We start from the raw sequence: 134,832 nt of genomic DNA, 5'->3' as shown, positions 1-134,832 counted from the left end.
ATTCACAACAGCCTGCGTATCATCGTTATTGCCACGTATTGAAAGTGTGGAAAGATGTGTTCCGAAATTTCTCAAAATTCGTTCGACATCCATCACAGTTCTGTAGTTTTCCACATAGTTTTGTGATTTAAACCTAGGGTTCCCATTCGTCCTCTTTTTAGAGGACATGTCCTCTTTTTTCGTCTCGTTCTTCTTTTTTACAAAAATTCTATGAACATCACTTTTTTGATGAAAACGTCCTCTTTGTCCTCTTTTTTCAGGTCTTCTTCTTTTTTAAGTAAAAATACCTAAAAAACGAAAATTTACGTTGCGCGGCATTAACTAATGATCTTCTCTGTCAGAAAATCTCTGAAAAGTAATACAACAAATTCTTCACATCAAAAAACAAGGCATCAGAACAGTCGGAGCGTTTGCTGCGACTTAGCCCCGTACGACCTGTAATCCTATTTCGTCCGTAACCATAATGCGAACGTAGCCGTAATACCCCCGGACCCCTAATACGTCTACAACCCTCTAATGCGTCTGTTACCAAAATGCAAGTCAAGTTGGGCATTGTCAAATTTACTGAAACTGTTCATTTTTAAAATTGCGCATAGCGCAATTACGAAAGCCCGTACGAAGTACCTTTCAAATAAAACCAACAATTTACGACATTATTTTAGAAACCCAAAATTTTTTGCCAACTTTCTATTGGGTATTCAATTATCTCTCAAATGAAACAAAAACTAGCAAAATCGGATGAGATTTACTCGATTTATGTGCAAAAAAACACTTAGGGCCGAGTACGGCCTTAGACCAAGGGCCCAAATTTAAAACTTTTTTTCCACCATCCTATTCGGCATTCCATTATCTCTCAAATGAAACAAAAACTAGAAAAATCGGATGAGATTTACTCGATTTATATGCAAAAAACACTTAGGGCCGAGTAACGACCTTTGGGCCCTCCCAACAAGCCCGCGTTGCATCTTACCCAAAAACAATATTCAGCAACTTTGTTCTACTCGTCAATACCTTTCATTTGATATATCACAAGCAGCTATTGCGTGCGTATTTCGGTAGATATCGTCGAAAGACTGAAAAACACCTATAGGGCCCTAGCTCTGGAAGGGCCGACCCTACCATGTCCATTTTCGAACTTGACCTTACTTTTGTCGATACCAATCGGGGAAAAAAAGAATTTTGAAAAAAGGTTGTGATTTACTTAAGCTAGAGGGGTTACGGACAGACGGACAGACGGACATTTTTTTTATTGCGGATTCGTTATCTATGAACATAGACAAATGCTTTGCCCTTACCGTCTGCTTCCAATTCAACATGTTACAAACGGCATATTAATCTTATAAGCCCCTAGTACTTCGTACGGGGCTAAAAATTTCGCTCGCTCCGCTCGCATTCTTTACCTAATTCTTTCCTTACATTAAAACAAAAGTTAGTAATTTTACAAGAAAGAAAATAGTGTAGCGTTGTGTGAAATACGAAAGATCACGCAATGATAAGGTAAAACGAATTCTGTATTCAGGTAATATGGATGTTATCACTGAGAAGGAATCCAAAAGAATATCGGGACTATTTCAGTGCATATTGCGAAGAGCATTTTTGAATTTTTGTTTTCCGCATGAACTGTGGTGTATATTACAGTATAGTTGCACAAAGTGAATGTACAGTCGTTGTAATTCCACGTCAGAAATTCACTTTTCGTCCTCTTTTTTGAATGTGAAGGCGTCCTCTTTTCGTCCTCTTTTTTGACGCCGAAATGTCCTCTTTTTCAAAATTGAAAAATGGGAACCCTATAAACCTCAATGAACTATCGTAGTAAAATTTAATATCGAATTCCCGGCCGAATGTCTTTGGGAATATTCGTTGGACTATTGCTTTGAATCGTTTACATGTATCTGCCAGTGAACACAGGTCCAACAAAGTCAATGTTTTGCTTGAAAATATTTCTAGGAGACAGTCCTCATTCAAATCCTGCAGATTCGTACCGGTAGTATTCATTAATTGGATCGGTAATACAGTCACATTATCGTCCGTCTAGAACACGAATCATACACGCATCGCATTGACTTTGGAAGCATTATAAAATTTAATGTTTCTGACCTTATTCACCTCATTTTCACCGATTTGATTAAATTCTTGATCCATGTCCATGATAGTTTGACAATTTACGATACGATTCGAGAATTGAAAATTGTATAAAAGACGGTGCAGTTAAACTACTTAGAGTGGAAAAAATATTTTCGACTGCTCCCAAACGACAAAATGAGACGATTTTAATGGTGAATATCTCAGTCTGACAGCAGAATACAAAGGGAAGCGCAAAGTATGACACTCAAAAATCGAGTTTGCTGAATGTGAGCACATGTGTTATGTAGTCGTAGATTCACGTAGTAAATGCGCCAAGAATTAAAAAAGTTTGAACGTTGCAAGGGGATCGGACGTCAGTTTTGAGGATGCTAGCAGTGCGAAACAAGTCTAATTAAGGGTGTAGGAACGTCCAAAGCCAGTGACTGTTTTAAGGAAATAGTTGGAATGGTTGGGAAAATTGGGAAAATATTTATCCCACAAAAACCTCAAAGAGGAAAAGGTGACGCTAGTGTAGTAAAAATTAAACTTCCAAAACATTTGATATCGGTTTTGGTGACGCATTCTGCGCCTCAACGTAATCAATTTTCACCAAGAAAATTTTAACAAGAAAATATGTCGACTAGAAGTTTACTGAGATTTTACAACGAAAGTTTTACAAAAAAATGCGTCACAAAGTGGCAGATGATTATTGTCGTATGAGAGGTTTCCTCAGCATCTGCCACTTGTGATATTGTGATATTCGATTTCGTAGTTGACATCGATCAAAACAGCGAATTTTTGGCAATCGAAATTCTCATCAAGCCACAGTCAATAATCGTCTACGTATGTTACCAAAGTGTTTTCAACCTGCAAGTGTCAATGAAGCATTATCAGCGCGTCAAATTCATCGTCGAAAAGTACCGCACGCACAAGGTCATGGTAGTCGGTGATTTCAATCTCCACGATATTATTTGGTCAGCAGACGCATATGATGACAATGCATTTCTGCCTCACACGTTAACGAATGCCAATACGAACGGAAGCTTGTCAGTATATCAAACCGAAGCACTGGATTTTTTGGACAAAATGCTCAGCCTTTCCCTATCACAACTGTCAAATTTTAGAAACACATCGTCTAACGTGCTGGATCTGGTTTTCGTCAATAATGTCAGTGAATTCAGCATCAGTAAGGACAATTACACTATAATCGAAGAAACGCAACAAGATTCCAGCCACGTTCCGTATGAAATTATAGTTGATTACTGTGCTGCCGCATCCGTCATCACACAAGACATTACGGTGTACCAGTATTCACGCGGACATTACGATCGAATGGACTATCAACTGAATCAGATAAATTTCCAACACGAATTCAGAATTAGAGATGCGGAAACGGCGTATGACTTCTTTGTACACACGATCAAAACTCTGATTGAGAATAATGTGCCAAAGAAAAATGTCAGGAAATATTCAAACAAGCCGAAATGGTGGTGTCCGGAATTGCAGCGAATGAAAAATCGACGTAACAAATTGTTCAAACGTAAGACTGGAATTCAAGCAACGTTGGAGTACGAAGATGCACAGAAGTTATTCAGCGATGAGTTTGACCGTCGATACAACGAACATATCAGTCGTATTCAAGCGAACATCAATTCAAATCCAGCGGAATTTTGGAAATTCGCCAAACTGAAGGGAGGCAACGACCATACGTATCCTGACATAATGTATCTTGACAACAGAAGTGGTAAAACAACGAAAGAAATCGCCGAACTGTTTGCGGATTATTTCGAATCGTTTTATGTACCAGACGAATCGAATTGGGAGTTCGATGACGTGTACGTTCCGGTGAATGGAGCTACAGACATCAGCCTGACATTCTTTGACATCGAAGCGGCTATTCATACGATTGATTGGAAAAGTGGATCTGGACCAGATGACATTAAACCGAGTGTAGTCAAATCATGTGCGACAGCAATGGCTTGGCCCATTTGGTTGCTATACCAAAAGACATTCGACGATGGTAAAATACCGGCTGCATCGAAGGCTTCACGTATTGCTGCAATTTACAAACGGAAAGGAGACAGATCAGATGTGAAAAATTACAGGGTCGTAGCCATTCAAACGATTTTATTGAAAATACACGACATCGCAGTTAAACGAAAGATCAGTGAAAGAATCCAGCCTCAACTGACTAATGCTCAACATGGGTTCAGAGATAAAAGATCAGTCGTAACCAATCTGCTCTGCTTGTCAACTTTGGCTCACGCTACTTTTGAACGATCGTGTCAGCTCGATTCTTTTTATGGCGACTATAAGACAGCATTCGACAAAGTAGTGATTCGATCAATGGTTGTCAAATTCGCAAGATTTGGAATTGGAAGGAAAACGGCGAAGTGGTTGTGGCAATTCTTAGTTGGAAGGACAAATTACGTTCAAGTTGGCAGTGACAAATCCAGGACGTTCGAATCAACCTCAGGAGTGCCTCCTGGAAGTTCACTTGGACCAGTGATGTTCACCGTATTTATCGACGACGTGGTTGAAGCCGTAACATTCGCTTGTGCTCTGCTATTTGCCGACGATATCAAACTGGCTGCCATCATCAATGATCATATGGATATACGAAGATTACAGAATGACATCGATAACGTTAACAGTTGGAACACGGCAAACTGTCTTCAATTCAACATTGAAAAATGTCACGTCTTCAGTATTTATCGACTTGATTCAGCATTCATCAAAGCCGATTACACTTTGGGTGGTCAAATTATCGAAAGAGTCGAGGAAATCAGCGATTTGGGTGTTTTGGTCGACAGATGGTTCCACTTTGGTCACCACATCGAAACAATGGCAATGAAATGTCGGCAGACGATCGGCTGCATAAAACACTTTTCGAACGGTAATTTTACGAAAGAGACGCAGCGAATATTGTATGTGGCGTACGTTAGATCAAGACTAGAATTCGCATCGACCATTTGGAATCCGGCGGCACAAATTTACAAGGACGACATCGAATCTATTCAAAAGCAATTTGTCATTTACTTGCTTGAGAGCCGAAGAAATGCGTCATCATATCGGCTAGCACCATACGTCGATCGGTGTAAACAGTTGAATCTGCAAAGTTTGGAAACGAGACGTACGATCGCGGACGCTGTTCTTGCCTTCGACATATACAAAGGGAATATTGTGGACGATATGATATCACCGAAGTTTGTACGCAACACGAGCGCATACGGCCTGAGGGATTCTACGATGCAGTTGCTTATTGAACCGCGAATGTCCAGAGCGTATCTTTCGAACCAGCCAGTAGTCCGGTTAATCAGAATGTAAATGAATATAAATCGCTAGTGAGACGGACTAATAGCAGGACGGTTTTCAAGAGTCTTTTGTTTGATGTTTTTAACCTTTGACGCGCGTATCCGTTAACATTGTACATTGTCAAATTCATTGTATTTTTTGTATTATATTTATATTCAGCCAGTTTTTAGCGGTGCAATAAAGTTGATTGATTGATTGATTGATAGTAAAAATTAAACTTCCAAAACATTTGATATCGGTTTTGGTGACGTATTCTGCGCCTCAACGTAATCAATTTTCACCAAGAAAATTTTAACAAGAAAATATGTCGACTAGAAGTTTATCGATGAGATTTTACAACGAAAGTTTTACAAAAAAATGCGTCACAAAGTGGCAGATGATTATTGTCGTATGAGAGGTTTCCTCAGCATCTGCCACTTGTGAAGCATTTTTTTTGTAAAACTTTCGTTGTAAAATCTCATCGGTAAACTTCTAGTCGACATATTTTCTTGTTAAAATTTTCTTGGTGAAAATTGATTACGTTGAGGCGCAGAATGCGTCACCAAAACCGATATCAAATGTTTTGGAAGTTTAATTTTTACTACACTAGCGTCACCTTTTCCTCTTTGAGGTTTTTGTGGGATATCAGTTGTTTCGGAAGTTTTGGGTAATACATAGAGTTAAGCAAGCTCTACAAGTGACAATTTATTCCAAGTCTACATACCGTACAATTACAGTGGGCTTTTTTTGGTTCGGAACATTTTGAGACATTTTCGAATTTTAACAGTCGTCGATGTTCCCAGTCAATTAAGTTGTTTCCACTTATGATATTTTGCGCCAAGTTATCAAACACTGGAAATCACTTAATGCACTGGGTGCGTCGATGGACATTAAAACTCTGATAAATGATCTAAAATTGTGTTTTCTTAAGTTGAACATGCAGTATCGCCGAAAATATTTCAAAAATATGAAATTTCAAGATAACCGCCGTATTCTTGAAATGTCGATAAAAGTTTACCGTCAACGAAACTGTACAAGTGACACTTTATCCCAACTCTCTACATGCCGTATAGCCGGAAATATCTCAAAAATACGAAATTTCAAGATGGCCGCCATTTTCTTGAAATATCGAAAAAAGTTTTCCACCAACGAAACTGTACAAGCGACACTTTATCCCAACTCTCTACATGCCATACAACAGTTAATATCTCAAAAATACGAAATTTCAAGATGGCCGCCATGATCTTGAAATATCGAAAAAAGTCTTCCGTCAACGAAACTGTACAAGCGATACTTTTCCCAACTATCTATAGCCGAAAATATCTAAAAAATACGAAATTTCAAGATGGCCGCTATTTTTTTGAAATGCCGGAAAAAGTTATCCGTCAACGAAACTCTATGATTATCAATTTACTGCAACTGTGTATGTGTCATATAGGCCTAAATACAATATATACAAAAAATTCAAAGAATTTCCAAGATGGCTGCTTTCCACCATTTTGTTGGACATTCTAACCCTAAAACAAATTCCACATTGAAACCTGAAAACTGTAATTCCAAAATGATCCCAAAATTTTGCGAACAAACAAAATTTTCAAATTCATAATTTCGCGCACATTTTATATGAAGCACGGCAACACTGATCTACTACACAATCATTATAATAGAAATGTAGCTGTCATATTTTTGTCATATGAATGAAATAATGGCTTTCATATAAGTCTGTTTTTTGGTTTTTTGCATGAAAATATTTTAATTAAATTTACAGAAATTAAGTAAAAAACTTCAATAAAATTTATTGATTTGCCGATTGTGTTAAGATTGAATTAATATAAGTTTTAGCAAAAGTGTGAGCGCAGTTTTCGCAAACAGATGTAGTGGTTCGATATCAAACCCACATGAAACATTTCTATTAACTCGAATATGGAGAATGTGCTGAAAATGTGTGAAGATGCTTCATTTCAAGGGGTTTTCAAGTGGTGTTTTCTCCGGATGTAGACCACTGTTTTTAATGATCTATAGCTCGTTGAACTCGTATTGACGAGCACTTTCGTTTGAACATAATTTTTTTTGATTTGGTTCAGTATGGAAAAGTTAAAATGTTCGCCTATGTATAGGTTCCTCAGTTCTCCCGTTGGTTGTTTTCTTTTCTTAGGGAGTCGACTAGCGTCACGAACCTCCGCTATCGCTTCGGTTCATGATTAGAAAAATGACAGTGTTCACTACAGGTTTGTTCCAAGTAAATGTTAACACGAATTTTTTACTGGCCGAACACGATTTCATCCTGAGATATCGGCTTTCATATACATATTGATGAGTTTATGTCTTTATGGATAAAATTTGACAATTCATATGGCCTTGGATCAAACCTATACCTTAATGGTGCTTGCGGGTAGAGAATCGTTTTTTTCATCAATTTTTTGGACGACAGGACAACATTTGACTATTGTTCACCGAGGGAAAAAGTTGGAAATTGCATTTCAAGGCCTGAGCCACAAGTCTCAAGATAAAATGCAATTTCCAACTTTTGTCCCTCACAACTTCACAATTTTTCACAACAAAGGCTTTCGAAGTTTCAGCGAGATTTATTTCTATTTTTCAATAACTACCACCATTAACATGATATTCCTTTGTTTGCCTCTATGGCTTTTTCCATTCCGGCAATGACATCTTCGGCAGTGGTGTAATAGTTTTTGAATTTCGGTTGATTCACATTGAATATGGAGTCAAACACTTTGCCATTGCATCCGATAAAAATTATCCTGTCGAAACGCAAAAATTTGTGTTGAACCAAAACTTTGTATTTAGTCATTGATTAACCTGGGAACGTAGGTATTATCGTCAGGATTTACTGCATTCGCTACTTGATCTTGGCCGTCCAAGCTTTGTACCATGATTACATCTCTACTCAGTTGTCTCAATTCATGGCTTTCGATTAAGGATGGTCTAAGGCTTTTGCAAGCTCCGCAGTGAGTATCATGAACAACAAGGACAATGGGCTTGGATTGCCTTTTAGCCAGTTGATAAGCATTTTCTATATTTTCCGTAAAGTTGAAAACGGGAGCTAGGTTTTGTACGTCTGCCAATGTCGATGGTACCTGGTCATTGCAATTGAAATTCAATTTAAATGAACAGATAGAGAGTTCGCCGACGAAAATCATTTCTCACCTGATGAATGGCCACCATCAGCAGAGTTATAGTAAGTGTAATGACTTTCATCGTTAAGCGTTTGTGAACAATCTATTCTATTCGCGCAAGTAAAAATTCAATCAAATTTGAAAGAACCGCTTATCTGTTCAATTACGAAAATTGATTTTATTTGCAATTTACGTACAAGATTGAGAAAAAATTAATGTAAATTGAAGCGATAGCGGCTGTGAACGGAAATACCATTTACAGTCGAGCAGTTATTTTTATCAAAGTCGGTGGCGTACACTGAACGCAGATGTGAAAGATGCTATCGAATGCCACAATTTAGAAGTGCTTTATTTGCAACATTCGCAGATACCCATTGTACATATGTTTCATGTTTCGTTGTACAAATGATGACGAAAACAATTGCCTCTGCTCAAGAGGATTCTCCTTCGTCGGTTCGCATCAAACAGTAAATTTGGCGTAAGATATTTTACTAATATACCGATTCATTAGTTACCGATGGCCGTGACCAAAATAAACGACAATCTTTGACAAATGCGCGGTCTATAGAAAATCACATGTTCAACAAATTGAAGTAAAAGTATTAAATTCAACCGATTGAAAATGCTTCTCCTCATTCTTCTTGCCACAAACGGCCAATTTCTATCTTATTCATAAAATCTAACATTTTTGTAAGCAAATGTCATATTTCATTTTTTTAGCATAGGGACATCCTGTAACAGTAAAAGAAAACTCAAGAGCAATGCACCCGGAGTAAATTTGTAGCGTACATTTGGGCAGAAAGATATTCGTTTTTTGATGATTTCTCTGAACCACAATCTTTTTTTTAAGTAAAACCATTTACAGCACGCAAAAATGTGTTCCTTTTAAAGGAAGAATTGGTTTGTGAGTCATAACTTAACCTACTTGGCGAAAGCTGTGCAGATTCAACGCTCTTCAAGCAAAAGTGGTACTCTAAATAGGGTACTGCAACTTGACAGTGCTCCATACAAAATTTTACACTGTAAAAAGAGTGGGGATAAAATTTCATACAAAAAGTACCCTATTTGACAGATGTCATTATTAGCACTTTTGATTGAAGTGCGTTGGCAGATTACTTGACTTGACTTGACTTGACTTTCGCAATAACAAGCTTGCCCCTGTGGGCTCACCCATGAGATTATTTGAACGTGAGGACTTTGACTCGAATGATCACGAATGAAAACCAAGTCCTAATCCTCCCTTTTCTCTCTCCTAGACTCGGTTCATTGTACACCAGAGAACAATTGTGCGCTTCCTCTCGTCGAGCACACTCATTCACATTCGCACTCTGCCTCCGGCACTTTGTGTACGATGAACTTTGTCAGTGGTGGGGCCACTACTTGCATTACTTTGACTTATATACCAAGGATGAACCAAGGTAGCTAACTCAACCACCGTCGCTCGATCTATGTGGTTGGACTAACTACACGGCAGTGGGGAGATGAACCAACCACCTGAGCTCTTTCATTGCTCGGAAACTTTTTCGTATAGAATTGGTATCGTGAAGAAAATTACCTGCAGCAGGAGACTTACCAAACCACACGTCATACAAACCATTCATTCAGAATCATTGTTATTTCATCGTAAGACCATTTTCAAGCGTTTGTGCGTAATCATTCTTTTGATTTTCGTATCATTCAAAAAAAAAACGTTCTCCAATAAGCCATTAGCGCGTGAAACGAGAGAGATAACATTAAGATCAGATGTACATATATCTTTAGCAGAAGATAACACAGCCAAATTATTACATAAAAACCGTTTACACTATCGCTAGTCAAAGAAACGAGAATGCTCCCGTTAAAAAACGTCCGAGAAAAACTGGAATCGCTGTTCCGACAGACACCGCGCAACAGGAACGCTCTTCTCAACGTTTCGTAAAACGCTTCTCATGTGGTAGCCACACCACATAAACAGCGACACCTACGTGTAGAGGATACACTCCTCTTAGGGAACGTGCAAGAAACGCTCAAACTCAGAGGCTGCTAAGCCCTTTAACTTTACGGAGAGAATAGTTTCTACAAGCGAGGCAAACGTTCCCTTCAAGAAACGTTAGAGAAAAACTGAAGGCTAACGAACCATAACTTTGACTTGACAGACGTCGACAACAATTAAAATCAACAACAGGCCGAAACTCGAAGCGCGCGGAAAGAAGAAAGCTCTAGACAACAACAAATTGCAAACAAATTGTACTTGTGCACGTACGAAGAGCTAAAACAAGAATAAGGCTTCTAATCGCACAGGACCATCGGTTAAGTATCTGTTTGCCAAAACTGGTAAAACGGCATATCCAAACCAAAAGCGTAAATGCTCCTTACAAGAAACGATAAAGCAAAACCGTGAGATATGACGCATTCAGAGAATGGTAACTGTAAAGCATCAACCATTCGCTCATCAAGTTACATCGCACGTACCGTAAACCGTTACCCTATACAAACCGTATCTGCTTCAACTGGAGTCCGAGTTTTCTCCAAACCGTGCTGCGGTTTCAGTATTTCAGTATCATTTACGCGGGACAAACCGTATTTGCAACACATTGACACCACGACCAGAGCCTTCGTTCATCATCGAGTTTCACTGGTTTCACGGCTTGACCTGGATACAGCTCCGTTCGATATTCCTCCTGTTTGTTTCCGCATTGGCATTCGGCCTCTATTTCTCGGCATTTCCCTCAAATTCATGAGTTCCATGAATTCCATTGAGCAACTTGTCGAGAAACAATGTTGGTAATCATCCCGTTTCACCGCCTAAGTCTCCGTCCGTCGAAATTTCATCCGGGAAAAACTACAATCGCTCGCGAAAACAGTCGCACACAATTGTTAACAACTTTAAAATCAAACAAACCAAAAAAAAAACAAAGAAATAACTTGAAAAACTAAGACAAATTTGACGAGCAAAAATTTTTCACGTCCAGCCATTTTCACATCGCCTACTCAAACTCAAGTGCGTTGGCAGATTACATAAATTTACTGAATCTGCAAAGGTTTCTCCAAGTGGGATAAGTAACACATTTTTGCGTGCTTTAATTGTTTTACTTTTTCAAGAAAAAAAATTGTTCAGAGAAATCATCGAAAAACGAATATTTTTCCAAGGTTCTGAAAGAACAGGTTAAGACACATCTGAGTTGATCACGAAGGCGGTGACACACAAATTTTGACAAAGAGATGCTATTTATTGAACATACGCAATACAGATTGTTTGAAATGTCAACCTGATAAAAACTATTTTTTTTCTTCAAGTTGACATTTCAAACAATCTGTAATGAGTATGTTCAATAAATAGCATATATTTGTCAAAATTTGTGTGTCAGCCGCCCTCGTGGGTGTCTTAACCTGTTCTTTCAGAACCTTGTATTTTTCTGCATACATTTAGTATGCTACAAATTTGCAAAGGGTTCATTGCTCTTAAGAGGCATCGATGCTTTTCTGAAAACCATACAATTGGGCGTTTTTTAAATATACTTAATTTTAGTTATATTACTGTTCAACTTTTTAAATACATAACCTCATTAATATTTATATGAAAACCGATCTCTGTGGATTAAATCGTGTTCGTTCAGCCAGTCAATTCGTGTTTACAGTTAATTAGAACAAACCAAAGCACTCTTGCTTGACAGTGCTATGAACAAAAAATTCAAAAAATATATCGGCAACAACTGATTTTGATGTTTGAGTTTCAAAACTTGCTGCATATAATAGTTATTTGTGTATCTGTTTTGGACGATTGTTTTTAGGCAATTTCGCGAGTTGTAGCCCGAACGAAGTGAGGGCTACATGCGAAAGTGCCTGAAATCAATCGTCCAAAACAGATACTCAAAAAAATTTTCATGTAAGGGGTCGAAAACCCGAGAAAAATCTCGAAACTCCCTCATTTTCGGGTGTTAAGGAATCTCGCGCCGCGTCATTCACAATAATCCACAAAGTGACATCTTCCTTATACAAAATGTGTCAAAATGATAATTATTGTGAATGACGCGGCGCGAGATTCCTAGCAACCCATTTTCGGCCCCGACACATGAAAAAAAAATGTTTGTTCGTAGTTGCGCATTGGTTGCGCATTGCAGCCTTTTTTTCGCTTTTAAAAATAAAAAAACCTTTTGTTCGTAGTGGAACTTGCACGATATGTAGAACTGATTATTTTCGCGAATATAGGCACTGCCGTCCACAACAGATACGTATATGACTACTATATATGAGTTTAAAAACGGTGAAGTTTTCTTCAGAACATAACATGTTGTCCGTTTGTCTTATCAACAACAGTAGAAATCGTTCCGATTTTCATTTTAATTTTGATAAACGAATTGTGGTCTAGTACGTCATTTATTTATTTATTTATTTATAGTTCCAACGAACAGGCCGAAGCCCAATTATACATCGAACTTAACTTAAATTATAACTAGAAAGTTGATACAGTAAAATCTAAAAGATTAAGAAGAAAATTAAAAATTTAGAAATTGAAAAAAAGTATATGGACATGACGGGGAAATTCTAAAACGGGTACAGTCCCTTAACCATTGACTTATATTCGTTATAAGACGAATTGAAAATGTCGTTGAGCCGGAAATAGATATTATGGTGGTGCTGCATGCGGTATACTGGTGAATTAAGCTGTATGTTCGACGATGGCGTAGGAAGGCAGAATAGGTGAAGACGACTTTGCCGAGTAAACCGTTGAGGTACTTGAGGTTTGATGCGCGACGACAGACTAGTGGCAATTCTTCCATGAACCAGTTTGTACAAGACCATTTCATCTAGCTCAAGGCGACGGGTTTCTAATGACTTCATTTTCAAGTGTTCCAGTCTAGTTTGATAGTCGGGTTTAATCCAGTTGAAACGATAATACAGCATCCTCGTAAATTTACGTTGCACCTTCTCGATTTGTTCTTTATATTTCACATAATAGGGGTTCCAGATTGTACTACAGTACTCCAGTCTGCTCCGAACATACGTGTTATAAAGCTTGATCAGGCTAGCCGGACGTTTGAAGCTCTGAGTACTTCTAAAGATAAATCCAATCAATTGATACGACTTTTTCGTGATTTCATTGACGTGAACAGCGAAGCTTTCTTTACTATCAAACGTGACACCGAGATCCTTTTTGATTGTCTTCTTTTCTATCGGCTTATCCTTTATGGAGTATTGATAGGTGATCGGTTGCGGTTTGCAGGTTACCGACAGCGCCGAGCACTTTTCTGGGTTGAGATTTAGATTATTGCTATCACACCATTCCGAAAAAGATGAGATGTCCGATTGCAAGCTAGTTCCGTCTGCCAAACACTCGATTTTTCGAAAGATTTTGTTGTCGTCGGCGAATAACGAGCTAGATGAAGTGAAGATGTCTGGCAAATCATTAATAAAGAGTAAAAACAAGAGAGGCCCTAGTATCGATCCTTGCGGAACCCCGGATGTCGGCATAATACTATCCGATTTACCACCTCCAATCACGACACATTGGGTTCTTCCGAAAAGATATGATCGAAACCATTGCAACGTAATTGACTTAATTCCAAAGTTCTGTAGCTTTAGAAGCAACAACCCGTGAGAAACCTGATCAAAGGCTTTCGAGAAATCTGTAAATATGACGTCCAACTGGCCACCGTCCAAAATCGAGTCAGTGACTCGTGTAGCAAACTCTAGTAAATTCGTAAGAGTCGATTTACCAGTCACGAAGCCATGCTGCGCTGGTGTAATATAATCTTTCACATGTTGATAAACTTTATTGAAGACAATTCTCTCGAAAACCTTTGAAGCAGCTGCCAGTATGCTTATCGGACGGTAATTACACACATCTGACCGTTTTCCAGACTTATAAACTGGCGTTACGTTACTAACTTTCCAGGCTAACGGAAACGAGCCTTCACGGACCGATTTATTGAAGATAATTGATAACGGTAAACTGACAGACGGAGACAATCTCTTATAGAAAATTGACGGAATGTTATCAGGACTTGACACCTTGTAATGATTGAGCTTATCGAGTATCAGCTTAACCTCCTCAACTGTAACATCGGTAAAATAAAAATTCGGAGCTATCTGATTCACAACAAACTCATGGTAGGTAGCATGTTGGAAAACACTAGAGAAATACTTCGCAAACAAGTTGCATACAGACTCCCGATCTTCAGCTATTTCTGATCGAAAATAAACTTGATTTGGAATAGAATTGGTTTTTTTCAAGGACTTAGTATAGGAGAAGAAAGCTTTTGTGTTGGTAGTGATCTTGTCTTCAATGTCGTTGACATAAGCCTCCTCACACAGCTTCTTTCGCGCTTTGAATTCTTTTCTCAAATTAGCAAACAAGGCATAGTCCAGCGGACTCTTAGAACGCATGAATTTGGTTCTCGTTCTTATATTCTGTTTTAGCATCTTTATCAGATCATACGAGAACCAACACGGGTAGCTTTTCACTGCACTCTTCACTGTCGGAATTGAATCGCAGTTATTGAATTGCAGTTATTTTGCTGGAGGTAAATAAATAGGGGCATACATTTTTCAATGGCTAACTTGATTTAGAGAATTTTTACGAGTACCTGGCGATAAATTGGCGGTAGATTCAGTTGAGTATCAGGCACATAAATTTTGGAGATGCGAATTTTATTCTAACATCCTAGAGCTTTGTATCAGTGATACCGGTATCCCGTCATAGAAAGTGTGGATTTTCCTTTTACAAAACGTTAGGATACCGGTATTCCAACTGAGATACACGTATTTTGTATCAAGGATGCCGGTATCCCGACATAGAAAGTGTGGATTTTCCTTTTACAAAACGTTAGGATACCGGTATTCCAACTGAGATACACGTATTTTGTATCAAGGATACCGGTATCCCGACATAGAAAGTGTGGATTTTCCTATTACAAAACGTTAGGATACCGGTATCCCAACTGAGATACACGTATTTTGTATCAAGGATACCGGTATCCCGACATAGAAAGTGTGGATTTTCCTTTTACAAAACGTTAGGATACCGGTATTCCAACTGAGATACACGTATTTTGTATCAAGGATACCGGTATCCCGACATAGAAAGTGTGGATTTTCCTTTTACAAAATGTTAGGATGCCTGCATCGCAACTGAGATACACGTATTTTGTATCAAGGATACCGGTATCCCGACATAGAAAGTGTGGATTTTCCTTTTACAAAATGTTAGGATGCCTGCATCGCAACTGAGACGTTGCGAGATTCCTACCAGCAAGAAATTCCTTATGGGCGCGAAATTACACTAATAAAGTAGGAATTTCGCGTGGCGCGAGATTCCTACTTTAATAGTGTAATTTCGCGCCCATACGGCGCGAAATTACTACTAGCCTTTCGTGCTTACTGAACTTACCCTGCTAAGTGCGTCCGTTGTTTTTCTGTTTTTGTTTTCTATGCTTTTTAGCTAGACCGACTACAGTTGTATGGACCAGATATGGGAATTCAGGAATTTGTGGCATGCGTGTTCATTTTTCACTTGTATAAACAAGCATTAGCACATTTGTTTGTATGTATATGAGTGGATCAGCTGAAACAAAATACATCACTTATATTTGAAAGTCGCCGACTGTATCTTCGAAACGTGGAGAGTTTCGGAATGAAGATATTGGTAGAGGGTGACATGTCCCATCCAACGCCTTGAAAAGATTTTTTATAAATTGTCCCAAATGCACAATTTTGGAAATCTCCACCATTTCAGTAGAATGTTTTTTTTTACAAAATTTATATAGTTGTTTAGCTCTACGCTTAAGTTTCACAACGATATATGCAGGGAGCCCACTCCTCCTTGATTCCTTAAATCTCCTTGATTTTCAAAAATCCTCCTGAAACCTCCTTAATCTCCTCAAACTCCTTATTTCTAGCTTCACTTTAGTTAAAACATCTAACATTTTAATTCTGACTGTGGAACCATATAATATTCAAAACCGTTTCTCGCTTACTTCACTAAAAAAAGCTCATGAAACCTACATAATTCAACAAATGAGATCGAATCTTTTCATCGATTGGGTTGATGCTGCTGGCAACTAAATCATTTATTGTCAATCAATTGTTAACTTTCGTCTGGTGTGTATCGTGTATGAGAAAAGTTTGGCCATCTGGTTAAGTTAGCCAATGCGTATTTATTATTCCTCAATCATAGGAATGCTGATCCTGAGCGAGGATTTAGCGTAAATAAATTTGTGTTTCCCGAAATTTCAAGGAGCAGCTCTTAGAAGAAACGATTGTGGCTATTCGGATAGTTAAAATACTTTGTATTTCTATGATAAAGTGGAAGATTTTCCAATTATTCGAAAATTGTTAGACCTCTGCTCGTCGGCCCGTAAAAGATTATAAAAAAGAGCGAAAGGCGTTATTAGCAAAATCGAAACAAAACGAGTCAGACAAAAACGAAAAGAATAAGAAAGAGGCCAAAATCAACGCACTGACAGTGCGTTGCCAAAATTCAAAGCATCGAAGCTGAAATAGCAGAGGAGACTTGAAAGTTAAAAATTGCCGAAAATTTAATTGATGATGGTAATAACACTTCGTCAGCTGTAGTTAGCGAACGTAAATTAGATAAATCATCAGTGGCCAAGGCACAGATGATTTTAAATGCTGGCATTATTTACAAGTTCGAAAAATCTTCGATTTGTGAAAAATTCGGAAAAAATTTTCCAAAGAATATTCTCTTGGAAACACCAAAAAATCTACTTCATATCCTTTAGACCTTTGGAATCGAATTCATCAAATTTAATCCAAAATCTCATATTTTAAATCTCCTGAAATGCTCCTTAAATTATCGAAATATCCTCCTTTATTCCTTAAAAAGGAGGCCGAATTTTGAGTGGGCTCCCTGTATATGACATATATGGGCTACTACTAAACTGTCGAAGTTGTATATCAATCAGATTATGTCAAGTCGTGACCTTTGTATTTAAATGATTTTTTCGTTACGTGACAACTGTTGAGTGTCGGAGACGTCAAATTTATGACTGATTTCTGTGTCGGTGTCACTATTGCAACACTCAAACAGAAATGCCGTCCTTTACCTTACACGCACGGAATTGTGAAACCCGATAAATTTTCAGTTTCTATGTTTTGCTTGAGTTATTGATTCTCCATACATGCAAAACTCACAAACAGCAAGTAAATCAGAAAACAGAAAATGTGTCGGTTTTCAAAATTTCGTGTCTGTACAGTGATGGGTTTTCTTTAGTTCTGAAAGTATTTGAGATTTTTATGGATGAAGAGTACATGAAGATATTAATGAGAATTTGGAAATAAAATTGTTTTATGCGCCCAACGAGATTTGAACCGTGGACCTCTTGCTTATGAAGCAAGCGTTCTACGTACCAAACCACAGGACTGAAGAATTTATTTCCAAATTCTCATTAATATCTTCATGCATAAAAATTATTCCAACACCTTTCGGTGAAAGTCCGAAGCAATACAACATCTAAATAATAATTTATTTGAGATTTTTTCGAGTTTTAAAAGTCATCGATGTTCCCAGTCAATTAAGTGTTTCCATGCGATGGTATTTCGGCGCAAAATTTGAAAACGCCTTTGCGAATTCAAATTTGCGCTAAAATATCATAGACTAACTATCACTTAATTAAGATTCTGATAAATCCAAAATTGTGTTTTCTTAAGGTGAACAGGCGTATCCGTCCAGGTAGCTCAATCGGTAGAGCGATGGACTCACGCCCTATATGTCACGGGTTCGACTCCCGTGTCAGACATAGTTCATAGGGTTTTTCCTGAACGTAAATGATTTGTTTCTGCTGTCAGTTGTCACTAGCCAGCTCTATCGTAATAGGTCTCTAAGAAAACACCAAAAAATGCTGAACACAGTTCTTGTACGTCATGCGTAAGTCACAATCGTGATTCTAAAATGTCAACTACTAGCGACACCTATGTTCTAATAGATGAATCATACGATTTAAAATTAACAATTGTAAAATCTCTCGAAAATATGGATAATGCACAACAGGCCAACAACTAACAACAGGTCCGGTCAAAAACACTCAGATCGCTGATTCGACCAGTTGTAGCATATATATCGGAAGTTTGGTGCATGACACAAAGTGACGAACAGACACTTTTGGTTTTTGAAAGTGGAATTCTTCGATCAATTTTTGGAGGTGTCAATGTGAACGGCAACTGGAGAAGAAGATACAACCAGGAGCTGTATCAGCTTTACAAGGAGCCCGATATAGTCAACATCAAAATCAATCGATTAAGATGGCTCGGTCATGTACAAAGAATGAATGAGGAGCGTGTACCACTGAAACTGCTAAATACAAATCCCGATGGAAGCCGCAGACCAGGAAGACCGAGATCGAGATGGAAACATGCAATTGAGTCTGATCTGAAAATACAAAGAGTGAGTGACTGGAGAACGTTGGCGCGGAATAGGTCCGATTGGTAAAGATTGCTGGAGGAGGCCAAAACCAATAGTAGGCTGTAGTGCCCGCCTAAGTAAGTAAGTAAGCACAACAGGCCCATTGGCGGCTTAGGTGCTTGGAAAGCATCAGCTTTCCTGTCCATCGTATACTATCCTATCCTAAGGTGAACAAACTGTTCTCCTTGTTTTGCGAATCGTGAGCCTAATCAAGTACTTTGCACCTAGATTCATATAACATTTTATGAAACAGATGGATCTAAAGTTCGCAGTTCGAACATTATGATCTCGAGTTTCATAAACAAATTTTTTGTGATTATCTGATCGTAACTGTTGAATCCAGAGGCAAAAGGCTACCAGCCAATTGCATAAATTCTGCTCCGGTCACTCTACTAATTCTACAACTATACTGGTGGGATATTCTCCCCAGCTCGAAAGCGCCAGTAGGACTACTTTGAGAAGCAAACACATCATTTAGGGCATGTTGCCCGTTCAAGCTCTGTATTTGTTCTCATTTTATTTCGGTACAATACACCGTATTTATAGGCCAATGCTTAGGCAACTTGACCAATTTCAATTTAATTGCACCCTTTGATTGAAGTTTATTTTAGAGTGAAAACACTCTACGTTCAGGATTCAACATACTCCTACCAATTTTACGGAGTAAAATTTAAACAATCCTGAATGCCATCGTGGGACTTCTTTCAAACAATTTCTTTATTGACGTGCCATCGTGGGACTTCGCTGTTGACCAACTTATTTCTTTGTTGACCAACCAATTTGTGTTTTGCCATCGTGGGACTTCACTGTTCGTCTCTTCAGGGACTTTATTTTCAGAATGTTTTGCCTCTATGGGGGACTTGATATATTTGCCTCTTCGGGGGACTTTGACTTTGTTTTGCAATGGACTTGTGGTTCTTTACTTCTTGAGTGACCCTTAGGTTCTTCACTATCTTGAGTGACCATCCATTACAAAAGAAACCATCGTCGGCCAGCCAAAGTGATATGGTTGCGCTATCCAACAAATGTTTTGTTCGTTGACCAGCCAAATAATCGAAATTGAACTGTTGACCGACGAAAATGAAAATGAAATCACTAACCAACTGATCAACCAAAATTTTTAATCGTTGACCATCGATTGATCAGCTATGAAAGTGAAACTGCTGACCAACCAATTCTTTAATCGTTGACCAACCAATGTTTGAATTTCATCGATGCTACCATTTCTCAACCCGACACTTCTGGTGAAGCCGATTCTGGGAGAACTCCGTAGTCTTACACGACCCAAACTGAACGTTTGTTTATTTCTGACGAACGAATTGAAGCTGCATGTCTCCAACCACACAGCACAACCGGTCATATTGTAGAACGACCCTCTAATTAATTACTTGTCGAACCACCAATGCATCGTTTACCAACCAAATCAAAAATTGCTGGCCAACCAAATCATCGTCGTTGACTAGCCAAATTGAAATGATAACCGATGTTCATCAATTGAATTGAGATCGGATTTATGTATGACCACGTTTTATAAACGTTCACACAGCCGATTTTAGTTGTAAAACGAACAACTAAACGTATGAATTGTTGGACCAGCCGAACGAATTAAGTGCTGACCAACTAAACAACTATTGACCGAACGACCCAATGAAAATAATTATCGAACGATTTGACTGTTGACCAACCAAATGAATTGTCTTGTTGACCAACCAAACGAACTGCATGTCTCCAACCAAATTGTGTACTTCGGATTTATGCACGACCACGTTTTATAAAACGCTCACACAACCGAATTTGTAGAACGACCCTTAAATTGGTCGAACTACCAATGCATTGTTGACCAGCCCAGTGAAATTGAAATCGCTGACCAACCAACCCATTGAATCGCCGGACCTAGAACTTCAAATTGACTTCCGGCGTCACGTCCTACTGCCCAAGAACTAGCAAGTGACCAACAAATCACGTCGGGGTCACCATATGTTGTATCCAGTGGCAAAAGGCTACCAGCCAATTGCATAAATTCTGCTCCGGTCACTCTACTAATTCTACAACTATACTGGTGGGATATTCTCCCCAGCTCGAAAGCGCCAGTAGGACTACTTTGAGAAGCAAACACATCATTTAGGGCATGTTGCCCGTTCAAGCTTTGTATTTGTTCTCAAAGTAGTCCTACTGGCGCTTTCGAGCTGGGGAGAATATCCCACCAGTATAGTTGTAGAATTAGTAGAGTGACCGGAGCAGAATTTATGCAATTGGCTGGTAGCCTTTTGCCACTGGATTCAACAGTAACAATTCTCCCCCCCCCCCAATACTTTACGCTGGCATAAATGACAAAAATGAAAGTCGCAGTGGGATTTTTTTTTGGAAAATGCAGTATTTAATGTTATTTATATTTATATATATAATTTTTTGTTTGTTTGTTTACCAATTTGAATATGGTGGATTACCTTGAAAAATAGCAAAAAATACATTGTTCATTTGTTTTTTTGTTTTTTTAATTTTTTTTTGTTTTATAATTTTTTCACCATTTTCGTTATGAACTAAAATTAATTTTTTTTTTGTATATCGAAAAGAAAAAAAATTCAAATTTAAGCATTACTCGTAAGTTAAAAATTAAATTTGTTTTTCGTATCAGTTTTTGTTTTTAATTTAACTCATTTAATATTTTACAACATTTCATTTTTTTTCTTTTACTGTTTTCATTTTTTTATGTTTTTTTTTTTTATTCTCTTCATTTTTTCCTTCTTCTTCTTTTATTTATCTCTAATATTTAGTTCATTCTCTCGTATGGGTTGATACAAAATACTATAAATTTTAACTTAAACCGTTGTTGCTGTTGTTTTATTTTTCCTTCATGTTTTTTTTTTCATTTAAACTAAAACTTAAAAATTAGAGAAACTATAAAAAAAATTGTTAAATTATTAATCTTTTCTTTTTATAGTGTGGTTTTTCGTAAATGTTTCTTTTCCTCATTCTTTTCTAATAATTTTAAATATTTTTTTTTCTTCATTTTAGTTCATTTTCCATGGGCCATCATTATCGATTTTTGTGAAGTTCAAAATGTTGTGATAACATTTAAAATTAATTCCAAAAAAATGAACGAACAAAATAGTAAAAAATTATTAATGGATATACCCCTTAACGTATATATTAGGTTTATCAATCATCTCTGTATGTATGCGTGTGTTTTTTGTTTGTTACGAAAATGCTGAACGAAATTGGCTTTGTCTAGATAAAAAATATCTTTGTTGAAAGATGTAAGTACTCCAAAAGCATTTTTCAAAAATTCTTTCAGCACAATATATTTATATAATCAACGACTTTTTTTTAATGGTAATAATGATATGGAAGAATGAATAATATATTTTTTTCGTTGACTTTATAGTTACAGAAGACCTGTTGTTTAATACGTTACTTTCCTAAAAAAAAACATATTTTTTCTCAGACAAAATATGCTTAAAATACCGAAATTTGACTCTATATGCTTGGGGTAGTAGAATTGTCTACCAAAAATTCATTTTGCCGGTGAAATTTTTTAAATCTCTTACAATTAATTACAATGTTTTCGGATTGATGACACGTGTCTCTTCAGTGACTGTAAAAAAAAATATTTAAAACAAACAAAAAACGGACAGGTTTTTCTTTCCCCATCGGTGATCGGTAAATTTTTTTTTTCCCAAGCCAATGTAGGAAACAATTGAAACGATTTTCACGAATCTTTCCGTTACACATTTATAGGTTTTTCACTATCCAAGAACTAAATCGAATAAATATTTGAGTAGAAAATATACGAGCGGTTATGCTATGTGTTCAGTTCCTATATTTTCTATTCGAACATAAAAAAAAAGTTCAATTCACTGTGGTCACACAACCAGGCACGTGTTTCGTCTTTATGGTCAATTCAAACATTTTGATCATTGAACGGTTTTCATTCAGTGTTTGAATAGGGGGGAAGAAGAAACTTTTCTGGGATTCCCTTTTCTTGGCTACAACAAATTTAGATTGCCGCAAACTCTTCTCTATAGTGAATGTGCACTACAGACACTTTTCGATTGATTACTGGAAATATCGGAAGGCGCAGAGAAATTGAGTTTAATCGGAATCCGATGTTGTCGGCAAAACCAGAATTTTAATTCTTAGTGGAATCTTCTAGCAAAAAAATCATCGAATCGAAATAATTTTGAAGGCAATTCATGTCAATCCTACATTAAAAACACTGTGAATCGAACGACGAATCATTACGCTCTATGACATCAACCAAAATTGAATAAAACGATTTGTGTGATATTGTTCTGCATCAGAAACGTATACATCGAATCGAATATTGAAATCAAAGATGAACAGCGGAAAACATGTTAAAAATCTCATTCACCTAGAAATTACGACAAAATTGAAATAAAAGAGGGAAGCGTTTGGAGGGGGGGTTGTAATGTGATGTGACATTCGATAAATTTTTTTTTTTGTTGAACAAATCCAAAAACAAACAAAAATAAAAAAAATGCATACTCAAGGAGAGGCTACATTTACTAGTTTATATACTCTCTACTAGCGAAATATATAAATTTTTCTTGTTTTTAATCCTTTTTTTAAATTTGTTTTATATATATCATCGGCTTGAGCGAAATAGAATGAATCATGTTATCCTTACTAACACCATCATCCCTATCATCTCTCCTGGTTTATAGAAAGCACTCCCGTGTCTCTCATAAATTAGTGGGGGTTCTTAGCGATTGCATAGTGCATTTTGTGACAAAGGTCTGAAAATTTGACCATCGGTAAATATGGACTTCCAGAGTCTAATGCGATGTGTAAAATTTTAGCCCCTCACCTTCTCCTCACACCTCTTTGAAGTTTACGGTGCAGAGGTACGTTTGATGAATTATTGTGAAGCCGCCATGACTCCTACCATAGCTATAGATAGCTCAAATGAAAGAGGAAAGTCCAAAGTTTTTTTTTGACACACTTTGATGGTTTTCCAAATTTTCCATTTTCATTAGACTTTTCCGAGCTTTTCCGAAATGTCAGAAAAAAAGTTGAGTTTCAAAATGAGATAACTCGTGAAATTTAATTTTTACAAAGAAACGATGTTCAGAAGGTTTGTTCGTCATAAAATTCTCTACGGAAATAAGGTATCACACTCTTTCCTATCTTTAACGGTGGCGGATCTGGAACCGATTTTCCGCTTTCCCACCATATAATGCTAAAAATTAAAAAATTATAATTTTCAAGATTTTCACAAAAGTTAAATTTTTGTTTTGTTAGGAAACTTGCTGTTGTGATACAGAAAGTTATTTCTGTTGTATATGATGTCCCCAGTTCCTCATCCAGAGGGTCCACCAGTCAGAACTCTGGAATTTTGCGACTTTTCAACGTAATTTTTGAATGGGTTCTGGATTGGGAACTTTCAAAAGTTCTCCAGCACAAAGTACCCAAAGTATTTCATGATTCCTCAATAATCCCCAATAATCTTAGCTTATTATCCTGATATAGGATATAGCTAGTAACAGCGTTGGAAGTGACACATGTTTTTGGTTTTTCAGGGATTTCTTGAAAGAACTTCATTTGTCAAAAAAAAAACTTTGGACTTTCCTCTTTCATTTGAGCTATATATAGCTATGGTAGGAGTCATGGCGGCTTCACAATAATTCATCAAACGTACCTCTGCACCGTAAACTTTAAAGATGTGTGAGGAGAATTGAAGGGGCTAATATTTTGGGCTCCACATCCAGAGTGGAGAGCCGAAAAATAAACGCCGGCGGCGTCTAGCCGTCCAAAAAAGCAGTGACGGCGGCGGCTAAGTACGGCTTAGCCGTTAAAAAAGTTCAGGCGGCGACTGGGTCTAGCCGCCGACAAAAAGGTCGGCTGGCGGCGGCTGGATGTCAAATTTTTGTAATTTTCACAAATTTTTGCAATTTTTTACGAATTTTCCAGCTTTTTACGAATTTTCGCTCTGTTCACAAGTTTTCGCGGTTTTACCGAATTTTTGCGCTTTTCTGTTACATCTGTTACGATTTTCATAAAATTTGGGATTTTCACAAACAAATGACCATAGACAAGATTTTCTACAAATTCTTGAAAATTTTCTTAAATTTCTCAATTTGCTTTTAATATCGTTTTGAAGAAAAAATAAAAAAAAATACGAAAATCAAAGTAGAAAATATCTTAAAGATAGGCATCGCAAGGGACATTAAAAGTACGGGTGTATTCTCAAGTAACGGTATTGTCCCAAAAAATTAATTTAATTTTGTTGGTTTGTGTCATCGTTTTGTCTTTTATGGATAAAATATGCACGAGCCGCCGAGTTAGCCGACCTAAACCTCTGGCGGCGGCTTACGGCGGCTAGCTGCAATTAGCTGACCAAAATCTCCGGCGGCGGCGGCGGGTCGTTTTGGGCCTAGCCTCGTTTCGGCGGCTGAAATTTGGCGGCTCTCCAGTCTGTCCACATCGCATTAGACTCTGGAAGTCCATATTTACCGATGGTCAAATTGTCAGACCTTTGTCACAAAATGCACTATGCAATTGTGTTTTGTATGGAGTGGAACCTCTACTAAATGTGGTATTAAAATATGAATAATTTTGATACGATTTTAATAACCAATCCGTACGACTCTGTCATTTTGTTTATTTTTTGTTTACACACACGAAAAAGTGAGATGCAACATGTTTTCCGAATCGGGAGTGGCTGTGGTTGGTAAATTGTTGCCGAACAAAAAATTTCGTTTAACAACTGAAGATCTAGATTCTGCACTTTCTGACTTTTTAGAGTTACGGGCAACGAAATGCTGAAAATACAGAATCTAGATTGTCATTTGTTAGACGAAAATTGATGTGAGAACAAATTACGAACCACCAACCAACTCTCAAAATCAGGTAGCATGTTGCATTTCACTTTTTCGCGAGTGTAGATTCATTTTCTTTTCATGATTTTTTTTTTCTTTGTTTAAATTATAATTTCCCTTCTAATATTAATATTTGTTTTCTCCATTTTCTATTCAAATTGTTTAATGTACAAACTTATGGGATTTTGAGTGTGTGAGTGTGTTTGTTTTGTTTGTTTTTTTTTGTGTGTAAATCGTTTCCAATTAATTTTTCTTTTTTCCTCTTATTTTCAATTAATTCAATGTATTAGTTTTTGTTTTGTTTATCTTATTACGACCACTGATTTATCTATTTTTCTTTTCTTTTTATTTATAATTATATATTTACTTATAGTTCATGAATGTCCCACAACTAGAATTAAAACCTTTTAATTTCTTTTTTTTTCATTTTTTCATTAATTAATTATTATTTTTATCATTAAATTTAATATATAAATTTGCTTTTTCTTGTTTCTTTTTTTCTTCTCTTTTTTCTTCTTCTTCATTTCTTTTTTTTTTTTTAATTTACAAATGTTTAATTATTTAGTGTTCTTTTCAACTGTGTGTTTCTCTTGTTTCATTTCTTTTATTCTTTTTCATTTATTTAATTTATTCTTTTTTAAACTCAGTTTTGTGTGAACTCTCATGTCAAATCGTCTCATGCCTTTCATCATTATCATCATAATCATCACTACCTCTTGTCGTCAAAATCATCATCATAAATAATTCATTTCACGTAAAAAAAAAAATATTAAAAAAATATGTAAAACATAATATAGAGCCGAGAGACGGATTTTCTGTTTTGTTAATTAAATTGTAAAAAAAAATTATCTAATCCTCCGAACAAAAAAAAATATTAAAATTAATCGTATTGGACATCCCCCACAACAAACAAAGAAAATCATTTTTGTATTCAAATTATGTAAAAAAAAATTAATTCTAAAAATTAAGGAAAAAAAAAGTTTTTTTTTTGTCTCATTTTCTGTTGGATAATCAAATCCGCACTCAGCTTGGTGCCTAAAGTAATAACGGTATTTTTTTAAGCGTGTTTTAAGATGGATGTTTAAGCTAGTGGACCTCTGATGACTCTGGCTTGACTGCATGATGATTACTGGGATCAGGGGCACTAAGTGGCTAAAAGAAAACAAATAAGAAATTAATTTTTTATTTTGTTTTATTTTAGTTTAGGTTTTTTTTGTTTGTTTGTTTTGTTTCTACTTTGATTACTTAAAAAAGGATTTCAAAGGACTTTAAAAAAACAACAGAAAAGTAGGACCCCCACAGCAATAATCGCTGTTCAATTTCTCTAATCCAGTTCACTAGACGATAATGAATATTTCTTCACATCAAAAAGAAACTATCTACCACTCCACGGATATATTGAACCAAAGGGCAGTTGGAAATTAAAAAAAAAAAAAAAAACTAAAAACAAATTATCTCAACATCACAGCTGTAACGACAGGATGTGAAATGGAACTCTGAACAGAAGCTATCAAAGGAAATAAAATGTCTATCTAAAAATGCTACAATCAGATCTTCTCCACACTCGGCTCTATATATATATATCAGTTCACAAATAATTTTCTTTCCGACCAAATATCCGAAACAACATTCCAATTTTCTGTTGATCGAATTTTAATTTAATTAAAGAAACAAATTGGTAAAATTAATTTAGTTCATTAACATCAAGCCACATACACGACCGTCACATAATTGGCATATTAAAATGTACGATTCAGGACGATTGTTTTGTACTAAGTAGCGTTGCTTCAACGCGATTCATATTTTTATAGTTTCATTCAATGTTTTTTTGTTTTGTTTATTAATTTAGACGGACGTTGTTTAAATCTGAGAAAGAATTTTACACCAAACAGCTGATTTAAAGTCCTTGTTGTAATGGAATGGGAACCAGCTGTTGTGGAATTGACTTTTGCAATTTATGTCTCAAACTCAAATTGAATCGTTGTCCATCAGTTTCGCATATTTGTTGTTTTTTGTCATTGGAAATTTTAATGTTTTTTCTATCATTTTTGCTATAAATTAATGACCGAATGATTAAAGCGCAGAACATTGTTACCATAAAATTTGTATCTGTCCGACTCATCAAAAACCATTCCGCAGCAATTGAAGGAATTTATAATTTCCATTAAAATATTAAACATAGTGGAATCACTCGCTAAGCATTTACCAGCCATTTCACTATGTTTAAGCTTAGTCTCTTTCCGGGGTTCGGATTCTGTTCAATGACGGTATAAGAACAATCATTGTAGGAATCACCAATAAAAATTCAAATGCAGAAGTTCTTACAATTTTACGACGAGAGAAACAAGATCAATTCGCGTCTTGAAAAGTAATTCTTCATCTTAAAATGTAACAAATTTTTGCAGCGTTCTGAGCTCTAAAAACTAATTTGCCACGTTGAATAAATGACAAATCTTTAACCTTTGATTCACAAAATGAAATTGTAAGCCTAGCAACAGATCAATTTCAGGTCATCCAAAATTAACTCAATCGACTTATAGAAACCTACGCAATAGATATCGAATCTAGAATGATTCGCAATCAACCCTTTGAAAGCGCTAGCTTTCCGTTTGTGTTCTCGGTTTAATCTTGACATAGGTCAACTTCAGCTTAAATTGACCTGTTTAGAGCAGGGCTTACTTTAGAGAATTCAAATTCTGAAAATTCCGAAAATTCTGAAAAAGTTCCGAAAAATTCTGAAAAAATTCCTAGAAAATATTTCGGAATTGTTAGGAATTTTTTCAGAATTTTTCGGAACTTTTTCAGAATTTTCAGAATTTTCGGAATTTTAATTCTCTAAAGTTCCGAAAAATTCTGAAAAAATTCCTAACAATTCCGAAATATTTTTTAGGAATTTTTTTCAGAATTTTTCGGAACTTTTTCAGAATTTTCGGAATTTTCAGAATTTTAATTCTCTAAAGTAAGCCCTGGTTTAGAGATTTTATGTTTGAATACCAATTTGTGAAACGGGAAGCAGTTGACTACAAAACATTATGAATTGGATGTACTCATCGGTAATTGTTCTAATTTTGCATGACCTGAATTTGACCAAGAGTTACAATTTCGCTCGGTTTGATAATATTTTGCCCGGTTTCTCATCGTTGTAATCAAAATAAATGAAACGAATTTCAGGATGATTTTTTTTATGATGATTATGTCTTCAATGCGCTCAATGTCTGCGCCTGCGCCACACTTGAAAAATTGAACCAACTTCTTCATCCTCCATATCAATGCGTAACGGTTTCAGCAACATTTTGTTGGTTCATTACATACCCGTATTAGGCTGTCGACAAGAGCCGTTTTTATGGGCCGGCGTTCGTATAGCAGTGTTCAATTTATCAATGTTATCCGTTCAAAATTTCTCAAATTTAGCTCACAATTGACCATTGGAATCGTGTCTGTAGGCATCTCAACCAACCGACAAAATGACGATTCCCGTCGTGATATGATCGATGATTTTAAAGTTTTTTTTTTTTAAATAAAATTAACGTCCAGGCTGATTTTTATTTTAACATTCTGAATCCTTTTGAACTGGGACACAAATTCTTTTCTTTCTTTTTTTTTTCTCGAAAAACAATAAATCTTACAGTTGTGTTAAAATGAAATATAATTAAAAAAAATTCAGTTACAATCGACCAATTGAAATAAGACATATGAATCAATGAATCTGTAGTCATTAGCTTCATCCAAAAAAAAGTATTTAAATCTTAAGTGTAACAAAAAAAAAATCAGAAAAAACAAATTAAACCAAATTCAATTCGACGTGACTTCATTCTATGGTCTTGAATAATCTTCTGGTGGGTAGAGCACGCGCGGCTACGAAAAGAAAGGAAAAAGGGAAACATGACGGCAAAATGAACGACAACAATTTATAATAATCAAATGTCTCAATGCAATTAAAATCAGCAATAATTTAGAGACGACGTACGTTTAACATGGAGGGATTCTTTCGAAAAACAGCCTACCGAAATCGAACGCATTTTCTTACAAAAATTTCTCCAGTTACACGAGCCGTACAGGGTCGTGCGGAGTGTCATTAGAAAGGTAATCACATGTACTATTGAGCCGAATAGGGACTTATTGGGTTTAAAATTCATCGACACTGAAATATGTGCAGTTTAAGAGTGATATCGCCAAAACTTCAGGTGATTTTTGTAACTTTGGGAACAAGCGGTCTCCGATTTTAATGAGTGATAGCTCGTTGGATTCGTCTTTCAATTCTAAGAAACACGTATCTTTCACTTTTTCGAAAAAAAATGTTTTCTGTGAAAAGCATTCAAAAGTGAAGACATGTCAGAGGGTACACCGAAAACAGTTTTTCGACAATAACTCAAAAAAATTTATTTTAAATTTTTGTAATGTTGTACGAATGTCGGCCTTGGAAAGACCTACAGGTAGAGTATACGCACGGCTTGGTGCGAGTAGATCCGCGAGATTTATTATTAAAAATATAGTGAATGATCAGACAGTCCGCCTTCTCTGCAGCTTCGATCTTCCGCGGAACTGAGTATGGGGTGTTGTAGCTGGCCTCACCCACTATCGTCCCACATATAAATGTTAGTCAGTGTTAGTAATTCGAGTGAAAAATTATTAAATTTTTCTAAGCGGATTTTAGTCAAATAAAGTGTTAGCGTATAGCGCATGATCTTAGGACTCCGGAACAGTAATTCGTTTTTCAACCGGACCAATATTTGCTACGGGATGGAAGTTTTGAAAAACGAAATGATCAACTGAGAGCAAATGGTTTTCCGAACTCCCATCCCGTAGCAAATATTGTTCCACATAAAAAACTAATTATTGTTCCGGAGTCCTGAGATCATGCCCTACACGCTAACACTTTATTTGAGTAAAATCCGCCGAGAAAAATTTAATAATTTTTCACTCGAATTACTAACACTGGATATGTTGTAACGATATATGTTCGCGACAAAGCGAAGCGTATAATATGAAATATATGAAATTACTTCCGTAGAAGCGTTCCAAACGCTGTTCCAGCAGTTGGGCCCACAGAAAGAAGGAAAAAATCTGCATTTTGGCACCAACTTTTTTTACAAGACTTCGGTAGGCTTGCAGCACAAAAGTACTGGGTTCATTTATATGTGGGACAATAGTGGGTGAGGCCAGCTACAACACCCCATACTCAGTTCCGCGGAACATAGAAGCTGCAGAGAAGGCGGACTCTCGGAACATTCACTACATTTTTAGTCGTTACTCTCGCGGATATACTCGCACCAAGCTGTGCCAATACTCTACCTGTAGGTCTTTCCAAGGCCGACATTCGTACAACATTACAACAATTTAAAATCATTTTTTTCTTGAGTTATTGTCGAAAAACTGTTTTCGGTACCCTCTGACATGTCCTCACTTTTGAACCTTTTTCACAGAAAGTAAATTTTTTTTCAAAAAAATGGCAGATACGTGTTCGCTAGAATTAAACGACGAATCGAATGAGCTATCATTCATTAAAATCGGAGACCGCTTGTTCCCCAATCACCTGAAGTCTTGGCGATATCACTCTTAAGTTTTCAACCGAAGACTTACACTGTTCTTACTGAAAGCAAGTTTTCGGTTTTTCATCACCAGCCACACAAACTTCGAAGAATTTTGTTGAAAGTGGTTTTGGCTTCTTGGGTCGAATACCTATCTAGGCACATATAAAAAAGTCCACCGGAAAATGCGTTCGATTTCGGTGGGCTGTTTTTCAAAAGAATCCCTCATATTTATTGGTGGAGTGGAATTCAAAATTTATTCATCAGCTTTTAGCTCTATCACCCTAATGCTAATCCCAGTCATAGCTGCATCTTTACTACTTTTTGACAATTAATCGAGGCATAGCTGAAAAAAAACTCATTTTATGCACCCCTTATAAACAGATTTTTTTAATTGAACAATTACTGACGATCACTTCTTTCACTTTATTACTTCTTATCAACAATCCTCAACGTTCTACCTTGACCCGAAACTACCGACTCAACTAATTTACTCATCTCATTGAACACTCCCAGACGAATAAAGTAAAACAAAAATACTTTGAAAACGCACGTCGTGTCTAAAGCATCAACTCGAAAATTGTTGAAGATTTTCTTTTTTGTGTATAACAAACGACTTTCAACTTACCGATTTGCTTACCAAACCGTGTGGAATACCTGGAGGAGGGGCGGCTGCTACAACTGATACAGGTGGAGGTTGCACAGTTTGTGGAGGTGGAACTGATTGCGGTGCGTGTGCACCAGCACTATGAGGTGCTTCATGCGGGGTTGTACTGTGTGCCTGTTGTAATGCCCCTGAATAATATCCGCCATTAATTCCAGCTGAATTAGTTGAGGCGAAAGAGAAAAGAAAGACGTTTTGATGAGAATGATCGTTGAGCATTAATTAAGCAATTACAGGATCGTTAAATGGGTTGGTTATGTGTGTTTGTGTGTGTGTGTGGGAATGGTGACAAATAAACATGATGGGATAATAGGTATATAGAGGAAAAAAGATTATGTGCAATTCAATGAGATGATGTGTTAATTTGCTTCAATGGATGTATAGAGAGTTCGCCGAAGGACTAAGCATTGACGAGTCCAGTCAAGCCCTTCAATGAAAGTCCTTCGAGCAATCACTCCCACATCTCGTAATTTTAAATAGCAAAATAGGCATCCCAAACGCCAAAAAAAAATGTTTCAATTTTCATTAATTCGTTTCTTTTTTACCTTCTGTGTAGCCGGCAGCTGAAGATGGTGTTCGCATGAAATATTCTTTGTTGACACAATTTCTTAGAACGTCAGGAATATTTCCAACAATCGCTCGCCTAATTTCGCTAGCTGCCATTTCACGGAGTTCGGTTGATGAGGCTTCGCTGTAGAAGGCGGCATGTGGTGTACATAATAGATTTGGGGCGTCTTTTAAAGAACCCTAGAATGACAACGGAAAAAAATCGAATTGTTTAACGTTATGGTGTCTGGGTCGTGGCATTGTTTGGTTTGTTATTATTAACTAACAAAAGCGATCGATTTCCACAAGCAGCACAAAATAGAGTTCCCACAAATTTGTCCTATGCAACTCACCGAATCGAAACGATTCGTTTAATTCCTCTATAAGAACGGGCCCACTTTTAACGGAGCGACGGACAGAAGCAGTTGAAATAATACTTTTCCGAGCATTTCTGATAGATCATCGGGAAGGGGATTTTGTTCGGATGTACCAGTACTCGTAGGGAACAATTTGTAAAGGTGGACGGGCGATAAAAGTCTTTTGGCAGTGCCGCAGTGCATTTGGGAAAAATTGGGGACTAAGACCCTCAGTTTTATACTGGATGTACAAGGCCATAGTGAGACCAATGCTGTGCTACGGAGCTATGCTCTGGTCTCACAGAGCGGAGGCTAAGTCGTTAGATAAAAAGCTGACTAAAGTGCAGAGGCTAGCGTGTTTGAGAGTAACTGGATATGCATGACGTCGACACCGACGGCAGCTCTGGAAGTTTTGCTGTCGCTCTGTCCGATACGCTTGTTTGTAAGAGAACAAGCGGAAATGACGGTAGCGAGACTTCTCAGAGGCGGCCATTGGAAGGCGACAGGCAGAAGTATGGGCCATGCAAGGATCCTGAGCGACTTGATGGGTGAATTCAGAGAGCTCAGCATGCCGTGTGACCATATGGACGCGGTGTTCCGGTTTGATAGAAACTTTGATACAGTTATACCTGACAGGGTAGAGTGGATAGGTGGAGAATGCCCTGTGCGTGGTGATTTGGAGATTTATACGGACGGTTCCAAGATGGAAGAAGGTACTGGAGCTGGGATATACTGTGAAGAGTTGGGAATGAAAATCTCAATTCCTCTGGGAATCTCGGCAACGGTCTTTCAGTCTGAGGTTGTGGCTATAGAAACGTCCTGCTGCGCTTTGATGGAAAGGCAGACGGCCGGAAAGAGAGTGTTAATTTGTTCAGACAGCGAGTCAGCGATAGAATCGCTATCTTCCTGCAAATTTTCGGCTAAATCAGTTCTCAAATGTAGAGAGCACCTGGAAACCTTATCGGAGAACAACTGCGTTTCTCTGGTATGGGTGCCTGGACACTCGGACATAGTGGGTAACGAAAAAGCCGATGAATTAGCAAGGAAGGGCAGTGAAGCTGGCTGTGTAGGCCCAGAACCGACGTTAGGTGGACGGGCAGATTCTACTAATTTTACGGAATCATCTACGATATCGAGTTTTTCGCAGATAATTGAAAGATGCAACGGAAAAACAAATTTATTTAGTTGGTAAGTTTCTGGGCCTGTGTTCTGACCAGTACAAAGACTCACAGTACGGAATGAAGATTTTTCTGATTATTTTTTTCGTACCCATTGATAGTGGCTGTTGACAATGAACTAAGTACTGGTCAAGTAGTGCTGGGATGAGGAACAACCGACTCTATTTTTTTTCAATTTTATTGGTTAATGGCTTGCAAGCACAGATTTCTCAAATTTCCATCTACAGTCATATCAGACGTAAGCCAGTTGATATTACTGTTTTCATTTTCTGAATCTGATCATTAACTGAGCGTGATCAATATTCAAAAACCAACAACACTTAACCACTAAAAAATATCTAGCAAACCTGGAATACATTGTATGGCTCGTTTTCATGAACATCGAGTGCAGCTGCTCTTATTCGTCCTTGTTTCAATGCTGAAGCCAAAGCATCGTCATCAACTAATCCGCCTCTAGCTGTGTTTACTAAAAATGCACCTGGTCTCATCTGGAAAACGAATCAAATTTCAGTCACCGATTACAAAAGGGCCGATCATTAATCGACTGTTTCCAACGGAAATGGTTCGTTGATCGTGATTGTTTACCTGTTTAATTGTAAATTCATTTATCAGATGATGATTGTGTTCGTTAAGTGAACAATGTAGTGACACACAGTCTGATTGAAATAAGAGATCTTGCAGTGTGTAAACTCTTGTAAGGCCGAGAGATCTGTCAATACCATCCGGAAGATATGGATCATAGAATATAACATTTAAACCAAAACCTTTTGCGCGCAACGCAACAGCACTGCCAATCCGTCCCAATCCGACTAAACCCAGTGTATCACCACGAATTCGTGCACAACCCTGAAACGATATAATGGAGAAAAGACCCAACCATCAGTTTATACCATTGTGACGATTTTGTGGACGGCAAAATGGCATTTTGCTCTGTCATTTCGATATGTACCTGCGCAGCTTCCCTTACTTGTTCTGGTCCGGTAAATTTCTTTCCTTCTCTCACCATATTCGCCAGCCAATATGTTCGACGATATAAATTTAGGATGAGACACATCGTTGTGTCGGCTACTTCTTCTACACCAAAACCGGGTACATTACAAACGGCGATGCCCAGTTCGCCGGCTGCTTTAATATCTATGTTATCTGTACCACTGCCGATGCGTACTATAATACGAAGTGCTTTGAATTTTTCCAGGTCCTCTTTCGTTAAAATTATTGTGTGCCACATTAATGCTCCGACAGCTTCGTTTAGTACCTGACGAAAAAAGAAAGAAAGAAGAGAATGGGTTGCAGTGTAACAGCGAATAATCGTATAGGTGAACCGCAAAAACAACAACACAAACCTTTTCATGAATTTCTGATGTGCTTTGCGCATCACAAAATGCAACTGTGGCAACATCTTTCAGTATTGGCATTTCTATCGAACAGTCTCGTCCATCCAACAATGCGACCAGCGGGCGAGGTTGTACCGGTCCATTAGCAATTGGTCCTCGTATATCCATTCTTGGCCGTTTCGGCATCATCATCGATGATTTTTCCATGATGCTATGCACTCACTACCGTTTCAATTCTCTTTACAAAAACTATTTTACGGTTTCGGGTTTTTTTGCTTTGTTCGTTTTGGTTTATCTTCTCGTTTGGCTCACTCTTTACTGATTGTTATGTATGGTCTCGGGGTTAAACCGTTTTAGTCGTATATATCAAGTTCACTTAAATTCAATTTCCACAAAAAAATTCAATAAATTTTCAACTCTTTACCGTCGTAGAAATTTGCATCAATTGGAATATCACATAAAAAAAACTATTGTTCCTTTTTCACACAAAATTATAAATTAAACAAAATAAAAACAAACATAAATAAAAAACACCGCCCAGTATTTTATTATAAAACGGTGTGTGTGTGTCTGTCGGCTGCCAGTCTTGGGATAAAGTTTTTGCTTTCAAATGTTTCCTGATTGAGGGGTTATTTCTCACGAACCGTTCCCCTCATTGTTCCGTTTTTTTAATCTGAAAATAGAAAGAACGAAAATTGTTAGTGACTTGGTTTGATATTTAAATGGAGGTTAGAACGAACAATTTAATTAAAATTAGATGATTCAATCGGTATTCAAACGTAAAGATGAGCGAAAACTTCTCCGAAAGAAACGAGCAGAAAATGAAAGGAAGGTTTTCGTTGAAATACAAAATTTAGCAGAAACAAGGGACACTCGAAAACTGTACCAAAAAGTAAACAAGAATAGACCGGCTAAAGCCTGGTGAGGTCTTTTTTCTTTTTCTGGAGGCAAGGCGGAAGAATAGCTTTCATCAGTCGACATCTAGCTGTTGAAGAGTAAATATCTCTACCAACGTTTTACCAATTTGGTATTCAACTACCAGTTTGGTAGTCAACTACCAAAAATTAAACTTTAAATAGGCGAGCATGTAGAATAATTTCGTCAGTCGGTGCGTAGTTCTCGAATAGTAAACATCTCTTCCCCAAAAATTACGTTTGGTAGTCAATTATAGCCTTGGTAGTCCAACTACCAACTACCAAATTTTCGAATTGCAATGTTAACTATGAGCTATCGGTGATCAGATAACAAATAATTATTATTTGCCTGGTGTCGATATGCTCATGGTGGCTTTGCAATTTTGAATGTTAATCCAGCTCGAAACTACCAGCTACCAAAGCTACCAACTACCAAATTTTCGATTTATAGATAGGCGAGCATGTAGAATAATTTCGTCAGTCGGTGCGTAGTTCTCGAATAGTAAACATCTCTTCCCCAAAAATTACGTTTGGTAGTCAATTATAGCCTTGGTAGTTCAACTACCAACTACCAAATTTTCGAATTGCAATGTTAACTGTGAGCTATCGGTGATCAGATAACAAATAATTATTATTTGCCTGGTGTTGATATGCTCATGGTGGCTTTGCAATTTTGAATGTCAATCCAGCTCGAAACTACCAACTACCAAAAATACCAACTACCGACTGAGAGCTACCAAAACTACCAAATTTGTGGAACAGACAGACGGACAGACAGACAGACGGACAGACATACAGACAAACCGGCCATAATAGGGTATTTTTTCTGGAAGAAAAAAGACCTAAAAACGTTAAAAACGGATACAGTCAACAGCCCCAACTGTGCAAGGATTCAAATGTAGTACGTGCAGAGGAGAGACAGTGCCTGGAAAGGTGGACAGAATTTTTCAAGAGCCTGCTATGCCAGAGTCAAACAGTAACAACGGAAGACGTAGCGGAACCGGATTCACAATCGAGCGCACAAGGTGTGGCGGAACCTACACTGGAGGAAGTTAGGGCGTCTGTTCTCAAGCTCAAGAATAACAAGGCCCCTGGATCAGACAATCTGCCCGGAGAACTTTTTAAATATGGAGGTGATGCGCTGTGTGCACGGTTACATGAGTTGATTGTGAAGATTTGGGAACGTGAAGAAATGCCAGAAGAATGGGAACTCGGAATCATTTGTCCAGTGTATAAGACGGGTGACAAATTGGAATGTAGCAACTACAGAGGAATTAATCAATTGAACACAGCGTACAAAATATTTGCGGATATTTTACGCCAGCGTCTCGTGGCGTATTCGGAACCAACAACTGGTGAATCCCAGGGTGGATTCCGCAACGATCGCTCAACAACAGACCAGTTGTTTAGCATCATGGCAGATCATGGAGAAATGCAGAGAGTTCAATGTTTAATAAAAGGAGCCTGATATAGTCAAATTCATCAAAATCAATCGATTAAGATGGCTCGGTCATGTACAAAGAATGAACGAGGAACGTGTACCACTGAAACTGCTAAATACAAATCCCAATGGAAGACGCAGACCAAGAAGACCAAGAGCGAGATGGGAAGATGCAATTGAGTCTGATCTGAGTATTGCTTTTTCTATTTTTATCGTTTATCAAACCGGTGTAATCAATTCAAGCAAAAATTCTACTCCACCAATTAACTTTCAACTATTGTTCTATAACAAAACGATCCTTCGCTCTGTTTCATAACTTTTAATTCCATTCCTACCGCTAATGATCTCGTAAACTTTTCAAAAAATCGAACACATCATCAAACAATGGAAATTAGTTTTGTGATTGTTTTAATTACGAAACTCAAGCTCATCAACACGATGCTTCATTCTCGGAAACGTTTCTCTAAATTATAATTGGACCAATTAAAAACTATATAATATATACACAGAATAGCACCACACACAACTCGACACCCTCCATTAGCTTGGCATTGCAATTGCTGGTGAAAGAAAATTAAAAAAAAAAACCGCACACCCGACCCGAAATCTACGAAACATCTTTCAACTTATTTCGAGAAACTATTCAATGGAATAAATTTAGCTCGACGTATCTACCCCAGTTCGACAAACTAATTTACAATTTTAAATGACCAGAAAAATTGAAGATAAAAATTTACGGAAACGATTTCCAACCGACGACCTTATGAATCTGAGCTATACATACAGTTTATTATGAAAGATGTATTTAAGTTTGAAGTGTGGAAAAGTTTTGTGCAAAGCTGAAAACAAGCAAAAGTCGTAGAGAACAGACGATGTCTTACAGTTTCCCTGCTCCGCTTGTTCCGATATGAAAAGTTCGGCAAATAAGCTAAGAAAGTCAACAGACAAAGTTGCTGAGATATATCAACCGGATCGATGTATTTGTAGTAGGGTCTTCGTAAAGAAGGGTCTCTCATAAATAAATATTTGATTGGTATACCCACTCATTTGTTCCCGTTTATCAACAAATATTAAAAATTCATGGCATTATTAGGACTTTTCTAAACTTTGAATAGTTCCATGGTTCAGCTGCACTTACGGGTGTCTCCAAAAGTTATACCAAGACAAGCTATGATGTTGCTGCTTCTCAGTCTGTTGTGACGGAAAAGAGAAATCATCGACGAAATAAAACGATGGTTTCGTATCTTATAAGAATCGAAAAAGTTAGTCTCACAAGAAGAACGAACGACATATAAGTGTAATTATATAACTACCAAAAAGCACAACGCTCTTCAGTTATATGAAACAGTTAAAGTCTTTGGAAAGTTTGCCCGGAATATATTTGTATATAAATCAATTACGTTAACTATACTTGTCAAGGATAAAATGGAGTGCCAAATTAATAGCTAATATTGTAATGTGTATAACACGCCCGTTCAATATATATAGTACTGCTTTTTGGATTGCTTGTTGTATGGGGAAAATTGGATAAATTGCATAACGAGATGTTTTTAGAAATAAGAAAAAAAAGTGAAATCATATCATTTTCGAACTATTGAGCACGTTGTTATATACCATTTGAAGTCATTTACCAGATAATTGAACGTAATTGACGTCAACGGACAACAGATGCTTGAGCTCAATAATAATATCCGAGCAATCGTTTAATTCATTTAAATAATTACTTCAAAAAGCAAAGAGGCTCTGTTACGAGAGTTTGTGTTGTGGAATACAGAAATGGTAGAACTGCAACCAAATCCATCGATTGGCTATTCGTCTAAAAAATACGGAATAAACACACACACAGAGCCACACACATGAACTCGAGACATTCTCACAGAATAATATTATATTCCTAATGCAACATTTATTCATAAGAATATTGGCACAAAAGCGTTATGGATTTAGAGAAGCTATATAATCTATCTGTAACAAAGTTGAAACTTTTCAAAATCAAAATTGTAAAATTCATATCAAATTTTCGTTCCCTGACTACATTCCCCAAACGAAGTTCAAACTCTCTCACCACCATTCAACTTTCTAACAAAAAGTTTTTTTTTTGTTATTCATCGAACTTTTCCGCTCTTATGTCGCTACTATAATGTGTTCACTAACCTACCTACACCTATACCGACAGTATGTGCGCTTCGCTACAATATTACCTTCATCTTTCACATTCGTAAGTATCCATCGATATATATATATATATATATACAACAGAACATACAACAACAGCAGCAGCAGCAACAACAACAACAAAAAAAGTATAAAAAATACAAATTCCATACAGTATTTACCCCTCAAGAAGTTCTGAATTTTTCTCAATGCAAAATAACATGAAAAGAGATGAAGTAAAAGTATAAGCTTTTTATTTTTATTGTCAAAATGAATTCGAAACTTTTCATCGATGTGCTTCAGCTTGAGGAAGAAGATTCGATATGTATACTATACTATATGGGTATTAGGGTGTATCGTTTTGACAAAAGTTTTTAAGGCCTGCGGATAGGTTCGATGCAGAAGGGTCCCCTGATAACGAAAATAACAAAAAAAAATTGAAGTTCAAGGCGCACCCTCCGAAAACCTACTACTTGGTCACAAGTACTGACGGAAAAGTCGGTTCTGCTTCTAAACCGAGCAGTCCCGGCCCATTCCACGAAGTTCCCTCGGGGCGTTGCAACCCCGCGGAATTTGATGCAAGTCGATCGGAGCTGGGAGTTCATGATTCCATCCGAAGTGGTCAGACCAACCACGTACCCTACCCGAGGGTTTGTATCGGTACCACGGGAGCTGGAAGCCCCCCGAGAACCGGAGAAACTCTCGGTATCGGGCCCAGCGACGGTTGAGGAGCCTATCCTTGGCTGAAACGTGGTGGTTGTGGATTGCACTTTTGGGGTACTACTCCCGGGGGAATTGTAGTAAGGATCACGATAGGTCCTGGCCTCACCTTTGGTGTGCTGTGCATGAAAGAGCAGTACAAAAAGGTAGTCATCTGACGCGCTGATTGAGCGTATCTCAATCTGTTCCTCTTAGAGAGGACGAGATGTAAAGCCTTCGGGTAGGGAATCTCGTTAATCTAAAGAATTATCTTACTTCGGTAAGGTTTGACACTCGTACTTGGTCACAAAGCCATAGTGAGATCAGTTCTGCAGACTGTGTAGAAAAATATTTGTTAATTGTATATGATAATTACTCGTTGAGTATGTGGCTTCAATTTGGCGCCAAAACTTCGAACAGCTTATATGGAATCTGGATTCAAGCCGACGGCGATCCAAACGAGCTATGGCTTAAATGAATCGTCATTCAATTCTGATAATATCATGGAACAACTTTTTTCCCGAAAAATTTTTGTTGGGCTGTGTCATGGCCAGATAGAAATGGAGTTGATTTTTCACAATGTATCTCAACCCATCAAATTTTGGAATCTCTTCGAAAGTTAAAGTTCGAAGATTTTCCAAAATTTGATCGGTTGAGATAGATTGTGAAAACTCAACTCCATTTCTATCTGGGACGGAGAGTATGGTCGAGTGGGGTGTCAATGGATAGAGCGAGAAGTAAGCTACAAAACTCTGGGTTAGAGGTTCCTGCTAGTAACTCTCCCAACCGCCCAGAGCCCTTCAAAAATTTCGGTTTTCTCAAGGTTTTTCACTTGTTGTGGCGGCTGGGTGGGTCGAACATCGGCGTTTGTTGGTCAATAATATTCAGCTCATCGACCTTCATAAACGTACACAATTTGACATTATTCACAGTTTGCAGGTTGGAGCTATTGATAAAAAACGATTTTCACGACAACTGCGGAGAACAATTTTCTAAGGGCCATGTCAGCCCAACAAAAAAAGCAAAAGCAAAGAAAGCAAAACAGTCATGTCGTAGCTCATTTTTGAGGGAATTTCAAGAGATTTCAAACGCTTATATACTCGACCTAAAGTTTCATCGGGTTGCAGATTCATAGACCTTCTAGTGTGTAGAAAATGGTACGGCTTTGTGACCATAAAATAGGATTTCAGAGGTACGCATGGAATTTTCGAATTTCAAAAAAATTTTTAGTTTAAAATACTTTTATTAAAACGCTACACCCTAATGGGTATACACATGCGTTGTCTATAACATACGTATTCGAAAACTTTACCATTTGAAAAGTGTGACAACATATATATGGGAAAATCTCAACAGTAAAACGAAACAGAAAGAGATAGAGGAGAGTGAACAAAAAAAAAAGTTTTCTTTTCCACCCAATGCGGTGTATAAATGTATAATGTACTTCTCTACGTATATGGGCAAAAAGTTTTCTGGGAGAAAGTTTTAGTTTTGTAACAAGTATGAACAACAATAACGGCTATGAACAGGGTGTATATTATATAAAGCTTAAGTTATGTTAACAACTTTTTGAAATATTGCATTTAAACTTTGGCTATTAAAATGAAGTTACGCAATTATGTTTTCGTTGATGTGTTGTTTCAAGAGATGAAAATATTCATACAAAATTCATTAGTTGTATAAAGTTATGTTGTTGCTGGTTTTTCTGGTTATATTTTGTTTGGATAGTTTAATCTTTATGATAGTTTAGTCACTTTAAGGGCTTTTTCACTGCGGTTTATTGACCCCTTTTCTGCTGATAAACTAACATGATACAATTATTCGTTCATGAATTTTCAATTATGATATACAATCTTTGCCGTATACTCGGGAGGAGGAACATTATCAACATGGCAAGCAATTCGGTTATCGATAAAACAACGAAAACTATCCAGCTGTTAAGCAGGGATCTCTATAATAATTCTAAAACTTTCATAATTAAAACTCTTACCGATACATCATCCGTCTATTTTCCAAGATAGAGAACTAAACAGCAACAACAATACCATCAACAACAACGAAAAAAAAAATCATAAACGAAACTGCAGCTTCACATCCGAGTGCGATATGATGTCAGTTTAACTTTCAAGTGAATAAACTACATATCGTTGCCAGACGTTAAGCATTGAAAATAGCAGACAGTTCAACTATGCAACTCTCGTTTCATATGCTTACACCCGATGATATCGTCGTACATTATCCTTATTAAACACACTACATAACTCTTAACTAAAATAAAGCAAAACAAAAAAAAAAAACTTTCATTCTAACAGCAGTTTATTATTAAAAGTTTTGTTTTATTCTGTTCAGTTGTTTCGATCATATGTACAAGTTTGTTGTTTAGTTTCGGAGTTCTTCTCTTTCATGGAAAAGTTATAACATTTCATTTTCAACGGGAATATTCGGAACAGAAATTATTTATGCATTTGCCCGTATTATACATATATACACATCCATACATCGCAGGGTTTGCATTTCTCATGGTCAATGCGCATATACTTATTTATATTATATGGAAAATGTCGTTCGGTCTTCTTGTTTTGTCTGTAGTTTCGACACAATTAATTTATTGACGAACTAAACATTTTGAGTAATTTAATCTAATCACGAAACCAGTTTAGTGTACACACAGGGTGAATGGTATGACTGGTCAGGGCCTATTTTTGGTAAATTTTTTTGGAAAACTTTACCAAAATTTACCAATTTTTTGGAAAAGTTTACCAAAGCTTTTCTAAATTTACCAAATTTGCCAAAATTTACCAAATAAATTTTTGGTAAATTTTACCAAAAAAATTACCAAAAATAGGCCCTGTGACTGGTAATTAGTTAAGTGTGAAACAACCGTTATGATTACTTTGATTGAGTTGAACGAAAATGTCTCTCTAATATTTTGCTTGCTATTCTGGCGGTTGCTTTAGGCTTGCGTCGTTTTTTTTTGATGGTTCATATAAGAAATTAAACGTCTTAACTGTTAAAATCACTGCTGATTAAAGCATACGGGTAATATTTTTAGCAGCCGGCGTGACTTGTGGTTATTAAAACGAATAAAATGTTAGAAGGTACTTCATCAAAACGCCATTAAATTCCAAATCAATTATCAAAAAAAAAAAAAAAAAACAATAACAACGCACACAAACGACCGCGATACAAATATTTGCAAAGAAAAATTAATTTAAATTGAAAAAGTTGTTTTCCGCAAAACAAACTTCCATCATGTAAAAAAAAACGTACCCAATGCAACAATACGAGCGTACAACATGACATAATTCCACCTCCCCCATATTTCTCTCTCATTCTCTTTCCCCACCCCCTGAATATACTTCCTATTCACCGAAAAAAACCTAATTAAAAAATGATTTGATTAAAAAAGAAAGTTATAATTTCTTGTACTCTCCACAACCCATCATTGTATGAACGAAAGAAGAAAAAAAAAAGAACCTACCTCTTACACCCGAAAAAAAATAATTCCTCAAACTCTTCGAATCTTCGGAACATAATACCTCCACAGTTAAAAAAGTTCGCGCATTTAAAACGCGAAAAGTATAAATAATACAGAGGAAGTAATCAAAGTTCCAGCAAAACTTTAGCCACGCGGCCGTCAAGTAAGCAGCGAAAAGTTTAAACTTTTTCCCCGAAAAAAAAAAAGTTAAAGAAAAAACATACAAACTTTTTTCTCGGTCTTCTTTAACTTTTCATTTTATTTCTTCTGTTCTTGTTAGAGCGAAAAAATGTTTAATTCTCATAATATATACTTATATATAAAAAAATAGAGATGATAGATACAAGTCAACGCTGTGGATAGAACGAGAAAACATTATTATTGGAATGGTTATGCTCCTACAAATAACCATAACTACAAAAGGAATTTATATGTCATGTTTTATTATTAGAGTTTCGTGGTGTAGTAGTCTCCTGCAGTATTATACTTATAGATTCAAAAAGTGATTAAAATTGGAATTGAACTGAAAAGTTTTTTTTTTTGCAAAGTCGAGTGATTTTTTTTTTGTTCAAGAAAAAAGTTTTAACAGAAAAAGTGGCATATGACGTTATTCTAAATGTAGAAATTATGGTCTATATGCAGCTCGAATAAAAACGAGCCATCAGAACAGTCGGAGCGTTTGCTGCGACTGAGGCCCGTACAAACCCGTATATCTATTGCGTACGTGACCCTAGTGCGTCTGTCACCCTACTTTGACCGTAAGCCTATTGCGCGGGTTAATGTAGTTAAAGTAAAATTATTATGGAATGTGTACATCTTACAAATTGCGCATAGCGCAATTACGAAGCCCCGTACGACGTTCCTTTCAAATGAAACAATAATTTCAAATCGCCCTAAAATTTTATTTTTTTGAAGGGCCTAGTATCGGCCTCAGTCCGAGGACCCAAATTTAAATTTTTTTTCAACTACATTCTATTCGGCCTTTGATTACCTCCCAAATGAAACAAAAATTACGAAAAACGGATGAAATTTGCTCGAGTTATATGTAAAATACACATAGGGCCCTAGTAGTGGCCTTAGTCCAAGGACCCAAATTTAATTTTTTTTCAACAACATTCTATTCGGCCTTTGATTACCTTCCAAATGAAACAAAAATTACGAAAAACGGATGAAATTTGCTCGAGTTATATGTAAAATACACATAGGGCCCTAGTAGTGGCCTTAGTCCAAGGACCCAAATTTAATTTTTTTTCAACAACATTCTATTCGGCCTTTGATTACCTTCCAAATGAAACAAAAATTACGAAAAACGGATGAAATATACTCGAGTTATATGTAAAATACACATAGGGCCCTAGTAGCGGCCTTAGTCCGAGGACCCAAATTAAATTTTTTTTCAACAACATTCTATTCGGCCTTTGATTACCTTCCAAATCAAACAAAAATTACGAAAGACGGATGAAATTTACTCGAGTTCTATGTAAAATACACATAGGGCCCTAGTAGCATTTCACTTCTAAGGCCCTAACTCACGGTCCACTCACCCGATTTTAAAAAACTTTTTTTTCCTGGATTGGTATTGACAATACCTATCATTTGCCGTGTCATTTACATTTCTATCGTTTATTTTGCCATAAATATCACCAAAAGACCTTAAATCACTTAGGTGGCCCTAACTCACGAAGGGCCGACCCGAATATGCCCATCTTCGAACTTAGCCTCACTATTTCGACTATCTTTCAGGGAAAAAAAATTTTTGAAATCGGATTTGATTTACTCAAGATATCGACGTGACAGACGGACAGACGGACAGACAAAATTTTTATTGCAGATTCGTCATCTATGAACATAGGCAAACACTTTGCCCTTACCGTCTGCTTCGAATTCTATCAATTACACACGGCATCGTAATCCCATAAGCCCCTTTGTACTTCGTACGGGGCTAAAAACAAAATCAAGAGTTACATGAGAGTGTTATACACTGAAGCTTATACAATCGAATTAAATATGAGGGATGACGACTAGTTTTTTTTTGTCAGAAATAGATACATTTCTCCGGTGAACTGTGAATGGTTGGGAAATGATTTTTCAATGAAAACAAAATTGATCAAATTATTCATAGTACCAAAAAAATGTTTTATTTGAAATTGGTATCGAATCGATAGCGTTGGCACCATTAAATCAAAAGCTTAATTGTTAGTAGACTATGCGGAAATTATATCAACACAACAACCAAGTCGTTGGTCGTTCGAATGAGCCGAACAAGGACTGATGGTTTTATGTTTGATCCCAAGGGTTATCTACATCCAATACGCAATTACACTTGGTGCATAAAACATTATTTGACATAAGCACATAAGTAACGTAATTAGACTAATATGTATATGTATGTAGCGCGTTAGGAACACGATACGGCACTCTAAGTAAATTATATAAATGAGAATTATTATTAGATATAATGTACGCAAAACACAATTTTAGCATATCGATTCTGAATCGGATAACTATAAATATGTGTGTGTGTGTGGATGGCATTTCGGTGGGTATGGCATCTGGAATTCTGATTTCATGGTAATATGATACTTTAAGTTTTAACTATTACTGCACGAGATGCATATCATGCGGGGTTACACGTAAGTACAATGACCGTGATGCAAATCCCAATCGACAAAAATTAAAAGAAATTTTTTTTTTTTCGTCTTAGACTCAGGAGATATTGTATCCGAGTTACCGACCTTTGACAATTTTCATTTTGTTTGAAAATTGAGAAATGTCAGTACTTTGAAGTAAATGGAAAATCGTCTGAATGGTTGAACACGAAAAAATCGAGCGAAAAGTCCTTAAAGTGATGTTCCAACATAACATTTTAGTTACAAGTATCATTGAATCTGCTTGTGACACACCATTTTAACGAGTACAATTTTTTTGCTAGGTTAAATTTTTGCGTGTCAAAGCTGACAGCATCACCCTAAACGATATGAATTGTTGACGCACCTACGTCACACTTTACTCATTTCATGGTTTCATGGTTTCGGTGCGCTTGCGAATATGGACACGGAGGCTATGTTGCTAAACTTCAGTAATGGTACATCCCTTCTGTGGACGCGTGTATAATACATGTCGATGATGTATATTACTCGGCTACTGTATTGATTAGTTTGTGTAAATGGCATGACAAAAACTAAATTAATTGATTAGGCTGACAAACTGAATAATAAATAATTATGTTTGGGAATGCTGCACAGTTATCGTAAAAAGCTTAGCATTAGTAAAAACATTCATTTGTGTTGCGACTCCATACAAGAAAGGAATGATTTCGAAATATTAAGGTTGTCTAACTGCAACCCAATTTTTTAATGAAATAAAAAGTGCCATTAGACAGGCACAATGTCGAATCCAACATAAGACATTCGACCACTGTTTCGATCTGAGAGAAAATTTAAATACGTCTTTCGACGTTTTGCATTAATATGCAGTTCAAAAATACCATTTCTCATCAGGCCATGGCGACAGTGGTACTCGATACAGTGCTCTAAGAACACTATACCGATTTGCACACGAAAACGTTTAGTGAATCATAGTTGAAATGAAGTTTCAACTCATCATCAAACTTTTCTAACTCGGATTCGTTGTTGATGTGCTGAATGCTTAGCATTCGATTCAACCACATATAATTGATGACTTAGTCATCTGGTGGTTGAAAATTCAACAAATGTAGATACATTGCACTTCGTATCTATAGAAGAATCAACCATAGTCGCATATGTGTGGCTTATGAAGGTTTGAAAAAACTTTCATTTGTTCACGTTTAAACATATGTGCAAACTCTTCTTGGTTTCGCCCAAGTGTGGGGGCTTTTGGTAAAGCGACCACCGGACTGGCCACGAGTTAGAAAAGTTTGATGATGAGTTGAAACTTCATTTCAACTATGATTCACTAAACTTTTTCGTGTGCAAATCGGTATAGTGTTCTTAGAGCACTGTATCGAGTACCACTGTCGCCATGGCCTGATGAGAAATGGTATTTTTGAACTGCATATTAATGCAAAACGTCGAAAGACGTATTTAAATTTTCTCTCAGATCGAAACAGTGGTCGAATGTCTTATGTTTGATTTACAGTCGTTTCTCTTAGGGATTAGAGTGGAATTAGGGCCTTCTGCCTTTATTTTACTATTCCCTTAATCTTGCAGAAAAATAAGCGATGACAAGTATTTAACAAAAAAGAATTTTAAGATGAAGTAAACGATTTGGCATCAAACACTCTGCAAGCAGCTTAAACAAGACGAAGTACCAGATCTTATGCTTATGCTCTGATACACTTATTCGAAAACACGCAAGCTCTACACAATAGTTTCCTAGGGATTAGAATCTTCCCTTGCAATATCCACGCTTGTCCTATCGTTTTCCTTAACATTTTAACGAAACATCATTTCAGAAACGGCAAGCTTACTTAAATCTGTTCGTTTCTGTTCCTTCTCCAACAAGGTTTCATACAAGGTCTATTAACTTTGCTTATACAAAATTTATGAAATTTTTATAAAATTACTCTAGCCCAGAGCTGATGAGTAGCCGTTTCAGTAAGGTTAAAACACCTGTTCAGTTAACACCGCCAACATACAACGAATACTTTAAAAACTTTATAAAAAGGTACATCTCACTCTCCAATGAAAATTCTATTCCATAAAGAAGAAGTAATCACTATCAGTAATATTCCAATATAAAAACAATTAACCGTAACGTAATTACCACTAATTCTACACAATAATGAGTGCGTTTAACGTCAGTCTACAGTTCTGCTTTTATATGCATAAAAAAAACGATAATTGTTTATCGTATGGCATTTAAAATAAAGCAACTCAGACGTTCATCAAGGTACGAGACTTGCGCTACGATAACGAAAGAGAAAGAGGTCAGTATATACATACATTTTAACGGCAACGAAATCCAATATAGATATAGGAAGTATTGCTTTGAGCGTATAAATGGATGAGGTTGGTTGTTTTTTTCTTCTCACAAGCATATTGTTGCAAATTGTTTCAAAGAAAGAAGAAAAAAAAACAAACGGAAGGCACACGCTTGCGTCGTTATTATATTGCACCAAAGAGTAGCAGAAACATTTAAACAGAAAAAAAAACGTTTAATTACCATCCGTCCACAAAGCTTCAAATATCTTCACTAAATTGAAACAACAATCGTAACATAAATATATTATGGACCGTATATTGAACGTATGGTTACAACCAATTGAATGTATAATGTCTAAACAAAATATCACTTCGGGGACGATTGGAAACTACATTTAGCATATACACTCGAAACAATAACAACCCAACCAACAAATAAGCTTTTGTATCTGTACGGAGAAACACCCCCCATTTGTAGTCACATTTTGATGTAAATTCTCATCTTGTTTGAATGTAAGTAATGTAAGTAATGTTAAACAACATATATACAATTTATAATGTTCCATGAGCATAGGGTAACTGTGTTGTGTATTATACATTATATAGGTGTATATATACGGCGTACAAACGAACATAATATACATATATCTATCGTGAATGTAATTCTATGTTAAAACTAACATAAATCTGAACACCTATTGTTTGAATACAATAACCATCATAAATATGCATAAATAAAGTTTAGGTGAAGAGTTGTGTGTTGAGTTTTCCATGGCGAGAGGAGGCATAGAATGTGTGTGCTATAAAACATCTTTTCGTTTTATATATGAAATTGAATGTAAAAAAAATATGATTTTCCCCATACTTTTGCTAGCTGGAAAATTGTAGAATTGTCTCAGAGAAAATGTGTCGTTAAAATGTTTTTGAGGTTTACTTAAATTGAGAAAGTATTATACTCTTCCGAGTGCAGTGTGTAAAAAGAAGCCTTAAATTCTGCTGTTCTCGTGTTCACTACAGTGTGAAGCCATTTCTAGTTACTTTTGCACTATACCAATCCCCCTACACCTTTATATAAATGTTAATTCTGAATGTAAATGAAAAGTTTTCGGGGTTGAATTGAAATTAAATTCAACTGTGAATTTCTGGGTTTAGGATCAGGTGCTTGTATTTAAAGACTAGTAGATTGGATCCAACAAACTATGTATAATTTTCGGATAGATTGCCGTATACTATGTTTGAGATAGGGAAATTGTAAAATGTATGGGATTATATGGTACACACACATATATATACATATATATACACACAGATAGATAGATAGAGAGATACACAACTTAATATTATATGAAGTTGTCGTTCTGTCGTTTGAATTTAATTCCTTATATTATTGAATTAACATGTAGAATTTCGAAACTTTCCACCGTCAAAGTTTATATAGTTCTAAAACAATTTAAACAAAGAAAAAGTTCTTAATTGATTCGGTTTAAGATAACTGAAGTTACTTTTAAAATGGGTACTTTCCTTAGATATATATACATACAGCCGAACATTCGAACAGAGAGCATAACTTCTATAAGGTGGTATACGAATAAAATATGAAGTTACTAACACTGGGGCCGATTGAAATCGATTCTTTTGCAACTATGAATGCAGTTTATAAATCACTTGATATTCCTATTTTATATCTTATACAATGTGCAGACAAAGTTTGAATATCAACTGTAAATTGTATATTGATGAAAATTTAAAGTTTATATTTGGCGAATTCAATTTTAATTTTCGATGAAATTAAATTTTAACCCAGCCAAATTTTAAAGTTGATATGTATATTCCGGCAGGAGGATTATTATTTTTTTTTTTTTGGAATGATTCGGAGCGTCACAGGCTAGATTTTCATGATTTGAACCGTCATTATGAAATGTTTATGTTCATTAATGTGTCGACATTTTGTGGACACTCAATCATGTTGAAATATGCAGCTTTCCGTGTATAATGAAACAGCGAGACTTGGTAGACAAGACGATAAAAGTATTTGTTGACAAGCGTATTCGATGAGTTTCTATGCAAGACTGATATGTCGATCCGACGATCGAACATATCCTAATCAACAAAGACCCTTATATGGGTAATTCCATGGTTAGTTGCGTTACAAATTTCGTTATCTGTGAGTCATAAAGTTAATTGTGCTGGCTATGTTTTGCGGTAACAAATCAGTCTATAAATTTTCTAATACTCAGGAGACACAGTGCTTTCATACCAACAAGAATTGGAATTTTTAGCCTGCGAAGTGTGACTTGTGTGATCGCAAAAGTCGGCGGTTAGTTGCGTTACACGTTTGTGACTTTTCGAAATATTTTCACCAAATAAAAACTAATTTCGGTAAACTTTTTTTTTCCTGAAAGCTATGGTCAAGACGCGCAGTTTAAGCCCAATATGAGGTTGGTAACCCAAAATTTGGGGGAGATATGTCTAAAAAAGTGATATTTTTCGGAGGTCATAAATAACCAGAAATATTTTTTTTTTCACAATTGGTGGTTGTTACCCCACAGAAAATGTTGTTTCGGCTCAAAACCGTTTAAAAAAATGGTTACAAAATTTTTCGAGATAATCTCGACGAGTTAAAATTCGAGGATGACTTTTATCACCACTGGGAAGCTGTTGTCACCTACTTTACTCACCCAACTAACCTGATTGACTCAAAGTTATTTTTCTCGTGAAGTCATATGCTGTAGCTTTCGAATGACACCAATCTTCAGTTTTTATTTGAAAAAATTTAATTTCGGCAACGTTTGGGTCGAAGTGATTTTACCTTACTTCGAAGCAGAATGAACCAAAAATCTTCACAAAATTTAATTTCGTGTCATTTGGAGCAATTGTGGAATTATATGGTCCACATCTACAGGATAACAAATTTACAAAAATCATTTGAGATTTATTGAGAATATCTCGGAATGTCGAATACAAACAAACACTTTTTGGTCATGTCTCCCCGAGACCGCATTTTACAATAACTTCATATTGGTGTCAAACTACGCGTCTTGTCAATAGCCTTTCAGCAAAAAAAAAGTTTAGTGAAATCGGTTCATTTTTATGGTTGTATCTCCCCGAGATTTTTGGCCACCGACGTAATATGGGGCTTAAACGACGCGTCTGGTCAACAGCTTTCAAGGAAAAAAAAAGTTTGCCGAAATCGCATTTCAATTGGTGAAAATATTTCGAACCAGGGGCTATTTAGTTGAATTTTCAGCGAATTTTGGCGAATTTGGAGAATTTGACGAATTTTGGCGAATTTTGACGAATTTTAACGAATTTTGACGAATTTTGGCGATTTTTTGTGAATTTATACATTATTTTAAGAAATTTCAAAGAATCGAAGAACTTAGTTACATATTTTTGGCCAAGACATTCTAGAAATCTATTTTTAACCGGGAAGCCATGATGGCTTTTTTTTGGAAAAACGATGAAAAATGTCCTAATTTTGTGAATTTTACATATATTTGTGAATTTGGTAGATTCTTGCATATTTTTGTTATGCTATATCACAAAACTAGCAAAATATTTCGAAAAACATAAATTTGGAAGAAAATTTTCAAAATTTGAATTTTTTAATTTGGGAGAATTTCGGCGAATTTCGACGAATTTTGGCGAATTTTGGCGAATTTTGGCGAATTTCGGCAAATTAATTCAACTAAATAGCCCCTGTTTCGAACAGTCACAAATTAGCTGGAATTACCCATATGTGTTTATTGACTTTACCATTTACGTTAACAGAGTATTGTGATGTTGATAAACCACCAATCTCAACAAATCATCTTGCAGAAACATCTTGCATTCACTCTGTCCTACACACGTAAAATAATTGTTAAAAATTTACGACCCGGTTACCGTAATTTACTTTTTAAAAATTCTTATCGCTTTTTTATGGGAATTTAATTTTGGTTAAGCTGTAAAAAAAATATGTTTTACAAATAATAATAAATACACAAGCGAAGTATCCAACATAAAACTTGAGCTCAAGTGAAAAGAAATTATTAAAAACACCAATGATAATACTTAACATTTCATCAAAATAGAAAAGTAAAATTTTCAACTCCTGTGCAGAGAACAAACAAACTGAAAAAAAAATTTTTTGTAAGCAACAGCGAAAACATCGTCATAAAGAAAATATTTTTCAACTTCTCAACAAATTTATAGATAAAGTAAAAGAAATGGTCACAGAACTTTAGCTAGATAAACTTTTTCATTAATTCTTCCATAACGCAACAACAACAATGCACACGAAAAACCCCATCGTAAACAACGAAAAGTAAAATAAAAACTTTTTCACAACACACACAAATTTTGTCCTCTTTTATACACAATCCATCCATACACCGAAAAAAAAACAACTCCCATTTATGATTCACCCCCTTCCTTTACAAATATTAAATTAAAATAAACTTTGCAAACAAAACCAATAATTTTAAGTATACTCAGTATATTTGTGTTACAACACAAAATCCAAATAGATATAGGTACATAAAGTCGATTTGGATAGATAGAATGTTACAAACAAAATAAAACTTTTTTTTTTCTTTCATTCTTTATGTACTTTTTTACTGGAAACAACTTAAAAGTTACTTTAAAAATACATGCACTCTTTTAAACCCGAAAAACCCAAACGCTATCATGAATCACCACCCACGATATTTAAAAAAAAGCATCGCATTCCCACCATAACATCGCAGACAGAAAGAACCCTCAACATCAAACCAATTTTTTTCTTTCTTTTTTTCCTTCTCTTTTATTCCGAACAACTCACACAGGCAAAAATGTATAATCTTTGAAAAGATTATAAATTATAAATTCATCCGACACAGCTTTTCTTGAATTTTTATTTCAGTTTTTATGGTAAAAATGTTGAATGAAAAAAAAAAATTTTTTGCGACAAGGTATATCTTTCTCCATGGTAGTGTTTTTTTGCGCTCCACATTGGGTTGAGAAGCTATCAACTTTGCTAAAAAAAAACAACTCTAAAAACTGCATATAGAGAGTCATATAATGCGCTTTATAATTCGTCATCAGCTTTTTAGTTGAATCAGTGCAAATAATTCAGCTACAACAGAACATTCAATCGTGTATACAGGGGGATGAAGAGAGTATGTGTGTGATAAAGAGAGAGAGAGAGAGAGATGCAAAAGATATTATATTCGTCTGGAACTAATTTTCCGATTGAGCTTATTGTGGGGAAAATGTTAAGTTATCCGAATGAATCTTTATAAACGAAATTCCACACAATTATGAATCGATGAGTCGATGATCTGTACAAAATATGTTTACATGTTCAATCAAAAAAATAATTGCAAATAGATAAAGTGACACGTGCTCAGATTTCCATAAATTTATTGAATGCGACAATGGAAATGCTCGGATAATAAATATTAAATGAGAAATGTAAATGGCATCGTAAATATGTTATCGATGGAAAATACAACACATTGATCGAATTGTAATTAAACGGTTATAACGTCATTGGAATGCATAAAACGATAAACAAAAACCTATAATTCCGTAAAAATAAAAAAATCGTGGCCTAGCAAACTTAAAATATCAATTCACGCATGGGACGTGATTAGTATGGTTGCGTGATCAAATAATACTGAAAACATTGATGAAGCATTTATATACGGAAACTCAAGTTTTAATTCAGAATTTTGTACAACATATCTCACATTCAATGTTAGTTGCTCCACACGTACGATACAGAGTTTAAAATATGACTGGTGGTCAGAAATGGATTTTCTCAGCCGATAATATGTTCATTGAAATGTTTGTCAGCGCGCATCAGATCCAGAATACCAAAATAACTTGGCGATTTTTTAGCCCCGTACGAAGTACGAAGGGGCTTATAGGATTACGATGCCGTGTGTAATTGATGGAATTCGAAGCAGACGGTAAGGGCAAAGTGTTTGCCTATGTTTATAGATAACGAATCCGCAATAAAAATTTTGTCCGTCCGTCCGTCTGTCCGTCCGTCCGTCTGTCACGTCGATATCTTGAGTAAATCAAATCCGATTTCAAAAAATTTTTTTTTCCTGTAAGATAGTCAAAATAGTGAGGCTAAGTTCGAAGATGGGCGATTTTGGGTCGACCCTTCCGGAGCTGAGGCCCAATAAGTGCCTAACTGTTTTTCGACGATATCTCCAGACATTTAAGCACTACACTTGTAAGTGATACGTCAAATGAAAGGTATTTACGATACCGATCGACAAAAAAAAAAGTTTATGAAAATTGGATGACCGACTCGTGAGTTAGACCCCTTGGTGTGAACTAGGTACGGGGCTCAGTCGCAGCAAACGCTCCGACTGTTCTGACGGCTCGTTTTTTTTGGGAGAGAATATCTAAAATACATGTACCATTTTGTCGTTCTAAAGTTGTTGTTCGAACAGTGCTAAGAGATGTCTCAAGTTAATCTGAATTAAATGCAAAAACACAGAAGTGTGTGCACCATGTATACACACTTGTTTATTATTCAAAGTTATCTTTGTTACGTGAACGAGCATGCATTTTAAATGTGATGTATGTTTTGTTGTTCGTTCATGTGCATATATATGTAGCAGTAAGCTTCAACATTCACAAAGTTTTGGAAAATTCTTTTATAAAAGTTTGAACAAAAAATAAAACTTTTTTATGTCAAGGTTCTCATAGATACAAAAACGTTTTTGTTGTGCCTTCAACATAAAAAAAAACACAGAAGAGCGTCAGATGTATACGAGATGATTAGACGTTTTACCTTATATTGACTAAAGGCAGATTAGGCTGATGTTTCAAGTAAATTGAGAGTTTTGAATTGTGAACATCCCTTGATGTTCTAACGCACAAAGAAAAGATGCATAAGTGTAGAAATTGCTCAGAACAGTGAGTGGTGTCTGTGAATTTTTGAACATTTACCTTCTTTTTTGCAGATGATTTTAAACTGAATTTTCTTGCTAGGTGGCCGTTAAAAAATTTTGTTTGAAAAAACATTCGATATTTTTAACGTTGCGAATTGGCAACAGATTGTTCGAATATCTGTTAGTGTTACATGGAAAGCGAATGAAGGAAAAATCATCTTGCCCAGCCGCCGATTTGAACAGCTTCCTGCATATATAAAGTTAAGTAGGCCTAGTAGCTGGTGCGGTACTGATTATAGTTGCTAATAAATACTAATGGCTAAACTATTCTGTGTCATGGAATCCGTTTTCTATAACATTAACACTCAAATGTAAAACACAATTGCTTTTGCCAAAATTGTCATATCCAAACAGAGAACTCAAGCAAACACAAAACGTTTAACTGTACGGTTTTATGTTAGTTTTGTTCAGTTTGAGTGAGTGCTCATTTCAAATGATATTTAATATTGTACGACTGACGACGACGTCTTGTTTAACCATTATTATATACACCACTCATGTTGTGTACGTACAAGAAGTTTTCCATTATTATTTTGTGAGTGCAATATTAATTAGGGCTCGGTTATTTCACTGCTGGTAATAATAATTGCGATAGAGCTTTCATTTTCTGTTGTTTATCGCACACAGGCGACAGACGACAGTTTACATGCAATGTCGAATAGAACAATCAATTAACATCCTATACAGTTTACAGTTTACAAAAAGCAAAAGCCGGTACTATGTCATTGTATGAACCTAATTTCGCCTGGGAATTAGTACTATGATTAATAACCATCAATAGACAGGTCCGGCCTGGCCATAGTGGCCCCTATCAATAAATTTAGTATTGGCATCTTAGCATGAAATTCATTAGACCCGTACGAAGTACTGGGGTCTTATAGGTTTACGCATACGTTTGTAACACGTCGAATTGGACTCCCTGAGTAAGGGGAAACCTATTGTGGTTGTCTAGAGATGCCAAATCCGCGAGAAAAAAAATGTCCGTCTGTCTGTCCGTCTGTCCGTCTGTCTGCACGATAACTTGAGTAAAACGCATCCGATTTTGAAAATTCTTTTTTTTCCCGTTTGGTAATGTCAAAAGACAGGCTAAGTTCGAAGATGAGTGATTTTGGATCGACCCCTCCCGAGCTGTGGCCCAATAAGTGCTTTACGGTTTTTCGAAGATATCTCCGGACATTTAAACGTTAAACTTGTAAGTGATACGTCAAATAAAAGGTATTTACAATACCGATCGACAAAAAAAAAGTTTATGGAAATCGGATGACCGAGTCGTGAGTTAGACCCCTTGGTGTGGAACAGGCACAGGGCGGCAAGCAGTTTCTGCTTGTAGGTCGGCCACATTTGAACATATTTCGTCTAATTTAGCTTTATTAGATAGGTATTGACCGTACCAATCAGGGAACATTTTTTTTATGAAATTATGTTCTCCGGAGCGTGAGCTAGGTCTCTTGGAGTGAGCTCTTATCTGGCTACTCGGCCGTACAGTGAACGTGGATTTTGTCAATATCTCGAGTAAATTCTGACCGAATTTCATGAATTTTTTTTTGTTTGAAAGGTATTAACGAATGTAAAGCGTCGGTACTATTTCCGGTCTCCTAACAAAATGGCTGCCGGCGGCCATATTGGATTTTATTAAAAGTGATATAAAGTGGGAAAAATGATGCTTAGAGAGTTTCTGTTAACATGGAAATAATGTGTTAAGTGTGAGGGGTTTCAGGGTTTCCATATATGGACATCTATATATATCTATATTCACCTATATTGAGCTATATACAGGCATATAGAGCTATATAATAGCATATTCCTCTGTGAAATGTTTATTTACAGTGAAATATAGGTAAATATAGCGGTATATAGCTGTTTAAATAGGAATTTATGAAATTTGACTTCATACGGGGCTGTCTATATTGCCTCCGGCAATTTAATTGTATATTTTTTTAGATAATCTTAGCATGAATTCATATTTATTCAAAAGTTTATGTAACTTCTATACTAACTCAATTGTATCCGGAATATTCTCACAGTATATACCACTCAGGAGAGCCGGACTAACTACTAAAAGGAGCTCCTGTGAAGGCGCCTAAGGTGAATAAAAGTCGCCAAAAGCTCTATTGAAAAGCGACATTTTAGCAAATTCAATAAAATTACTAAAGGCGCCGTTGTGCATTTCCAAGTCGCCTCATATGACCACTTCAATGTGCCACAATCTTTTAAATGTTATTGCCCGACTGAGTCAATCAACTAATGTTGTACCTCAATGTAAACAACTGTTTGTCTGCATGGACTGTAGATGACCGGGTTACAATACTTTGCTTTATACGCAACGATTTCAAGATTTATTCAGATGCAACCTTTTTCTTCGACGTATAGCCGTAAATATATATTCCGTAGAAAAGTTGCACTAAATATCATAAATGTTGAACCCACTTCAAAATGTAAGCTTTGAATGAAAAACGAGCTTTTCAAACTACTATTGCCTTTAATTCCCTTTGATGTGATTATAAGAACAAAACTTTTTTTTGTTGCAAAAAATAATTTAAAAAAAAAAAACTTTTTCCACTTTTTTCTTCTCCGCTTTTTTTTATATGTATAGCAGCATAAAAGAACTTATTTTAATGTGATTTATGTACAATAATTGCTTAATTAAACTTTCAGTAGTATAACATTAGTCTGCTGTGAAATTAATGCCGTCGAGAAAAAGTTTAAATGTCGATATCTCCTCGTTATAACAACTTTTGTTGAACAAAGTTACGAGATTTGGGTTATGGATCAAGTTTATATGGAGTTTGTTGAAAACTTTTCCAAACTTTAAATTGTTATTTATTAATTAAATATTGATTCAATACTCTCTCTTTCTCTCTTTTGTATACGTATACGTATGTCCCCCCAATATATACACACGTATATAGGATATATATATAAATAGATACATACATCCATGTATATGTACACAAATAACCCAAAATATAACAATTCAGTCAGTATAAAATGTATGCAGTATAGTAATTTATAAAGAGGATATAGACATTGGCAAAAGTTATATTTGCTTTCTGACAAAGTTTTTGGTGTTTTCACAGTTCTGTATTCGAACTTTTAACATAATAATATAACACACACAATTTTGTACTCTCTCTGTGTTTCTAAGTTGATGAGTTATTTTAGTAATTTATATTCATGTTCAAAAATATTCATTTCAGGCGTGTGAGAGTTAGGGTTTTTAGGAGGCTATACAATTTAAGGTTGAATTTATGATATTTTATTAGTTCTCCGTGGCGTTTACGAAAAGTGTCGGTGATTTCAGGCATTCATTTTTCTTTTTTTTTGCATAACTCGTATGAATTTTGGTGAAAAATAATTTTATGTCGTACAGTCACTTCATGAAATTTTCTATCAAATTTGATTCAAAGTGCAAACTTTGAGTTCTATTTTATTCATCGCATAAATATTTAAACGTTAATATGTTGCCTCAACATCTAAAAGGGGAAGCCCGGTGACAGGACATATTGGAAAAATATCTTCCAAATCTGATTGTTTGGTCCAAAGGTCTAAACAGTCTTTCAGTTTAATCCATTAAATCTACGGTCCCTGACCATGATTTGCGGACGAAACCCCTGACCGTGATCTGCTTATGTAAATATTCATGTAAAATAAATTATCGCGATTCTCCTGGACTGTGGTTTGCGGTATAATTTTTATGGCGTTTTGAAATATCTCCAAATAGCGGTTTATATGGAACTTCATATAAAATACCACAAATCACGGACACCTTAACGCAACTCTCGATCGAATTAAAACATTAACTTAATTAAAGAAATTCTTTAAACATTCAATCTTCATAATAAAATTAGCCATTACTCCTGGATATCAATTAAGGCTCGGAACAGGTCAGGTTTACCTGAACCTGACCTGAAAATACCTGAAACCTGATCTGACCTGAGTGGCCCTTAACATGATCAGGGGGAATGCATCTCGTCAGTAATGGTTTAAATTAAACATTTAACGCTGGCCCTGAAAGTCACAATGACACAATAGTCGTATGCAAAAAGTAAAGTGAAGAAGAAGTCGTTACCAAAAATTTTCCATGAAACCCAATTTTAGATTTATCAGGTTGTGACGATCCGTGAGGATCTCAAAACACAGATCTGTTGATCCTTTGTTACCTTTACCGGTCATCACGTAAATCATTGTAATTTTCCTGTTGCCGCTAGGAGCCCGTCTAGAACGTCAGGTCCTATAGCGGAAATTTCTGAAGGAGCTACCTAATAGTCTCCCAGCATCCTGCGACTGAGTTGAACAAATTTGGGGCAACCGGATATTATATGTGCACCTGTTTCGTTCTCTAGATCGCAGGAACATCTCGGAGTACTCAACTTGTTCATGTGCCGAATCACCCTGCAATGGCCGGTGTAACCCAATTACTCTGCTTTTAAGCTTCTATTGCAAAAACTAAGGATATTTCTTCAATGTCGTAGAAACAGATCAAACAGGTCGAACAGGTCAGGTCAGGTAAAATCAGGTTTGATAAAATCAGGTTCAGGTTAGGTCATTTTTGTTTTTTTACTTGACCTGACCTGACCTGATATTTCAGGTCAACCTTATTTTTGACTGCGGTATATGAATGGATTTCAAGCAAAGTTGTCACGATACCACAAATCACGGTCAGAGACCTTATTTGATTATAAAATATTTTAAAAGAAATCAGGAGTCGGTTTATTGGCTATATCGTCAATGAGTATACTTTCTCTTCTCATCAATTCGACAACATTTTATGCAACTCTGAGAAAAATAAACTTTTATCGATGTTTGCGCCCGGTATACATAACCTTAAAATCAGCAACAAATAAAAACTCACCAACTACAATGTGTATTATCCATGAATAACGCACGATATAATAATAATAATACGCTTCTGACACCTCCCAGAGAATCAAAGTTGTTCAGAAAACTTTCCATAAGTTTTGCTTACTTTCGAAAAAGTTGGAAAAAAAATTTCCCATTGAGTTTTTCATCCAAGCATCTACTCAGTAGCAAGTGTAGAAAATTTATATAGAAACGTGCATTGAGAATTCGTACAATATACCGTATATACATTGCATTGTACGAAATATACACATGTGTGATGGATTAATACAATGGAGCAGCATGAAAACATATACTCGGATCAACAATAGCATTATGTATTATAGAAACTAGAAACTATTTCATTTACCAGACATTGTCTCTAAGTTTACTAAAAAAAAATATTTTTTTTGGCATACAAAATATGTGTATACAAATAAGGTGTGTTCATTCCTTTTATTGGCCTGAAGCGATACATAATATTACGTGTGAGTGTACCTATACAATATGTATTGCATGAGACACAAAGTCATAAGATTTTCCTCGTTGTAAACTTTTGCCAGCTTTACGCCGTAAATGTACCACCGTATTTGAATTGTTTTGTTGAGTTTACATTTATATTATCAGTTTTGCAAGTTTCCCAAATGAAAAATGAAATAACTTTTTTTGTTAAACTATTTTGAATAAAGTTTTAGATCAGAGAGCGAACAGAAACGAAAAGTAAGAAAGAAAGAAGTAGAAAAACGTAGAAAGAAGACGAAAAAGTTTTCCTTTTCTTTATTTCGTTCTTTTGTTTGTTTTATCGAACAGTTGAAAGTATTTTGTAATTTCCTTTCAATTATTGTGAATATCACAATTTACTTTTCAACATTTATTTGATTTTGAAAAATCTTCGAATCTTCAGCATAACTGGAAAGCATAGAAAAATTTTGTTTGTAATTTAAATAACGAAAAAACTACTTCTTAGGTAGGGTTCCCATTCGTCCTCTTTTTAGAGGACTGTCCTCTTTTTTCGTCTCGTTCTTCTTTTTTACAAAAATTCTAAGAACATCACTTTTTTAAAGAAAAAGTCCTCTTTGTCCTCTTTTTTTCAGATCTTCTTCTTTTTTAAGTAAATTTGATGCAGCTCATACCTAAAGAACAAAAAAATTTCGCTGCGCGGCATTAACTAATAATCTTCTTTGTCAGATAATCTCTGAAAGGTAATACAACGAACTCTTCATCACAAAAAAAATTTAGCTCGCTCCGCTCGCATTCTTTACCACCTCATTCTTTCATAGATTATATTAAAATTTAGTCATTTTACAAGAACAGTGTAGCATTGTGTGAGGTACCAAAGATCACGCAAGATCAAGGTAATTTTACAAGAACAGTGTAGCATTGTGTGAGATACCAAAGATCTCGCAAGGATAAGGTAAAACGAAGTCTGTATTCAGGTAATATGAAGTGGATGCTATCACTGAGAAGGAATCCAAAAGAACATCAGGAAGATTTTCAGTGCATTTTTGATTATTTTTGTTTTCAGCATGAACTGTGGTGTAAATTACACAATAGTTGCACAAAGTGCATGTACAGTCGCTGTAATTCCGTGTCAGAAATTCACTTTTCGTCCTCTTTTTTGAATGTGAAGGCGTCCTCTTTTTGTCATCTTTTTTGATGGCAAAATGTCCTCTTTTTCAAAATTGAAAAATGGGAACCCTATTCTTAGAACATGTTCAGAACTTTTTAACTCCTCTCATGCTTCTATTAAAACACCCTCATTCCATTCCCCTTCGTGCTGACGATTTTAACAAATCCTGGATATTTTACCTTCACCACAAAGAGACTTGGAACCGAATCATTCACTCTTGACCTGAATTGAAGCCAATTCCAAACCCTAATGTCAAACATTCATTTCTACGGTAACCAAATCCGTTTGAATAAACTATTTAAGTATAGAATCACACGAAATTCATACCATTCTAGTACCCAACAATAGCTCAAAACTATGCTTGCACTTCATAAACTAGATATTTATTAGAATATGGACTGTCGTTATATGAGAGATAATACCACCCATCTGTGTTGAACGTGATGCCACCCTTAAATATAAAATAAAAACCCAATCCCATATTGAATGAGAAGCCCATATTTTCCGCGACACACCACTAACTCGAAAATGTTATGTAATTAATCTATAAACCCCTCTGAATTTCGTCAAATGGGTTATGAAAACATCAATAAAAACTGTTTGTGTGTATATGGCATCCCATGCCGTGCGATTCGAAGGAAAATATAAATAAATTATTGTGTGTTTCGTTAAAAATTAAAAATGCAACGATCGTTCATCGAAACTCGGTGGTTAAAATTATTGATTCGGAATACATTAAACATTTAACGCAATTTTTTTTCCAGTTTGTTTGTTTGTTATACATTCGTGTTCGTTGTGTAATTAAATATGCTCATTCGTTTCACGTTTATTATCAACTAATTCAATTATACGAATTTCGAATTAGTTTTGATTAATTTCTGTGAATTTTCTGCGTGTGCTGTGCATGTTACTATTGACAATAATAAATACTCCATATAATAGAGGCCCCATGTCAGCTAATGTTCATAAGCAAAATTTTGATTTTCCCATTTATTTTGTGGAGTTTCACATTATGTGCGTTTATGTTTACGTTATCTGACATTATAGTTAAACTCCCATTTTGCACCATTGAACCACACAAATTTTTGAATAAACTATATGCCGTCGTATCACCCAATAAATACATTATATAAAACTTAATGCATATGCATCGAACCGAAGTTATGGCTGCAAGCGTATGCATCGGAACTCGGAACAGTAGCTGGTGCTACTGATGCATTATATATTGATTTTATTCAACATAAAATTTTATTACATGTTTATCGAATGGTAAAACCGTTTATTTTTGGTGATGGTAAACAAAAATAATTCTTTAATGTTGTGGTCGATTCAGGACACCATTCCAGTGTGTGGTAAAATTACAATAATTTAAGCAGAACGAATGATACGAAAGGATTTTCGTCCAATTAAAATAAAATTTTACTCACGATGTCGAGGCTTCGGCTCAAGAAAATGGCCACACAAAAAGCCATTTCAATCATTCGTCCCTTTTGCCAAGTAAGGCAGTTTTCTCGAAAACTTGAGGTAAAGTTTCGTCGCCATGAAAAACGCACCAACGTGTGAAAATACTTCACTTGTCAGTGGAAAAAAAATGAAGGAGACGTTTTATTGTATATTTATAACTACCTTGGGCGTTACCTCGGACCGGTAAGCTTCACACAAGAAGTACCAGTTCCATCATTTGTCCTATTGATAATTAATGCTCCATTACCGAAAACGAAAACATTTAAAAAAAATCTCCCACCCCATAAAGCCCGTGTAAACTCCCACAGACGCCCATCAAGGCACCGGATTTGTTTTTCATTATGGTAAAATGTGTCACTACATCAGTTATTTTCAAAATGTCCATAAAGATAATTAAAAATAATAAAACAAAGTTCAACAACAACAAAAAGTTCACCAACCTGTCCCAGTCACATTTCTACCCAGATGTAACAAAATAATACAAAAACCAACCACAACCAACCGCCACAATCTCCCTTATTTTCTTACACAATTTTCATTTCTCTACATCCACTTAGAATGAATGTGTATGTAATATGATACTGAATTTATGGATTAAATGATGAAAGAAGGACTTCGCATACATTCAGACATAAAAGTATACTGGTACGCAGATACAATACCACAAAAAACATTACCTCTACTTTAGGTTGAAAAGCGGATACGTATAGCCGTATAGCAAACGAATGACAACATTTTATATATTGTATATATGTGCGGCTTATACAGCGATAATGTTTATAATAAAGTGGAACAGACTAAGCCATCACACATCATTTTGAAATATAATATACATACTCGGCTCGTGGTACATGAATACACCCAGTCATGTTTTCAACCCTTAACAACAACAAATTGTATTTATAGAATTCAAATATTGTACAGTATGCAGTAGCACAGTTTGATCATAATTTACACCATTTGAAGATATAATTTTGGATTAATAAAATATTTCATTTCAACCGTTTTTGTACAAAATGATTTCGTTGGTATTACAACGTTTTGTATTTGCTTTTTATTTAATGAGTTTAAATCTTTGAAATGTATTCCATTGAACAGGTTCCAATTTACGGCTATAAACAAAGCCGGTACACAGCGAAGCATGTCGGTAACTTAAGATATATTTACCGTCAATTCGACAAAATTAGAATGAACGGGATATTCTTTGATAAGTTTCACTTCCAGTATTTTCAGCTCTGTTATTTGCTCAATCCGATTAGATTCGTTGAAATGGGTTGGGGCGACGGCCGGTGGTATTGCGGCGCGAAGCGCACACTGTCAGTGCTAGTAAGTGCAGATAGCGAAAATAACGTCAGGAGGAACTAAACGAGCCGTCAGAACAGTCGGAGCGTTTGCTGCGACTGAGCCCCGTACAAACCCGTACATCTATTGCGCACGTGACCCTACTTCGTCCGTCGCCCTACTCTTACCGTAAGCCTATTGCGCCCGTAAACGTCGTAAAATTCTTATGCAATGTGTACGTCTTAAAAATTGCGCATAGCGCAATTACGAAGCCCCGTACGACGTTCCTTTCAAAAGTAACACAAACTACACTTTCCACTGATCAGTGATTTTGGAATTATCATTTTCACCTATTTATATTGATTTTACAAAAATCCAAAATGGCGGCCGACGGCCATTTTGTTAGGAGGTGGAAAGTACAACGGCTGCTTTACATTCGTTAGTACCTTTCAAACAAAAAAAAATTCATGAAATTCGGTCAAAGTTTACTCGAGATATTAACAAAAAACACCACCTTCACTGTACGGCCGAGTAGCCACATATAAGCTCACTCCAAGAGACCTAGCTCACGCTCCGGTAAACCGAATTTCATAAACTTTTTTTTCCCTGATTGGTACGGTCAATACCTATCTAATAAATCAAAATCCATCTAAATCCGTTCAAATTTGACTAACCTACAAGCAAAAACGGATTGCCGCCCTGTACCTAGTTCACACCAAGGGGTCTCACTCACGAGTCGGTCATCCAATTTCCATAAAGTTTTTTTTTGTGGATAGGTATTGTAAATACCTTTCATTTGATGTATCACTTACAAGTGTAGCATTTAAATGGCCAGAGAAATCTTTGGAAAACGTTAAAGCATTTATGGGGCCCCAGCTCTGGAGGGGTCGACCCAAAATCGCCCATCTTCAAACTTAGCCTCACTATTTCAACTACCTTTCAGGGAAAAAAAAATTTTTGAAATCGGATTTGATTTACTCAAGATATCGACGTGACAGACGGACAGACGGACAGACAAAATTTTTATTGCGGATTCGTTATCTATGAACATAGGCAAACACTTTGCCCTTACCGTCTGCTTCGAATTCCATCAATTACACACGGCATCGTAATCCTATAAGCCCCTTCGTACTTCGTACGGGGCTAACAAATTAGGAGTTGTATAAATTTCGTCTGTATATCCAACAACGACATTATAGGTGCCAAACCATTAGTATAAGACTTCAACTTAGAAATTGTTATAAAATGTTGGATACCATGTAATACCACAGAATTGTAGCAATTGCCTGATGTAAATTGAAATATTTTATTACAGAAGTCGATGCTGTCCAAATTTCGATTTCTTGAAAAATTAAATAAACGAGACGTTCAGTTTGAACGACATTCGAACAGGGCTGGTAAAAAAAAATCCAAAAATGTGCTAAGCACCAACAATAAACTTTGTTCTAAGTTTCAACCCTGTGGTCCCAAACGTTCGCTCTCTCCGAATCAACAAACAAAAATAAATATTTCATCACACAATCCGGCCACACTATTATATGTATTTGTACATGTGAACGAAAAAGCTGGAGAGAAATGTTCCGCACTCATTCCTAAATCCCATTTTCCCATATCATCACATTTAAAATCATGCTACAAATGTCGAATTATACACTCTTGGATTTGTACCAGTAGTATAATACAGAAAAAGGTTTTTTTTTTATTTATATTTTTTTCCCTCCTCATTTCCCATTCTCTTGCGTCTCCACATCCTCTTTTGCATGAACTTTAATATTCCGCACACATATTATATGGCAGAAAAGCTGTTTTTCGTTTTAAATCCTTCGTCTGCGTTTGGTGGCGCGCTCGCTTGTTTCTGTATGTTAAATTATTATATATGTTACTGTGTATAAAACTGTACAACCCATATTTATAGGGTACAATTCTTATGTTCTGTGTGGCAGAATGTAGGAGAAAATATCCATAAATATTAGAAAATGTATAGAGCAAAACAGAATGTGCTGAGTATATGTTCGGTTTGTACACACTGTGTGCACACATATAGTATAACGTATTACAATATATTGTAATGTATAGATTTGGCTTTTGACTGTTTGTCCTCGAGTCACTTGTAACTTATAAAATAACTAAAATTCGTGTTATATTATCCTATGCTCCTCTATAGCGTACACAACATTCCATCCATCTACATAACATTTTAACAAGATAAGTATATGCATGAAATACACACAGCAAGCTTTAATAGCATAAAGAAGGCGAAAAGACTTTTGCTAATATTTTTGGTGGTTTACAGAACGTTGAAACCTCATTCTCCTTATTCCTCTTCTCTCTCTTGCTGTGTTATGTTTTGAACTTGGTGCCGAAGAAATTGTTACATGAATAGAAATATTTACATTAACTGGTTTATATGAGTTTTGTAGGCAATTTTAGTGTCTACGAACGCGTGGCATTATATGTATTTTGGCTGTGTTGAATGAAACATTATTTAGCTCGTTATGTTATGTTATGAAAGTTGAAAGAGCAAAAGAACAAATGCCAAAACAAAAAAAAGGTCGTATTGTGAAGAAGTTTGGAACAATTTCGTTCAAAAATTATGTAGTTTATGGATGTGTAGACGTGAATGGTTTTTTCAAAAAAAAAGTGTTCGTTTAGGGCTTTACATAATGCTGGTTTATGGTGATACAATTATTTATGAAATGTGAAATGAATGAATTTCATTTTGAGCTCGAATCTTATTTTCGTTGTTGTTTTTAATGAACGCACAAGATGACAGAGGTCACTGTGGTCCATTTGATTAAATCAGAAACGTTGCAGCCGACAAACTGAGACAGAATAATAAATTACCGAATTGTGTACCAGACGTTCCTCCTTAATTCCATTTAATTCGAATCTTGTAGCCTTTAAGTCATCATTGTATACAGATCGAAATTAGTAAAAGTAAATATGAAACAAAAACGCAAAGGTTTGTGTGTTATTTCTAATTCAGACAAAAGGAAAAAAAGTCACTTCTTATTCGCTTTTTCATTCGGATAGGGTAGAATATGGCGGATAGATAATTTATGGTAATGATGGTTTACAAACTTCTTTACTTCTTTCCATTTTTTCTTCTTCTTCTTCTTCTTCGTTTCCCTAATCCAATGCAAAATTAAAGGGAAAAAAATGATTCCATAAGATAAGATTAATTGCTTGATGAGAATTTTTTTTTTAAATTACTTTTTGAATTTTTTATCGTTTAGTGGGCGATTTTTTTTTAAGTATAAAGTTTGATTCGCGCACAATTTAAAGAAAATATCTGTGAAAAATTTTGGTCTGCGCTTTCTGCTTTCTTTTTCCTGTGAGGCAACTTGGTCTTCTTCTCTTTTTTTCCATACATAAGAAGGCGCAAAACAAAAACAAAAAGATTGTCTGTAATAAACTAAGTACATAATTTGTTTTCACAAGACACTTAACACATTTCTCGTTCTAATCTCGTTTAAATTGCCATTAAATGAGGTAATTTAACATTGCTGGCATAAGCGTCTCTCTGTACAATTAGTGAAAACTCTTACGTTCGATATTTTAATTCGTCTGTCGATGTTAGTTAGCTAAATTAATAGTTAATGAATGAACGAATGAATAAACAATTCGCCCGTTATTTAGCTAGAGAAGCAGTCTACACTTTCGAATAATTCAAATAATTTTCTTTTCAGTTTGCTAGCATTTAAGTTAATTATATAAAATCCCGCTCGAATGACATGAAATAATCGACATTTTAGCTTGTGAATCCTATACTACGCTGAAGAAAAAAAAAACAACCGAGACATAACATTTCAATGGACACTTTAGTTAAGTCATGGCTCATTAAATAATAGCAAGAAGATAGGAAGTCATACTGGAGAACGTTTTGTTGTGGCTTTTGCAAAACTGAGCTTTGTTTTGGCTGTGCCATAGAGAAGAATGTTGGCAAAATGATTGTGGCTGAAAATTGTGACATATCTTACAGCATTGTGCCATTAAGTCAATCATGACAGCATGGGATTGAATATGGACGTGCGAGACATTCATTCAAGTAAGTAAATGGTTATTATAGACTTTTAACACATAGGTCAGGTATGGAAGCACACCGGACATATGTGAACCGAATATGTAAGTCATAAGCCCTTGTGTGAAAAATTAGAATAAATTATTTACACCACATCACCACAAGTTATGTAATTCCCATGACACGTATGTAAAATCGGGCTAACACCCACCTGACACGCAAGGACCATTCAATATATTTTAGAAAAATCTCTGCGTTCGTCATAGTATATCTCCATAGATAAGTTGATTTTCATATTTTTGCCGAATTGCGACAAAACAAACAAGAATTGACCGGCTATAAGCCTAGTGAGGTCTTTTTTCTTTCTCTAAATTTTCGCAATTTTCTCAATTCTGGAGCTACCAACTACCAAATACGTGAGTTATAAATAGGCATGCAGGAAGAATAGTTTCATCATTCGATATCCAGCTGTTGAACAGCAAACATCTCCACCAAATTTCTATCAGTTTGGTAGTCAACTACCAGTTTGGTAGTCAACTACCAGTTTGGTAGCCAACTACCAGTTTGGTAGCCAACTATACCAGTTTGGTAGCCAACTACCAGTTTGGTAGCCAACAACCAGTTTGGTAGCCAACTACCAGTTTGGTAGTCAACTACCAGTTTGGTAGTCAACTACCAGTTTGGTAGTCAACTACCAGTTTGGTAGTCAACTACCAGTTTGGTAGTCAACTGCCAAATTATCGAATTCTAAATAGGCAAGCAGCCTTAATAATTTCATCAGTCGGCGTGCAGCTCTCAAACAGTTAACATCTCTACCACCTCTCTATCAGCTTAGTAGTCACCTACCAGTTTGGTAGTCAACTGCCAAAAATTCAAGCTTTAAATAGGCAAGCAGGCAGAATAATCTCGTGAGTCAGTGCGCAGTTCTCGAATAGTAAACATCTCTGCCGAAAATTACGTTTGGTAGTCAATTATAATATTGGTAGTTAGCTACCAACTACCAAATTTTCGAATTGCAATGCCAACTATGAGCGATTGGTTATCAGATAACAAATAATTATTATTTGCCTGGTGTTGATTTGCTCATAGTAACATTGCAATTTTGAATCAATAAGGCTGTTATCGTCTCATTTTTGAATTGTGACACAGACACATGGACGGACAGACAGACAGACAGACGGACAGATGAAGTGTCCACAATAGGGTTTTTTTCTAAAAGAAAAAAGACCTAAAAATTAAAGGTAGATCTAAGACCCGTCCTTTCGGGCCGGGCGATCACTATCCGAAATTTTCTGACATTTCAAAAAATGTCTTTTTGAATTCCCTGAAAGTTTCTTGTGTTTACAGCAAAACGATTTCAGTTCGCGAACACAGGAAGAAAGTTCGACGTTTTATGTTAAGTGTGTGCTGAAACAAGCAAAGACACGATTCGGACGATGTTTTTACATTAAATGATTTTCTCCGGCGTGTACGAATTGCAAAGTTAATAATTCAGTAGCAAGCACAAAGTTATAAATTTCTATAATTTACACTTTTTATGAAATTATTTCTAACGGCAATATATTTCCTGTAAAACGTATAACATGTTTTACATTCAAATAAGATCGATAATTCATGTGTTTTTGATTTCAATATAACACGACCATTTCAATTTTTTTTTGTAACTAAAGAGAAGAAGAAGAAAACCGAACCGAAAAAACAACATTTTCAAGCATAAGTGAACACGACGACGCGGTAAAATCAGCTTCAGATGCGTAAGCAAAGTCATATAATTGTGTATGCTGTTTTAGTTATATTACAAAGAAATGGTTATTTATTTATAAATCAGATACAAAAATAATACCCAGAAGAATGAAAATAAGTTAAAAATAAAATTTAAAAAAAATAATGAAAAAGACGAAGAAGAGAATCGAAAAAAATAAAACATTCCTCTTCAATGCAAATTGCTGTATGTTCGGTACACGTAAGTCTAAGTATATTTAATGTGATGATGATGATTGGATTGTGTTAATAAATCTTTGTGAAAACTAGTTTATGGTTTGCTAGTTGTTGGTTGCTTTTTTTATTATTGTAAATTAATGTGTGCGGTTCAAATAGGTATATTTATATAAATTTTTTTCTTTTTCTCTCAATTTTTTGTTTTGTTTCGTTCAAGATTGAACGAGTTTTGTATGTTTTAAGAGTTACTTGATTGAATATGTCTGACTGGTTTTTTGTTTGTTTTTTTTTTTTGATTCTCGAAATTATAAACTTTGATGATTTGCATTTTTATGCATCCGTATTTTTTAATGTACTTTTTTTTTGCGATATTGACAACTACAATATGACAGATTGTGATGTCCATGAGCGAGATTTGTCTAACCAGTTATCGTTAGTTTTCAAAATCTATCGGAAATGGAAATAATATGGTATCATGGTAACCTGTGGAATCGAGCCTTCACTGAACAAAGCAATCCGGTGAGTCGTTTTTAGTTGGTTATCGGAAAATTTTTATTCGGTTACTGGGACGAAAACATAACCTTCATGCCCGAGATCTATGCAAACAACAATTTTATTGGAAATTCTTTTCCTCCCTTGTATCGAAATGACTAACGCTGGTGGAAAAGCAATTTCTTCACAAGAGTTGAAAAACTTCCCACTTAAAAAAAAATGTTGGTCGCAATGACATTTATTATTTTTAGCCCCGTACGAAGTACAAAGGGGCTTATAGGATTACGATGCCGTGTGTAATTGATGGAATTCGAAGCAGACGGTAAGGGCAAAGTGTTTGCCTATGTTCATAGATGACGAATCCGCAATAAAAATTTTGTCTGTCTGTCCGTCTGTCCGTCTGTCCGTCACGTCAATATCTTGAGTAAATCAAATCCGATTTCAAAAAAAAAAAAAATTCCCTGAAAGATAGTCAAAATAGTGAGGCTAAGTTCGAAGATGGGCATATTTAGGTCAGCCCTTCGTGAGTTAGGGCCGCCTAAGTGCTTTAAGGTCTTTTGGGGATATTTATGGCAAAAAAAAACAAATGGAAATGTAAATGAAACGGCAAAAGATAGGTAATGTGATACCGATCCAGGAAAAAAAAGTTTATTAAAATCGGGTGAATGGCCCGTGAGTTAGGGCCCTAGAAGTGAAAGACTACTCGGCCCTAAGTGTATTTTGCATATAACTCGAGTAAATTTCATCCTTTTTTCGTGATTTTTGTTTCATTTGAAAGGTAATCGAAGCCCGAATATAATGTGGTGAATAACGTTTTAAATTTGGGTCCTTGGACTGAGGCCGCTCCTCGGCCCTAAGTGTATTTTGCATATAAATCGAGTAAATCTCATCCAATTTTGCTAGTTTTTGTCTAATATGAAAGGTAATTGAATACCGAATAGAATGTGGTGAGAAAAATGTTTGAAATTTGGGTCCTTGGACTGAGGCCGCTCCTCGGCCCTAAGTGTATTTTGCATATAAATCGAGTAAATCTCATCCAATTTTGCTAGTTTTTGTCTAATATGAAAGGTAATTGAATACCGAATAGAATGTGGTGAGAAAAATGTTTGAAATTTGGGTCCTTGGACTGAGGCCGCTCCTCGGCCCTAAGTGTATTTTGCATATAAATCGAGTAAATCTCATCCAATTTTGCTAGTTTTTGTCTAATATGAAAGGTAATTGAATACCGAATAGAATGTGGTGAGAAAAATGTGTGAAATTTGGGTCCTTGGACTGAGGCCGCTCCTCGGCCCTAAGTGTATTTTGCATATAAATCGAGTAAATCTCATCCAATTTTGCTAGTTTTTGTCTAATATGAAAGGTAATTGAATACCGAATAGAATGTGGTGAGAAAAATGTTTGAAATTTGGGTCCTTGGACTGAGGCCGCTCCTCGGCCCTAAGTGTATTTTGCATATAAATCGAGTAAATCTCATCCAATTTTGCTAGTTTTTGTCTAATATGAAAGGTAATTGAATACCGAATAGAATGTGGTGAGAAAAATGTTTGAAATTTGGGTCCTTGGACTGAGGCCGCTCCTCGGCCCTAAGTGTATTTTGCATATAAATCGAGTAAATCTCATCCAATTTTGTTAATTTTTGTTTCATTTGAAAAGTAATCGAACGAGGAATAGAATGTTGTTGAAAAAAAATTAAATTTGGGTCCTTGGACTGAGGCCGCTCCTCGGCCCTAAGTGTATTTTGCATATAACTCGAGTAAATTTGATCCGATTTTCCTAATTTTTGTTTCATTTGAAAAGTAATCGAACGAGGAATAGAATGTTGTTGAAAAAAAATTTAAAATTTGGGTCCTTGGACTAAGGCCGCTACTCGGCCCTAAGTGTATTTTGCATATATCTCGAGTAAATTTCGTCCGATTTTCCTAATTTTTGTTTCATTTGGAAGGTAATCGAAGGCCGAATATAATGATGTTGAAAAAATAAATAAATTTGGGTCGTTGGACTAAGGCCGTAACTAGGCCTTAGGCCTCTCAATAAATTAAAATTTTAGGTCAACTTGAAATTTGTGTTACATTTGAAAGGAACGTCGTACGGGGCTTCGTAATTGCGCTATGCGCAATTTGTAAGATGTACACATTTCATAATACGTGCGCAATAGATGTACGGGTCCGTACGGGGCTCAGTCGCAGCAAATGCTCCGACTGTTCTGACGGCTCGTTATTATTATTATTTCAGCGTTTTGTCTATTTTGTAGGTGTCAATATGAAAAGTATATTCGATATCTCGTTACACAAGTTAAATTTTTGTAGGACACGGGACACGTCCTAATTTGAGAAACATCGACTTTGTGCTACTCGGCACAAGATACACTACTAACCAAGGAGATGTCAACTCAAAGACTTATTACATTTAAAAATGCCTACCTTAAACGGCCGAATAATCATGATGTTCATTCTGAAAAGACAAAACAAAAATTATTAATAAAATTCGATTGCAATTTATCGATTTGATGTACTAAAGTGACAGTAAAATTAAATTAGTAAAGATCAACACCAACAATATGCTAAAGCTATAAACTCTCGATTATTATAACCGACATTTTAAACTTATTTCTGTTTCCACGAACAGAAAAAAAAAGATTACGCGCGGCTGAGCATATATTACCTAAGCAGACCAAATACACTACGACGAACAAAGTGTAAAGAAAAGAAAATCGAGAGCCGGTTCTATTTACTCATGAATTAATAAATTAATAATTTAATTTGTGAAGAACAAACAGTTTATTCGACCGCAGAACTCGTTTCGGAATTGTAGGTAGATCTAACGAAAAATGTTATCAACAGTTCTTGGTGTCGTTATTGTATATGCTGAATAAAATAATTATTTATCGAATTTTTGAGAATACTTTTTACAATTGATGTACTTTGCATTTTGGAATTTTAAGCGACAGAGTCGGTGGTTTTTTTTCTTATATTTTCTGTAGTTTGTGTACATGATTTGTGATGATAAATGGAACAATATTCGAAATTTATTATACGAACGGAAAATAAAATATGAGTAAACTCGATACGGTACGGTGTTGTGGTGTTATACTCGTTACGAAAACCCGTACATATCGGAATTCTTGCATTCAAAAATCGTAAAGTAATCTTTTGAATAGTGTTTCCTTGGTCTATTCGCACAAATTGTTATTAAGCTGTAAAACCAGTTGTTTGGTGTACAGTACTATATCGGATTGAAACCACCAAAACCACTTTCACTAATTTGTTGTTGATTGCTGGCATTGGGCCGAAACAAATTCAGACTTTTTTTTTCGCTTATTGTTGTACATTTTACTTTAAAGACCTCTCTATGTAGTTGTTTCATATATCTGGTGTGCAATTTAATTATGATTTTGAATAGTTGATTTTATATTATATATATGGGTAATTCCATGGTTAGTTGCGTTACAAATTTCGTTATCTGTGAGTCATAAAGTTAATTGTGTTGGCTATGTTTTGCTGTAACAAATCAGTCAATAAATTTTCTAATACTCAGGAGACACAGTGCTTTCATACCAACAAGAATTGGAATTTTTAGCCTGCGAAGTGTGACTTGTGTGATCGCAAAAGTCTGCGGTTAGTTGCGTTACACGTTTGTGACTTTTCGAAATATTTTCACCAAATAAAAACTGATTTCGGTAAACTTTTTTTTCCCTGAAAGCTATGGTCAAGACGCGCAGTTTAAGCCCAATATGAGGTTGGTAACCCAAAATTTGGGGGAGATATGTCTAAAAAAGTGATATTTCTCGGAGGTCATAAATAGCCAGAATTTTTTTTTTTCACAATTGGTGGTTGTTATCCCACAGAAAATGTTGTTTCGGCTCAAAACCGTTTAAAAAAATGGTTACAAAATTTTTCGAGATAATCTCGACGAGTTAAAATTCGAGGATGACTTTTATCGCCACTGGGAAGCTGTTGTCACCTACTTTACTCACCCAACTAACCTGATTGGCTCAAAGTTATTTTTCTCGTGAAGTCATATGCTGTAGCTTTCGAATGACACCGATCTTCAGTTTTTATTTGAAAAAATTTAATTTCGGCAACGTTTGGGTCGAAGTGATTTTACCTTACTTCGAAGCAGAATGAACCAAAAATCTTCAAAAAATTTAATTTCGTGTCATTTGGAGCAATTGTGGAATTATATGGTCCACATCTACAGGAAAACAAATTTACAAAAATCATTTGAGATTTATTGAGAATATCTCGGAATGTCGAATACAAACAAACACTTTTTGGTCATGTCTCCCCGAGACCGCATTTTACAATAACCTCATATTGGTGTCAAACTACGCGTCTTGTCAATAGCTTTCAGCAAAAAAAAAGTTTAGTGAAATCGGTTCAGGTTTCGTGATATAAACTTGAATTTTCAAAAAAATTCTGAAAACAAGCATACATTTTTATGGTTGTATCTCCCCGAGATTTTTGGCCAACGACGTAATATGGGGCTTAAACGACGCGTCTGGTCAACAGCTTTCAAGGAAAAAAAAGTTTGCCGAAATCGCATTTCAATTGGTGAAAATATTTCGAACAGTCACAAATTAGCTGGAATTACCCATATAGACAATACACACACAGAGAGTAACTACACAGCACAACGGTTCGTAAGAGCCATTATAGCCATTATAGCCATATAGTTCATGGGTCTACAAAATGGTATGGTGATCTTGACATAATATGTGTGTAATTTGGAGTTGTTTATTGAGTAAAAGCTTTACAGTATTGTTTTCTCTTATTTCATCAATTTTTTTCTGACTTTTTTTTTGTAGACCAAGCTAGTTTTTTACATTGATTTCGTTTTCACATTTTACCATTCAAATTTTGTGCGGTCTGATTGGAATTAACTGTGTACTCAATTTGAACATTTCGTTTAATTTAAAAAAAAGAGGAAAAAACAGAAAATTGACGATTGACGATAAGGATTAATTTTATAGCATGTGAGGTTGAAATTTTCATTCTCCAACTTCACCCTCCTGATCCTGTTAGTATGTCACAATGCGGTAAGAAGACTTTCATTTTGTGCATATCTAACGAACCAGTTGTCATGCTGAAGCGATTATCATACTTTTGAAACATTTTATTCACTTTGTTGCTCACAAATCAGAAAATAATCTCCCTCCGTTCCAGAGCTTCGGAGATATAATGTTGAAATGATCTTACGGAATTTCTCAAGAAGAAAATCTGTCGACTTCTAATTCTGTCAATATTTAACCCAGTGACTAAGTCCCAGAAAATGTATACTGTAAAAAAATTGATATTGGAACGGTATCGACCATTAAGTGAAAAGTCATCGATTTCGTTCGACAACAATAAACATTCAGTCAAGAATCGTTAAACAAATTGCTCGACAATTGCTGTGATTTTATGAAAAGTAATTAGAAATGGAAGTTTATCGAAACAAGTTTTTCAAATGATCGTTTTGCTTCCTATTGTGTGTGTGTGTGTGGTAGAAGAGGTGCTAAGGTCACATGATAACCGCCTTGATCTCTGAATGGAAGCACAGTACAAGTTGACACTAATCAATAGAATTGTTCAGAAGAACGTTTGATTTGACTATACGATCGTTTCTACCATGATTACAGGAAACATGATTCAAAACCGTCGATAATTATGATTAAAGATACTTTCATACACCCATCAGTGTTATACCTAGTCGCCCATTTGAATGATTTTTAGACCCGTACGAAGTACTGGGGTCTTATAGGTTTACGCATACGTTTGTAACACGTCGAATTGGACTCCCTGAGTAAGGGGAAACCTATTGTGGTTGTCTAGAGATGTCCGTCTGTCCGTCTGTCTGTCTGTCCGTCTGTGTGTCTGCACGATAACTTGAGTAAAACGCATCCGATTTTGAAAATTCTTTTTTTTCCCGTTTGGTAATGTCAAAAGACAGGCTAAGTTCGAAGATGAGTGATTTTGGATCGACCCCTCCCGAGCTGTGGCCCAATAAGTGCTTTACGGTTTTTCGAAGATATCTCCGGACATTTAAACGTTAAACTTGTAAGTGATACGTCAAATAAAAGGTATTTACAATACCGATCTAAGGCTCGGAACGGGTCGGGTTCGGTCAGACCGGAACCCGAACTTGATTTAACCCGAACCTGAAAAATTATTTCGGGTTCAACCCGAACTTGACCCGATTTTGAATTTTCGATTTCAGGTTTAATCCGAACCCGACCTGAACCCGAAATTGTTCAACCCGAATTTGACCTGAACCTGAATTTTCAATTTCGAGTTCGACCCGAACCTGAACTGAACCCGAAATTTTAAATTTAATCAGGTCGGGTTCGGGTAACCCGAAATTTTTGACATTTTTTAGTGTAATAAACGCTCAAAATTTCGGGTTACCCGAACCCGACCTGATTAAATTTAAAATTTCGGGTTCAGTTCAGGTTCGGGTCGAACTCGAAATTGAAAATTCAGGTTCAGGTCAAATTCGGGTTGAACAATTTCGTGTTCAGGTCAGGTTTGGGTTAAACCCGAAATCGAAAATTCAAGTTCGGGTCAAGTTCGGGTTGAACCCGAAATAATTTTTCAGGTTCGGGTCATAAATCCGGTTCAGGTCAACATGAACTAAAACAGGTCAACCCGAACCCGTTCCGAGCCTTATACCGATCGACAAAAAAAAAGTTTATGGAAATCGGATGACCGACTCGTGAGTTAGACCCCTTGGTGTGGAACAGGCACAGGGCGGCAAGCAGTTTTTGCTTGTAGGTCGGCCACATTTTAACATATTTCGTCTGTTTTAGCTTTATTAGATAGGTATTGACCGTACCAATCAGGGAAATTTTTTTTTTATGAAATTATGTTCTCCGGAGCGTGAGCTAGGTCTCTTGGAGTGAGCTCTTATCTGGCTACTCGGAAGTACAGTGAACGTGGTGTATTTTGACAATATCTCGAGTAAATTTTGACCGAATTTCATGAATTTTTTTTTGTTTGAAAGGTATTAACGAATGTAAAGCGTCGGTACTATTTCGGTGTCCTAACAAAATGGCTGCCGGCGGCCATATTGGATTTTAGTAAAACGATATAAAGTGGGAAAAATGATGCTTAGAGAGTTTCTGTTAACATGGAAATAATGTGTTAAGTGTGAGGGGTTTCAGGGATTCCATATACGGACATCTATATATACCTATATACAGCTATATTGAGCTATATACAGGCATATAGAGCTATATAATAGCATATATTTATCTGTGAAATGTTTATTTATAGTGAAATATAGTTAAATATAGCGGTATATAGCTGTTTAAATAGGAATTTATGAAAGTTGACTTCATACGGGGCTGTCTATATTGCCTCCGGCAATTTAATTGTATATGATAACAAGGCAAAGAGTGGATAATGTAAGTGATTTTAAAGGGAAGAATAGTTTTTCAGCAGAGAAGAAAATGAAGTAAGAGAAATGAAGAGTTTCACATTAAAGGCTTTTGATACGAATAGGTGTTTCGTACGGGTCGGCGTTAGCTATGTTTTTTCATAACTACCGAAACGCCACATATAATCGTAATTTTCATAGCTTCATAAGCTAACATTGAAACTTGGAGGTTAATTGAAGTTAGACAAATCGTTTATTTTATCAACTAAAATTCCTATTCATAGCAGATTGCGTTCCGAAATGAAAACAACGACGAACAGATTCCCCCAAAGCGAAAACAACACTTAAGACAAGAGAGAAGAAGAAAAAAAACATTTCAACTTGAAAATGATTCATGAATGGACACAATTATATGACTTTCAAATGATTCCAGTTTTCCAGTACATAATATACACACATTTGTGTATTACACAAGCGCATGCTGATATCTTTATTTGAATATACGTACGCTTGCAACTTCTTCGCTTTATGAAAATGTTAACTTATGAGGCCATATTACAATTTACGTTTTTGTTAGAAAGCAAGAGCGACACGAAAGACATTTGTGTATATTATAATTCGAAAATGTGCGAGTGAAGTGGCATCGGTTATTTTGATGCTGTTATCAACAAAACGTTTGTCGGCTATGTTACGAAAATGATGGAGCGCACAGAGTATGTGTGAAGGTAATGTTTTTCGTTTAATTCTATTTATTAGACACAAAAGAAGAAAAACCACACAACTTCAGTGTATGAGCAGAACATGTGCAGATAATGACGCTATCTATCAATATGTAAGTATCATTTCGGAGAATTTGAATTTTATAGATAAAAATGGTTGAAATTTCAATTCGTATTTCTGGTTATACGACTAGATGACGATGTATTGAAGCGAGCGATATATTGTCTTTCTGTGCGGTTTACAGTTTCGCAAATTGACTTTTAGACTTGGTTCAATGCTGAGTTAAAATTGTTGATTAGGCCGTAAACACACGAACAATTTTGCGTCGATGGGATCCGACAATTATGCTGCGTTTTCCTTTGTTTGTGGTGAATGTCTGAAAACGCCCCACAATTGTCGATCACATCAACGCAAAATTGCTCGTGTGTTTTCGGCCTTACTAACAGCAAAATTTACCTAAATAAACACGCATTATTCGTCGGATAATTTGACCAAATGGTATATGCTTTTCAAATCGATTTATTTTATCACTCTCATACGTATTTTATCGCTTTGGATTGGTGTTACACACCATAACATAATATGACGTTCAGGTAGGTAACATTACATGAAATCGAATCACTATTGACCTATCGAATGCAAAAAAAAAATTGTTTTTTTTTAGTTGAAATCCAAATAAATTTATTTCTCGTACGTTCATAACATTCAATGAATGTAAAACCAGCGTTCAATTAAACCATCTAAAGTAAAAAACCGCGCTCTGTGCAAATGAATGCGAAATGAAGAAATATGAAAATGAAAAATTTACCGTAATTCACCACACAGAGTATCGTTTCTTTCTTTTCTTTTTTGCACATGTAAATCACCACACTACTCATATCACTATACACAAAACTTTCAATCTCTGAAGCTAAAATCATCAGACTTAGCATTACATTTCATTTTTTTTTTTAGCAAATGGATTTCGTATTATATGCAGTCACTTACGACATGACTTTGGTTATATTATACTTATTGTGTCACTCATATACTTAAATGTGTACACAACACACCAGTTTTTTTTGTTTGTTTCATTCGAAAATGAAAATTTATTTAGTCTAACTATAAATCAATATATTACAATTCATAAGAATGCATATATATGTGTACAAAACAATCGATTTATAGCGATCACAAATTTATAATAAAATAAAAATAAATTTCTTCACATATATTCACTTGGAGAGGGTACATACACGGTTCGGTACTGTTTTTGTATTATACATAAATATTTAGTCGGTACGGGAGAGAAGAAATATATGAAGAAAAAAAAAAGCATTTCATGCATGCACAATTATTTAATATAATATAAGCTGACGCGACCGATTTACAACTGATTAAAACTTACTCAATATTATAAAATTTTATAAATATGGCACAGAGATAAATGAAAATAACTAAAATTGTGTATAATATACATATATGCTCATACACAAATCGTAGAGAGCTCGGTATTATATTATACTCATAAGTGTATAGGCAAACGCAAGTATAATGTACTTGTAAAACTTGTAGTACTCCGTACATTTTGTACGTATATCCAAGCTATAAGTAAACAACAAGAATACAAATTAAAGCGGAAAGTTTTTATGTGCATATGTAGCAATGACACTTCTGAACGCTCAAATGTTTTCCATTAATTTATGAAGAATTTGTTTTGTCAAGTTGGTTTTTCTAGTATGCACTGTCTGTTGTAGCTTTTGGCAAAGTGATAAAATTCAGTGGATTATGCTACACGATAACATGTGATTACGATTGTCGTTCGTGATTCGCCATTTCAATAAGATTTTTTTTACCAAATGAGAACATGAGTGTAATTTATTCATGGTTTGACAAACGAAATACCTTTATTGAAATAACGAAATTAATTGATTTCTTTACTGAAACGGAGCGAAACGAACTGAAGATTTACTGATACGTTGATCGGAACATTAAAAGTTGTTCAATTTGTAGACCAAAATGCTAAATAATAATATTTTAATGCCACATAAATTGTGATGTCAAACGTGTTAAAGATGTTAAAGATCAACAGGTTTTTGCATTTCACGCACCAACGTTTTAAAATTATAAAATGGAAGGTTTGCACAAAATTCACCGTTTAAAATTCGGATTGTTTTGAACAGAAAAAAAAAACTTGGAAAAGATTCTATGCTCAAACACATTCAGCTGACAAAATTTGCTTTACTGTCAAAACTAATGAGTCTTCCAGCAATATTTGTTCCATTTCGAATTGATAAAACAATTTTTTGTGATGACGGCACAAATGTCAATCAAACGAAATGACTTTTCGGTCGAAATGTGTGCGTACAATATTCTAAACTTTTACAGTTGAACTAATAAATCAGGGGGAAAAATTATTGGCATTGAATGTAATTACTGACATTCGGATAAAATTCAAATCGATATAATAATTGGCTTCTGACAAATGATTATTCCAGATGCATCTGAATGTGCAAATAAACAATTTTTTAATTTATTTTAAAACGTTCTTCAACTATTCTACAAACTATCATTTGTTTAACGCTGTCAACTCTATCCGGGAATAGTTCAAACTCGGCATACATAATAAAATTCGCTTCGGAAATTATATTTTCTCCACTTTTAATATATGAATACGCTATGAGCTATGAAGCAAGTGGTTTGAGGCGACGACGGCGACAGTATAATACATTAATATATATAAATTCATAGTAATATTACGAGTCAAGTACATCACATTGTACTTTAACTAACTTGAATATTATAATGCATTCGGAGACATTTGTATTAAAATGCCATTACAATCTTTGGTAGTGAATACGTGCGTATAACGAACCATAGAGTGCTAAAAATGTTGTAATTCAACTCAAGTCGAAAAAATTATTCATTATTATTGGGTGAATATCAATATAATTTTCCAATTTTTTTTTATATTTCATGTGTATTATACTCGTGCCATAAAATGGGAAAAAGGAAGAATGATTTTTTTTAGCTTTGTCCATAATCCATAAGTCATATGTTATCCCACAAAAATGTATGGTGTGCGGTTAAAAAACCATAAAAATTGTCGTAAAATACCATCGATTTTAGGCAATTGCCGAAGACAATTAAAAGTTACTATAACCGAAAATCGTTGTTGCCGAAAACAATAAATTCAGAAAATTAAAAAACGAGTCGATGTTTTTGAACAACAAGGGCTAGTACAAAAATCAAAGGCAGCGACAATAAAAATTGTTCTAAGTTGCTCACACCCCTGTGGGTTAAAGTGTGTGATAACGACCGAATGCAAACTCGATATTTGCGCACAATCTATATACGTAAAATGTTGGTTATTATTATATTCTACTCAAGAAGTATACACACAATTCCCATATAGTTATAAGAAAGTTTATTCTATTTTATTAGTTCCATTTTAAGCGATTTGCTGACAATGCCGAAAATGATATACCAGACTTTTGTAAAATGCTGACATTGGAATTGTACGGAGTATAGGTAACGTACACATATGTGTATATACTGCTATATTACAATGTTCCAATGTACATGTCATTTAAAGTGAAGTGTGTTTTTTTTTGTATATGGACACATTGATACGATTACGGGAATGTTGCATGTCATGCAGTTTTTCGTCTGTTGTATAAAATGGATGATGTTGTTATTTTGTAAATGTGGACGATTATTATTTACTATAATAGGTTGTGTGTATTTTCAGACGCGTTGTTATATGTATGATGTTATTTGATGTTCAATAACAACAATAAAATTGACTGCTGACTGTATTGTCCAGGCATTAATAAAAGACTCGCACGTTGTTGATAAAGAAGAGAGAAAAATCGGAAAAACCTTTTTTTGCATACAGTGAACGACATCTCAAATATCTCACTGTCATTTTTTTCAGAGAATGTCATTGTGAATTTGCAATGACACAATAAAATTCTCAGAAAAATTTGACAGTGAGACATTTGAGATGTCGTTCACTGTAGTCACGAAAATCTAAAGTCGTTAAAAGTAGAGTTCTCGCGTTGAGCGAACATAAAAAAAAACTTTGTATCTCTCGTTCAACAGGTATAAAATCACCCGTTAACGTTCTAAAGTTTCAACGAGGATGCGTTCATCACTTACATACAGTAAGGTTTGATTGTCTTATCTCCTTGATCATCACTTTGTGAAGATGAAAGTATGAAAGTTCAAATCAAGATCAAGCACATAAGGCTTATTCTTACTAAAGTGCCCATTCGAGTCATTTTTACACGATGTGAAATAGAACCAGTAGACTGGAGCAACTACTTCCTATCGAGCGAGTATATTTAACATATTAACAGTGAAGAGTTCATTCCAACAGTTGACTAATATGTTAAATATGCAAATGAAGATGTTAATATGTACACACAAAAGATATGGGTCTTCATAACACTGTCAAATGTGTACATTGTTATTCCAGTCTAGAGCAGTGAAGCATTTTCAGAGTAGTCAGTCAGACATTATGTTCATTTCCATTTAATGAGTTCATTTGATCGATCTTTATCCAAAACTACTAACTCAATTGGTCGACGGACGAAACGGCTAACGATTAATAATATTTACCAACAATTTTTTTAATTACAAGGTGAAATCAGTTGGTCATTCAAAAATGTTATTTTAAAATATTCCCCACGCACCTCTTTTCCAGATAAGAATTTTTATTCGAATTCGTCGAACTGAACACGCCAAACAAAAAAAAAACAACAACAACAACAGCTCCGAAATGAAGAAAAAAAGAGAGAAATAAGAACAAATAAAATCAATAACGAATGTGTTGTATTATGTATGTATGTATATATACCTATAACGACCCAAATTCATGTCTTTAGATCTCATTTTTTATCTCTTCTTCTTCTTCTTCAAAAAAACCATTATAACGAATATCTATCAGCCATTATGTTTCAAAAACATAAAAGACCGTCAGCATTTCGCCTATAACTTGTAATATATTTTTCGTATTATACACTTAGAAAATGTCTATCGTTACGCCGCTCGCACTCACTGGTGATCTTATGCTTACGTTTTATTGTTCTGCAAAATGTTCACTAATTTTTTTCGTTTCACTTCTTTCATGTTTAGATTTTCAAGTTGTTATAATATGTGTGTGCGAACGTACACTCTGTGCAGTACCGCCTTGAATGTGATTATGCTACTTTTCATTCATACGTATATATATATATATACAAACACGTATTTTATCTTGAGGTTGAAATTAAATTCCAATATATCTATATATGACGAAACTGAATGACTTGAACGAGACGATAAAACTGAAATGATGTTTATTGAGTGTTCTGTGGTCTTTCGGGAATTTTCGAGATGTTTTGACTACGTATATTCAACTGAATGTTTATACCGATTGTTTTCGCTTATAAATGGGAAATATAAGTACAACGAAATACGGTATACAACATAAATAAAGCGGCGTACAAATATTAACATCAATTTAATACTTATAAATCATCCATAAGCGATAATTGTGTGCTCGGTGTTTGAACATACGCTTGTAAACCAGAATTGAATTGAATATAACCGAAAAATTTTCTACAAAACTGTACTCATAGATAACAAGAAATTATATCAATTGTGATTAGGACTCGTACAAATGAATATAAATTTAAGAAATTTATATTGTATATGGTATACCGACGAACCGAAATGTATATACGTATAGATGTGTTCGCCCGTCATATATAGGCTAGGCATATACATATAACACAATCATTCGGCAAAATAACTTTATTTGGGAGAAAAGCAATTTTCCAACGACTTCTGATAACATAATTCCACGAAACATTTTTGTATACCTACTCATTGAACATAAAGTGTAAAATTCGTTTTCGAGATAGAGCATAACCAATGTTACCATATACCATCATATTTTATTTATATTATGTACGTTTGTACGTCGAATACCAACGTATAAAATCACAATAAAATATCTCATGCAAAGCGTAAAATACTCGGCAGTCATTTCAAAAATAGATAACGAGAATACAAAAAAAAATGAAGAAGAAGAAAACGAAATATGAAAATGAATTTTAATATTACTTTATTTATAGCACAGGTTACACTTATAACACGGTGGGACTGAACGAATTTTAAATAAACATGTCCACTTCCATGTTGCAACATGTCCCATTGAATAGTGCCCGCCATTTAAAAACAAGGCATCAGAACAGTCGGAGCGTTTGCTGCGACTTAGCCCCGTACGACCCGTAATCCGATTTCGTCCGTAACCATAATACGTCCGTAGCCGTAATACGCCCGGAACCCTAATACGTCTACAACCCTCTAATGTGTCTGTTACCAAAATGCAAGTCAAGTTGAGCATGGTCAAATTTACTGAAAGTGTTCATTTTTAAAATTGCGCATAGCGCAATTACGAAAGCCCGTACGAAGTACCTCTCAAATAAAACCAACAATTTACGGCATTATTTTACAAACCCAAACTTTTTTGCCAACTTTCCATTGGGTATTTAATTACCTCTCAAATGAAACAAAAATTAGCAAAATCGGATGATATTTACTCGATTTATGTTCAAAAAACACTTAGGGCCGAGTAGCGGCCTTAGTCCAAGGGACCAAATTTGAAACTTTTTTCGCCATCATTCTATTCGGCATTCAATTACCTCTCAAATGAAACAAAAACTAGCAAAATCGGATGAGATTTACTCGATTTATGTGCAAAAAACACTTAGGGTTAGGGCCGAGTAGCGGTCTTAGTCCAAGGGCCCAAATTTGATATTTTTTTCGCCACGTTCTTTTCGGTATTCAATTACCTTCCATAAAAAACTAAATCTAGCAAAATCGGTTGAGATTTACTCGATTTATGTGCAAAAAATACTTAGGGCCGAGTAACGACCTTTGAGCCCTCCCAACAAGCCCACGTTGCATCTTACCCAAAAACAATGTTCAGCAACTTTGTTCTACTCGTCAATACCTTTCATTTGATATATCACAAGCAGCCATTGCGAGCTTATTTCGGTAGATATCGTCGAAAGACTGAAAAACACCTATAGGGCCCTAGCTCTGGAAGGGCCGACCCTACCATGCCCATTTTCGAACTTGACCTTACTTTTGTCGATACCAATCAGGGAAAAAAAGAATTTTGAAAAAAGGTTGTGATTTACTCAAGCTAGAGGGGTCACAGACGGACGGACGGACGGGCGGACATTTTTTTTATTGCGGATTCGTCATCTATTAACATAACCAAATGCTTTGCCCTTACTGTCTGCTTCCAATTCGACGTGTTACAAACGGCATATTAATCTTATAAGCCCCCAGTACTTCGTACGGGGCTAAAAAACGAGATGAAAAAGGACATGTTTAAATTCGTTCAGCCCCACCGTGTAATATAATGCTACCATTGAACAAGCAAGTAAAGAATATGAGCAAAAACAGAAGTGGAAAGAGTTCAATGTTGAAAGTACTTTCATGTTGGGGACTTGAAGAGAGTATAAATTGTATGATGATAAATTTCTTCTCTTTTGTTGGTATTAATAGCTATCTTCTTATGGTATACTATGCAATATAATAATAAAATTGAGTTCGCAATGGATTTTATTGTACCACAGTCGTACTGTATACATGTTGCACAATATACAAAGTCAAATAAAAATCGTTAAGAAACAAACAAGACAAAAACAAAAAATTGTACAATGAATTGGGGCAAGATCTCAAATATTACTTTCATTTAATGTAACTTACAAAAGAAAAGAAAAGAAAAAAAAAAAACAAATTTTTAGCAGACCTTGCCAACTACGAAGTACAAGACCTGTTATGTTTGTTAAATCTGGTCATATTTTAAGTGTACGCTGTACAATTCGTTTGAAAAATTATTTATGTCCAATGGAGAGCGTGGACCGGCGGTAGCACAATTTTTTAATGACTGTCACAAATAGACTTTTCCATTGTCAACAAAAACTACTAGAGGTTTTGAAGCACGTAATTTCGTTGCAACAACAAAAATTGAAACATTGAAGTTGCATAAATATTCAGCATTCACGTCGACACAGAATTGTCAACGACCATTGTGGAGTCATTTTAAAATGAATGAAAATGTAGTGCTTGGACGGTTGTAGTTTTCTAAATAATGTTGGAGAGAGAAAAAAAACTCTCCTATCGAAGTTATATTACAGCCACTTGAAATGGAATTGTTTGAACAAAACGAAAATATTTTTAATTTCGACACAAAGTTTTTGCACTTCCATAAAAATTAAGAAAAAGAATTCTAAATGCAAAGTAAATTACGCAAAAATTACATGTTGCGCAATAAAATTGGATAAACTTTTTGGAAAACATTTGCCCCAGGAGACTGGTGTGCCGCTAAACGTGATACCCTCGTTAAACCACATTTTTGGATTGGGTATACAACATGGAAAAGTAAAATGTACGAAGCGATAGCTACAATAGATTGAAGCTTTGAAAGAAAAAAAAAGAAGAAAGCTTCACCATTCCGTAATGTTTACCCTCATTGCCTAAACATATTGATTACTTGGACACGTAACAGAATGAAAGGAATGAATATTATTTCTTTACTAAGCATAAACAACTTGCACACACTCACAATAGTCAATACGATACAATGGTTACAATTCACTTATAGATATAGGTTGTGTGGGTATATAGTACACGAAACATTCACTGAACAATAAATTGAAAAATTGAAATGAGTTTTTTAGAGATTTATTTTCATGTTCTTTGTTGTTCGAGGAAGAAGAAAAAAAAAGTGGCATGAATACTGAATAATAAAATTTGAGGTGCGTTTAAAAGATAAGAGCATTATTGTTGGGAGAAAATAATTTCTACGCTTCATGTATACTCATTTATAACCAACAACCGTGTATACGTATATATCTAGACGAAAAATAACTCGGAACAAAGTTCTCTCGTTAAGAAAAACTGTTTTTACACACACACAAAATTTATATAGATCCATATCCCCAGCAACTTTGTTAATTGAAATTCATGTTTATAAATTAATTAGACACATGCTTAGCATGTTTTCATTAACACTATGTGGTTTCAAGGAGAGAAAATAGCGTTGCATATAAATTTTTCTTTTTTTTCATTAAATTTTCATTTTTATTAAGTTCTATTGATGCTATCCCATACTCTCTACATATATATCGCGTAGCAGTATTTTTTTTTGTGGATATAAAATTGCGCCCGGAGAACATTTCTATGAAAGGGAATGCATTTTGTGGCAACTGGTAGAGATAGAGATTGTTGCAACAAAGTTTATGGGGTGCTGAATCACCAATCGCAAAAATATTCAACGCCCTGCTATTGAATGGTTATAAAAAAAATGGTTTGAATTCCTGGGCTCAATGAATATAAAAATATTTTAATTCGACCATAGTTTCCAAGTCATCGCTCAAATTATTATTTATATGAGAACGGCATTCATGTGTATAGTGTACCCAATTGCATAATTTACAATAAACAGAAGCACACACAGAGAGAGAGAGAGAGAGAGAGACGATTTCACGTTTCCTAAATTCGATATGTCTGATAATCATGTTTTGCCATAGATTAATGCTAATTGGTTGACTTAATCTGTCGTTATTTAATGTGTGTTATGTATCACTAAATTATTCCTATATATGACATTGGTACGCATCGGATCATTATAAACTAACATTAGCGTTTAGCATTTATTATTTAACGACATGCTTCCATTGAATCTGATTATAATTGAAGCTATAAATCAACGAAACATTGAATTAGATTACATATGTGAAGAGTTTTGCATTCATTTTCTTTTTTAAAATGTTAATTTAATTGGAATAAATATCTATCCAATATTTACAGCATTTAGTTTAGTTTAGTCAGACACACTCAAAATTTACGGTAACTTTCTTAGAAAACTACCAACGCAGCAAAATGATACATTGTTTTTCAGTTGCTGAATGGTTAGCCGTGGTTTTTAGACCCGTACGAAGAACAAAGGGGCTTATAGGATTACGATGCTTACACACGACTTATAATTGATGGAATTCGAAGCAGACGGTAAGGGCAAAGTGTTTGCCTATGTTCATAGATGACGAATCCGCAATAAAAATTTTGTCTGTCCGTCTATCACGATATCTTGAGTAAATCAAATCCGATTTCAAAAAAAAAAAAATCCCTGAAAGATAGTCGAAATGGTGAGGCTAAGTTCGAAGATGGGCATATTCGGGTCGGCCCTTCGTGAGTTAGGGCCACCTAAGTGATTTAAGGTCTTTTGGTGATATTTATGGCAAAATAAACGATGGAAATGATAAGCAAATGATAGATATTGTCAATACTAATCCAGGAAAAAAAAAGTTTTTTTAAATCGGGTGAGTGGACCGTGAGTTAGGGCCTTAGAAGTGAAATGCTACTAGGGCCCAATCTGTATTTTACATAGAACTCGAGTAAATTTCATTCGTTTTTCGTAATTTTTGTTTCATTTGGAAGGTAATCAAAGGCCGAATAGAATGTTGTTGAAAAAAAAAAAAAAAATTGGGTCCTTGGACTAAGGCCACTACTAGGGCCCTATGTGTATTTTACATATAACTCGAGTAAATTTCATCCGTTTTTCGTAATTTTTGTTTGATTTGGAAGGTAATCAAAGGCCGAATAGAATGTTGTTGAAAAAAAGTAAATTTGGGTCCTCGGACTAAGGACGGTACTAGGGCCCTATGTGTATTTTACATATAACTCGAGTAAATTTCATCCATCTTTCGTAATTTTTGTTTGATTTGGAAGGTAATCAAAGGCCGAATAGAATATTGTTGAAAAAAAGTAAATTTGGGTCCTCGGACTAAGGACGGTACTAGGGCCCTATGTGTATTTCACATATAACTCGAGTAAATTTCATTCGTTTTTCGTAATTTTTGTTTCATTTGGAAGGTAATCAAAGGCCGAATAGAATGTTGTTGAAAAAAACTTAAATTTGGGTCCTTGGACTAAGGCCACTACTAGGGCCCTATGTGTATTTTACATAGAACTCGAGTAAATTTCATTCGTTCTTCGTAATTTTTGTTTCATTTGGAAGGTAATCAAAGGCCGAATAGAATGTTGTTGAAAAAAAATTAAATTTGGGTCCTTGGACTAAGGCCACTACTAGGGCCCTATGTGTATTTTACATAGAACTCGAGTAAATTTCATTCGTTTTTCGTAATTTTTGTTTCATTTGGAAGGTAATCAAAGGCCGAATAGAATGTTGTTGAAAAAAAATTAAATTTGGGTCCTTGGACTAAGGCCACTACTAGGGCCCTATGTGTATTTCACATATAACTCGAGTAAATTTCATCCGTTTTTCGTAATTTTTGTTACATTTGGAAGGTAATCAAAGGCCGAATATAATGTTGTTGAAAAAAATTAAATTTGGGTCCTTGGACTAAGGCCACTACTAGGGCCCTATGTGTATTTTACATAGAACTCGAGTAAATTTCATCCGTTTTTCGTAATTTTTGTTTCATTTGGAAGGTAATCAAAGGCCGAATAGAATGTTGTTGAAAAAAAATTAAATTTGGGTCCTTGGACTAAGGCCACTACTAGGGCCCTATGTGTATTTTACATAGAACTCGAGTAAATTTCATTCGTTTTTCGTAATTTTTGTTTCATTTGGAAGGTAATCAAAGGCCGAATAGAATATTGTTGAAAAAAAGTAAATTTGGGTCCTCGGACTAAGGACGGTACTAGGGCCCTATGTGTATTTTACATATAACTCGAGTAAATTTCATCCATCTTTCGTAATTTTTGTTTCATTTGGAAGGTAATCGAAGGCCGAATAGAATGTAGTTGAAAAAAATTTTAAATTTGGGTCCTCGGACTGAGGCCGATACTAGGCCCTATGTGTATTTATACTCAAAAATAAAATTTTTAGGGCGATTTGAAATTTTTGTTTCATTTGAAAGGAACGTCGTACGGGGCTTCGTAATTGCGCTATGCGCAATTTATAAGATGTACACATTACATAATAATTTTACTTTAACTACATTAACCGGCGCAATAGGCTTACGGTCAAAGTAGGATGACAGACGCACTAGGGTCACGTACGCAATAGATATACGGGTTTGTACGGGGCTCAGTCGCAGCAAACGCTCAGACTGTTCTGATGGCTCGTTTTTGTTTTGTTTAAATATCGGACAATTTATTGGGGGAAACATTGAAAGAATTGACGCTCATTGCATGGAAAGAGTTTCTTTTTTGTATTATTTATAAAGTGCGCGATTTCGTGGAAGGCTTGTTCGGATTCCTCTTTAGAATGAAGTCATTTACTAAATCGAAACCTTTTTTGTATTCTACCATCAACAATACAAGAATGCAAGAAACGCATACCATCAGAATACAAATCTGAGTGGATGGAACACACTATTTCATGTATATATTATTGCAGCTATATATCGGCGGCTTTGAGTCGCTATTGCCGTCATTATTGCGAGTATTTTAACATCTTCCATATTCTGGTTTCCAATTTTTAATCGAACGAAATCCATAAAGCATGCTTTGTCGTACAATATATGTATCGTCTCTTCCATCCATTTCAATAATATTGTGGTTGCACGACTAACTGTATTAAATGCTGAACTATTATAATACCCCAGACAATCGTATATTGATGCATAAAATATAACTTTTTTTTTGTCTGTCATAGCTGTCATCATACGTGACGTGGTGGTGTATAGTCGATACAACGATTTGAGTTTTTTTTTTTTCGTTGTTTGTGTACATATAAAATTTTAATATCGAAATGTTACAACAAAAGATCGACAACAAAAATATTTTGTGTTGTGTCATAGAATACCACACCGTCCACAGACTCAATCGGAAATTGATTTCTTTTTTTTTTAATTTTGTTTTATTCGCAAACGTGTTTCCTTACGTTATGTGTTTGTTCAATTTGAAATGAAATGTTAATTATTATTCTGCTGTAATTCGATTTTCGAAAAGAAAAAAAAAATTATCGAGCTGAGTATTGGAAGAGAATGATTATGTGTTTTGGCTGTTTCAGTTAATTAGACAACATAGTTTCGTACGGTACAGAACTAATTCGACAAAGAAACGTCGAAGAATTTGATCTAAAGAATTTACAATTTTAACGTAAATTGCACAACACAATCTTTTATCAATGACACTCCTCTTAATACTTGACGTGAATGCAGTGAGTGAATATCACTAGATACTAGGCCCCACCTTATGGATGGGTCAGGTCCCTTGACTGACTGAATAAATATTCGTAACTTGACGGTTGCGTGTATAAAATCTGCACTCTGGGCGCCGATTCTCGTGAATTTAAGAATTCCAGTTGTCACCTTAATGCGAATGTCCATACGATTCGTAACTTTTAAGATGACAACTGTCAAGTTACGAAATCATAAATTCACGAGAATCTGCGCGCTTCTTATTTTCTTATAAATTGCGCATTCGCTTTATTATATTCCAATTTTTGTTTCAGAAAGTCCAAATTGTCTGCTATAAACGGTGGTGAAAAGATTTCTTGATTATGTATTGAACAAAAACGAGTCGTGTGGATTACGGCCCTCGCTTCGCTCTGGCCGCAAAGTCCACACTTGTTCAATTTTTTGTATACAACTACCACGAAATCACTCAAAAAAATCTTTTCGAAATAAAGTCTAGATTGTTACTCCAATACTTTCCATTTACTAACCTAAGCCTCATGAATTTCAGTCCTAGTCGATTTAAAAAAAAATTATGGAAGGCCTCGCTTTGCTCTGGCTGTAAAGCTCACGTTCGTTTAAATTTTCTTAATTATGAGAATTTTTTTAGCAATTAAATCTACTGAAACTCGGCCTTATTTGATCATGAATAAAGTATGAAACTCGTGTGATTACGGCCCTCGCTTCGCTCTGGCCGCAAAGTTCACACTCATTGATTTTTTTTTCTAGCATAGACAACAATAAATGACACATAAAAGTCTTTTCGGAATAAATAACAGATTATTACTTCAGTATTTTCCATTAACGAACTTAACCCGAGTTACTTCAGTACTTATCAAACAAAATTTTCTCGGAAAGTCGAAAATTACTCCGTATGATAAGGAGACTATTATTTAGACAGATAATCTGTTTTTTTTTTGGAAATCCGTTGAGGATTACTTAAGTTATCGTGTTATCAAGCGACAAGACAAAAATTCTTTTGGGAATATCTCGGAGATCCCCGTCCGTTATAACCCATCTTCGAACTTAACCTCAGGAATATAATTCCCAGTCGAACAAAAAAAAGTTTTTGGAAATCCATTGAAAAATTACTCAAGTTATCGTGCTATCAAGCGACAAGACAAAAATTCTTTTGCGAATATCTCAGAGATCACCCGTCCGTTACAGCCCATCTTCGAACTTAGCCTCAGCAATTTAATTCCCCGTCGATTAAAAAAAAGTTTTTAAAAATCCGTTGAAATCTACTCGAGTTATCGTGGAATCAAGCGACCAGACAAAAATTCTTTTGAGAATATCTCTAAGATCACCCGTCTGTTATAGTCCATCTTCGAACTTAACCTCAGGAATTTAATTACCCGTCGAATAAAAAAAAGGTTTTTGGAAATCCATTGAAAATTACTCGAGTTATCGTGTTATCAAGGAATGAACAAAGTGTGACAAACATTTTCTGTATTTAAGGTTTTTGGTCATACATTCATATATTTTCAATCATAGTAGTGAACATTGTGTGACAAACATTTTAGAGTGTTTATCATCCGTAAGACCCATGACTTTCAGTCAAGGGAATTAGTATAAAACAAACTGTGTTATTATGTTCACCGAATTAATGTTCAACGCTTATGTTATACAACTGAAAACCTGCGTTGCACTAACTACAGAAAAAAAAATCTGACGAAAATGCATTAATTAAATGAATTGACTATCATTGGTAATTCATATTGATTCTGATTTGATCTCTGTTTTTTTCATTTCTGTATACTGACGCTATCGGCAATCGAAATTTAGTGTTTTTCGGATGTAATTTGAAAATAATGAAATTAACTCTATTTCGCCAAATAATCGAAACGATGTACGTTGTACGTATAAATAACTAAACGGAATATCAAGTTGTTTATAACTCTTGTTTCTGTGATTTTAGTTTGAATATAAACAAAACGATGAGATTGAAATTTAAAATCAGATGCTTGAGAATTCTGAAAGCTGTTGTGGTTGCTCGACGATAACGAAAGTACTGGAAATTATTTTTAACGAGAAAAAAACTAGTTTGACATCTACAATATGACAGACGTTGGTAGCAATGTTAATAAGTGAGATTTTGCTGAACGATTTTCGCTAGTGTCACATTCTATGGGACCACCATTTTATTTTAAACACTTTTCGGCACTTGTATCGAAATGGTGACATACTTTCCGGCACTTGAATCGAAATGACTGACATTTTCGCAGTTGTATGAAAATAATTGTCAACTGTTGATTTTTGTATCGCACATCCTAAATTTCTCCTGTTCGGTCCGATCGACGTTGTGCAATGTGGTGTACAATACACTATTGGCAATACTACAATGAGACTCTTTAATTTATTAAATGTGGAACAAAAGGGAGTACGAGTCATACACGAAATTGACAGAGTCATTTAATTATTTCGCTAGTTTTTGTTAATTCAGCTGAAATTTGGGTAAACATACTGAAACCATTAACTTAATTGTAATTTCGCATTGAATTTCAAAACATTCACAATTTATATATAAATTGCAATTGCAGCCTCTACGTAATAATTAATTAATTGAAATTCGATTAGCTGTGAAACATTTTTCACAATAAAAATGGAATTTGTCACAACTGGTAAATTATATTATTAATTATCCTAGATGCGTCGATGGGATGGGAATTAATTAAAATAGCGACTAGTCGTGTCGTTGTGATGTTAATGCAGAAACGATAGAAGAGCTTAGATTAATTGCAGGTGCAAGTGAAAGTAAATCGTCGGTAGTATAAATATACTTTTCGATTCATTGAATGTTTGTATACTATGAATGCTCATTGTTCCATCGACATAATAAGATAGGGCAGATAGACAGACATTATTCAAATCCAAATCACGATTACAATTTCGACGGAAGAAAAAACAAGAATAGACCGGCTATAAGCCTAGTGAGGTCTTTTTTCTTTCTCTCAATTTTCTCACTTCTCGAGATACCAACTACCAAATACGTGAGTTATAAACAGGCAAGCAGGAAGAATAGTTTCTTCAGTCGATATTCAGCTGTTGAACAGTAAACATCGCCACCATCGTTCTATCAGTTTCGTAGTCAACTACCAATTTTGTATTCAACTACCAAACTCAACTATTCAACAACCATTTTGGTATTCAACTACCAGTTATCGAATTATCGAATTATAAATAGGCAAGCAGCCTAAATAATCTCATCAGTCGGTGTGCAGCTCTCAAACAGTTAACATCTCTACCACCTCTCTATCAGTATGGTAGTCAACTACCAGTTTGGTAGTCAACTACCAGTTTGATAGTCAACTACCAAAAATTCAAGCTTTAAATAGGCAAGCAGGCAGAATAATTTTGTCAGTTGGTGCGCAGCTCTCGAATAATAAACATCTCTGCCGAAAATTTCGTTTGGTAGTCAATTATAATATTGGCAGTCAGCTACCGACTACAAAATTTTAGAATTGTAATATTAACTGTGAGCTATCGGTTATCAGATAACAAATAATTATTATTTGCCTGATGTTGATTTGCTCATAGTGACTTTGCAATTTTGAATTTCAGCTGGCAACTACCAAAACTATCAACTACCAAAACTATCAACTACCAAAACTATCAACTACCAAAACTATCAACTACCAAAACTACCACCTACCAAATTTTCGTTTTATAAATCGGCAAGCAGGTAGAATAATTTCGTCAGTCGGTGCGTAGTTCTCGAATAGTAAACATCTCTGCCGAAAATTACGTTCGGTTGTCAGATACCAACTACCAAATTTTCGAATTGCAATGCCAACTATGAGCGATCGGTTATCAGATAACAAATAATTATTATTTGCCTGGTGTTGATTTGCTCATAGTAACATTGCAATTTTGAATCAAGGCTGTTATCGTCTCATTTTTTATTTGTGACACAGACACATGGACGGACAGACAGACAGACAGACAGACAGACGGACAGATGAAGTGTCCACAATAGGGTTTTTTTCTAAAAGAAAAAAGACCTAAAAATTGTCATAGATACGATACGATACGATATTATTTACCATAGTACGATGATAGCCATCGAACACGAAAACCACAGTTCAATACGAATAGGAAGCAACTATGTTCGGTGTGTTGTCATAAGACAACAACAACACACACAAAAAAAAACTCCATTTACATTTTCGTTCACAACTGGAATACACACCAACGAATGAAGAAAAAAAAAATGTCAATAAATCTTATCAGTTTCAAAACAGCACAATCCTATAGGATATTTATTCCCTACATAAAACACAATCATATTTTACGAACAAGTCATCCAACAAACCACTTACACACAAAGAATAACACCAGACCCAGCCCCATTCACCGAATATATATATGTTTGTAGATATATCCATACACACAATTCTCAAATATAAATGCTCCCGATATATGAAACGAAAAAGCATGGTAATGTATTTATATACACAATAAAATATAATATCTGAATTTCTGAACTGAACATCACCCGGACCCAGGGCTTTAACATCCATATCCCGGCTTGTGTACATATATTTTTATATTATATTTATCCTATCCATTCACTAGCAATAACTCTGGTATAGTACGACTCTCTCTCGTCGACCCAATCTTTCTATTCTATAAACCGTTCACCATCATACCGAAAAATCCAATAAAAGTTATGCTTTTATGATACATATATATGATGCGGAGCGCTACTATCGTGTGTACACATAAAAATGCCGAGTTAAATACGTAACATAAAATAGGAGAAAGCAAAAGGCATTCAGATGAAAATTAAAACCAAAAATAAATTGTTACTCTCTATAATGTAATATACCTCTAAACAAAACACAGGCTGGGCATTAATGAAATTGTTTATACAATGTAAAATAGGTAAGTAATCACCTCCGCAACCGTACATATACCAATTCTTATAAATAGATTTTCTATAATTTAATTCGTGAACAGAAGAGCGGGCAATTTTTTTTTAATTCATCTTCTGTTTATGAAAATGAAAAATCTAATAATTTTACGGTCAGATATGTGTGCGCGGCGGTACGGATTTTTTGTTGTTGTTGTTGTTGTTTTTGAAAATCAATTTTTAATACGGTAACATCTCTGTACAAACCGTACAATTGTATATAGAAACGAAAGAGGTACGTAAGTTGAATTGTTGATTGAGCAAAGCATTGCAGTTTGTGCTTGTATTTTATCCGATAGTCGGTTGTAAATTATTAATACAAGAGTTCATACCGGCGGAGTACATTTTATGTATTACAGAGAGATATGTTTCTTCTACTCATTTCGTTTAATGTTGCAATTGTAACCCAACCTCTATGGCGCACAGTATAATAACTATACATATCGAGTACACATACATAATACATGATATTATGGCATTTAAACATAATAGAGGTTGAAAGTAAGATAAAAAAAAAACTTTCCCAAAAAAAAAGCTAAGCTCATTCCATGTGCGGTTTCGAAATGTTTGTTTAAAACGTGCACAAAGTACGATATATTTTTTTTTTGTTGAACATGCGCTCACCTCGTTTTATTAATGGCTTTTCAAACTATAATTCTTTTCACTGTTTTTTTTCCTTCCTCTTCTTTCTTTCGATATATTATAACATTGATCACTTTTCGGTATAAATGTTATGTCGGGTATAATTGAATATTTAAAATGTAATATCGCACACAAAACGCAAATGGAAAATGATCACCAAAAAACTTTTGTTTGAGCCAGAATTTATAAATCTTGATTCATATTTTTCAGACTTATCGCTTCGATTTGACTTCTTAGCCCCGTACGAAGTACAAAGGGGCTTATAGGATTACGATGCCGTGTGTAATTGATTGGAATTCGAAGCAGACGGTAAGGGCAAAGTGTTTGCCTATGTTCATAAATGACGAATCTGCAATAAAAATTTTGTCTGTCCGTCTGTCCGTCTGTCACGTCGATATCTTGAGTAAATCAAATCCAATTTCAAAAAAAAAAAATTCCCTGAAAGATAGTCGAAATAGTGAGGCTAAGTTCGAAGATGGGCATATTCGGGTCGACCCTTCGTGAGTTAGGGCCACCTAAGTGATTTAAGGTCTTTTGGTGATATTTATGGCAAAATAAACGATGGAAATGTAAATGATCGGTAAATGACACGGCAAATGATAGATATTGTCAATACCAATCCAGGAAAAAAAAGTTTTTTAAAATCGGGTGAGTGGACCGTGAGTTAGGGCCTTAGAAGTGAAATGCTACTAGGGCCCTACGTGTATTTTACATAGAACTCGAGTAAATTTCATTCGTTTTTCGTAATTTTTGTTTGATTTGGAAGGTAATCGAATGCCGAATAGAATGTTGTTGAAAAAAAAATTAAATTTGGGTCCTTGGACTAAGGCCGCTACTAGGGCCCTATGTGTATTTTACATATAGCTCGAGCAAATTTCATCCGTTTTTCGTAATTTTTGTTTCATTTGGAAGGTAATCAAAGGCCGAATAGAATGTTGTTGAAAAAAAAATTAAATTTAGGTCCTTGGACTAAGGCCACTACTAGGGCCCTATGTGTATTTTACATATAACTCGAGCAAATTTCATCCGTTTTTCGTAATTTTTGTTTCATTTGGAAGGTAATCAAAGGCCGAATAGAATTTAGTTGAAAAAAAATTTAAATTTGGGTCCTCGGACTGAGGCCGATACTAGGCCCTTCAAAAAAATAAAATTTTAGGGCTATTTAAAATTTTTGTTTCATTTGAAAGGAACGTCGTACGGGGCTTCGTAATTGCGCTATGCGCAATTTGTAAGATGTACACATTACATAATAATTTTACTTTAACTACATTAACCGGCGCAATAGGCTTACGGTCAAAGTAGGGTGACAGACGCACTAGGGTCACGTACGCAATAGATATACGGGTTTGTACGGGGCTCAGTCGCAGCAAACGCTCCGACTGTTCTGATGGCTCGTTTTTTTTTGGCAAACTTATCGAAAATGTCGAGACGATTTGCGAAATAGTTTTTCGGTGATTTTAAAATGTTTATGTAACTATGGGTGCTGAGCAATGGAAAAATATTGAATTTTCCATTATTACATTTTACTTATGATAATAAATGTATGTGAGCCGGGTATCGTTTCTTTTTTTTTGCCTATAAACACAAAAATTTTACCATAAACAATTTTCATATCAGTTCGCTTTTCGAATCAGCATTTCGTATTGGATTTATACAGATTGGGATGTATTGTGTATTGTGTATATATTGCAACCGACACAATCGGTATGAAATTCAAAACGGTCGGTATAGACGGGAAAAATTTATTTGCATCTGGGTTTCGTTAACCTAATCCATAATATAGCAATATCTCTTCTCCATGTTAATTCAATACGATCACAAATAAATCTTTAGACTCCTCTTATCATTTACACATAATGCCATTAAAAATGCAAATGTATTCAAATTTTCGGCTTTCGTATGAATTTATCCCCGGTGCTATACGATCTCGAATATCAAGCACAATTCTTGATTCACAATGAATATGGTGTGCACCCCGAACAACTATTATATGTTTCGTTGCATACACTTTTATCAAATATTTTATAAATATGAAACTGTAATATACGTACGCGGGTACCGGAGAGAGATAGAGAGAGAGAGAGAGAGTAGAGAGCTACAACTTCTTTTGAAGCTTAGTATAAACAAAATTGTGTAAGTCGAAAATACACTCGTACTCGTACCAACTTTCGAGAGCTCGAGTAGTATTTCTTTTTGCCTGAAATTTATATATATGACAACGATCAAGATAATCATATTTTCATGCATAAAAACTCAGTGAAGTTAAACTATGGAGAAACTTTCATGAAAATGAAATGAACAAATTTCTTTACAGATAATAAACATAGAACATATTTTCATAATCGTATGTATAGTCTCCGAAATGAAATTGAGAAAAAAAAAACAAACACACACAACGACGAAGCGAAGTTTGTTATGATGTATGTGAACAGTGAACATATACTAAGCATTTTTGTGAAATTAGAAGTGATGTCGAGTGATGTATAACTTTAACTAGTTGAGAGAATGAAAGAAGAAAAAAAAAACTCAACGAGCGAAAATATTCGCTGAAGTTACACAAATTTGAAAATCATGTTGAAAAAGTTGCTAATTACTTCATGCCTGAATATTTAATGTTCAAATCGGAAAATGTTTTCTGTGTGTGTTTTATTTTTATGTGTTTGCGCACACATCAACATAATGTTGTTGGTTGGTTTTTTTTTTATTAATGGAATTTTATGTGATTTTCAGAGGTTGTTTAATTGTTTTGCATTAAAAAGGTAGTAATCACCCCAGTCAACACAAGTCCATTTTTTAAATGTGGTGCTCCCTAGTATGTACGTAAAACTTTGCGCTCTATTTTTTGGACATTAAATGAGGACCTAATGTATATTAGAATTTGTGCAACGTTTGGTGTGATTTGGTTGTACATCTAATGTACAAATTACCAATTGCCAAGTATGTGCTTCGGTATGTGTAAATGTTATGTTCGAGGCTATGTTTGTGCTTCGGTGAGTGTACATATTATGTACAAATTACCGAGTACAATATTTGTGCTACATCTAATGTACAAAATGTCGACTATAACTTTAGAACGTCGAAAAATTCACACCAAATGTACGAGTTTCCACGATTTTCTTCTAGTTTTTTAAAGTATTCAACTGAATGTTAGTTTTTTTTTTTAAATAAAAAATCTTTGACCCAAGCTCATGAGCCAAGCGCGTTACCAACTCTGCCACGGAGAGATGTATGTAGAATCGTTTTAATTATAATATAAGTTAAATGTTAGCTGAGCATTATTTGTACATTTTATGTACCTTCCTCATAGAAGAATATTTGAATGGTTTCTGGTTTCTTTTTACAAGACCTGTTCAAGAGTTTTAACAATATATGCCGAAAAGTACATAAAATGTGCATAAAAAATGTTCAAATGATGCTTCTCTAGATATAGACTATTCACACTATGACCATCTTTCATACAAGTCTTAGTGGTCTAGTTCGTAACGAGTTTGGCTCATAACCCAGAGGTTCGTGGTTCAAATCCCGATAGAGTCAAGGTAAATTTTTCTATAAAAAAAGTGATGGTTATAGTTCTCTAATTTCAGCACACACACAAGATCACTTCGAAAAACTTGGTGAAAATCGTGAAAACTCAGGAAAATTCTGTCACAAAAAATGTACAAGAACTGGCAAAAAATAAAAACAAATTAGAAGAAAAATTATTTTTAAGAATTTAGTTGATTTATCGTTGTCCATTAAATGTACATTTAGTGTCCATTTAATGTACAATAAGTGTGGATCAGTTTCAGGACCAGTTAAGGTGTAGATTACTGGACCACATCAATTGAACATTTAATGTACATTCGGTGTACATTTAGTGTGACGAATCTGCACTGAAAAAATGTGAAAAACGTCCCGCTAGTGTCAAAAAAAATAAGCCATGTTCGAAAGTCAAAGCACATTCGGTGCAATTTATAATGGTAATTCATGTACATTTCGTGGGACAAATTGTTAACTGGGCACAGAAAAGAGACTACACATATTTTATGAAGGCAAGCAAATTATAAAAAATGGTTCTATCGTTGCGCTGTGCGGACAGCAAACATCAATGAAAACTGACTTATAATATATGCGAACTCTCTCGGTATAATAATAAAATTGTCAAAGAACCGATCAACTCTTTCTGGTGCAATTAATTAGAAAATCAAATCATCCAATAAAACTCGTAAACTCATCAACACGAAAACGCATAAATAATTTTGCTTTTTTTTCGTGTGCCTACTTCGTTTTTCTTTCTTTCTCGCTTATGGCGAATTCTATATACCAATCGACAAAATGTGGTTACGGCAATAACACTCTCTAAAATCGAAATGGAGTATACCGATGTACCATTTTGAGAGAATTTTGATTTTTACAAGTTCATTTTACATATCAGCACCGTATGTTGTAGCGTTTAAATTAAATTAATTATGCTCTGCCATACCGTACCATCTCGATGCGATGGTTTTAATTCGCCAATATTCGCAATTTCAATAAGGCTTTCGTAATTTAACTTGAATTAAATTAATGTTTTCTGCAAAATAAATTAATTTAGATTATCTAATTAATAATCTGATAATTTTTCGATAGGTGGTGTCCAGCCGAAATTAAAATTCAAAATAAATAAAGTGATTCGAACTGAACCGATTGTAGCGTCTGGTAACATGGTTCACAATCTCATTTCCATGTTTATCACACCGTTCAGTTATAAAACGATAAAGAATTTATGTTTTCTGTTCGAAAAAAAAACGAAAAAAAAAAAAAAATTATAATCACGATAACGAGGCCACGCAAAAATGTATATATAAATATGTTCAGTTCAATAATTCCCCGCCACCATGTGAATTTGCTCGTAATATTCGTTATTTTTCTTTGCACAATATAAATGGTGTATGTTTGAACATTGAACGATTTCCTTTCAGCCACAATAATAAAATGAAATTAAATGAAAAAAAAAAAACCAACCAACCAGCCAACCAACAACAACAAATATACATTCAACAGAAAATTTGTCAAGAAAAAAAAAGTGGCATATGAAGACGCATTGACCTTATGCGAAATAGGACAAAGAAAAATTTATAAAAATAATTCTTTGTGCGCAAAATGATTTTGATTATTTGAAAATTTATTGTTGTTGGATTTTTATCAAAAAGCCAACCAGGTATACACACACTCACTCATTCATACACATTGTTTGGTTGAAATGCTATTATTAATTTCGCTTATCTTCTGATTCAACGCTTACTCATATTATTCGCTAAATAATCGTAATCACATTTAATATTACCAGCAGCACCGAGCATAAACATTCTGACATTCCATCAACAATATATTTTCAGTCTTAATGGGAAGACTTATAACTTTTATGAAGTGGCACGAAAGAGAGGGAAAACATTTCTGTACGAAACGTTGTCTGTATCTTTCGATATGATGGCAAATATTATAATTTAATGAAATATTATAAAGTAATCTTGAACATGTGGCAGGCAGGTAAAAATTGATTGTCAAAAAATTTATAGTTTGCCACTCTGGTGAAACAGATGAGCTGCACAATGATTTATGGTAATAATGTTTCGATATGCCTCTTTTTCCGGCTATATATTTATTAACTCTCCACCAGCGGTTGTATTAAATTTGAATATTAACAGTGGTTGGCGATGCGAAAATGGATTTTTTTTTTTATTTATTTTGATTGGACAGATTCCACATAAGTTTACATCCCCGGTTCGGGACAAACTAAATTGTCGGCATTTTCGTCAGTGCATTGACCTCGGTTGCACTTCTGATCAGTAACCAAAGAGTATATTATAATTAAGGCTCGGAACGGGTTCGGGTTGACCTGATCAGTTCAGATTATGACCCGAACCGGTCTTAGACCCGAACCGGAACTAAGACTTCGGGTTCAACCCGAACTTGACCCGAACCTAAATTTTCGATTTCGGGTTCCAACCGAACCCGACCCGAACCCGAAGTTATTCAACCCGTACTTGACCCGAACCCGAATTTCCATTTCGGGTTTGACCCGAACCTGATCTGAACCCGAAATTTTCAAATAGATCAGGTCCGGTTCGGGTGACCCGAAAATTTTACACTAAAAAATGCCAAAAATTTCGGGTTAACCCGAACCGGACCTGATTTATTTGAAGATCTCGGGTTCAGGTCAGGTTCGGGTCAAACCCGAAATGGAAATTCGGGTTCGGGTCAAGTACGGGTTGAATAACTTCGGGTTCGGGTCGGGTTCGGTTGGAACCCGAAATCGAAAATTTAGGTTCGGGTCAAGTTCGGGTTGAACCCGAAGTCTTAGTTCCGGTTCGGGTCAAGATCAGGTTCGGGTTCCGGTCTGACCGAACCCGACCCGTTCCGAGCCTTAATTATAATTATACCTAGAGAGGAAATGTCGAACAAAATTACGTAAAATACGTGGTCCCAACATGAAATACGAAATGTTTATTGGTATGTGTGTTTGCCCTCTTAATATTAGGAGGGCAAATTGAACTATCAAAAGCGAAATAGTGTCAGCGTATACACCTGTATTGGTGTAAAAGTATACGAAATGTGTATCTTAACATCTTATACAAACTGATGTTGGGACCACATTTCGCGTCGTACAAATTTTTTGTACAAAGTCAACCAAATTTTTGTTTAAGGAATCATAAAACTTACTGACATATTTCCGGCCAAGACTTTCTTTAAATCGATTTTTCACCATGAAGCCATGCTGGCTCTTTTTAGTCAAATGGAGAGAAATGTAGCCCACAACCAGATCTACATTTTTCTCCATTTGGCCAAAAATGAGCCATCAAGGCTTCATGGTGAAAAATGGATTTAAAGATTGCCTTGGCCGGAAATGTGTCAGTAAGTTTTATGATTCAGCTGTTTCACCAGCTGATCTACAGACACAATACTTAATACGTGTTTATTATTCGGGTGTAATGGTCCAAGCACACATGACAGTGGTAAAATTGTCATCCTAGCGTTTGTATAAATGGACCAGGTGGTAAAACAGTTGAAGCAAACAAGTTCGATTGACATTCACTGTAAATAAATTTGAAACGTTCACTGGTATGGCGCATTTTATTGGCAGTACCTTCTGCTAAAGCCGATAAAATTAGAAAACGTAACCGCATTCAAAGTCGTTCGAGTTAAAATCAGAGCTTGGCGGCGCAGCTACTTAAACTATTCGACTAAAACTATTGTTTACAACCGAAAAGTGATAAAAATGTATTGAATTTGAGTCATTTGAATGTTGTACTGTTGTACATATTGCCTGACAATGGGGGAAAAACCTTTCAATAAATAAAAAATTGATAAAACTTATATCTTTGACGCATAAATGTTTATTTCATAGCACAAACAGTGGAATGTATAAATTGTGATTGTGTAGTTGATGTTAATGTAACTTTCTTTTTACACTTTGGAATACATAAATATTCTCGAATAGTAAATATTGTCACAACTGCAGTCACATTTGAACTTTAGACATTTTTCCCTCCACAACCAGACCTTTTTCTTTGCTTCTCCTTCATAACATATTCTTTCTTCAATACAAAAAAACGTCTGACTCTATCAGGTAAACTGTTCGTTTTTGTCAAACTGGCAATAACTTGTTATTTACATACTAACAATAGAATTCGTCAAGTCAAAGAATATATGAAAAATTGAGCCATTCGATTTCATAAATGTGTTCAATTTTATCGAATTTTTTCACGGCCGATCGTATACAAAAAACCAACGGTTTTTGTTTTCGTTTTGTTACAATCAGCACACACTGAACGCAACAGAACATTCGTATGGGTGTTGTGTATATTTATAATAACTGTATACGATTTTAGCCGCCATTGGGTATGGGACACGATAGGAAAATGTTAAGGAGTCGGTAAGAGAGGAAGAAAAAAAAAAGTTACACGAATCAATGTGCATTAAGCACTTCTTACTACTTGTTAAAAAAAAAAAAAAAAAAAAAAAAAAAATTAAGAATTATGCATAGCAAGAACGTGTATAAATATACGTACAACCAGAGACGCCAGCGTTAATTCTCTTTTCTCTTTATTTATTGATATGCTTCGTTCTGTCTGTTGGCCACTTGAAAGTTACGTTTCTTTCATTTTATATTGAACAACAACAAAAACTAAAAATGCTTCCCATCTACATGAAACTGTGTATGCACTGTGATCTAACCAATATTACAGTCAATAATTTTTGATCTCTTGATGCCCCATACACACAGTCCATATATGCATATGAACCATGGGATGTTAAAATGTCTTGATCTTCGTATATTTAATGTGCAACACTTAATGTACGCTTTCGAAAATGTAATAAAAAAGGATATTTACTCGAAAGAGCGTAGGATTCGTTTTTTTTTTTCTTCTTCTTTTTTTGCATGAAGTACGGTGGTGTACGAAAAACTACCAGATAATATTGAGAAGACACACGGATGTACTAAAACGGTCGACGACGGTGTGTGTTCATCAATAAAAAAAAAATGAAAATGCAAAGAAGGTGTGCAGCGTCAATGGATGTAAACGCATTACTAGAACAAAATCAGTGTTTTTGATCGAGGAATGGATGAGTCCACAAACGAGTTTAAAAAAATGGCGTTCATAAAAGACGTCGACTTTTTTAGGGAAACGTAGGGACGTTCAATAAAAGTTCCTTCAATGCAATAAACAGTGGGAAAACATGGACTTAGGACCTCCTCCATTATTTTTTGAAAAACTAGACAGAAAAACGAAGCGCTTTTTAGTCGGCAAAAGAATTTTTGTTTTACAGCTCTGAAGACAGAAGTACTACACATCTTATAGGTTTTCAATTTTGGCGGTAAAGTGTGTGGTTAAGCACAAAAAGTCAACGGTCTGTGTATAGGATGAATGAGTCCGATTTCGGATATAGGTCTACTGACAACCCATTTAACTATTGCATTATGTTTAGTAGGTACAATTTCAGTTCGAGTATCAATTAATTTCAACAGTCATTACCGGTGCCCCTAACACCGAAACGGAACAAATGGCTCGGATATAATGGAATATAACGGCAATTAGTTATATTCGCTCTTTATACATCTATCTGCAAGTAATAGATTTTTCACTAATTTATTCGCAATTAAAATGTTGAGTCAATCCTTCTGCAAACTTTCCAGTATAATTAACCCACATTCAGGTACTAATTATATGATGATGATGATATGCCGTCTTTCTATCTAACTTGATAAATGCCAATGATAATAAAAATTCTAATTCGGAATTAAATGCACATTTTAAACACCACTGTGCGTCCGTCTCTCAACGTCGGATATCATAATTACATATTTACAAACGATCTGCACAAAATTAAAAAAAAACAAGCAACAACAACCAAACACCACCAGCATACATCTGCTAACCGGTCATAAAAGACACGAATTCGCTTCGTTGGTTTTTTGTTCTTTCAACAAAATTTTAATAAAAGAAGAAGAAGAAGAAAAAACTCCGAGACTCTACTTGCAATTCAAATATATCGAAATTCTATTTAATAAAATTGACACAAAAATTACTTACAGGTGCTAATTCAAAACCTTAACGTTTGTTGCTGGTTGTTGTTGGTATACGAAATATACGCGCAAGACACACAAAAAAAAAAAATTGGTATAATCCAAAATCCACTTAGACGTTGTCTGTCGTATACGTATAGTTCTATATCTGGTAGTATATATCTCGTCTTGGAATATATTGTATAATTTTATCATACGTGAAGCATTAAATTGTTAAATAGTAGCGTAGTCTAATTCATTCTGGATAGTTTGAATTTTTCATTCTGGATAGTAAGTGTGGAAATTATGTACACGGATAATAATGGTTAAATATGCGAGAAGCACACAGTGACAACAACCGTTTTGGATTTCGTTCGGACCGTTTCATAAAAAAACAACCACAAAACAAGGTATATATCGTCGTACGAACAACAAAAAAATATCATTCGTCACAAATAAATTTCCAATTTCAAGGTAATATTAATAAGCAATGAGAACAACGTCGACCACATAATTATCAATATATTGTAATTTTTGAAACATTTTTTTTTTTTCGTTTCTTTCGTTGTTTGTTGGAAAAATTTGTTGTTGTTGTTGGATTTGTTGGTCGGATTTTATAATATTTTGTGAAGCACTTTTTTGTTTCTGGCTGGTCGTTTTATTTTTTTTTTTGATACTCGGGTAAAAATTCACAGTTATATGTATTACACAAACAACACACCGGAATATATGCTGGTTTTTTTGTTGTTGCTGCTGTTGTTGTTACAAAACCATCACACCATTCAATAATTTATCGTTTTATTATATTTTTACGGTTTATGTTTGCGTATGAGAGATAACCCGGGTCGGTAAAATTAATAATTAAATAATTGTTCAACCAAAAAACATTATTATTTTTTCTCGCTTTTCTTTTCTTTTTTCCGTACTTAGTATATTTAACAAAAAGTCAAAATTAACAAAAAAAAAATTGTCTTCACATTTTGTTGTACAATGTTGAACAACCGATTGTAATTTACCAACGAGTAGAAGTATTAATAAAAAAAAGTGAAAGTTAAAATTCGATTTTTTTTTTCTTTCTTTAACACAATTTTCTCATTATATTTCATTCGAATGGTTTTTTAAGCACTTCCCAACAACAAAACGGTCCGAAGACAAAACGGCATATAAGACATATTTCGAGACACAATGTATAATAAAATTAAATAATAAAAAGAAAAATAAATAATTTTTTTTTTGTTCCGTTCCTTCGTTTCGTCTAACAGTCTCTCTGGTTAATATATATATCTATATAAAATAATATTAATAAACGAAACACACACCGACACTCTGTTACACACACCGCACTCATTCAATGTTTTGTTGCGACTTGTTTGGCAAATTAACGAAATGGTACTTCATTTTTCAGTTTCTCTGGTGAGTGTGGAAATTATGTAGCGATAACGGAAGGGGGTACACGGATAATAATGGTGAAATATGTTTTGTTTGAGAAAATGCCATTAAATATGGAACCGGTGCTGCGCTGCGCATAAAATATATAAACACCGTATCGAGTTTTTTTTTCCTCTGGTATCTCATCATTATATTAAAACTTGAGCAGAAAAACAATATTCACACATAACCCGAGTGGAGGATTGTATACTTTTGGTGTTTCGGTTTTGTATGATTTTTTATTTTTTATTTTTTTGGATGGGATATAAACAGGAAAAATCATAGGTCCACTACATAATTTCATTTACGCACAGTCACAATTAAATTTTTTTTTTTTTAGAAAATATTTTCTTTTCAATGGTCGCTTCACCTTTTCACTTTATAAAAAACAAATTGAAGAAAAATTTGTGTGTTTGGTAATACAACTAAATTGGGAAACAGATTGTTGACCGATCACAGCGAATTCGGAATGTAATAAAATTTAAACTGGCAAGCTATATAGAATCGTACAGCAGAAAGAAGAAAAAAAAAACACTCATGCAAGAAAGCAAGCGCGGGAATAACACATAATATTTGCCGGCGCCGCCACTGTCAATTTGACAAAAATGAGCTTAGCAGACCAAAATTAGTCGGAAATTTACGGATATTACAACAAAATCAACGGATGAAACATAAACTTACCAACAATTTCAAAAGAAGTCGAGTAGTTCAGGGCAAGTTAACCATCAAAAACGATATTATATTGTGGAATATCTATGCAAATCCACGCGCTTTTGTGGTGTATCGCTCACCTTTGAGATGTCGGTAGGTTGACGGAGAACGAACAGTTTTTCAACGATTTTTACTGCCAAAAACCACTCACAAACGATGAACAAATCGAAAGAAACACTGGACACTGATTTTTTAACAATGCACATAAGCCGTCGAACAGTAAAATTAGGAAATTCACGGGAAATCTATTTCACGGAAAATCAACGCGTCCTTTATTTCAACGCTCGGTAAAAATGGTTCCCGATGTCGATGTGGATCGGTATGTGGTATGCTAATGGTAATAATAGACATCTTGCATCGGTATTGCTAATGGTAATATGAACATAAAACGCTCTCTCTATCTCTATATGCCAAACATGTTTCAAATTTTATTATGGCGGGAAATGTTAACAAACAATTACAATTTTCATTTGCGTAATTTGCGTCTTCATCATTTTCATAGCCATCTTAAGTCTTTATTTCCACTTACGAAAACAGCACTCTGTTTTCTATCCGTTTACTCTTTAAACAATAGAATAGATGCGTGGCTAAACGAAGTCAAAACGGAATGGTTTTTTTATAAGTGGAAATCAAGACTAAAGTTGGTTAAAGAAGGAGAAGAATAAGCGCTCGTGTGTTTTTTGGCTGGCATCATCTCATTCGCTCCAAAGCGAATCGCTTCAACAGCAACTAATCATTGGGTGAAGTCGGGCGATCGTCTTCTTTCATACATACATACAGTTTAAGTGAGAATGCACCTATTAGATTCGTATCTTCCACACTCTCATTCGGTTTGTCCCATACAGCACAACATCCTTCCCGCACTGGAAATGATGTTCTTTATGAGGTCACGACGAGTCATTGCCATACAGACGCGCAATCGTTCGATGCAAGTGACACCTTTTTTTTAAATAGTTGACTATGACTTGTTTGTGTTTCACAAAATATTGCTCCTATCACAAAACAGATGGCCCAGGTTTCTAAGCGATTTTGTGATTTTAAAGAAAGAGAGATGGCGTTTATAGCGAACTTTCGTGCTACTGCACATCTGATTCGGTTACATATGGCATTACCTCCGCCCATATATTTACCTTGGCCTTGGGGTACTTGTCAAAAATATTTCTTTCTTTTTTTCATCATAATACTCTATACTATACTTTGGGTAAAACACAAATTTTGACAATTTAGACATGTTCTGTTACACACACTTATTATATGAAAAGAAAACTTAAAGAAAAAATAAATATTTTTTTCAAGTTGACATTTCACACAATCTGTAATGAGTGTGTTTAACAAAACCTGTCTAAATTTTCAAAATTTGTGTTTCACCGCCTTCGTGATCAACCCAGAAGTGTCTTAACCTGTTCTTTCAGAACCTTGGTTGGCCCGGCAATTTCGTTGTCGTATCATCGGTATTATAGGTATCAAATGAATAGGTCTGTTCCAAGGCCATACGAATGGGTTGTGATGAAAGTTCATGGTTTGACCGTCGAAACTGATCGCCAGCGCCAATGTCAACATTTTCTTTTTGATTTTTCACTTCAACGATCTATTGAAATTGAGATATAGACTCAATAAACCAGTTTATTCAACGTATACTAAATGCCTGAAACATAAATAGTTTCACAAATTGTGTATTTACTGAGCGTCATAGACCTGAAACGTCATTCTTCTTCTTCTTAAAATGGCGAAAATCACAACCCATTGTCAAATTACTGTCAAATTTCATCCATAGAAACATAACTTCATCAATATTTATATGAAATCCGATCTCTGTGGATGAAATCGTGTTCGTTCGGCCAGTCAAAATTCGTGTTTACAGTTACTTGGAACAAACCTATGGGCGTTTTGAAAAGTTCTTGTCACTGGTACGACACATCGAACGCTTTAATTAATAGTACCGATTTACAGAAAATTGCATTTTTGTTAAGTTGGTTTTTCTTGCAGGTGGGTGTCGATTCCCCCACCTGGAATTAGTGCTGAAGGGATGTTTGGTCTATAATTTGCGACTGAATTTGTGATTTTGAATGGTATCTGACACCCCTTCAGCACAAATTCCGGGTGGGGTTGACGACATCCATCTGGTCTGTTGAAAGCAGCTTGGAGCGCAATGCAAAAATTATCGGTGTTTTATCGGTACGAATGTTATTCTCTGTTTTTAATAAGGCTTCTTTTTATCGAAATAATATTTTTGCTTTTTTATCAGAAGCTAGTAAACCATCGGACTTGGAATAAAGAATTCGCAAACGCAATTGTCGAATCTCGTAATTTTTAGGTGGCTAAATTAATTCAAAATGTGTACCCTTATTTACAAGCAAGGTGTCGAAATTCGTTTACCCCTGGGGTATGACACTTCGAACACAATTTTTGGATATACCGACGAGCAGTTTGAAATTCCCATATACAAACTGTAATGCCGTCTCAAATTGTATCGAACTTTTTTCGAACCGGTGGAGGCATAATTACAGTGCTATTAATTAACACCGAATATGCTACCTCTTTTCCAATTAAATGTGTAATATAGAATCTGTACCAACAGTAGGGGTGTAATTTAGAACAATTTTTATTGTCGCTGCCTTAGAACATTTTTGATTTTTGTACCAGCCCTGTTGAATGTCGTTCAAAAACATCGAATCATTTTTTAATTTTCTGAATGGTATTTTACGATACGTCTGGTACTTCTTTTGTTTCGATTTCCATGGTTTTGCAAATCCGGTCTGAGATCATTTTTGCACAATAGGTTTGGTTATCATCATAGTCTATGTGAACTCAATCGACTCTGTAGTAGTTTCAATGAAGTAGGTAAAGATGCGTGTAACGATAATGAAGGTTGTTCTGTACAGGTTTTTGTGTAAAAATTGATCTGAGGCGAAGCCGCAACAAAAAAGCGAATTACCCCCGAGAAAATCTCCTTTAAAATAGTACCTGACAAACTGCAATTTTACCATCTTTTTTGCTGTTGTAATTGTATGCGTATGATTCGCTTGGAGCAGAAAAAACCACGAGCAACAACTGGACAATCTCATCTATATTTTATATGCGATTAACACCCATTTTAAATTATTCAACTTAATCCAAAACCTTCACATTCCTACTTTGGTCAAGTTTTATTATGGACGATTCTTCGTGGAGTTTCTTCACACTCTGGCGATTTTTCTTGGCAATTCATCATTTTTGGTTGATTTGTTAAATCAACAAGAAAAATCGCCAGAATGTGAAGAAACGCCAAAATGTGATGAATCGCTGAAAAAAAAGATATTGGCGTTTTGACTTGGCGAAAAAAGCCGAAATTTTTTATTTATTTTAAATATATTTAGAAACTAAAGGCTAGCACAGATCGTGAAGAATACGTATATATATTCCGGCATTTTTGACGAGCTGTGTACTTATCTTAATTAAAGTAAATTGACTCGTAAAACTTGTTCACTCCTTGATAACAGAAATCACCAGAAATTAGTTTAGTTTAGTTTGCTTTATTAGTTCACTACTCAAATCACATTGTTGTATTGTTATATTGTATTTCATTTTAACAAAGCAGGTACCGTGGAAGTAAGCCTTTCTGAACCTTGTGGATGAACACCATAACGTCACTCGTAATCATTTGTTCGACTGATAGGAATCACACTATAGCGGGCATACTGAAATAATCAAAATTAAACGAATTAAAACGATAACATCCGTCTATTTTATATTTTAAGTGTCCATTCCACTCAACAAAAGTACTCCGTGAGAGAGCCGTGAGAGAGCGAGCTGTCAAATAAAATTGTCTCTCACACGGAGTACTTTTTTGGAAATAATTCGCAATAGTAAGCCCCGGTTTTGTCCCATTTGTTTAAAAAAAAATAATCCGTCAAAATATATTTCCCAGATATTCTATCTGGGTGTCAAAAAGCTATATAATGATGCAATATCGCCCACTTAAATGTATCGGTGGGGAAGCATAATAAAGATTGTATTTCTGGTTCTTTTGAGATGTAGAAATGATAGCGACCGATATAAAATAGAACATGTTGAGACAAAGGGACACTTAACGGGGAAAATACAGGCAAATGACATGGTAGTGCTGTTGAAATTGTAATGTAATCAATGGATAGTGACATGATAAAATGCTATTATTATGAGATTATGCTCACCGGAGCGTGAGCTAGGTCTCTTGGAGTGAGCTCTTATCTGGCTACTCGGCCGTACAGTGAACGTGGAGTATTTTGTCAATATCTCGAGTAAATTTTGACCGAATTTCATGAATTTTTTTTTGGTATGAAAGGTATTAACGAATGTAAAGCGTCGGGACTATTTCGGTGTCCTAACAAAATGGCTGCCGGCGGCCATATTGGATTTTATTAAAAGTGATTTATCTTGGGAAAAATGGTACTTAGAGAGTTTCTATACAGGCATATAGAGCTATATTACAGCATATTCATCTATAAAATGTTTATTTATAGGAAAATATAGGAAAATATAGCGATATATAGCTGTTTAAATAGGAATTTATGAAAGTTGACTTCGTACGGGGCTGTCTGTGTTGCCTCCGGCAATTTTTTTGTATATGATAACAAGGCAAAGAGTGGATAATGTAAGTGATTTTAAAGGGCGAATAACTTTTCAGTAGAGAAGAGAATGAAGTAAGAGAAATGAAGAGTTTCACATTAAAGGCTTTTGATACGAATTTAACATTTTGGTGTTGACCATAGAGACTACAGAAGACGAGATTACCGGATATAAAAAGAAAAACGTCATAATTGGGGAGGCAATTAACCTTTCTCCTCGTTTTTATTTTTAAAAAATTTCGCGTCTAGCAGTGAGAAACTCGCACCCAACGAAATATGTTTGAAGTGCAAAATGATACGCCACAATTTCACCGTAGAACGAAAATTGAGCATTCTCATGTATTGCATGAATTGATAAATGAAAATCATATTGTTCTTATCAACATGGCACTGTCACCAGCGGTCCCAACAATTGCCTCGCAACCATTTCTATTTTACAGTACTCAGCTATCGGTTGTGTAAACTTGAAACTTCTTTTTGCAACCGAGAAGCCCATCCGTCCGTATTAAAAATGCCGTCGCCAACCTCACAGTGGGACATACCAACGTAATAACCAACTAAAAGGATCGATAAATATTTGAATTCCTGATCGTTCGCTTGTTTTTTCGCATTAGACTTATAAATAGATACAAATGTGACACAAGGGGATTTCTCGTGAAATTTCGATCACCTTAGGTTGTAAATATAAGAGTCAGAAAATTTACCAAAAGTGTTTAGTAACTACTGAGTCATTGATCAATTCAATATCTGAGGTTCTAGTTATTTGAGTGAAATTTTATTAATGGTAGCAGCCATCGAAAGAGAAGTTGCTAGTTGATGAAATGAAGAGTTTAAATTTTTAGGTAGGTACTGACTACCTTCCTCATTCTAAATCTAAATAATTTGAGTGATAAATTTTCTTCAAAACTACGCCGTTGACAAAATCCTTAAAACTTCAACGAAGAAGACAAAAGAAAATTGAAATATCAGTTGCCAAGATATTGAAAGTGTGGGTGAATGGCAAAATTTCTCAAGTTTAATATTGGAAGTGACTGTTGGCATTAGTCGTTCATCTGGGAGAAGACTATTGGCACTCGAGACGTATTATCGATTAGCGGAACACAGGCTTATTTGGCGAGTCGTAGCTCGATCAATTAGAATGGGACCGAATCGGATAGGGATGGTAATCAAAGGTGAGGTGTTCCTCTGTCACAAATTTTCGATAACACTGGATGCGACAAAAAAGGTCTGGCTTGTGGCTATACTACAAACCACATTTAAATAGTTCATTTACCGACTGAAATATGTCGAAATCTCTTTCCACACAAAAGTGGCAAAAACTGTAAACGGTGATTTTTCAAAAGCAACCACACCGAGACCATTTTTGCTGCACTCCTAGTAAAATGACGTAAATCGGCCAAATTCACGTTTTTATGCCTAACTCCGCCAAAATAACACCAAAATGCACACTTTTTCGGCTTTTACGGTAGCTTCTGTTTCGACTGCAATCGAAAGACCGACCGACCCATCACCCCACACCATGAAAAAAAATAATAAAAAATCCCTTTAAACATGATTTTTTGCGTCTAAGTGCGTAAAAAAGTTTTTTTTTCAGCCCCCCAAAATTAGTATAAATCTCGCCCATCTAACCGTTCAACAGTTAATTTCTTTTCCTCCAATGGTCACGAATTAACAGTTAATAATAAAATTTTATAAACATACGGCAAAATCTCGAAATGATCCCTTCCTTCCAGATTAGCCCTCGCCTTTGGAATACACAAATATCTTTGCCCAGGATACATCGATCTAACGTTAGGGTAGGCAGCGAATTCGCCTTTCACCGGCTTGAAGATAATAAAATCATATTTCGTTGAAATAGAACAAACAAACACCTGAAACGATTAAATTTAGCAAATACATTGATTAAAAAACAAACAAAAATTAACAAACTTTCTATCCCGTTTCTATGTCCATTGTACGTCAGATTTTGATTTTCAGTCATCGATGAATGCAGGCCATGACATATTGCAAACCGGTTTCGTAGTGGCATAAAGAAGTTTTTCTAGTATCTACTTTTCCCATTGCAATCTAAAAAAAAAACATTTGTTGGAATTAATGTAAATTACTAGTGTGTGAAATTAAATTCCGATATATGAATTCGGGAATTTTCGAGTTGTTTTGAGTACTGAATGTTTATACCGATTGTTTTCTCTTATAAATGGGAAATATAGTAGAACGAAACCACGGTACATAACATAAATAATGCGGCTAGGGATTGCAAACCGAAATTGAATTCAAAAACCGCGTTTTCCGGTTTTTGATTAACCGGTTAACCGCGGTTTTTTCAACCCTAAGATCAAAAAAAAAATTCTCTAAATTTCACAGTTTTAATACTTTTTTCACGCTTATGACGCGGTATTTCATATTTAATTCAATGAAATGAAATGAATTTGTTTACCATCTGTTTGGAGATGGAATTTGGGTTTACCTTTGTATCGACACATAAAATATCTTAAGTTTCTGCAGAACAACTGGTTTATAATTTGAGGATTGCATATCTTTACTTCGGCGCAGGATACAACCCTCCTCCTCGAAGATAAACTAATTTTCGTATCACTGAATCTAGAACCTAATTTTGTACTTAAAAGTCCAGCATTCGAAAATGTCCTCTCAGTGTCAACACTGTCAACATTTAAGTAAGCCATCTTGTGTTTAATAACGTTTTTGATGTTGGGACTACCATTTGTCTACCATGAATGAGTACCTCCGGTGCTTCTATTTATCTACTACACATTCCACATGTCATGTGCAAGTATCACAACGCCGGCTTCGATTTTTTGAAGTTTTTTTGTGTTTATTTTGAAATCATGAAAAATGTCAAAATTCCGAGACCAATGTTTTGCACCTCATATCACACATTGTTCATGTCTTAATTAGGAAACAAGGATAACTCCAATAATACGAAATAGGCAGAAAATACAAGCTTGCCACAGTACTTTTTTAAATAAATTTTGGACTTTCGAAGCGACTTTTAAGAACCGAAAACCCCGGTTTTAGTGTTTATGTTTCGATTTGGCTAAAATTGCCCGGTTAACCGGTTCGGTTTAAACCGGTTAGCAATCCCTAAATGCGGCGTACATATATAGGATCAATTAAATACTTACAAATCATCCTTAAGCGATAACTGTGTGCTCATGTAGATAACAAGAATATATTTCGAATGGTTTTTAGGCACTTCCCAACAACAAAACGGTCCCAGACAAAACGGCATATTTAATAAAATTAAATAATAAAAAGAAAAATAAATTATATTTTTTTATTTCGTTTCGTCTAACAGTCTTTCTGGTTAATAAAATAATATTAATAAACGAAACACACATCGACCGACACTCTGTGTGAAGGATTTTCCATACATTTTTGTGACCGACAACAAATTAACGGATAAAACTCAATCTTACCAATACATTTCAAACCAAGTCGACGGCAAGTTAACCATCAAAAACGATATTATATTGTATAATATGTATGCACTTTTGTGGTGTATCGCTCACCTTTGAGATTTCTATAGATTGACCAACAGTTGTTCAACGATTTTTACTGCCAAAAACCACTCACAAACGATGAACAAATCGAAAGAAACACTGGCCACTGTTTTTTTTAACAATGTACACCATCGAACAGTAAAATTAGGAAATTCACGGAAAATCAACTCGTCCCTTTTATATCAACACTCGGTAAAAATGGTTCCCGATGGCGATGTGGATCGCTATGGTAGTATGCTATTGGTAATAATAGAAATTTTCCAGCGGTATCATCGGTCATGTTAATATTCGAGGCGAATTCTATGTACCAATCGACAAAATGTAACGTGGTAACGGCAATAACACTCTCTAAAATCGCAATGGTGTATACCGATGTACCGATTTTGAGAGAATTTTGTTTTTATCAAGTTGATTTTACATATCAGCACCGTATGGTGTAGCGTTTAAATTAAATTATTTATGCTATACCTACCATACCATCTCGATGCGATGGTTTTCCTTCGCCAATATTCGCAATTTCAATAAGGCTTTCTTAATTTAACTTGAATTAATTTAATTTTTTCTGCAAAATAAATTAATTTACTTTATCTAATTAATAATCTGATAATTTTTCGATAGGTGCTGTCCAGCCGAAATTATAATTCAAATAGATAAAGTACGCAGAAAGTGATCCGAACTGAACGAATTGTAGCGTCTGTAACGTGGTTCACAATAGAATTACCCATAAAACGCTCTCTCTCTCTCTCTCTGCCACACCAAAATTTATTATGGCATATTCTTACAATAATAATCCATTAATGATGATTCATTTTATCGGTGAGATCGGTAAATGACTGATTGATGGTGTAGCCGATATAGCCGATATAGCTGGATATGCTGGTACGAAAAAAACGGTACCGGTTAATGTATCATATTTTTAAAAAACCAGATTAATTATGGATTTTCTCGTATTTTTACACCCGTACTGGGGGTCTTAAACGCATACTTTTGTCGGTAAAAAAATCCGTTTCTGTGCCTTAGGATCATAATTCGACGTATTTCGTCACTGCACCGATCGAAAAGTGATTGCTAAGAAAACACGGGTTACCACTTTACCATAAAAATTTTCGTAAAATACCATCGATTTTAGGCAATTGCCGAAGACAATTCAAAGTTACTATAACAGAAAATCGTTGTTGCCGAAAACTATAACATTAACTACATGAAAAAGGCAGCAGATTTTGGTTTTGATTTTGTCAAGTTGAATTTCAGTGTAGATCCTGGCTGTAAATTACCATTTGATCGATTACCAGCTGGTCCACGGGATAATTACTCGTTAAGCGCATCTACTTCTTTAATTAAATTAATTAAAATCTGATTGTTATTGTAAAAAAAACCTTGGAACGAGCCGAACAATTCGTATGATCTGGAATTTCCAATTGTATCACAGAAATCGGTTAAATTTGCATTTAAAATGTTTGTCGATTTATTTGACTGGATCTGCGTTGGGTAATCAAAATTCCAGATCATAAGAATTGTTCGGCTCGTTCCAAGTTTTTTTTTACAATAAGAATCCGATTTTAATTAAATTAATTGGAGAACTAGACGCAAATGCGACTTTAATTCGCCACCCACCGGTTCAAAAAATATTTCGGTACATGTTGTGGTATTGTCGGTAATGAGCTGAAAATTAAAAAACGATTCGATGTTTTTGAACGACATTCAACAGGGCTGGTACAAAAATCAAAAATGTTCTAAGCAGCGACAATAAAAATTGTTCTAAGTTACACCCCTGTGCTAAGAAAAGCTCAAATTGTTGCAATGTTTTTGTTTTGTTTTTCGTCTGATTATGATCCTTACGGCACAGAAAACCGTTTGGTAATGTCAAAAGAGAGGCTAAGTTCGAAGATGGGTGATTTTCGGTCAATCACTCCCGAGCTGGGCCCAATAAGTGCTTTAGGGTTTTTCGAAGATATCTCCGGACATTTAAACGCTACACTTGTGATACGTTAAATGAAAGGTATTTTAGTGTAGTCGATAACGCAAATTCTGTTAATGAACGTTTACCGAGCGAGTTCCGACAAACGAGTGATTGGAGGTTGTTGGGTACATCGAAGAAATAATTTTCTGAAGAAGAGACAAAAAATTCCTCCTCGTCCTTCCCCTCCCCACCCCTTCAAAGTTTAAATGCAGAGGTGTCTTTGTCGAATTATTGACAGGGCTGTGTGAAACGGAGAGATACGTGTGATAGCTCATTTTAAAGGTAAAAGGTTCAAAGTTTTTTTTGGCACAGTTAGATTTTCCGAATTTTCCAAATCGTTTAAGACTTTTCCGACTTTTCTTCAAATTGATGTTTTAAATTTAAGGTTAAAGTTAAATAATTTCTTAAATATGTTCCGAAGTAAAAATTTTTTTTTGGTAATATTGTTCTGTATATCATTTGCTACAATTTTGCCGAAGAAACTAAAATTGTATTTTACAAAATGTTGGCGCCAAGAAGTGTTCGCTTGTAGGTCGCCGAAATGGTTTAAAAAAACAAGCTCTCATGTACTACTTATTACTCAAAAATCTTATCCAGATCATCAAAAAGTTCTGCTATCTCATTGCTGTTCATAAAATTATTTCACACTTACGGAATGGCTGCTTAATTTCTAAAATTGGACAATTAAATACTTTACTCAAGATAAGAATTTTCCTACAAAGACTTAAGGCACTGAAAAAATGAATTTAATTCAGTTCATTTGGATATTTCTGTTACGTCGAATAAAAATGAAGACCCTTGTGACGACGACGTTACTGGTGCTTTATTGGAACGGCTTCTCAGATGCTGGGGTTTCAATGGACAATCCATTTTATTGCTATTCAACGGATTTGATACGACCGCAAGTACAAATGCATTCAACGCGAACGTCCTATGAAGCGGTTCGTCGTACATCCGTAAATCCAGCGGTTTCATGTAAGAATATTAGTATATCTCACCCCATCTATTGATGCAAGTAGAGATTGTTTGGTTTAGCCTGCACTCCATCTAGATTTTGGTTTCTAAGTAGACATGGAGGGCGATTTCCCCATCCTCCTGATCTTCAGAATATGTTTGATTTTGCTGACTCGTCGGTATATATTTATACAAATTTTTAACGAAATGTATGAGGTTCGCGAGAGGTTGAAGTGAGTTGAAATATTGTTTATAGATTCAAGCGGATATTGCTCGAAATTACGATGAGGGTCGAACCACATTGTGTCGACAAGACTTTGAAGCGATTCGTGATTGGAGACGAGATGCAAATCTGACACTCGAAGATGCGAGTCTAACAACGGAAGCGGGTCGAATTGGAATGCGAAATATAGCCCGGCGATATCAACAATCTTTTCCGTCGATTTTACCCGACACCTACGATCGTGAACGCTTTCACTTCCGGCACACTCGCACCATGCGTACCAACACAACGATTCGAGCTTTTGCAAGCGGACTTTTCGGTGAAAGTGGATCTGATAATGTTATATTCGAAGATGTGCCCGACAATGACTTCTTTCTGAGACCCATCGATTTTTGTCCAGCTTTTCGAGAAGAAGTTGAAGATCAACACCAACAAGAAGCCTTTGAAAACGGACCTGAATTCGAAGAAATGATGGACCAAATTAACAGAAAGCTTGGATTCCGTGGCTCGAATCAATTAAGCGTGGATACCGTTCTGATTATGTGGGAATGGTGTCGATTTGAAACAGCCACTAATTTTGAACTTTCAGAATCAGAAATTGGTGACCCTTCATCATGGTGCATTCCATTCAGTATTGTAAGTAAAAAGTCAATAATTTAGAGAGGTCATTTTCACCATTGTGCGTCCATTTAGCGTCATCATTCGATACTTGAGTATTACCAAGACCTGGGCTACTATCACTTCACCGGATATGGTGTGCGAAATCAACGATTGATACAAAATCTCAACTGTGGCCTTATGCAAGATTTGCTTACTCATTTACAATCGAACGGTAGCAACGACCGCACAGTTCGAGTTTTTGTGACCTATTCACAAATGGTACAGGCGTTGATGGTAACGCTGGGAGCATTTAGAGATGACATCAATTTGAATCAACATAACTTTGCACAACAGACATCAAGACACTGGAAGACCAGTTTTCTAACACCAAATGCTGCAAATTTCGTTGTTATACGCTATGAGTAAGTAACGAAGTGGAAATTTAAAGTTTTGGTCTTGTTGTGCAAGAGCAAAGAGTATTGGCAAAGCACTTTACATTGTAGTGAGTATTGCTTATGTAAAATAGTACTCTCGACATCGACACCAAAGACATGACCTTGAAACAGTGTAGAAATGAAAAATTATAAGGGCCACTGTTGTAAGTTATTACTCTACTTGACAGAAGCAATATTCTACTACTATGGTGAGTGCTTCGGTATTGGACTAGCGTGACAGACAATCGATACTTGATAATAACATTTTTTGAGTGACAAGGAGGCCAGAACTACTAATTTTAGTCAGACATTACTTTTGAACTGTCCTTTATGCTATTTCACTCCATCCAAGTAGTGTAGTGTGTCATACGCTGAATGAACATTAAACCACAAGAGTTTACTAGAATGCTATGCTAACGCCAGTCCCCTTTACGTTTCAGTTGCGCCGATGGTGATCACGATTTAATTTTCTTGGTAAACGAGAGGCCCATACTTGTGCCTGGATGTGACATCCAAACCGGCATTTGTAAATTAAGTTTTATTTTGAATCAATTCGAACGATTCATTGGGGTTAATTGTGAAGATCTTTTTTGCACCAGCAACTAAAATTCTCCTCAAAACGAGCCAGTGGAACACGACCGACTGACTTGACTTCTCTTTTGTCGGACGAAAATTGAAATATAAAACTTCTGTGTTAAAATAATCAGTTTTATACAATAAATAAACTGCTGGCTTCTTCCATGAGTTTACGCATTTTTATCAGCAATTGAGAAAAAAAAATCAACATCGAAATGCCGGTAATTCGCCAATAAAGTCATAAATATAACTTGAGCAAATAAAAACGTATCTGATATGAGGTATCGGTTTTGTAATCTGGTGATGATTTTATAACGATGTACGATGGCGATACGATAGTCATATTTACTGTCAAAAGTTGTAAGCTCAAATGTAAATTTTAAGCTTAGAGACAGAAATAATCCACAGGCGATAGCCGTCTACATCGTTTTGCCTTCTTCTTATTTCCTCTTTTTCGATAGAATTTAAATTAAAATGACTGAACAATTAGAGGATGTTCCAGCATGTTCGAAAGAGAAGTGTTAGCATGACCGTGATCTGACACGGAAACAGCTGGATAATTTGTAGGCCTAAACCTCATGACAAGCATTAAAAAGGTCCATCTAACTAAGATTAATTTTTTAGTTCCCTTGACTCAAAGTCAAGGGTCTTACGCCAGAAAATGCCATAAAATGTTTGTAACCAAACAATGTATGAAATGTGATGAAAAACGTAATTGTTTGTAGCCTATTTTATTTTGTCACCACGATAACTTGAGTAATTCTTAACCGTTTTTGGTGAATTTTTTTTAACCGACGAGAAATGAAATTCCTGAGGTTAAGTCCAGAAAAATAGGATCCCAACAAAAATCTCTTCGAGAAAAGTGTGACGCAGTCTTTGAAATACAATTTCTAAAATGAATGATATCGCTAGAGTTGACGCTTTCAGCTTCGTTACGCAAAAGTTAAATTTTACACCCAATTAGTTCAAACAAGCTGGCTTAGGTTTTCTCATCATCTGCCAAATAATTTTTACAAAAAAAAACTTAGACTGGAAACAACCAAAATTTTACCAAAAAAATCTGCGTCGCAAAGTGGCAGATGTTCAGGAACAGACCAGCAAGAAAATTTATCTGCCACATGCGACGCAGATTTTTTTGGTAAAATTTTGGTTGTTTCCAGTCTAATTTTTTTTGTAAAAATTATTTGGCAGATGATGAGAAAACCTAAGCCAGCTTGTTTGAACTAATTGAGTGTAAAATTTAACTTTTGCGTAACGAAGCTGAAAGCGTCAACTCTAGCGATATCATTCATTTTAGAAATTGTATTTCAAAGACTGCGTCACACTTTTCTCGAAGAGATTTTTGTTGGGATATCAGTCGTTTTAGAAGTGTAGTCAACACTGCTTTTTATAACAGTTTACAGTTTTAATTCAAAAATTTTACGAAAATCGAAAATTTGACGAAATTTGACGAAATTCGAAAATTTGACGAAATTCGAAAATTTGATGAAATTCGAAAATTTGACGAAATTCGAAAATTTGACGAAATTCGAAAATTTGACGAAATTCGAAAATTTGACGAAATTCGAAAATTTGATGAAATTCGAAAATTTGACGAAATTTGAAAATTTGACGAAATTTGAAAATTTGACGAAATTTGAAAATTTGACGAAATTTGAAAATTTGACAAAATTTGAAAATTTGACGAAATTTGAAAATTTGACGAAATTTGACGAAATTCGAAAATCTGACAAAATTTGACGAAATTCGAAAATTTCACGAAATTCGAAAATTTGACGAAATTTGAAAATTTGACGAAATTCGAAAATTTGACGAAATTTGACGAAATTCGAAAATTTGACGAAATTTGAAAATTTGACGAAATTCGAAAATTTGACGAAAATCGAAAATTTGACGAAATTCCAAAATCTGACGAAATTCAGAAAATTTGACGAAAATCGAAAATTTGACGAAAGTAATTCTCTATCTGCCACCATTCAAGAAATATCTCCAAAACCCCAATTGACCCACCCATTTCCAACTTTCGACATTTTTCACATATGCCCCTCCCTCTGTTCTACTCGTAAAACTCTGAGACTTTGCCGAAGAAAGTAACTCTCTATCTGTCACCATTCAAGAAATACCTCTAAAAACATAATTGACCCACCCATTTCCAACTTTCGACATTTTTCACATATGCCCCTCTGTTCTACTCGTAAAACTCTGAGACTTTGCCGAAGAAAGTAATTCTCTATCTCTCATAACCCAAAAAAATATTAGTCCTTTCATCCTACGCTCGAGTAGCTCAAAATTTGGTCACTCTAATCCGAGGGGTAATCACTGATTTACTAGCTCAGTAAATCACGGTAAATCACGGTAAATCACAGTAAATCACAGTAAATCAAGTAAATCAAAAATGAAGTTTCTACTAAATTTGAATCTATTTACTTCAATTTGTATTAGTTCATGAAATTTATCCTATATGTTTACGGCCACGATACTTCGAAATGTAATCCAGTGACAATTAAAAATTTTTCAAAAATTTTTCAAAATTTTTTGTGATTTACCGTGATTTACTTGATTTACTGATTTACTAGTGATTACCCCCTTGCTCTAATCACTCTAGCTCAAACGAATCTGCCCCGATTTTTTTAATTATTTTTTTGTTCGAATCGTGTTACGAATACCTTTCATTTGATGGGTCGCACGCCTCTGTAGGTTTCAATACAGCTAAACTACAGCCGAAAACGCGTTCCCGACCCTCGAAAACCACACTCAGAAACCACTTCGAGGCCAATAAAACAAAATTCTGGTTTTTCCTGGGGAAGTGGCGTATCACATTTTCATTTTTATGCCCACCCTGAGGTTCCTGCAAAATTTCATGGAGATTGGCTGACTAGTTTCCGAGATCGACCGTCGATAGATAGACAGATAGACAGATAGATAAGCATACAGAGTAAGTTGAAAGATTTTGATTGTTTGGAAAACGTTAATTTGGTGCATTTTCTATCAAAATGACCAACTTCAAAACGATGTATCTCCGGCAATTTTAAAGTTACATAGTCGAGTGATAGCTCGTTTTGCTCGTATTTGAAGCGCAAATAAGATAGAATAGGATTTGTGGTGATACAGGGCAAAGGAAAGAAACTTAAATTCTCGCCTATATATAGTTGCCGCGTCTCAAAAAAAATTCTTCGTTCTTTTTTTGGAAGTTAGACTGCGTCAAGTCCTCCGCTATCGCTCCGGACATGATTTTACTCTGTTGATAAAATTGGTAATTGATAATTGGTAACTGATAATTGACTAGGTTTCACCTTTTGGGTGGGTCAGATCCTTTGACTGTCTGAACATCTCAATAAAAAAAAAATTAGGTCTAAATCTTAACGAAAGTTCTCCTCAATAGAAGTTCAACGAGCTATAGATCATTAAAAACGGATCACTAAATCCGGAGAAAACACTATTTGAAATTGAAGCTTCTTTATACATTTTCAGTTATTTCATCATATTCGAGTTAACAGAAATCTTTTGCCACACCTTTGAGAAGCACTTTTTCTTATTCGAAATTGTTGATTTCTTCAATTTATGATAAAAGTGTGCTGAGGTTACGTGACGGTTACGTGTGGTTGCCACATTTCAGAAGCACTTTTTCTTATTAGAAATTGTTGAACAAAATATAACATCAGGTCATCAGGAGCTTATGCTTCCTTTTACAACATGGAACATAAGGAACACTAAGAATGTGTTGAACCATCAAACTCTCCAACCTCAAAGAAAATGTTAGTTTACCCGATCAAAAAAAAAATGATCCAAAAAGTATATGCTGGTACTGGTACTGGTTTTTAAGTATATGATCATAAACTTTTATGTACTCTCTGGTCCAGGTGTTTAAAAGGGTATAATTAAATACTGCTTACGGTATATGAACAGTTACTTCTATATCCTAGTTCCATCCAAGTCATATACTGTGAACAGTATTTACTCGTACCCTTATACTTTTGCATACTAAAAATCAGTCTGTCATGAATTCTCGTCGGGGCAACATCCTTGTGAGGTGACATGTAAAACCAATGTTCAAAAATAAGAAAATTCATGAAACATTTTCTTATCAGTTCACATTTTCTGTTAATTCCGTTGTCGTTTTTCTTGTTAGGCGTATCTGTAGGGTCTATTGTTAGGAATATGTATAGGGCTTTGTCTCGTTAGGTATTAGGGATTCTCTGACGACAACGGATATCAACAGAAAAGTGTGCAACTTATAAGAAAAATTTTGTTTCATTAATTTTCTCATTCTGTAAAGTCAATAAAGATTGTGACTAGCCGAAGATGGGTAATCAAAACCGAAAATGTCATATTTCATTGAAAGCAAGTGTTGCGAACAATTTCAACTTTCTCACAAATACTTTTTTGTACCCATGACGCTATGGTGACGTCATGAGTACAAAAAGTATACGGTGATATGATAAATAAGTATATGAAAGTGTGTGACGGTATACTGAATATTCATATACTTCCATATACTGGTGTTGTATGGGAAAAAATCAAAAAAAAGGTATCCAAATACTTCACAGTTTACAAGGAAATAGTCATATACTTTTTCGTCGATTTTTTTTGCTCGGGCTACGCTTCCTTTTACAACGAGGATCATAAGGAACTTACGCTTATTTTTACAACATTAGACGTAAGCAACTTATCCTTCCTTTTTTAGCCCCGTACGAAGTACTGGGGGCTTATAAGATTAATATGCCGTTTGTAACACGTCGAATTGGAAGCAGACAGTAAGGGCAAAGCATTTGGTTATGTTCATAGACTACGAATCCGCAATAAAAAAAATGTCCGTCCATCCGTCCGTCCGTCCGTCCGTCCGTGATCCCTCTAGCTTGAGTAAATCACAACCTTTTTTCAAAATTCTTTTTTTCCCCGATTGGTATCGACAAAAGTAAGGTCAAGTTCGAAAATGGGCATGGTACGGTCGGCCCTTCCAGAGCTAGGGCCCTATAGGTGTTTTTCAGTCTTTCGACGATATCCACCGAAATACGCACGCAATAGCTGCTTGTGATATATCAAATGAAAGGTATTGACGAGTAGAACAAAGTTGCTGAACATTGTTTTTGGGTAAGATGCAACCCGGGCTTGTTGGGAGGGCTCAAAGGTCGGTACTCGGCCCTAAGTGTTTTTTGCACATAAATCGAGTAAATCTCATCCGATTTTGCTAGATTTAGTTTTTTATGGAAGGTAATTGAATGCCGAATAGAATGATGGCGAAAAAAGTTTCAAATTTGGTCCCTTGGACTAAGGCCGCTACTCGGCCCTAAGTGTTTTTTGCACATAAATCGAGTAAATCTCATCCGATTTTGCTAGTTTTTGTTTCGTTTGAGAGATAATTGAATACCGAAAAGAACGTGGCGAAAAAAGTTTCAAATTTGGGCCCTTGGACTAAGGCCGCTACTCGGCCCTAAGTGTTTTTTGCACATAAATCGAGTAAATCTCATCCGATTTTGCTAGATTTAGTTTTTTATGGAAGGTAATTGAATACCGAATAGAATGATGGCGAAAAAAGTTTCAAATTTGGGCCCTTGGACTAAGGCCGCTACGCGGCCCTAAGTGTTTTTTGCACATAAATCGAGTAAATCTCATCCGATTTTGCTAGATTTAGTTTTTTATGGAAGGTAATTGAATGCCGAATAGAATGATGGCGAAAAAAGTTTCAAATTTGGGCCCTTGGACCAAGGCCGCTACTCGGCACTAAGTGTTTTTTGCACATAAATCGAGTAAATATCATCCGATTTTGCTAATTTTTGTTTTATTTGAGAGGTAATTAAATACCCAATGGAAAGTTGGCAAAAAATTTTGGGTTTCTAAAATAATGTCGTAAATTGTTGGTTTTATTTGAAAGGTACTTCGTACGGGCTTTCGTAATTGCGCTCTGCGCAATTTTAAAAATGAACACTTTCAGTAAATTTGTCTTGCATTTTGGTAACAGACGCATTAGAGGGTTGTAGACGTATTAGGGTTCCGGGCGTATTACGGCTACGGACGTATTATGGTTACGGACGAAATAGGATTACGGGTCGTACGGGGCTAAGTCGCAGCAAACGCTCCGACTGTTCTGATGCCTTGTTTAATATAAAACATAAGAAGCTTCTGGTTCCTTTTACAACATGGAACTTGAGAAGTTCTTGTAAAATAGTAATGCCGATGGTTTACAAATATCCCTGCAAATATCACCCTTAAGGAGTTACACCTAGAGTTAGAAAGCAGGAACCGATGTCATTTTAACATTTGTTCACATTTACAACTGAAACAAATGAAGAAGAAAAAAATTCGCACTCGTGTGCGAACAGCAACAGCCAACAAATCAATCTAATAAAATATTCTAAACAAAAAATAACTGAAAATCAAAGTCTACATGGGTGTCTAATGTTTAACAGATAGTCGAAAGCCTTTTCGTTTTCCGACCTCGATTTGATCCGATGAGTTCAAATGGTTCCCTCCTATTTTACCAAATACCTATATTTTCAACGTTGACCACACGAAATTACATTAAATCCATTCAGTTTGACATTTACATTGGAAGGCGGATTCTAGGATTTGACAGTTTGTTTGTTTTATAAAAAAAACTCAATCATCAGCAGTGATCAGAGCCACACACAAAAAAAACACACAAAGTAAAAATATCGACTCATAGATTTGTATTGCAAGGAAATCATAAGGAAGTCCAATTTCGGTCCGACAGAAATGTCAGTGTCAGATATTAAGTGTATTCCTATGGAATATCCAACCTTAAAGGTAATAAAATCAGAACCTATCGTTTCAGAATTTATCCTGATTTTGTAATTTGTTGAGAAGCACACTCTACCATTTAATTACGTCGAAAAATATTTGTGTGCGTTTTCAAGATTGCATTGTGTCAATACGAATCAGCTTTTTTTTTTGTTGTACCTTAATGGTGCACTGATAATTTTTCTAAAATGACAATGGCGTTTTGTTGATTCAAAGTGTGATTTTTGCATATTTGGAATTGAATTTCATTTTTACAATCAATGCCCGAAATGGGCGTTTGTGCCTGATAAAAGGCCGTTAAACTAAATCTAGTTCAAGTTGTCCTTGCTTTCGAAACACTTGATAATGAAACTAATATTTCATTACCATGCAGCACCGTACGAACGAATGTCTATTACGGGTTAGAAAATCATAAATTTTACGTGATGGAAGGTCAAACCATCGAAATGTTTTTATTTTCCCCGTTTCATTAGCCATTCATGCAAATTTTCTCTCGTTTTTGAAACTTTTCAATGTTCTTGCTCCAGGTGCCATACGAAATTTTAAACAAGAAATTTCGAATTGCTCAAAAAGCATTGGATCGAGGTCTGTGTCAAATACAAACATTTGAATCGGAATTGGAACGTGGTTTGGACGAGAATGCACCTGCGGCTGACATTACCCGTTTATTGGGCGGTGTCGTTGAGAAGCTTCAAGTGCTGAAGCGAAAAGCAGATGAAAGTATATCGGATGAACTGTCTGCTGGTTTAGAATGCAAAAGGCGATTGGAGCACCTACGACAACAATGTAATTATTTAGGCCTTCTGCACAGTATATGCCCATCGATTACCAATTTTTATTTTCGATCTCCCCAATTTTGATTGGTAGATGTACCTATACCAGCATACGAGGTTCAGTTGGCAGCAACAAATCGATGGAAGAAAATTCGTTTAGATCGAATGATTGTCGAACATTTCCTACGACTGGGCTACTACGAAACCGCTGAACGTTTGGCGACGCGCAGCAATATTCGAGAATTGACCAATTTGGATATATTTCAAACGTCCCGCGAAGTAGAAGAAGACTTAAAGAAACGCCAAACGAGTAAATGTTTGGCCTGGTGTGCGGACAACAAATCAAAATTGCGAAAAATTGCGTCGAATATTGAATTTCAGTTGAAAGTGCAGGAATTCATAGAGCTAATTCGGGTCGATCGTCGGTTAGATGCGGTCAAACATGCCCGGAAAGCGTTCGCATCGTACGAAAAGGATCAGTTGAAGGAAATACAAAAATGTATGGCTCTGTTAGCCTTTCCAACTAGTACAGACATTGAACCGTACAAATCGCTGTTCAATCCGAAGCGTTGGAACGATTTGGTGTTAGAATTTCGGCTCGAAAACTATCGACTATTTCAATTGTCTACACAATCGGTGCTGGGCGTGACCGTGCAGGCCGGACTATCCGCATTGAAGACACCGCAGTGTTATTCCTCATGCTCAAAAAGTATCAATTGTCCGGTGTGCCAACCGAATTTCAATGAAATTGCGGCCAATTTACCATATTCGCATTGTGCTCAAAGTCGGTTGATTTGCAGGTAGGTCGATTGGTTCAATGAATATATTGCTCTTCAAATTAACAGGCACGTCGGAGAGTCTCACTTTTTTTTATGAACTGATTTGCTGAGGTTTCTACAAAATTAAAAATAAAAAATCTCACAAAGAGAGCGAGCGACAGCAAATATCGCAAAATATGGGGATGTCGCGGAATTAAGAAGATTAATTTTTCAAAAGAGAGAGGCTCCGAAGTGCAACTAATAAATTTCCTCTCCGCCTAATTGCCGCATGTCACTGAGAAAATAATATTTTTCGCCTTTTCCTCCTGCAGAGTAACTGGATTGCCGTTAAACGAACACAATCTTCCCATGATGCTTCCCAATGGACAAATATTTGGTCAATTGGTAGGTCGCATTTAAATTTTAGTTACACGGCACATTCTAACCAAAATTGCTTTCAATCTTCGCAGGCTCTCTCGCAAATATCCAAAGATAACGGTGTCATTGTGTGCCCGAAAACAAATCGCACATTTCAGCAACCAAAAATTGAGAAAGTTTTCGTTATGTAGTGATATCTCATTGGTTTTCATTATTATATACTCACCACCCCATCCATCACATTTTATTGCGTTTCTTGTGATCCATTTTTATCTTTCTCGGTTTAAATTATTTTCCTTCTCAATTTTTAATTCGGTTTTTCCTTCTTTTTAATTTTTGATTTCAAATTTATATTGTCATGAGCGAACAATTTGAATTTAGATTTATGAATCCCATTAATATCAAAACAAAACAAAACAAAAAAAACAAACAAATTTCATTGAAGTCAAAATATAGCGTATTTAAGCAATATAAATTGGTGCCGATGTTGTTTTACTCAATTGAACCAAAAAAAAAAGGTAACGCACCGGGTTGAAGAAACTCGTTATAGGTCAGCAAAAAAGGTAAATTGATACTCAATTGTATTTCGATTCGGTCCGTACTTATTCACAGAGTTCCCACTCCTCCTAAAATTCATAAAATTCCTAAAATGGACAAAATCCTCCTAAAATCTCCTAAAATCTTCTAAAACTATTTCCGAAGTCATGGAAGCTGTCTAAGGTCTTGCCGAGGCATAAGAATACGCGTGATAAACAATTGCGGGACTACCGCCCGATTAGTATACTTCCGGCGTTGTCTAAGGCTTTAGAGAAGCTTATGAAGGGTCAAATGAATGAGTACATAGCTGAATTTGGACTGTTACATAGATTTCAGTCTGGGTTTCGCTCAAACCATGGTACTGCTACGGCCTTACTGAAGATTACGGATGATATAAGGGTGGATCTTGACGGTGGATTAGCCACGGTCCTCTTGTTACTCGACTTTTCTAAGGCCTTCGATACAGTTAGGCACGGTCTTTTGCTTAATAAACTTGACCAAAATCTGACGTTCTCCTCTTCTGCACTTAATTTCATTTGGAGCTACCTGAGTAATAGGCAGCAGAAGGTAATGATTAATGGATGCAGCTCCAGCTTCTCGGACATACTGGTCGGGCTCCCGCAAGGCTCGGTTCTCGGTCCGTTACTTTTTTCAGTGTTTATAAATGATCTTCCAGCGACAGTTAAGTTTTCCCGTGTGCACCTTTTCGCCGATGATGTACAACTCTACTTGTCTGTGCGTAAGGAAAATGTCAGGGAAGACGTGAATAACCTCAACGCTGATCTTAGGGCTATTTCGTTCTGGGCGGGAGCGAACGGTCTGGTACTTAATGCTAGTAAAACGCAGGCAATCAGGATCTGCACTGGGAATTGGTCGTCAACTATCCCTCAGGTGGAGCTGAATGGGACTCACATCGGCTATAGTGACACGGTCAAGGATCTAGGGATTCTGATTGATAATCTGATGAACTGGCGAGCTCATGCCCTTTCGGTCTCGTCGAAAGTCTTTGCTGGACTCCGATGCTTATGGCCTCATGCTGGCTACCTTCCTAGATCCGTCAAGCTGACTCTAGTCAAGTCTCTTCTGATGCCTCATTTCACGTACTGCTCGCAAGTCATGGGAAGGTTGCAGGCTTTGACGAAGAAGGTTCTAGAGAAGGCATTTAAGGGTTGCATTAGGTTCGTTTGTGGCTTGGGCCGTTATGACTCCACCGCAGCAGCCAGCAATGTGCTTCTTGGCTGCGACTTGTTCTCATATTTCGATTTCTTATCATGCGTGCTAATGCATAAGACATTACTCCTTAAAGAGCCTCGTTACCTGTATGAACGCATAACCCCCACCTCAAATACGCGAACTTTTAATCTGGTTATGCCGAGAGTGAGAGGAGACATAATGTCGCGGTCTTTTTTCGCGGGTGGGGTCTCGACTTATAACTCATTGCCACCGAATATTAAAAAAATTAAATCGTTAACTGGCTTTAAGGTTGCATGCAGGGACCATTTTTGTGTCTAAGATTCATGTGTTGTACCCATTTCGTTATTTCATCGTTTCAGTGACTGAGTTATTTGCCTACGTCCACGAATAATGTGTCGATGCTTGTATGTGATTCTATTGTAGCTCTTTCCCAACTGTGTTTATTATTATTTGACTTAAGCGGTTTGTTATCGTACTTTGACTAGATTTACTGCCTGTAGTTATGAACTTGCAGTCCGAATTTTTCCTTATATTTAATTATTAATCTTGCGTTGATTGACATCCTACTGTAATATGTACTAAAAAAGGCTCACAGGCCTTACTCATATTATGACATAAATAAATAAACTAAACTAACTAACTCCTAAAATTCCTAAAATGAGCTCACTGAAACCTAAAACTGAAAAACTAAAAACGCTAAAAACAGAAAAAAAATTTTAAATTACGCGGCAATGAATTTGAACTTCTGTATGAAGACAAACCTTTCTTTGAGTCATTCCAACAGCGATAAGACAGGGTGACACCATCTCGCCGAAGTTATTCACGGCGATTCTGGAGAGTGTTTTCAAGAAGTTAGACTGGAATGGAATGGGAATAAAGATAAATGGAGAGTACTTGAGTCATCTCCGGTTCGCTGACGACATCGTCCTCATCGCAGCTAACCTAGATCAATCATTCAATCAGAGCAAAAAAATCTCCCATTTTTAACGCTACGCAGAAAATTCGCAGCGGGCCAAATTCCTAACATCGTACGACGTAGAATGGGCGATAAACACCGAAGTGGAGTAGGGAATTCATGGATCGACAAGATAGGAAGAACGACCTGAGGAGGGAAGACAGGATTGGCACACGAAACTGCTGGAAGAAACATTTAAATCGTTCCGTCATTCGACTGGCACATTTACTTAAGGAATAAAACAAGAAAGTTCCGTCGCTCGACTGTCGCTCATTTATTTCAAGAAACAAGACGGAAAACGCCAATCAGACGTCACTCCTCCACAGACACGAGTCCAAAGAGAGAAACGTAATCCTCTGACGAGCTGCCAGTTTCATCGGAGACCAGCGAAATGAAGCATCGACTAAAGTGTAATGACTCCTTTTACGAACAGCTGGACAAGTCAGGAGAACCAACCTGAGAGAAAGAGTAAGGGTGGGTCATTCAATCAGAGCAAACAAATCTCCCATTTTTAACGCTACGCAACTAAATGAAGAGGCAAGCAAAGTTGGCCTCAAGATGAACTTATCGAAAACGAAAGTCATGACCAACATTGACGATGATAGAGAAATCAAAA

The 134,832-nt window shown here is 35.5% G+C and overlaps 4 protein-coding genes and 3 long non-coding RNA genes across 14 annotated transcripts; 4 read left to right on the top strand and 3 right to left on the bottom strand.

Moving 5' to 3' along the window:
• Positions 1–7,923: 7,923 nt before the first annotated feature.
• Positions 7,924–8,665, bottom strand: LOC119067650 (thioredoxin domain-containing protein 12-like). Its single transcript, XM_037170748.1, has 3 exons — positions 8,527–8,665; positions 8,179–8,456; positions 7,924–8,120 (listed from the first exon to the last, which is right to left on the bottom strand). Exons 1-3 carry the CDS (start codon positions 8,575–8,577, stop codon positions 7,973–7,975), a joined length of 477 nt encoding a protein of 158 aa, XP_037026643.1. The 5' UTR covers positions 8,578–8,665; the 3' UTR covers positions 7,924–7,972.
• A 17,223-nt stretch (positions 8,666–25,888) lies between these two features.
• On the bottom strand, positions 25,889–110,324 carry LOC119067793 (C-terminal-binding protein). Of its 7 annotated transcripts, none has more exons than XM_037170942.1 (9): positions 109,979–110,324; positions 73,947–73,977; positions 35,349–36,012; positions 34,955–35,260; positions 34,591–34,851; positions 34,353–34,493; positions 32,471–32,672; positions 31,890–32,056; positions 25,889–26,885 (listed from the first exon to the last, which is right to left on the bottom strand). In XM_037170942.1, exons 3-9 carry the CDS (start codon positions 35,544–35,546, stop codon positions 26,820–26,822), a joined length of 1,341 nt encoding a protein of 446 aa, XP_037026837.1. In that variant the 5' UTR covers positions 35,547–36,012; positions 73,947–73,977; positions 109,979–110,324; the 3' UTR covers positions 25,889–26,819. The 7 variants fall into 7 exon arrangements, with proteins under 7 accessions (XP_037026837.1, XP_037026835.1, XP_037026832.1 ...); XM_037170940.1 differs by having other exon boundaries at positions 31,890–32,083; positions 34,362–34,493; positions 109,979–110,323; XM_037170937.1 differs by having other exon boundaries at positions 31,890–32,083; positions 109,979–110,322.
• On the top strand, positions 27,345–37,708 carry LOC119067796. The gene is made up of 3 exons (XR_005086047.1): positions 27,345–27,479; positions 31,335–31,340; positions 37,696–37,708. It is a non-coding gene; the product is annotated as an uncharacterized LOC119067796 (long non-coding RNA).
• A 3,072-nt stretch (positions 110,325–113,396) lies between the features above and the next one.
• Positions 113,397–118,356, bottom strand: LOC119067795. 2 transcript variants are annotated; one of them, XR_005086046.1, is made up of 5 exons: positions 118,125–118,356; positions 117,738–117,807; positions 116,524–116,661; positions 116,296–116,465; positions 113,397–113,685 (listed from the first exon to the last, which is right to left on the bottom strand). It is a non-coding gene; the product is annotated as an uncharacterized LOC119067795 (long non-coding RNA). The 2 variants fall into 2 exon arrangements; XR_005086045.1 differs by lacking the exon at positions 118,125–118,356 and having other exon boundaries at positions 113,398–113,685; positions 117,738–117,860.
• Positions 114,285–127,462, top strand: LOC119067797. Its single transcript, XR_005086048.1, has 2 exons — positions 114,285–114,345; positions 127,278–127,462. It is a non-coding gene; the product is annotated as an uncharacterized LOC119067797 (long non-coding RNA).
• Positions 120,830–123,030, top strand: LOC119067792 (multiple inositol polyphosphate phosphatase 1-like). Its single transcript, XM_037170936.1, has 5 exons — positions 120,830–121,050; positions 121,111–121,208; positions 121,286–121,888; positions 121,946–122,274; positions 122,727–123,030. The coding sequence occupies exons 1-5, from the start codon at positions 120,864–120,866 to the stop codon at positions 122,890–122,892; spliced, it is 1,383 nt and encodes a 460-aa protein (XP_037026831.1). The 5' UTR covers positions 120,830–120,863; the 3' UTR covers positions 122,893–123,030.
• A 1,974-nt stretch (positions 127,463–129,436) lies between the features above and the next one.
• Positions 129,437–132,005, top strand: LOC119067823 (E3 ubiquitin-protein transferase MAEA). Its single transcript, XM_037170987.1, has 5 exons — positions 129,437–129,627; positions 130,149–130,407; positions 130,489–131,194; positions 131,485–131,557; positions 131,623–132,005. The coding sequence occupies exons 1-5, from the start codon at positions 129,577–129,579 to the stop codon at positions 131,719–131,721; spliced, it is 1,188 nt and encodes a 395-aa protein (XP_037026882.1). The 5' UTR covers positions 129,437–129,576; the 3' UTR covers positions 131,722–132,005.
• The last annotated feature ends 2,827 nt before the right edge of the window (positions 132,006–134,832 follow it).

Source organism: Bradysia coprophila, assembly GCF_014529535.1.
Source record: "Bradysia coprophila strain Holo2 chromosome X unlocalized genomic scaffold, BU_Bcop_v1 contig_128, whole genome shotgun sequence".
NCBI lineage: Eukaryota > Metazoa > Arthropoda > Insecta > Diptera > Sciaridae > Bradysia > Bradysia coprophila.
The sequence above is the reverse complement of the archived record's forward strand: the minus strand, read 5'-3'. Positions and strand labels throughout refer to the sequence as shown.

Coding starts and splice junctions, on each gene's coding strand:
- LOC119067792 (XM_037170936.1), top strand. CDS start 120,864: ATGAAGACCCTTGTGACGACGACGTTACTGGTGCTTTATTGGAACGGC. Junction 121,051..121,110: donor CGTAAATCCAGCGGTTTCAT/GTAAGAATATTA, acceptor TGTTTGGTTTAG/CCTGCACTCCATCTAGATTT. Junction 121,209..121,285: donor TTGATTTTGCTGACTCGTCG/GTATATATTTAT, acceptor TATTGTTTATAG/ATTCAAGCGGATATTGCTCG.
- LOC119067793 (XM_037170937.1), bottom strand. CDS start 35,546: ATGGAAAAATCATCGATGATGATGCCGAAACGGCCAAGAATGGATATA. Junction 32,673..34,352: donor AGCCATACAATGTATTCCAG/GTTTGCTAGATA, acceptor TTGTCATTCTAG/GGTTCTTTAAAAGACGCCCC. Junction 26,886..31,889: donor ACGGTTTGGTAAGCAAATCG/GTAAGTTGAAAG, acceptor GTTTTCTTTTAG/CCACTTAGTGCCCCTGATCC.
- LOC119067823 (XM_037170987.1), top strand. CDS start 129,577: ATGTCAGTGTCAGATATTAAGTGTATTCCTATGGAATATCCAACCTTA. Junction 130,408..130,488: donor GGAGCACCTACGACAACAAT/GTAATTATTTAG, acceptor TTTGATTGGTAG/ATGTACCTATACCAGCATAC. Junction 131,195..131,484: donor CAAAGTCGGTTGATTTGCAG/GTAGGTCGATTG, acceptor TTCCTCCTGCAG/AGTAACTGGATTGCCGTTAA.
- LOC119067650 (XM_037170748.1), bottom strand. CDS start 8,577: ATGAAAGTCATTACACTTACTATAACTCTGCTGATGGTGGCCATTCAT. Junction 8,457..8,526: donor TGATGGTGGCCATTCATCAG/GTGAGAAATGAT, acceptor TGCAATGACCAG/GTACCATCGACATTGGCAGA. Junction 8,121..8,178: donor GATAATACCTACGTTCCCAG/GTTAATCAATGA, acceptor GCGTTTCGACAG/GATAATTTTTATCGGATGCA.